We start from the raw sequence: 112852 nt of genomic DNA, 5'->3' as shown, positions 1-112852 counted from the left end.
TGCGGTTAATCGATTCCTCTCGCAAAATTACGTCGGAATAGTACCCTGAAGAATGATTTGCAGCACTTTTCGAAGTCGTCGAAATTTTCGCCAAAAATCCAAAGGGGTAAGCCTTACTTTTTTGGTCATTTTCGGAGCCAAAAATCTTTCGTCTCAGAATCGATTAGTATCGCCATCTCTAGAGTAATTCGACCCCCAGGAACTCAGAAAACACGTGAAAAAGAGCCTCCGACCAACAGCAGAGAAATGGCGATGTAAATTTCCAGTTTTTCGGCTGTAACTTTTGATGCGTTGATCGCAGCGTATTGGGACTGCGGTTAATCGATTCCTCTCGCAAAATTACGTCGGAATAGTACCCTGAAGAATTATTTGCAGCACTTTTCGAAGTCGTCGAAATTTTCGCCAAAAATCCAAAGGGGTAAGCCTTACTTTTTTGGTCATTTTCGGAGCCAAAAATCTTTCGTCTCAGAATCGATTAGTATCGCCATCTCTAGAGTAATTCGACCCCCAGGAACTCAGAAAACACGTGAAAAAGAGCCTCCGACCAACAGCAGAGAAATGGCGATGTAAATTTCCAGTTTTTCGGCTGTAACTTTTGATGCGTTGATCGCAGCGTATTGGGACTGCGGTTAATCGATTCCTCTCGCAAAATTACGTCGGAATAGTACCCTGAAGAATCATTTGCAGCACTTTTCGAAGTCGTCGAAATTTTCGCCAAAAATCCAAAGGGGTAAGCCTTACTTTTTTGGTCATTTTCGGAGCCGAAAATTTTTCGTCTCAGAATCGATTAGTATCGCCATCTCTAGAGTAATTCGACCCCCAGGAACTCAGAAAACACGTGAAAAAGAGCCTCCCACCAACAGCAGAGAAATGGCGATGAAAATTTCCAGTTTTTCGGCTGTAACTTTTGATGCGTTGATCGCAGCGTATTGGGACTGCGGTTAATCGATTCCTCTCGCAAAATTACGTCGGAATAGTACCCTGAAGAATGATTTGCAGCACTTTTCGAAGTCGTCGAAATTTTCGCCAAAAATCCAAAGGGGTAAGCCTTACTTTTTTGGTCATTTTCGGAGCCAAAAATCTTTCGTCTCAGAATCGATTAGTATCGCCATCTCTAGAGTAATTCGACCCCCAGGAACTCAGAAAACACGTGAAAAAGAGCCTCCGACCAACAGCAGAGAAATGGCGATGTAAATTTCCAGTTTTTCGGCTGTAACTTTTGATGCGTTGATCGCAGCGTATTGGGACTGCGGTTAATCGATTCCTCTCGCAAAATTACGTCGGAATAGTACCCTGAAGAATTATTTGCAACACTTTTCGAAGTCGTCGAAATTTTCGCCAAAAATCCAAAGGGGTAAGGCCATTCATTACTTACGTAAAGACGATTTTGGCCGTTTTTGCCCCCCCTCCCCCCCCTCCTGCCACTATGTAAGGACACGTAAGATTTCTCGGACCCCCCCCCTCCCCTTTCTTACGTAAGATTTTACCTGGAATTTCACTACGAAGCGTTAAATAGTTGAATGTTGTTATAAAAGGTTCAGTTACACTAAAACACGTCATTATTCGATGCAAATCAAAGATTTTTATTTGTATTCTGAATAATTATCTAGTATATGGAAGAGTAATAAAATATTACGTAAGAATGGCTTCAACCCCCCCCCCCCCCTCCCTCCCCCCGAGATAAGGTCATGTAGAGATTTTTTAAACCCCTCCTCCCTCTCTGGACCCTTACGTAATTAATGAATGGCCCCTAATATGGGGATATAAACGGAGTAATTTCTTATTACAATTACTTTGATTTACATTATGAAAATTAATTGAAATTCTGAAATTGTATCCGGTTTAAATACTCACATGTATACTTGGTGTTTTTACAATTTTAATCAATATTACGAAAAGTTGGGAATCATGTAATTGGGAAGCCGTTTCACGTTTAACATTCTACACTCTTTATGCTTTTCTATTCACAAATTACATAATACTTGTGTTCCGTTCACGGTCCGAGATGAATTTCTGAGGAACAATTCACAGTTGAAATGTTGGATTTTTTCTTTACTTTGTAGAACTAAAACACGTGCAATAAATAATTGCGTGAAAATAGGGTACGCGCATGAAAACTTAATATTATTCATAACCAGATTCCTCGAAACATCACATATCGGAGGAAATAAATATGGTCGATAAAAAACATCTCTTCTTGTCGTATAAATACTTTTATTACTGTTCAAGTATTTGGAGTATCGGGAATGAATTGGTACTTTAAAAATTTCCCATGCTTGCAATAACGCGAAGTATCGTGACACAGTAGCTGTAAAAAATTATGCCAGTACCCTATTGATATCGTTCGCTTATCGTTAGTCTGCCCAACTGAATTTACTGAATTATAATCACTTGAGAAATGAGTATAACAATACGTTTATAATAAGTGCCGTATACCGTGTGTCCACGAGGAAAGTGCGCACCTTATGCGAATTTTATTGACCGACAGTTATCGACAGTCAGAAAATGTCCCTAAGAAACCACAGCTAACGGTGGCCTTCTAGGGACATTTTTTCTGACCGCCACGATTGGTATTACGTCGGCTGCTCAATCAGGCGGTAACCGTTGGCCAATAAAATTCGAACGACACTCTCATCATGGACAAACGGTATGTAAATCAAATTTGACACGCTTACGTATGAAAACAATTGTGAATTCATCATTGATTAGAAAAAATAAAAACTGTTGTTTTCGCAAACGTGCGATTTTTAACAATTCTATATTGAACCTGTGGGCACATAAAAATCAGATCATTGTTTAACATATAATCTTCTAATGTAATCTTGCAGACGTTTCCAAAAACGTTCATCTCTTTCCCTTCGTCATTTATACTCAAGAATAAACCTAATAGAGTACGTACTATATTATCAAATATTTTCATAATACTATTTCAAGCTCCGCTATTATACACAGACATTACAGAATCGTCATAAACGAAGTATATACAGTTTACAGAAAATATATTGCACCACTACTTGTATTCGGTATAAAATTAAAGTGTAATACTCTGCAGCAACAACAATCCCATTCGTCATTTCGTAATCATAGATTTCGGATCCGATATGGAAACCACTTTCAAAATGCCTAACATCGCCTTCATCAAGTGAGTAAAACAAACAACGGAAGACAAAAAGCAAAATTATTTATATCAACCTGAAAATTTCAGTAGTCTCATCAATCCCTAGGTCACCCTGTATAATTTCTAAAATACCCAACGAGCTACGTGAATCAGTCACTATATAATCATTCAATATTATGAGATACAGACTCACGAATAATATTATACATACCGATCTTATCATATCAATTTCTAGCTTTAATTTATCATTCTTGATATTTTCTATTAATTTAGAAATTATAAATCCACCTGCTACATATATGACTTATATTCTACATTGAAATACTCAATCATCACGCAGTACTTTGTTCTAAAAACAAATTGGGTATAATTCCCCTTCCATATCGCGTGCAGCAATATCACAAAAAAATACTTCATTAGAAGAACAAAACAAATAGTCGTACGGAATAAACTTTCTCTTTACAAAACGATTACACCTTAAATATCTAATACAATTTCACGCCATAGTCGAGCATTTAAAACCTATTTATTTACTTAATATACTGGAGGGTAGACTGCGCATCTTATTAAAGCACCTACTGTATCGTAATTCATATCGTATCGCTTTGCGAACTGTAATAACGACCGAGTAATTCGCCAATCAATATCTTCTCAACGTGATTTTTTTTTTCCTTTAGCATAGAAAAATCAATTGTGCTTGAAACTATGCATAGAGGGGTAAAAAAATGAAAACAAAAAATGAGATCGATTCAAAGTAAATGCAAATACGTGACGTCTAGCACTTGTTACTCTTTTAAACAACGACAACTCCCGAACAATACCTAAAATTTAGCGCGCGCATCGCGATGATATTATGCGTAATTCGTGTGTATGTAATATTCAATAAAAATATAAATATTCACCATGGTTGAAAACTATAACACCAGATAAAAAATAACAGTAGCATCAACAAAAGTGGCATGTCTTAACAATACGAGGCAAGCTTGTATAAGGAACTACAAAGTATAATTATTGACATAAAAATTCACGGGAGTACTCGAAGGGAGATAAAAGAAAAAAAAATAAAAAATCGCCATCCCGTGAAACGCAAATCCAATCAGAATTCAAATACAATTTTCGCTCTTTACAGCGAACAAAAGCAAGATGTATCGGCAATGGAATCCTGCATGCGTCTCGTGTAAACTTTAAGTAACTGGCAGTGTACCCTGAAAAACAGATTGATGGAAGTCACACGGGAATGCTCCTGTTTAATGTTATTAACAGAATTATTATGAGCACCTTACCTGATTTTCAAATTCGAATCCTGAATTACTTCGCCGTCACAATTCCACACGCTGAGGTCAGGCATCGATTGAGGTCTGTTCATCTCGGTATTGTCGGCAGGTATATTTATCACAGACGGAAGAGGTCGGAATGTGAATTCCCTGGCTCTGTATACTTCGACGAAGGGGAGATCGTACTGGATTGCGTAAAAGGGTTGATGTTCAGTTAGGTAGATGCAAAAAGATAATTGACAACGGTACAAAGTGGCAACAGCATTCTTCTTACCAAATTCTTATTTCTACTGCTCAATCTTAAAAGGACTCTGATGTTATTGAAAAACGATGTGTGCCTGATCAATATCACGTCAACACATCCATCTCCGATATGACAGTGCGGACTAAAGCCTAATGGACTTCGATCGCATGCACATGAAACATTGGCGCCATTGACCATGAAAAATTTACCCCTCACTGTCCGCCATTCTGAAAAACAAAATTAAAACATTGGTATTAGTGAGAAGTTTCAAATCGACGCTGAGAAGTGCAGTAAAAAACAACAGAAGGTACTGCCATCACTTACTCAATATTTCTTTATCGTAGTCGTTGTTACGTGTATGTTCAATGCATCTGGTACAATTTTCTGTGCATTTAGTGCTAGCAGCTGGATGACACGGGTCCGACAAGATCTGTATTTCCCCTTCGTATCCTTTGTTGGCGAGTATTTTCTTGAACCCTGAAACATTTGAGAAACTGGTAATTGATGAAGAAACGAGCCTTTTTACTACCAAATAGCACTAGACTATAGTATATTGACTATTGTCCAACGAGAAGGCAAACTTGGTCTTTTCGGGCCGAGCGTATGTTTGCGATATGAGTTGTAGGTGAGCCGAATGCGAATATTGCAAACACGCGAGGCGAAAAGACCGTTGCGTCCTTGTTGCACACGATTCTTTATATAACAACAGCATGTTACGCTTTTTTTCACGAAGCGCGAAATTGAGGTTAGGGTCGCGTAATCTCAGATTTATCCGCAACAGCGCATGCGCGTGATACAGAAAAAATCACTTTTAACTCCTAGGACTTGAAAGTGGTCTTTTCTGTACTCCACGCATGCGCATTCGCAGACTCACGCGACCGTCATAGAAACTGCACGCATGGAAAAACGTGCAAAACATGCTCCCGTTATGTAAAATATGATCACTCCGATTCCTGATGAAGAGAAATCTTTAATCACGCACACCTACTGACCGGAATAATCGTATCTCTGTGGTCCCATCCAGCGAAACTTTTCACTATCTCGCATTACGTCGCCAAGGTAGCCATAGCTAAGGACGCTAGCGTATAGCCTTAGCAAGGAACGGTTATTGTGAACAGATGATAAATCGAGCCCTGTCGTGTCTCCAAAAATGATATGTATAACGGCAGTTTGAACGTCGATCGTCCCGTGGAGACTGTAGGCTACAGTATCGGTACTTCCACTTGGAATAACGCCGACTGGTAATTTTGGGGGTGGTAAGACAGCTTCTGGATCATTTGGGTCGAGCTCCTTGTCCTTGACAGTCCGTAATACCAATCCGTTGAATACTTCGGAAAAGGTGCCGTCTCCACCGATGCAAGCAACAGCCTGTGAAATTGTATGTTAGTATTAGGTGAGTTGACATTCTGCTTTTGTACCAGCGAACGGAATTTAGTTTTTCATTTCTCTCTTTCACCTCAACGTCATCCAAGTTGCAGGTAAGTAATGTGTCTCGGATGTGTCCCGCTCTTTCGGTGACCAACAGCCTTGCTTCAACGCCTGCTATGGCAAGCAGAGGTTGGACATCTCTTTCCCATATTTTCAAGCCTTTTTTCTTACCCCCAATTGGATTAACGAAGACCATTATTTTTCTGGGACGATGAGTCAAACCTGGAGTACAGTGATGTCGGGTCTTACTTTTGAAATGACGGTCATATCAAAGTCTTAGAGTGGGTAAAGTTATTTGCTCAAAACGGTACGGTTCTATATGGCTCGACTGTAAACTGACCTGATAAATAGTTACGAATAGTCTTCACCCAGGAAGCTACTTGTCTAGAATCGGTGTGACTCATTCTAACGCTGTGATGACTCCATTTGTGTTTGGAACCACGAGCCGCGTAATGAAGCACAAAACTTGTTGGCGCTTGGGACTTTTCGTCAACAACACCAGTGTTATCTACGTCCCCATCATTCCCATAATGAGCTGCTAAAACGTCGGTCAAAGGCAAAGTCCACCTTGCTGCAAAAGACAATTCCATTAGTGCTGTGACTAAAGTAAATACATATTCTATTTTGTTCGCGTTTATTAATATCACAAATATATACGGTTGTGTGCAGTAGCAAACAATTGTAGACACTTCAATTCTGCCTTTTTGGAATATCTTTATACTGCGGCTTTTCGTATCGACGGTTATCAACTGCTTTCTATCGGAATTTTCTTGGGGGTAACTTTTTAAAGATTACTCTTATTGCCAGAAATAATAAGAAATCAATCTTATACAGATGATTTGTAATTTTTTTTTTTACTTCTATACCCGTAGGGAGCGTGATGCATGGGATTTATTTAATCAAAAACAAACTTCGTAGAGGTGCGATAAAATACGACGAACACTTTTATGAGAAACTGCTTCAAAATTACATAAATCCTAATCATGATTCTTACACGATAGCTCAATGCGCATAATGCGCTTTTCGTATACTTGTGTGGGAATTTTTTTTATCACAGTAGGCATAAAGTGACATCTACTACAGGTTTTTATTAAGTATGTAGCTAAACATCTATGAGCCATAAAAATATATCGATACTGTGTAAATACACACATTTTCATGTACATGACTGTATGCATAAAAAATTCCAAAAGTATTTGCGTCAAAGAATATTGAAATGTGCGCAGAAACCGCAAATACTACCAGTGCTTGAAGTTTGACAAATGCGGCATTTTCGAAGCCGCTTCCAAAGTCCGAACCGGCTTCTTCGTTTTACGACTATATTTTTTTACAGTCGTCATCGCAGCGATTTAGGTCTATTCGCTTTCGATCTCTCGAGCAAAACCTACGCTGATGTGGCCTATGGATAGACTGATTTGAGCATTTCTCAAAATTAGCCAAAATTTTTCCAAAAAAATTCAACCTGGTCCTTAGCCTTTCTTTTCAGACGATTTTGGAGGCAATAGGTTTTCATCTCAGAATCGATGTGCTTATATTTTCTTACTAACACGTGGAATCATGCTGCGATCATCATTTGTATTGTCCTTTTTTCCATTTGAGGGACCTTAGTGGAATCATAGCTAATTTCCCCAAAATGGATGATCATAACTCGTATCCATTCTAACGAGTTAATATCAACGATGAAGTCATCTCTGTTAATGCATTATTTTTTACAAAGTAAAATCCGCATCTAAAATCCGACGAAACATCGCCTGAAACATTAATTCATATCGCCTCTAAGCGGGCGGCGATATGAAAAACTGGTGCAAAGAAGATGGATCTAGAGTGGACTCAAGCATGACTACTCTTCTCTGGTAAACAGTAGATCAAAACTTGAACGAAACGAAATGGATCTGTGAACTGGGTATATTGGTGAAAATCATATTATTCAAATGAAGATTTACTGGGGATTTCAGACATGTAAAAAAAAAAAAAACACCAGGCATTTCGAAAATTGTACATTTTTTCGTATACCGGAGTATTAAAAAATGTAAGTACAGTAAATATGGAATTAAAGTCATGTCCAAGGGACCATTCACTGGAGAAGTCTTCTGTACGTTGGTACGCGAAGTCTTTGGAAGTCATCGGAAAACCTTGGTAATGTTTGGAAGTCTTCGAAAGTCTTTGGACAAAATCACAAGAGGTGGGACGTATTTATGAGTTTGTCATCAGAACTGCTCAATGGCGCTGAACATCGTATATGGAAATACATTACTGTCTTATCAAAGTGTCGACTTTATCCCATCCTCTATGACAATGAGCTGGTGTTACTCATAATGCATTTGTCGTATGAACCCCCCTCGCGTTCAGTCGATAAAAAGAGAGAGAAAATCGCGTGACTTATCTATCCTTTTCTACCAAGCATAGTGTAGGCATTACATGTGCAGCTCATCAGACGAACCAATGGAAAAGTTCTGCCAGTTGACGTCACAACAAGCGGTTAATTCGAAACTGTTCAGAGATTAATATCAGAGGTATATCAGAATGGTACACATGAAACGTTGACTAAATTCTTCAGTCCGCGCATAGTGCAAATGCCAATACTATTTTAGTCCTGCAGGTCCCGCCACGATTCTTACAGCCCTTAATCGAACAATTAAACATTTTAACGAATTCGTGAAAGATGCGACTCAACGCGATGCATGACTCACCACCTTTGTTTATGCGTTTATCAACGCGTGGTTGAGGTTATATTGTATTTCGTACACGTGTATGCGCCTGCGCTGCAAGTTCATCGTAACTTGCTGTGACGTCAATTGACGAAATGCGCGACCTTGTACGAAAATTGGTCCTCTATCGAGCATACCTTACTCCTTACACTATGCTACCAGGCATGCGCAATGGGTTACTGCGCATCAGTGGGTAGAGCACACCATGAGCACACTGATCTCTAGATCAGTGGTAGAGCAGACTTATGCTTCTGACGCATGCGTAAATGCGTATGCAAACAAGGATAGAACTCTTGCTCGATTTTCTTTCTCTTACTGTTCGTCACACTTTTCCACTTATGCTCACCCCTATACCTTGCCGACTCTATATGTATAATATCTTTATGATTTGCGGTCTCTGCCTCGATCAATAAGAGAGTGTTCGCCCTTACCAGACGCGCTGGCAGCTCTTACTATGTCTATACTAACATAATGTTAACTCAACGTCTAATCCTCTCGCGTTCATCGAAGTTATACGCATCCGTGCTGGAAAAGTTTGATATGACATGACAGATTCTGATCGAATTTCATAGAGGGGGATTCAAAAGATTGATGGAGTTATCATTTCGTATCATGATTCTGAACCCTATTCTATGATATTCTTTAATACCTTATCGCGATCTATTAAATCCTACCGGACTTTTCAGTCAGGGTCACTTCTGAAAGACGTCCTCGATTCTAAAAAGACGATTTTAAATTTCGACTCAATGGTTTTAAATGACATTTATTATCTTCAGAGCCAAAATCCGATGAGTAATTTGTCCTGCTCTTAAGGATCTAGGTTTACGCAAATTTGATGGTAATCGAAAATTCCAACTTGGAGGCTCGAAATTTTACAACGTTATAAAAAAATATATCATACATCTATCCTGAAGTTATTTATGGATCAACCGTCCAGTTATAGAGAAAAAAACAACGATATATTTAGTAACTCTTGTTAACGTTGAAAAAAAATTTTAATTTCTTCTTTGAGATTGACAAGTAATGGCGACATAGACGGTCCACGGTTTGGCAACGCTGCATAGATATATTGCACAAATGTCGACGACTATTGTCCTTGCGCACAGACAGGTGGAAAAAAGCTGTTGCCTCAATTTTTTTGCGATTCTACTACATAAGCATTTCAAACACTTTCAACATTTCAACATCAATTAATCTGAACTAATAAGTTGCGCATTATTTAAAAATTTTAAATCATTCATTTTCGTGATGTCCTTCACCATCAAAAAAACAACAAAGTTCAGTTGCTTTTTTGAGTCAACGTTACGCGTCACCTCCTTGAGCAATTCTTCCTTGACAAACAAGCGACAGAAATTAATTGTGACCAACAATGATTATACATTTTTAATATTACATTGCTCAACATTTGGATGGTGATTACCAATGAAGAATTTAAATGTATGGGTGACAGTGCATGACTACGTCAATTTTTCAACCGTGTTTCGTGGAGCTCAATTTTACAAAGTCATGTTACAATTAATCCGTTACCTACCGTCACCCCTGGTGAAAATGGCCCATAGAATCCATCTGATTCGTTCCAATTTCCGATAGGATCCAAAAGGACCCCCGCAGATCGATAGAAGTGAAACGGATTTGGGTTGATTCTATGGACTAGTAAAGAAATTTTCAATAGGGATCACGGGAACGAACCTACATTCATATTTATAGTCTATTCGGTCGATCAGGTGCGTCGTCCCGAGCGAATAACGTCCGAATTATTGAATACCGTGCATTATAATTTAGATACGACAAATTTATATGTGAAGGATTTGAAAAATGACTAACGCATTTACGAATTTTCCGAGAGAGGAAAAAATTTGTCATTAGTGACAAAGTGTGCCGACAGAAATACCACCTCGTAACTTTATAGTCTATGATACTGATTCGTGGATAAGATTTTGAAAAAAATTCTTCAACTCTCGCCTAACTTTACATTTTCTCTCTTTCCATAATTGATAATTTGTTTTAACTCGTCTCATATGTAACCTAACCTAGCCCAACCTAATCTAACCTAAAGTTTGAACTTTCAACACTAGGAATAATAGTCAACTATACCCGCCTGATCAGGAACTCGATAACGTTTTTTGTTTTTAAACACATGCAAGTGCGCTAAAGACCCCAACGTTAGGAAGATGGGAACTGAAATATTACGCCTGATAAGTGCATGTGTGCCGACCGACAACGGCCGCCTGCTGTTTCCGCAGTGTTGAAGATAAAAATCGCACACTATCATAACAATTAATCAAGCTGGATAAAAACGCACGACATATAGCACTTGACTAACGTCACGAAGTAAAGAGTATCAATAATGCCCGTAAGTGTACGTGTGGCGTGGTATAAATAATACAGAGTTTCTCGCGTGTAGCGCAGACATCAGACGGCAGTGGTTTTTTGTCGTTATACGCACATACGTGACGTATAACGCAGTGATTCGTTTTCAAATACGTAGATAGAATTATGAGAAATATTGTTTCGGGTTTTCTTAATCTCTAAACTTGTCCTTTGCAATTGAAGTTTTCACGATACAGGGATAATTACGTTAATGGAGTGTCGGGTAAAAAGAACGGGTTTTGTAACATTACAGCAGTAACCTTTCATTTCACCTTGATTTCATTATTATCAGCGTAACTAACTGAATGTACGGTAATTCAAATTATCAAATTTTTTTTGATATTCCTAAGAATCGTAGGGTAGGAAAAAGTCAGTTGCTGGGAGAATAACGTTGCCTCTGCGAGAGCTGTGTTTACGGAAAAAATTTGTTGATTCAGCCTAACTTCAAGTCGTTGTAATTCGAAGCGTGCGCGACCTTGACATCGTGCGCAAGACACGTTCGCTTCTTGTTCCGGAATACCTTGGGAAAGTCTCAGGCTCAATGACGCTTACGATATTTGCAAGCATGAGATGAAGATTATCTGCACGTTTATCTCTCCGTGAAATGATCGATTGCTCTTAAATAACGTCACGCGACGAAATATTTTCACGTTTTAATTTTTTCGTAAGGAAAAAATAGAATTGTGAATAGTAAAAATAAAGTCATTTTAATACAGCTTGTACATAAATGATAGCTTTCAGTTATGCTTCATCAGTTTCACAGTTTTTAATTTTCCTCTAATCTGACATTTGCGTAACGCTGACGTTATAATGGATTCTAACTTGATTAGCTAACGCGAAGTATTAAAAATTCATTACACAATAATTCGAATCGTGATTTCGTTTCTTAGAACGCCTCTAGTAACTGCAATGCGATATTAAAAACAGGTATAAGATACCTGCGGATAATATTCGTGAAATATAATAAGATGAAAGGCCACGAATCAGCATAACTCAACGACTATTTTAATATCTGGTGATTTACTGGCGTTTTTTTTCCTTTGTACCTATCTCCGCCGAAGTGAAAAAAGCGTGCACGTCCAATTCCCATGGCCTACAGAATAAAAGACCAAGGCAACCAAACGTGACAAGATTTTAATACTTGTAATAACCGGTAATGTTTTTTCTTTATAATGATCTTCGATTCAATGGCAATAGTAAAAAAAAAAAAACACAAAAATAACTTATTACAGATATAATATGAAAATGTTAGCCTATACAGCAATATAGATGAAATCTTTTCCCCCCAATGAATTTCATGATCATGACAATAGATTTTACCAGAATTAACGAATAATATGATAGAAGTTATAAATAGTTTTACAGAATGATACGTGCATTGTGTATTAATGTTAATATATATAACATACAGTTAGTTACAAGCCGCACATATGGCCTTAGGGTACACACAGCCTACATACAGGTAGGAATAATCCAAATCTGTATGATAACCGCGATTTTTTGTATGCATAATCGAATACCCATCTTCTCCCCTTTCATTATGCACAACGTTCAAGTGAAACGTATACCTATTATAGGTAGAGTTATAATTGTACGTAAATTTATAAATACACGTTTCGTAGATTAATGAGGCCTATTTTTAAGTGTAACGTATGTTTGCCTGTCATCGTATAGAATAAATTAATGCAAGTAATAAGAAAATGAAAATGTAGTAACGAAAGGAACAATAGTCAGAAAAAATACATAACTTTATTGTTCTCTTATCGTTTTGCAAATCATCGGTAAATCATTAGTAAATTTATAAACTAATCGGCAATCTGCAAAACACAATGATCATATGTACCTATACTTATATCTAATATCAGGCGTTCGGTTACACAACAATATGAACCGTAAGGCTCATTTATAATTACAATTATAACGGTTACGATAAGGATAATGTGTATAGTTCTAGTCCACTTCTCTTGTGTTATAATTGTATATAACAGTAACGATAATGCATGTTACATCAAATGCCGCTAATTCTTTTAATTCAGACGAGCTAAAGCGTCCGAGACGTGCATCGTTAATTAATGTCATTCCCCTCTTTGATTCAGAAACAGATTGAATTGCATTTACTGTTAGTATCATGCGTGAATATATGACAAACGGAATAGAAGATTCATGTAATAATATCATGAATCACAAGTTCATTTAATATCTACGTATTCACTGTACACATATAGATATCCATACTATAATCTACACTTCAACTATCATTGGAATAATTGTCACAATACTAATGACAATCGACACACATAAAAAATGGATTTCATTTACCAGGTGTTTCTAGTTTTACGTGAGCAATCTTGGACGGTCATGTTGCCACACGAATTTTCTCAAACTCTGCGATTCGTTTTATCCTATCCAGTATAGTGTACGGATCCGCGTTTATATGAGATGTTGAAAAATGAATAACTTTCACTTTCGATTGCAGTATTGCCGGACCTTTATTGACGTAATAACTCATATAAATAAATGCATATTGCAACAGACTAATTTCTGTTGATTTTCACATTTTTATCGGCTAATCATAATTTCCGTATATTCTATAGTCTCAACGGTAGAGATAAGAAATTTCATCGACCATATGGACCGTATGTTTTAGCACATTTCAACCACCGTGTATATTCTCGCGCCGTTAGAAATTGACCTAATGACTAGTGTTATATACTATGTGTCTCGCAATTAACGTCGTCGTGCAAGTTCAACTGACAAAAAGATTTGACCGTGAATTGGTATAATATATATTTGTCAGCTGCAGATCGCTTACCTGCGTTTTATTATTCGTTTACTTTTTTACTTAGATCACGTACAGCAGTCTATAATTGTACTGAGCCTTGCCTTGGGATCAGAAGTTATGTACATATACAGATGCCCAAAATGCCCTTGATAAACTACCATCGAACAAGGAAAGTAACTGACTGATGAATGTTGAGTCATTTCAAACATACTTTTTTCATTTTTTGTATCATCCTCTAGGATTTAATGAAATCGGATTACACTGCGCATATCTCACAGAATCTTTTCAATCATTTCAGTTAATAAGCATCAAATCTGACGGGAAATGCTGGCCGAATTCACGCTGTATCCAGTGGCTAGTAAAAATCGCAAAAAAGCTTAGGTAGTTTAAATAACTTCCGTTGCTAAGCTCTACAGAAAAGATCATCGATAATCGATAGCAGTTCATATTTGATACACATTACGTGACTTGATCTGCAATTTGTCTGCAAGAATCAAAGCATCTTTATCCCGATAAATATGACAACAAAATCGCTAACATTGATATAGAGTGAAATTATTGACGCGATTATATATTATTATATAGATCAACGTTATGACTACGTAATCGTATCAAGGAGCGATTGACGTGTGAAATTCTTTTCGATTCCTCCGTAATGAAAACACAGTAGGTATACAACGCGATCTGTAATGTGTACATAGATGCAGTATATGCAGCGTGGATGTTGAATAACGTGTAAAGAACCGTAATTACTTACTGTAAGGAGGTCGTTCGGTTTCCCAGATGAGGGTTCCCCGATGAAAATATACCCTGCATCTTTTTTTACGAATCACAAACGTGTTGAGGAGCACTGCATCCGAGGCATGATCGTTAAATTCCTGCATCACTGTGACGTTCCGAGTATGAGTGAAATTTACTATTATTTTCCCAGCTGTGCTTTACCGTTGCAGGTGTATATCGTTGACGCTTCCGTTCTCGTTTATTACTTGTTATCGGAGTCAGCACCTTTTGTCATTACAAAATACCGCTATTCATACGACGGCCGAACATATTCTTTCTTCTCTGCCCAAAATTCTCGCCGTCGGACAAACTCTAACGGCACCGCATAGCTTCAACGGATCGATCTGACACCGACGAAATGTATGTTCAGAAACGCGCTGCGTACGGACGGACAGACGTAAGGATCATTCACTCATCTGAGGTCAACTTCTCGCTGGCTGCGCCTGCCGACTACTGAAGTACTGAAACTGACTTTACTGACTGACTACCAGTGTCCCAGAGTTGGTGGAGGAGTGGCTGGTTATTTTAAAACAATTGAAGATTCGCTACCTGCTCGTCGACTCAAGTGGTTACATAGAAATCAATTTTACCGACGGATCTACATATTACGTAGATATCTTACCGTGACGTAATACTCTTTGGATAAAGTCGGTTAATTCCGATAATTTACCGACATTCCACCTATCAAGTACAACAGACATTCGTAGCGTTGTTCCGTGGAGCACGAATGTCACGATAGGGAGTATCCTATGTAACACCTGTAAGAATTATAAGTCGGATACATGGCTTTTACTTTCTGCAGTATTTTGCTTCAAAAATTACAAAACTTTTGCCTTGAATCGCACGGATGAATAATTCGTGACGGATACTCCGCTATTTCAGACAACTATCGCTAATTTGTCAGACAAAGTTCCGTAGAAAATAATACTGAACTATTTGCGACCTCTTCTGCTTGTCTAGAAACGCAGCGAGCACATTAGCTACGCAAAAACATACAGATTGCTGTACGTATGTGGGTTATACTATACTACTATAGCACACGACGTGTTGTGTCGGGATAAGGTCGAGGTACAGAACATTCTGGAAGCTCTGGTCTCGCATTCTGCTCTGTTTTGCCACAGGCAACCAAGTACTCACTCACACTCACACTCACACTCACACACGCACACACACACGCACGCGCGCACACACACACACACTTAGTCCTGCGGCAACTGAGCAGAATATATATAAACATATACGTGCGAATACGGATACGTTTATATATGCATACAGATGTTGGATGCGAATATGTATATAGGTATAGTATTCATATTGCATACGTAGCTCCAATGTTACTTTGCTCTGGAATATCTGGCGTTCATTCATATAGCTTTGGTAATTTGTCCTAGTATGGAATAATTTCTGTCAAGATTAACCTGGTTATTCGTTAATAGTCTTACAGGTGTGACGTGGATCCACGATGCAATTTGAACTTAACCTAATTACCGGGGAAATTAGTTTTATTGCCGATGGCAATCGTCGATAGGTCTCTAAGTGGATAGATTCCACATTATCATTTTTGCGTACATGTATGCCATGTGTGATTTATTTTCGTATGTAGATTATAGGTATTTGCTCGTCAGCGTCCACTGTAACGAGCTGCAGTCTACATGTATTCGGCTCAACCCTCTTCTAGTGATCAGGAACTCTGATTGAGGAGGTTATAGAGCCAGAGCAAGTTTTGCGCGGGAAACATTCCTTCCTTCGGACAACATTCCGAGTCAATCATTGTTCACACACAGCATGTCATGAAATACGTACAGCATGGAGTGCTTAACTATACATCTGTATCCTTACAGCAGTTATAGTAAGGAAAGCAGAATCAGTTACAAAGGATATGGAAATATAATAGATCTTGATTACATAGTATACATTATATTCGCTCTATTGGATACTATTCTATTGAATAATCTGGATATCAATTTAGCACAATACCGCTGTGCCTATAACTATTATAATTTGTATATTACCCGATGAAATCCACCGATGAAATGGGCTTTCGTACGAGGGATCACATAAATGTATGCAATCTGCAAGCTTGCTGCAGACTTTTGTTCTCGACGAGTATGTAAACAGCGTATACACACCTATAGAATCTGGTATCTGGCTTGAAAATTAATATAGCTATGTGGTCACGATGTAGAGTTTGAGAATCCCTGTTAGGTTAAGGTTACGTTAGGTTAGGTGGATACAGCCAAAGATTGATATACGTATACTACTTCTTCGTGCATATGCGGGATGCGATAGGAAACCGGGACAACGAGGGCATCGGTAACGGGCTATGCGAACACACCGTTCTTTTGATAAGGAGTCGCCTTTATTTTCAGGAGGAGTAAATATACCGAACCGCTTAGCATTTTAGCGGGTTCAAGAGGGCGAACGCACACGAAGAAGTTGAGAAAAGCTCTAGAAACTTGCGATATACATTCAAATCATCTAGATAACGGCGGTTTAACAAGGATACGCAGTATTCGCGTGTATAAATTTATTCAGCCGAACTGCTTCGGAGCTGTACGTTGTATGTACGGCCCTGAAAACTGCGGCACTATAGTGAATTCATACCATGGGTATAGTGATGCCAAAGTACATGCACTACGTATTGTAGGCGTCAACGTGACAAAGGTCTCCATTATGTTCGATGATTGGATATATCAGTTTATATTTGTCCGCTGAAATTCACATAATCAGCAAAGTTGGAATTAGCAAAAGGGTCGCTAATCGTCACATTGCTTTCGAGAATTCGTACGTACAAGGTATTTCGCAGAGGCGTACCGAATTGAGGGTGGTCACATCGCCCTTTTCTTTCCTGATTCGAATTGGTTATCACCGATCTTGCTGCACTCTCTTTGTTGATACTTCGCAAATTATCGTATGATCTAATACCCAATGACTCTACTTAGGCGAAAAGTTTCCAAGTTTGGAAAATTAAGATACTGCAAATCACAAAATAAATTATAAAATTGCATCAATTAATTTTCTCTCACGGTCAATCGGCGCTCTAGCGCGACGGCCCTGAGTTCAAGGTGGAACTCGGTCGTAGTTTGAAAGAGCCAATGGTATCTTCGCTGAAATTCACGCAGTTGCTGGAAGGGGCTGCGCGTCGGGTTTGCGCATAACTCTGTAATTCTCGACCATAGCAGCGCCGCGAGTGTCCATTTTGTTTCATTCGTTGATCCCGGCTAGTCGACGCTGGTGCAAGTATATTCCCCGTTTGCTCGGAGTTCGGCAGTACGTAGTATTCAGGAGCGACGCGTTAGATAGGGGGCAAATAAGTGGCAGTGGCTGTCTTGCTGCGGAGTTTGTGTCGCCCGGTATACTAGACCGAGAATTTATTTTATAGTCATAGATTCACGTTTCTCTTTGACTTTAGCGATCGAGATTGTGTCGCCGGTGAACTATTCGTGTTCTTGGCGAAAATAATAATAAAATAATAATATTATAGAAAAATTTACGAGGCTTAACTAAGCGTCTATATATTCGATTTTTTAACCACCGTATTCTTGGGTGATAATCTGTCGTTTACCAAGATGGCCGAACTACAGGGCACGCCGGTTACTCAGGACGCACTGTCCGTGGCCCAACTTGAACTTGGAGGAAATCCCAATGCCTTGGCGCTGCGTAGGCCATTCGACCCCGTCGCACATGATCTTGACGGTACTTTCCGCCTGACACGTTTTGCTGATTTGAAAGGATGAGGGTGTAAAGTCCCTCAAGAGGTTCTCGGTAAACTTCTTGAGGGACTACAGGCGGACGATAATAACGTCCAAGATCATGAGCATGCCCATTTTATGCATATGGCTATTCCGCGCATTGGTAAGTGGATTTCGTATCATTATCCATTCTTCTCATTATGCATGGTCACTCTTTGTCACCCCGGATCACTGTTGTATCCACTGATTAACCAAGCAGCATTTTTTAATTATTCGAACCGCTATACGTTTGCATGATTACTTACACTCTCATGTACAGAAAATTCACGCTTACCCCGCCAATGGATACAATTTTTGGAAATGGCGACCAGCCGGCCGGCCGGCGCCGGGCGTCCATCCGCCACGTTGTCAATTCCCGCCTATTTTTTTTCTCGTAGCGCGGTCCGCCGCCATTATGTTGTCCGAGCATCTTTTCACGATGCCATTGTTTCCCATACATCTCAAGAAGCCGCATGAATATTCGTACATTCGTCGTTTGCAGTCTCAACACGTTACACGATGAATCTTATAACTTTTTTCACTTCTTATTCATTTTTTTTTGCAGGTATTGGCATGGATTCCTCCGTTACGCCGTTGAGACATGGTGGTTTGAGCCTTGTACAGACAACAGACTTTTTTTATCCTTTAGTAGATGATCCTTACATGATGGGTAAGAGGATTTCAAAAACGATTGAAAATGAATTTGATTTTACATATAGCAGATGAAATTATTTCTTTGTTTTTTTTCTTATAGCCTGTCTCTTGTGTTCCTGCAATTGAGAAGACATAAATAGGCACACATCGTTATTACAATAATATGTGTATATATATTAGTTTCATTTTTCATCGCTTTGAGTATGTATCGTCAACGAGCAGAGAAATGTTATGTTTTTTTCTCAGGCAAAATTGCGTGCGCCAACGTGATCAGTGATCTGTACGCTATGGGTGTCACGGAGTGCGACAATATGCTGATGCTTTTGGGAGTCAGCACCAAGATGACTGAGAAAGAAAGAGACGTCGTTGTTCCACTCATAATGAGAGGCTTCAAGGACTCTGCTCTTGAAGCAGGGACGACTGTTACTGGTGGTCAAACTGTCGTTAATCCATGGTGTACTATTGGAGGTGTTGCCTCTACAGTTTGCCAACCCAACGAATACATCGTGTATGCAAAATAAGTCAAGTCGTTTAAATCGAGCGTCCAATGGCTTTTCCAGGACCATGGCCGATTACTTTTCCTAATTATCTATAAATGTTTCCTAAAGATGAAAAGTTATTTTGATGATATTTCATCAATCTTAAATTGACTCTTGGTCCATTGAACAATTTTCTTTTTCTCAATCCTTTTCTTGGCAACATTTAGGCCGGACAACGCGGTTGTTGGGGATGTCTTGGTGCTAACAAAGCCGCTCGGAACCCAGGTTGCGGTCAACGCTCACCAGTGGCTGGATCAGCCCGATCGTTGGAATAGGATCAAACTAGTAGTCAGCGAAGACGACGTGAGAAAGGCATATCAGCGCGCAATGGACAGCATGGCTAGACTGAACAGAATAGGTACATTTTAGTGTGATATCAGGACACGAATAGATTTTTAAGAGTTCTTTTTTATTTGCCTGACCATATACATCGGACCATTTTGCAATCCTGCATGGTCTGACAACACTACCAGGCATAGAATAATGAGTTAAGGATTCCATGGCGCTCTGATCTTGTTCACCGGCAGTAGTCGTCACAAATTCCTTGTACATGTTTTATTAAAATTCAGTTTCGTTTTGTAGAGGTTTCCAACGTTCATGTGTTTCTTACAGCTGCCCGACTCATGCATAAATACAATGCACATGGGGCAACAGACGTCACAGGCTTTGGCCTCTTGGGTCATGCTCAAAATCTGGCCAAGCATCAGAAGAATGAAGTTTCGTTCGTTATACACAATCTTCCGGTTATCGCTAAAATGGCAGCAGTTGCTAAAGCATGTGGTAACATGTTCCAGTTGCTTCAAGGCCACTCCGCAGAGACCAGTGGCGGATTGCTCATCTGTCTTCCACGAGAACAGGTTTGATATAAAGATAATGAAGAATAATCGTAAGAATGAAAAAACTTCAACCTGCTGAATACAGTAGGGCATTTTAGATCAGTAAAATGTTCTAAAGAACGAGCAGGAATATAAATTTTGAGGATTCCCAAGCTGAGTCAACAATGTGTTGACTCGGTGTCGTCAATTCTTAAACAATCGAAATTTTCTCTTAGTCTACGCTTGATTCCAATGAGGTGTATCCAAGCTTTATTTTCGGCGTTTGTTTTTAGGCTGCTGCATATTGTAAGGACATTGAAAAACAAGAGGGTTATCAAGCATGGATCATCGGGATCGTTGAGAAAGGTAATCGTACAGCAAGGATAATCGACAAACCGCGAGTCATCGAAGTACCCGCGAAGGAAAAAGACGGTGAACTCTGGTAGAGGGGTGATCATATGGAGATTATATTATACGAGTTGGTATCACGGATCCAAGGTGGTCAGATCTTGCAGTGTTGATGGCTGTTGGCTAACAATTATTGTAAGATCGCCACGAATATTGATCGGATTATCGAATAGACGAGCACCACTTTGTGTCACCCAAGTTCTTGGGGAGCTTGATAATATCGAATATACATAAATATATATATATATATATATTTATGTATGTATATTATATACACATATATATACATGCATAAATATATATATATGTGTGTGTGTGTTTTTTTTATCTTATACAACAAATGCTCGTACAACAACACATGTATAAGATGAAAACGAAGGAGCAAAGGAAAACAACACCAGTAAAACAAGTTAATGAAGAGATATCATCAGCTATTATATATATATATATATATTATACATATATAAAAAAAACATAATTACTATAAAAAAATAAAACGACGGTTTGCTTTTATACAAGACGAAACTGTGGTTTTTTTTTCATTTGTGATCAAATTTCAACGTTGAGTGCATCCGGAAATGAGAGCTTTCATCTAACATTAAGATTATAATAATTTTCAATTACATGCAACAAACGGAAAAAGGAAGTGAGGGAAAAAATAAATATTCAATTCAACGGTTACGTGTAATTATGTTTACTTATTACTGATTTTGGCAATTTTTTTCCAAGTTCCTGGGTCTTTGCTTTCTTTTCTCAATATTTCCTAGTTGTTAACCATTAGGGGCGTAGCTATTATGCATATGCTTAGAGAAACAACGGAAAGATTAACTCTATTGTAATGAAACCGAAATTTATCTGTAAAGTTGACGACCAAACAATGAGGTCGAGTTAACTAATTTCCTATAGATAATAATGATAAATGAAAGAGAGAGGAATCAAAGCCAAAACTGATGACTAGCCAGGCAAGCTTGGCTCACCGAAGTGTTTTCTCGTTGAAACAGATCTCAAAAATCGTAATTCGAATGTTTATTACACCCGGATTACCGCAATTACCGAATCCGGGTGAGTTATAAGTTGCATATCGCGATTGACTCAATCGCTCTAGTTTTCGTAAAGTATTTTTCCTTCGTTATTCATATTAAATAATGTAATACCGTGCTTTTCTGCAGACTGAATTATTCGTATCCTATAAAAGGTTTCTCAAATCAGACCGTAATGATTACGCGAGCGAATTTGTAAACAAACGTCAGTTAACTTTGAGAATGACGGGGGTGAAATTTGTCATATTAAATTTTAATAAAGCGCTACTTTGTCAATAACACAGTCGTCTCTTTGTTCTTGCCCTTCGCTATTTGATCGTACGACACCCTTCTAACCTAACTGTGATGTGGGTGTGTTTGCATGTATTAAATTCATACGTGGGTCACAGGGTAAAATAGGTACACGATCGTCAAAATGGCGGTATTGAGACCGTCGACTAGGTATCACGGAGGCTCCAATTTTAACGTTCAAACCGTACTTGGGTTTTGCCCGAAGTGGTCGTACAGCAGCAGAAAACCACCTCTAGTGGACTTGGACGTGATGAAATAAAATTATCGTTGTCATGGAGTTTGGTTTTAGTGCGTCTGTATCATTTGATATATGCAGGTTTTGGCTGGTTGACAAGACAGCGCCACGGTCGGAAGTTCGAAATATATTGCTTGGAAAGCTATTCGTAAATTAATAATCTTTGGATGATGCTTTGAGAATTGAAACGGCAAAGATTTGAACCCAAATAATTTGATACTAGCCTCTGGAATGGAGAAATACGTTGTGGTCGGAAGGATTGGCGAAGGCGCACATGGGCTGGTATTGAAAGCTTATCACATCGAGCAGGGCAATGAGGTGGCGTTGAAAAAAGTATTGCTCAAAAAGATTGACGAGGGCATTCCGACCTCCGTATTACGAGAAGTCAAGACACTGCAAGAGCTGAGACACCGGAACGTAAGGAATAGCAGCACAACTGCGGATCGATTTCAGCAATTTTTAATCATCTTTATGATCGACATCCACAGGTAGTTGAGTTAATCGACGTTTTCCCAGTGGGATTGGATTTTGTCATGGTATTTGATTACATGCCATCCGGCGTGTGGGAGATAATTAGAGACTCGGAGAGGCCGCTCAACGATTCTCAAAAAAAAACTTACGTGAAGATGTTATTCGAGGGCGTATCGTACATGCATGCAAATAATGTTATGCACAGGGTGAGTTTGGAGGGTTTAAACAGTGTATTCGAATCTACACCTGTGAATAACTTACACTGGTTTGAAAAGTCGCTCATCATTTTATGCACATGCACCAAACTTCAATGTCTTCAGACTTTGCACGATTCTCACGGATCGGCATAAAGATGACAGACAGAATGAGCTCTGACACCGATTTACAGAATCGTTAATCGTCTAGATAGATTTCAACAAGCATTCATCACGTTTGGCTGATCAGTTTAATTGAATTAAGAATTACAACACATGAAACTCTGGTTTCGCAGGACTTGAAACCCGCAAACTTGCTTGTAAACCGGGAGGGCGTGTTGAAAATAGCCGATTTTGGTCTTGGCCGATTGGTCTGGGACGACAACAGCCATTCCTATTCGCACCAAGTTGCAACCCGATGGTATCGAGCACCGGAATTGTTGTACGGAGCGCGTTATTATACCACAGCTGTAGACATATGGGCGGTGGGATGCATTTTCGGAGAAATACTCAACAGCGCGCCTTTATTCGCCGTAAGCGTGGATAGAAGAATTGCTATCGTCTTTATCCCTAATTGGTCATGCTTCAGTATAATCGCATAACGGTATCACACAGGGTGAAGTTCACCCCAGATCCAACCGCGATATCCTGCTGCAACAATGAGTTCTAAAAATCTAAAAAAAATATCTAGGTATTGTTTGAGGATCACAGAAAAAGCTCGCTTAATTTTCCTAACCAAAATTGATTGTTTAAATATTGTAAAACATCGGCAAAGTCAAGGTACCAAGGGACTCTACTATGCGAGTTTGAAAAACGTTTGGGATTACTTCATCCCAAGTGACCAATTAGGGTTATGCACGCAATTGCGCACCTCAATCCTTCGCCGTGTTTCAGGGAGAAACGGACATCGAGCAGCTGGCGATTGTTTTGCGATTGCTTGGCTCGCCGACGACGGAATCTTGGCCCGATTTGACTACCCTTCCAGATTACAACAAAATCACATTCCCGTGCCACAAGGGTTTGCCCTGGGATTTGATCGTGCCAGATGCGACACCGGATGCTATAGATCTGATCAAACAGCTTCTCGTTTACAACTCATCGAAACGCTTGACGGCATCATCGGTGTGTGAGATTCTTAGTTTTCGGCGAGTGTAAACCGACAAGGCTATTCCTTTTGGCAATAAAAGCACTCCATCATCTTCAACGACTTCTTATTTCAGGCACTAAAGCATTTGTATTTTCATTCGCGACCGTTCCCCTGCCCTGAATCTGCTTTGCCGAAACCACCGCCGGATCATCGGGTTCAAGTGAAGCCGGAAGAAGTTAAAGGAAACTTGCAACGTACAGTTTTGTTTCAAAATTTGTTGAGCATCGTGTAACGTCGTTAATCTTTATACGGCGTCTGACTGTTATCCAAGGACTTCTATTTGGCTTAATTTTAGAGCGGCAATACCACTAATTCCTTCGTAATCGCCCCAAAGCCTTAAGACAAAATGGCGTTTTTCTTTGATTTTTTTTTGTCCGAGAATAGAGTGCAAAGGCACGGCTCTGTGGAAAAGAATAAAGAATATCAGTAACAAGAGGCGTGAGTGATCGACGGTAGCTGCCGATGGTCCTCACATTGCATAAATTATAAATTTTATAATATATAAATATATATAAATGATCAGCAACTTTTTTCCATGTTCATTACTATATTAGGTAATTTAAAATTTATTATTGTACAGTAGTAGTAGCCTAGTGATTATGTGTAGATCTTAGACAACAACCATATGGGTAATTATTGATTAAAGATTCGTTAAAGAAATAAAAAAACACAATCGTCGCGTGAAACGAATTTTTATATCAAGATCTGATGATAGTAATTACGATATTCTTAGTAAGTGCAATGACATGCACGAGAATGTCAATAATGATAAAAGACGGCGGAAGTAATACCAGTAATAATAACAATAATTATGACAATAATGACACTAGAATATAGTTTCACGTGTAAAATGCTTACAATATTGTCTCACAAAATGTGTCATGAATATGATACCACCAGATGAATAATCGTCCATATGGCTGTTGCTTTGACATTTATATCTGCGTTATTGTAATTTGTCAAAAATATATTGTTCAATTTAGTCTACCCTATTGTTGGTTTTCTTCGCGCTGAAGCGACGATAGTTTTGAAAAGAATTTTTCTTTCAGTACGTTGTTGAACTATTATCTTTTTTCTTCGCTTTCTTTTTTCAATTTATCCGTTGTGTCATTTATTGCAACAGCACCTCTGATCGTGATAATACTTGCAAGCGTTTTGTAATCGTTTGTTTACTCGAATGTACCGGTAGTATAGATTCACTGCAAGATAAAAATATTTTGAAGCTAAAACTGAGTCAAGTGTTTTAGTTTTCTTTCTTCCTTCCGTTTTCTTTTTTTTTCCTTTATGTCTTTCGAGTTTTTGTTTTATAAGAAAATAATGAAAATCTTTGTTGACAACGAAACCAACAACACGGGCAGTAAGTAGCATATAAATATTCAACTGTTTTGCATCAATATTCAATTTTCTTCGTACATAATATAAGCTAACCATTTATTTTGTTACTCTCCTATTACCCTATTCGTAGCTAAATTTGTTGCTTTTACAATAATTTAATTTTGTAATTGTAATATTATTATTATCATAGGTAAAATAGCATAATAATAATATATTGTATTTATTATTTTGTAAGATTCGTAATTATATTATCAGGAATACCTATCCTACACTCTATTCAGTTTAATGTGATCCTAATAACTTTTCTTGTACTGCTTGCTTGTTTGCTTTTTGAATCTCGAATAAAATAGTTCCATTCATATTAATGCTTTTATATTCTAAATCTATACATCAAATAAGCCACAAAATCAGCCCAAACATAAGACAATTACTCAAAAGTATTAAACTCTATACTTGGGTGAATAAGAAAGGGATTAAATTTCGTATCGCTGCTTCGTCTCGTAGCGAAACGCCATTCGCGTAAACATTAGAGAATCGTAGTAAGTTTGGGCGGATTGAGACAGCACATTTTTTAAATATCACTTCAGTGATTAATGTAAGACGATTTTATATGAGACAGCGATTTGTAAAACGTTAGATTCTAGATTAAACTTAAATATTCAATTTTTTTTCGTCTATTTTATGATCACAATAATCTAAGAGAAATAGTGTTCCTCAGCCACACGCACGCCTATTGAATTATTGGAAAAATGTCTAAATACTTAATCGATCATCGAAACTTTATAACACACTCATCCACTTTTCTTATCATTTGTTTTGGTAGAGTAAACACATAATTCGTAAAATCGTAGTAAACGCTGCATTATATGAAACCCAGCGAAGTTCGTATAATTAATGTTCAACGATTTCGAGTCATTGGCTTAAGAACACTACTGCACAAACACAATTGAAAAATATATTATCCTAGGTCTAAATTGATTAATCTAATGGAGTATGTAATTGAAAAAAAGCTATGGCATGTACGGCTATCGATTAACAGGGAAATTTGGTTAATTTCATTGCCATTCGACTGAGCTCCTAAGTTTTACATTAAATACAACAAAAAAAAAAAAATTCTGTTCTTTCTCTCTTTTTTTTTTTTTTTTTTTTTAGCGTTTTTCTTCTTTTGTTCTAGAAAAATCTTATTAGAACGCATTTCACTATTATTATTAGTATTAAATGTTGTTTATGTGAAAATGAATTTCGTTCATTTATTTGACAGGAGATGCGCGATATTATTGAAAGCTATATAGCAGCTGATTGACAGCATATTTTCTCTTCCTTTCTTTCGTTCATCCATTATGCGTATATAAATGTAACGAAAAATATAACGTTACAGACGAGCCGAGCCCATCCATATCATACAAGAGTAATTGCATATTTTATGTATACATTATAATTGTTTGTTCACTTGTAATCTGGGAATTGAACTAACAAAATGAGAATATTTCTTTTTTTGGCCTCACATATTTTCTTTGCTTGTTTCTTTTATGTCCTTCACTATAATAGTTACTAACTTTAAGCGATACATAAGTGAACAATTGTTTGTTTATTATTATATTTTTTATTTTTGTTTTCGTTCTTTCCTTCTTTTGATAGTTTTTCTTTTCTTTCTTTCTTTCTTTTCTTTTTTTTTTTTTTTTTATACTTCATCCAATGACGTAGAAAAAAGAAAATCTAATTGAAAACTTGATCGCGAACTTTTCGTGATTCTATAATGTTAAATATTGAGATAATTAAGTAAGATTTATTCTCGTTCAATACCCTTATCTCGCACATTTCAGCATTGAAAAATATACATATTATATGTACGTGCATATGTACACATGTATGTATGAGTAGATACTATCGTGAGCTTCTATGATAATCGAACCTTTCGACCGTTAATTGTAATTTGTGAATGAATCTATGTACGCTTATTGTGCGGTGCGGGTATTACAACGACGGTTATAAAAGTATAATATTAAATAAAGGTGAAATTGATGACGATAATAACACATGTAGTAATAATAATAATAATATTATTAATGATAATAATAATAATAGTCTTTAATGTTGATTTTATTTTGATATTTTGTGTCTATGAAGAAAAAATTTGATAACCGCCTATCTATCCTAGCCACCTAAACTAGTACTGCTCGTCGTCTTTCTACTTCTCCTTGCTTGCCTCCCTCGTCTACCCGCTTAACACGATACATATTTATTTCATAGTAAATTGAAACAAATCGATATACAAACTGTACATGCATACGTATATGTAACAGTGTATGCGTGTATGTATCTACGTATGTACGTATATACCATTTTTTCGGTATGAGCAAAATTTATAGAGTAAATTATTAAATCGTACACGTGTGGTTTAGTTAGGTATCCGTTGCAGCTTACAAGTACTTGTACGCAGCTCGAAACACTGTAGAAAAATTTTAAAGCACTCTAATACGCGTTCCCTTGATTCCTACAGAAGTCAAAACTTACGCCAGTCAATTTAGATATTTTTACACACCAGCCGTCGAGGGTAAACAATGTCTTTGACAGATGCTCAACTCTTCTGACTTTGCGTCTATACAATATTAAAATTGAATTTTTAGTTTCATAATTAGTACGCAGTTAACATTTCAACACCGTTCTTCTACTCGAAGCATTCGTTACTATTATTTATTTATTTATTTATTTTTTTTCTTCTTCTTCTTCTTCTTCTTCTATCATTTATGTATATATTTATATAATATGTACGTATAGAAGCTTTTTCTTAATATGAAAATGTAAAAGCGGCGATAAAATAACGTTAGGTTAGTGTTATTACTTGCTTGAATGAAATATCTCCAAACATTCATAGGTACATCGTATGTCCGCATTTTTCTTTCAACAGTACAAGTTTTAATTTTCATTTTCTTATCTTTTTGCTTGTTCATTCTATTATACTCGCAATTACGAATTCAACCGTTAGATGTTTGCAAAATTTACAATTATCGAGATCGGATCGGAGAGAAAAAAAAATATCCAATTATTTCATTTGGATTTCTCTTTCTACGCGAAATCGGCGATAAAAAATTATCAAGTCTGTGTGGCGAAAAAAAAAATAAATAAATAAAAAAAATGCTCACTGACAGTCGCTATAAACTTATCCGTCCAGTATCAGTACCCTGATTTTTTTTCCTATCTCTCTCTCTCTCTCAACACTGTGTCACCGAACAAATGTACCTATTATCGCGATAACGCGAGTACAACGTGTAGAAAAGGAAAAGTTACACGTGCGTGAAAAACTCAATACTGCAATTTTTATATTTTGACTGTGTTTTAGAACACATGAAATGCGCAAATAATACAAAATAACAGTTAAATTCTGTTCCTTTTTTTAAATACATTTTGAATGGAAACTTAGTTCAGTGAAATAACACACACACACACACATATATGTCAAGGTACTATTCCTTCATCAACTGTTAGAAACAAGTTAGATATAAAAGCATGATATATATATACATATATATATATATGTATAAGGAGGAAAAAAAAAAACGATTATCGGAATGCAAAATTAATCAATCGTCAAAGGCAATAGAGTTGTACGAATAAAAGAAAACAAGACAAGACAAAGGAAAAAAAAAAAAAAAAAAAAAGGAAATAGCACGGGGAAAAAAAAAAGATATTTAAGAAAATCAACGACAAGTATAATAAAGCGAGATTTTCAATTATTAAGGCGTGTTTACCGTATACTTTCGTCTCTCGATATATCATCATTTTCAACGACTATTCCTATCCTATTTCAACCTTATTTCAGTTTCTGTTTCGTTCGAAACTGCGAGTGGTATAATTGTGGTATAATAATTACCAAATGCTGCTTTTTTCTTTCTCTTTTCAGTAAAAGACAAGTAAGATCCTTCACCGTTTTAAAATAATAAATGCATTAATAAAATTTCAACGAATTATAGCTCAGGCTTGACTGGTGGAGGCGACTGGTGTCTGGCAGTACGGACATTCACGCTGGTTCGGTGCACAACCCGAACACACGACGTAGTGGTTGCACGGCGACAAAGTAACCGTTCGGTTCTGTTCCTCGCAGACCATGCATTTTGTTGCAGTTTCAAGGTAGAGTACCTGCGAACATAATCTATGCCTCAACAGGGAGCGATTTCGTCTTATTCGACGACTAACCAAGGCGGAAGCGATTCCTATACAGAGATAACCGATGATTGTACGGCAAAGAAATCTCGACGAATCGGCAAAAGATAAAAAGTTTTCAACGCGCGCCTCTGCTCGCATATTAATTGACAACCAACAATTTTTCATTAAACAGGTTTGTTTGTGTTCTTTACCTTTTCTACTTCCTCAAGATCGGACCGTAGTTGAGATTGCAGAGATTTCAGCGTCGCTATGGACAGTGATCTGAGCTCGCTGGTCCTTCTCAGGGTATGAAGATAGGGGCCGCCCACTGTCGCTTCGTTTTCAACTCTCAATGCTTTTACCTGCAACAAGGCCTGCAAGCAATCCATACTCTAAAGTACAATGCATCTCTCTTGCGATTGAACAATGATTTTTCACAATGGGGAGTTTTCTACCAAGTTTCCCACAAACTAAGAGAAGTTTACTCAATAATCTTGAAAATTTGTTAATATTAAACAGAAAATTATTTTTTTCACCGTTCAGCGATCAACGAAATACCTTAATATTGCAAAGAATTCAAACCTAGACTATTTTCTGCTACTTGAAAGGCAAAGAGAGCGGGAAAAAAAATATTGTCTATCACTATTTACGGATGCTGGTGGAATGTATCGGTATTTTCACAAGAGGTGATTAATATGACTTATACTGCAATTACTGACATCGTAAACGTGGGCAATTGATAGCATAAGCGTGTCGGAACTTGAGTGGAAAACTCCCCGATAAAATGGAGGATAAACAATCACCTCATCCCTCTGTTGTTCGGCAATAGACGCTTTACGCTTAGCTTCTTCGCTTTCCAGCTGCCAGGCTGTACACGCAGCTCTTGCCTGGTTTATGCGCTCGTCCCACGTCGCGAGTTGTGCACGACTCGAAGTCAGCTCTTCCCGGAGCCTTTGAACCTGATCGAATTCAACGAACGGAGGCTTGAATAAAAATCCTCGTCATCGATCGGAATAAATTAATTTGGTTCGGGTCGTTTCTTCTACACATTTGCCCGTTTTTGCTACCCTTTGTATTATTGTCTGTTCATTTTAAAGGGAAAAAAATTTGACCGGTCGCTTACTCACCTCTGATAGTGTGCCTGTATTGCTGGGACTAATGGAGAATGCGTTGACTAAGGGCGATGCTGGGAGTGGCTGAGCACGAGACGGAGACATGCCCTGATTTGCAAAGTCGAATAAACTGCTGTTGAATCCGCTGAGTTTCGAGGCAGAGCTACTGAGCTGAGAGATGTGATTGCTGAACGGATCCGAAGCTTGGCTCATGAAAGGCATCGTCTGTGGAGAAAAGATTGGACGTGAATTAGAAGGTGAAAATAAGTGGGAGTAATTTTATTTAGCGAGTAAATCGAATCGAGGAAACTCAGTAGATTTAATCAATGTCTATCTCATTACCGATTCCATTGAATCTTGGTGAGAAAATCTTGATCCCGTAAGAAAACCGGCGGACTGTAATTGCTGAAGAGGACTGGAAGTAGACGGTGAAAAATTACTGAGTACAGATCTTTCCGTCATTCCAGGTATATTCACCGGAGCTGAACTTCCCAGTAAACCGGAGCTAGCCAATCCAGCCGATATAGAATTGCTCATTGGTGAATTACTATCTCTATGAATAGAGTCTACTAAGCTCAACGGGTCGTCCAAATGTATGTCATCCAGTGCATTGCCTAAAAATATGGGCAAACATTTGTACAGACGATTAGAAATGAACGCAGTCCGTTTTCTGATACGTTTAAACAAATAGCATTATTTTCCATCAACTGATCCAGATTATTCGTTCAACATACCGATAACAGATTCGACCGTATCGCTAGGGTAGAAAGACGTCGAGCGAGGAGATACAGTCGAGCCCAAAGAATGACTACCGAGTGTGCCATTGAGGTTGAAAGCTATGTAGAGACTTTGTTTCCGCTGAGCTTTTTCAGCTTTATTCAAAAGAGGATCGCTCTCTATTGCCATCATTTGCTTCCTTATTTCACTCTAAAAAATCATAACGGATAGAGTATGAAGAAAAACAATATAGTTATTGAGCCATCTTCCAATATATATATATATATATATACATATATAAGTGGAATGTTATATTTACAGCTTGTAAGAGCGACGAGGAGTTGTAAAGTATGCTTGTGAGTTTTTGCTGAGCGGCCGCTGAAGCAGTTGAAGATGAATTGTGAAGTTGAGCTCCCGGCGCCTTGCTGTGAGAACTATTGCTCCCGACGCTGCTGGTCGTGCTGGCAGATTCTGAGACATCTCCCCCGCTGCCATTCTGAAACCCGGTAAACTGAACGAATCTGTGATTGTTAGTCGTCTGTCGCGGACGATGATGCGATAAAGTTTTGAAAATAAATCCACCGCATCCGTGCCATTGTCAGAGTTTTTTTCAATATATCCAAAGTTGCCTTCGGTCTCGTTTAGCTCGGACAATGAGTACGAAGCGAACGAAGAATAGAAACATTTAAACTTACACTGCTATCGCTCGGCGGTTTATCCTTGTCATGAAGCTTTTTGTCAGGCGTCAGAACGCTGCTTATTAGGTCGGCGATGTTGGTGCCGTCAAGAGGCACGGCCATGTCCCTCGCGAGGCTCATTTCTTCTGTTGGCAAGACTGCTCCATCAGCATACCGTACCAATTTTTCAATATATCAATCTTGAGCGATTCTCACAGCTAATTGTATATTTTAACACAAGACGAACCCAAACGACTCGAGCATAGAAGATAATGGTAATTGCCAATTAACTGACGAACTATCGACTAGATTTCACAGTGGAGAAGACTTTGTAAAATGAAACAGGAACTAACGACTTGACCGGTTTCCCCAAAAATTACGTGACTCGATTTTCATGCAGCCTGAATTATTTCAAATCTGAAACTCGACTATTTACTGTTCAACGTAGACACGATAAAATTTATGGAATTGTAAACTCGCTAAATGGCCGAAATTGAAAGTTATGAGTACATGAAAAATGAACTAAAAAATGAATCACAATAGACACATTTATTAGCATGATCTTCCACAGCTGGACTGAAAATTAATTTGTTTCAATGCATGCTTCGAAGGAAGGAGATTGCATTACGTGAGTAAAAACCAAGAGTAAAAAGTTACACAAAACAAAATAATGTGTTACGTCAAGCCAGTAAAGTACATTTATCGCACATCCTAAGCTAACAATCTTTATGAAAAGACATTGTTACGTACGATTGATGAGGTTACACTCACGGTCAACGTGTGCGAAGGCGCAAAATACGCCGCGAGGACAATAACCAGCCTGCTGTACGTCGTTGCACTTTGTGGACTTGTATATTTCGGGGTGAAATTGCTGCTCCGTGCGCGTGTGGCAATAAGTGCAGGCATCGCCTTGCTCGCAGTTACCAGGCTCACCCCATTCTTCTCCGTGTTTAACATTTGGACACGGTGTGGATCTTTGAAGGGATTTGAAATTGTAAAACAATATCTGCCAGGTCGATATCTAATCGTACGTCAATGCGTAGAGTAATTACAAAAATTCACCTGTACTTGTACTTCCTAGGGCTGCGCCTTTTGTCTTTGCTGTTATGATACTGCGGGCAAGCGTAGCCTTGCCTGCAGAGCCGGGGCGGTCGTTTGCACGGCTCGGTTTTGTAATTTCCTAGTACGTAATTGGTGTCCTGCCATTTGGGGTCTTCGTTCATGAGATTCCTCTCTTTGTCCAATATGTTTGGCCCGTTCGTCGACGAGTTTGGATCTGAATCTGGATTCTCGAGGGCCTGAATCTCCTTGATATCGTATACCGGTGGTCGCAGATCGTGATTTCCATGTGCAAACGCGCAGTGTGGACCATTTTTAACGCAGAAACCCCTTGAATCTGTGTCGTGAACGCACATGCAGGTTTTGTAGTAGCGGAGGTGATAACGTCTCTCCGTATCCCCCGCAGTACGGTGCAGAAATGGACATCTGAACCAGGCAGAAATTTAAAAACCCGTCATTCTACTTTGCCTTTGCATTCTTCATTATTGCAAAAGGTACCGATTGATTCGCGAATAACGTAATTACTAAACAAAGGATGTTAAAAAACTGAATCTTGTTTCAACCGATTGTTGTTGATTCTAATTACCAGAAATTACGAAGCAATTGATTTATCGCATTGAAATTTATCCTCTGAATAACGATTTGAACAAAAACACAGTTTTACAAAATTACATAGTTTCAAATAAAAATTCTGTAATGCAGAACCTGCATCCTTAAATATGATTAAAGTGATGCTATAGATATTTAAGCGAACGTTTTTATAATCCTTCCTACTCCTCAGAAATAACTGATTAATTCTTCAATCGTACGACGTGTAAAACAAACAATTTTATTCATTCCAAGGGAAGTGAATTCATTTTTACTAATATCGCCTATAGTTTGGCCAACTATAAGAAATCTGAGCAAGTTTTTAGGCAGTCTGTTAACCTTGAGGCAGTCGGAAAGCCACAATAGTGACCAGAGCCTAAACAACAACGTTGCACAAGGTGAACCTGATGCATTTTGACAATTTTTCCATCGAGTTATCAGCCCTCGATCGCTGGCGGTCTAATAGTTGAAAAAAATAGAAGTTTACGGTGCATCGTTCGACATAACTCTGACACAACAGAGATGATATGCGATTGGCAACGCCGGTAAGCAGGTCGCTTTGGTTCTGCACATGAACCAGTGAAAAAGAACAAACTAGGCGGTTGATTGAGTGTTACAACGGTTGTTGGTATACAGCAGGGATGGCCAACTTGATCGGATACTAGATCTATCGTTTACCGTCTACACTCTGTGCGATAAACAAATTTCAAATCCTTACTACAGAATTAAATGAAATATTTTTTGACAGAGTCACATATTGTTTTGTCCCTTGTCGCGATCGACTGGCCTCATAGCCAGGATCGTCCGTTCTACCTCGATCGACCGGCCAGCCATCCCTGGTATACAATATGGATTTATAATTGTTGAACCAACAACTGTGTAGAATAAATGATAATAATATAAAATATCACAAGGCATTTGGTTCTTTGTTGTTAGGATAAGTAGGAGAAAATCAATACCGACAGAGTTCCTTTGTTAAAATCAGCTCCTTGCGTGTATGAAAATGATGCGAAAATCGTCTGAAGAGCCGCGTCGGTGTGAAAAATTGGCGGGCAACGCGGTCCGAATGATGTAATAAAGTAATTTTCGAGCTCTCGAGGGTGGTTAAATATGGGCGACGTTAAAAAAAAATCGGGTGGGTGTTGGACGAGTGTGAAAAGGGGCGGGGGGGGGGGGGGGGGGGAGGAGGTCGGGAAGTACTCACTCGTCTCCGTCGGGGCAAATGCCGGTTGTCTCATCGTACTTGGTGCAGTAATTGTCGGCGCTGTAATTGAAGGTCCGATCACGTTTTTTTACGGGTCTTCGTCGCCGCTGGTTCATAAAGTGCCAGTTGAAGCAGGTGAAGGGCCTGTGCTGGGTGCATTTGCGTTGTATAAAGAGGGGGCATTGTTCCACGCGGAATTCCTTCAAATATCTGGAATGCGAATCCACAGAACTACACATTATTCGTTGTACACTGGACCGTGAGCACTGCACCACTGTCTGTCGTCACACTCGGGGGCCCCGCCAGGCACTACTTACGTGTAATGATTCGCCTTTTCTGTCTGAGCTGTCAACAAAGGTTTTGATTCGGACTTCATCTTGCGAAACGATCTATCGAGCATCCCAGGGGCGCAGGGTACGCGTCGCGGTCCGCCAATCCCTGGCCGTCCCGTGCGTCACGTGACCCCCGAATAATCACGAGTTTCAAGGTCATTGGTGTTTTGGTACCGAACGTAAACACGCACTCATGCCGATGCGCTTTACCCCCGCCGCCTAACACCTTTCCCTTCTCTTATTGTCAAACGATACGATGCTCTTATTACCGCTACGCGATCATCGAATTCCGTCGCCTATAAACGCGATGGAAATGTATTCCCCTCGACGTTGCTTCGAATCTTGCGTAATTCTAGAAACTCTCCTGCCTCGCACTGCAGTTCGATGCTGTCGCGTCTGTCGCTCTTGCGCTCGTTCATATGCGTAATTTCTTTGTGTTGCGGCGTCACTGGTTCAACACGCACTGCAATTGTCAGAATTGTTTGTACTGGGTCGACGCTGATATATCACGATATGGACGTCAGCCGGAGATTCTTTTTTCACTTTTAACCTGGTATCGTTTCCTCTACGAACAGATCGGTCGATAATTATTAGTTTCTTGATATTTTTATATCCAATTTTTCGCTTTCACACTAATACGCGCCCGAGTAATGATTTTATAATGTGTGCACACTTTTCGCCACGCATTTACGAGCGAGATAAAACGGTAGATGGCAGCACCTCGCGCTTGTTTGTGTGCTTTTGTCACGGGCTAACTATACAACGTTCGGTCGTGTTTGAAAATTTTCGGTACTGTCCATGAACTATATCCGTTCCTTTTCCTATGGCTGTATTCCAAAATGAGCTGCCTATGGGTAGCGCTGAAAATTCATGGACTCAATTCTCTAGAAGCGAGACAGAGATTACCGAGACAGTAGAGCGGGAAAAACATAGAACCAACGATCAGCGTCGGAACTCCCATTAAATGATCTAATGCTGATGCATAACATACACGCCAATAATGCACTTGAATAATAGCAGAGCTGAAAAAAAAATCTAGTAACAAAATCTGATAGTATACCCTTGATGAAAATTATCAGTTGTCCAGGGGTTGGCAAGCGTGTTTGAAAAGAAATAAATAAGCAAAGCGACCATGAAGTGACAAATAAAAGCTGAAGAAACACAATGCTGAGGCTCTAGGCGGTGAAAATCAAGTGTAACGTCGTCGATCGGTAGACAAGCCTCGATAATAGTGATACCGGCGTTTGTATCACGGCTAAGAATTTCCACGGCCGAAGGCATGCGGACCTCGGTAATCCGGGGCTTTACGGGCTGACGTTTCGGTCTCTCGACCCTCGCGACTCGGAACTGAATCCGCCGTCGAGCGGAGCGTTTTACCATCGACTCGGTTCTCTCAGTGCCTGTAAAACCGGATAATAAACAACTCTCAGTGTGGAGAAGTGCGGCGTGTCTGCGTGAAGCGAAGCTATTTCAACCTCCATCCTCGCATCAGGTGATTCCTCCCCCGCGCCCCAGCCGAACAATAACACTCTGCTGGCCGAAGGCGAAGCCAAAACATGCTTCTGGTTGAGGACACGCTGCTGCCTTGATCAGCGCACGTAATACGTGGTTCCTACATACTGTTTTTGAAAATTAATTCCCCCCTCGTCGCATATCGCGAGTTCTTTCGTTTTGTGCTTTTCTCGTGCGCGCGCGTGTGTGTGTGTGAGTGTGCGTGGATATTCTTATTTTTATTTCTTTTCATCTCTTCTCTCCTGTTTTTTCTTTTTTTACTATCTTTCATTTTTCTTTCGACCTACAAGAGATCCGAACAACTTCTTGAGCCAGTCGTCGGATGTTGAATCGGTCGGATTGTTCTCCTGAATCATGGGTGGATTGAAAAACTAGACTGGCCATGCTGCTCAGTGGTGAAAGAGTATCAGCAGCCGTTTGACGTCGTCGTCGCTCGTCTCCGATAATACGAAAATGAAAACGGAGAAAAAATCGAGCGAAGCAACGTGCGTTACGACCACCGTCGTCAAGGAGGAACCTGATACAGATTCGGTTAAAATAAAAGAGGAGTCCGGGGTAGCGGGAACTGGCAATAATGAGAACACCATCAGGGAGGAATCGACGGAATGCCAAAGGGATTCAAACATCGATCCCAATCACACGGATGGCACTATGTCTCAAGAAAATCAAAATGGTACCAATAATCAATCCATACTTGGCTCTGTGAAACAGGAAAACGAACAGAACCACCCTGGCGATGATCTGCAAAATGGTACGTTTCCGCTATCTTGATTAATTTTTCACCTCGGGCATGGATTTACGATCACGATTTCTTATTTCACCCAGACTGCGCAGCAAGCGTTGGACTCACGTCCGACGGCATTCAGCCCCTAGTGAGCAATGTGCTTGCCAAGCAAATGGGCACTGGCACAGGCGGAGGGGATGCTCAGTACATGCAACAGCAGAGCCAGATATTTGTATTCTCTACAATGCTGGCAAATAAGGGCGCAGATGCGGTTTTGCAGGGACAATTCCCATCGATAATTGCTTATCATTGCGCACAGCCAGGCACCAAGAAGTATCTGGAGGTACGTAGGCAGGATCGTCACAAATCTGGAAAGTCAGGAAAAGTCAGGGTATTTTATTTAAATTTTGAAATATAATATACCTTTAAGTCAGTAATAGCAAAGATTGCTCCTTTTTATTGCGACTTATTAACTTTTCTATTCTTCCAATGATTCGATAATTTTCTGTTAAATTAAACTTGATAACGACAGTCTTGATGCCAATTTTAAAGAATAGTTGAGACCACCGTAGCGTATTCATTTATTTGGTAAACCACCAAGCAAAGATAGCAATCCGTATATTTTTGCAGATTGTTGAAATAGAAGAATATCTTATCACCATTGTCGTTTTCAGAAACACCCCAGCAAGGCGAACCAGTTTAGACCGAACCCTGCCCAATGGTTGAACAATCTAGCGATGATGAAGCAGAAAGGCCAGCAAGGAGGGCCGAACAGTGCTTTCCCCACCGAGCAGCCTCCGGATCTTCCTGCGCTTGAGCCAAATGCTCCTCCGTTTTGGAACGAACAAAGTACAATCAGAAACTTGAATGGCAGTAGCTCAATGGGCAACCCAGACTCCTCCCTCGACGATAACAATATCGATGTGCCTTGCCTTGTGCCGAACTCCCCCAACAATTCAGGTATTACTGCCAATTGAGTTGAATCAAATGAGTTTTGTGACCAAAATCAATGAAGAGAATGAACGTTGAATATTTGGAGAGTGGCAAACCGTATTTTTTGTCGATTGCCTGGAGCTTGGAAGAGCTCTGGAAGATCATTGGCTGTATGTATATGATTGATGACATCAACGACTTTTCATTCTGGACAGGTAATTCTCAGCCACCAACTAGCACTGCGTTGGGTCACAGCCCAAGCCTTCTGGGGGCACCGAACAGCCCTGGTTCCTCAGGTCTGCAGCCTTCTCTGCAGGGCGTTAAGGTACCTGACGAGAATTTGACCCCTCAGCAACGTCTGCACCGTGAAGAACAGCTTGCTACCATAAGAAAAATGCACATGATGCTTTTCCCCGAGCGCAAAGATGAAGGCCCTGCTGCTGGCGGCTTGGAACCTACCCAGGGGGCTCCTCAGACACCTGCACAAGGCGCGGCGAGTGTTTCTAGCGGTCCTTTAGCAGGCCCTCCAGCCGTTGACTGGCACAAATTGCAGCACCACTTTTTTGATGGCAAAAATAAGGTCTATACTAGTTTATTTTATGGTGCTCAGACACTCGGATTCGATGTTTCAGGGATTAAAATGTGAACATCCCGTTATAGGTAGGGGTAGGCAGTCCTAATGCTGCAACTTTGAGAGGGGCAGGCATCGGACCGACGCCACGTGGCCAAGGACCTCCGCCTCCTTATCACCAGACAACGAGGTCGGCAAGTGTGCCGATTGCCATACAGAGTCCAAACCCGTCGTCACCCAACAATCCGACAAGCAACTTATCTCTTCCTTCGCCGCGTGCTAGTTCGGCCCTGAATTCCCCGGCGGATTGCAACAGGCAATTTCAACTTGGAAACAATGTACAAAGACCTGGACATCTCACTGGCCAGAGTCCTACGAGTCAGGATTCTCCCAATCCTGGAGCTGGCCCTCCTACTGGAGCACCAGGGCCTAGACTGAACCACAGTAACCCTGGCACCCCCATCTCACATTCACACCTCACTGCCCTCAGTCCCAATGGAGTCACAGCTCAAAAGGACACCCTTGACTTTCCATCTAGTCAACCATCCACCAGTAAGTAGAAAGAAACGTCATTGCGTTGCTCGGTATTTGGATTTTTTTTCACCTCTTGCTCTTTATCTAGCGTGTCATTTTGGTATATACCTAATACTTTGTCAATTCACGACGCTGATTTTCATCATTCTTTCATAAGGTTCACTATCATTCTTAAACTTTAATGCATAATATTTGTTTTTTAGCAATGGATGGTATGTTTTGCCGAACGTTGCAATCGCTGGCACAGCAGAAACAGCAACACGGTACAGCTGTAAACGCGAGCGGTGTCAAAGAGGCGAATCTGATGCCAGTACCCAGTCCTCAGCAAATCCAATATCTTAACACCTTCGAGGGGCAGGAACTCACGATACAAAAACAGCCAAACACCAGTCTTAAAGACACGAGTTTGCCAACGTAAGTGTGACCTCATATTTTTGTTATTTTGTTTTGCAATGTATAACAATTTTATAACTTCATGTCGAATGTATATCGTTGTGACATCACGAGTGTACGTACCTTTTCAGCACAGTATATTGTTGAACCAACCATTCTATCGTTTATTTTCAGGAGCACGAGCAATAGCAATAATGATGTGCAAAACAGAATGATGTCCGGAAATATGGAGAGCAGTAGCCAATTCCCAACCAGATCGGAAGGTGCGAGTCCCTCGATGGATGGGGTTAACAGGGGGTTCGCGGGGCCTCTGCACAGTCCGCATACGCCGGGTAGTGCGACACCGCACACGCCGGTCGACTCTATAAAAAACGGGAATAAAACTAGTGCAACAACGACTACAAGCGCGCAAAACAGTCCAGCTCCCCACAATACCAACCTCTCGGACAGCATGGGGCCCCCCAGGACGGTACCTGCGTCGCCGAACACGAAAGTAGACACTTCTCCTCCATCTGGCAAAGAGCAGCAACAGCAGCAGCAGCAGCAGCAGCAACAGCAGCAGCAGCAGCAGCAACAACAGCAGCAGCAACAGCAGCAACAACAGCAGCAGCAGCAGCAACAACAGCAGCAGCAGCAGCAGCAGCAGCAACAACAACAGCAACAGCAGCAGCAGCAACAGCAACAACAGCAGCAATGTGGAAATCCAACAAGTTCAGGGAATAGCGGTCCACCGCTGGGGCCAGGATTTCCATGTAGCAGGCCGTCAGTGAACGTGAATCAACCCGCGGATAACGTTCCGTTAAACCCGAACAACATCGGCGGTAGATTAGGCGGTCTTGGAGGAATGAGCACGAATCATTTTGATCCAATAACATCGCTGGCTCAGATGAGCCAGCAGCTGACCAACACCGCGGCTAGTAACGCCTTAGGCGGTGGTCCGGATGGTCCTATGCACTCTGGAAACGCGGGGATGATGCCGTTCAATCCACACGGTATGCAGCACATGATGCAGATGGGAGAGATGAATGGGTGCCACATGCCCGGGCCTGGCGGTGAGCCCGGTGACGTCGGGGGACTCTGTATGGGACTCGGTGGGCCGCCCGCCAGCTACAGTCCCACTCCTCACACCGGAAGTCCGGGTATTAGCAACAAAATGGGAAACCCCATGATGTCACACCCCATGATGCACCCTGGTCCTTATCCCAACGACGGTCACGGCCCTCCGAGACACATGGGACACGGCCCTGGACCTAGTCCTTACAACGGAGCTAATGTTCAGGTCTTGCAATTTTTTCCTTGTCCGTTTATTCGCTTGTGATCGTGTTTTATACTCTTTCAAACTCAACTTCTATGAAGCAATGACCAAATATTTGAAAATCCAATGTCTTGTTTAGGTAAAACCCAGCGCTCCGAATACCATCCAGTACCTTCCGGCGCGGCCAAACGTTGGGCACGCGCCACGAGGACCACCGAGCCTCGATTTCCTTCAGAGGTTTACAAATCCGTTATCGAATCTTGAGTCGAAGATGCCTACGCCGTCTGTGAACCTCCAGTATTTTCCAAATGGATGCGTGCCCAACAATATGGGACCACATTCGGGAATGTCGAACGTTATGGGAGGGCTACCGGGTATGGGAGGACCTCCGCGAATGGACGGACAACCAATGAACAATTCTGTCGGTGTTCATCCCTCGATGAGACCCGTAGGGAATATGAGACCACAGCCGAATATTATGCGCATGCAGCATATGGTCGGCGGCGGCGTTTTTCCCGGTAACATGATGGATCCGGACAAAGTCTTCCCGCCAGAAATGGTTCCTCAGGTACAAAATCAGCCAAACCCTGGCATGTACGTCCCTGGGAGCAAGGGAAGTCCCATGGGCCTCGGCCCTCCCGATGCCTCGCAGCCCTTGCCGCCGAGCATGGGAGGCGCGACGAGCAATTTCAAAAGCAGCCCGTTTGTCGGCGGCGGACCGAGCATGTCAGACCCGAACTATGCTCAGCAGTTTCACAACTTTCAGCAGCAGCTTTATGCGACAGGGACGAGAGGCAGCGGACCTCCGCACCCTAATCTTCACCCGCCGCCAAACTCCCACTCACATCAGCAGTTCTTTATGCCCAAGTAGTAAGTTGAGTTTACTGTACACGTGTATGTTGTCGTTTTTTTTTTTTTTATTATTATTTTTTTTTTTTTTTTGTATTTTTGACGGTCGAACGGGTAGGTATAGATTTGTCCTGGGATAAAAGGCAATTGAACGAGAAAAAAAAATGGGTGGAAGAAATAAATATGGTGTAAGTTTACAGAATCTACCCCACCGAGACTCCGACTCAACTTGTAAGAAGCGGCATAGAATTACTCGGTCTGAACTTCTTTCAATTTTCCAATTCTTTACTGACTGTTGACAAGGATATGACGTGCATAGTTTTTAAAATTGCTCAAAACCCGATTTTGGATTTCGAATGATTGATATCTCACGTTGTAGTTTTACTCACTAATGTAGATACCGAGGAATTTTTTCGCGATCATTTGGGATACCGTTCGAGATCGAAAACAGGGTAAGGCATACAAAAAACGTATGTCACACATAATAGTTGATTACTCTGTATTACATGGCAGACATGTATTGTTTGAAATCACAACTTTAGGTAACGTATTTTACCTATTCACACTCATACACATCTACAGTCATCCATTTTTCATAAACAGTCAAGAGATTATGTATAAACAAAGAACGAGAAGGTGAATTGTACATAGGATGAGTGACGAAAAAGGGTCAGTATTGAATTGGAAATTGTTTATTCTTTCTTGACAGTAACACGAATGATTGATATACCGGTAAATAATTCAGCTCAAATTTATTATTGTACATAAAGATACACACGATATAAATACCTGAAGCAACGTTTCACCCCTCTCCTCACCTGTTTACCCAGTTATCCTTTCCTACGACCAACTTTGTGCATAATCATGGCCCTCCCTCCCCCTCCCCCAGATAGTAGACGCTTAGTGCGTAACAATAGAGGCAAAGAGAGAGTGAGAGAGAGAGAGAGAGAGAGAGAGAGAGAGAAATTGAGAACGAGAGAAAGAAAAAAAAGAGAGAAAACATAAAATAAAAATAAAATAAAAAAGTAATTGACTATGAACAATTATGTTGTTGAAGAATGATTTTTATTATAAATGAAAAATAAAATAAAGATATTTACAAGAAGTTGATACAAGAATTAATCTATCATAATTTCCGTAATTCATCACCTCTTACCGAGGATATACATCATCCGATTCAATTACTTATTGCCTGCAGATGGTAATTTTCCTTTTTTTTTTCACACGTGACGTAAACTGGGACGGTATCATCATTGTAATCAACGACAAATGTCTTTATTGTTTTGTATGTGTTTGTGTGCCAGTTGATAGAACGTTATCTATAATAATACTAAGGATTACTCGTTATTAAAACGAGATTTTGAGTGGATTTTGAATTTTGTTTTACGCAATTTTGTATCGAATTGGCCATAGGTCTGTAACATTTCATCATGTAACCAATCTTATTTTTTTCAACTTCATCGCTGCAGTGGGATATCGCAAGGGGGATTCGTATTCGCCCTTTATTTAATTAGGTACTATTGGCTTGATTCAAGCAATTCGAGTTCGTAATATTAGCATTTATAATGTTCTAAGGCGCAGGACGATGACCCAATAGTTATCGTGAAAAAAAAAAGAAGCCAAATCAAGAGAGTAAAATGGTCATAAATCACTCGGTGGAATAAAATGGTTTGGTTTTAGTAGATCTAAAGGCTTATCTAAGACTGCAAACTTGATTGCGAGGTGGTAACCAGTAAACGTGTCCCGACTATGGTATTAACAAGCGCTGGATGTGCTGATCGTTTTCGTTTTTAATGTGATTCCGAATGGCACAAGATCAGGCTTTGCCATTTTCTAATCACTGTGCCACACCTTACAGCACTAATCTCTTTTCGGTACTCAGCAACTCTTGTCGCGTGTTGTGTCATCTAGAGAAAAAAAAAATAACAAATCAACTTTTGTACTAGTTACGCTTTTTGTTCAGCGTAAAATAATCGTCGGACCGTTTGTTATTTGTAAGTTAATCATAGTCTTGAAAAAATGGTATCAGTAGGAGTACCGAATGTCTTGGTCAATTCTGACGGAAGTTTTGTCTTTTGTAATCAAGTTTATACCCAAAATCCAGACCAAACCTGTCCTGTCCAACCATTTATTGGCTGGATGTGCCAGAGTCCAGTCTTTCTCCACCGTTTCTGTAAAAAGTCGAATGACAACAAAATAAGGGTAAGTAGGTATAGAATTCGCCTTGAAGAGCTGTTTTGCATCGCAGCTTTCGTATATGAAAAGTCCAAGACTAAGACTAGATGGACAAAAAATTATTAGTAACCGAAGTTTCTGTGACAAAAACTGTGATTTAAAATAGCTGCTTTAAGTGACTTGCAGCGTACCGTGTTTACCTTGACCGCTGATCTCGCGAGGTTGTAACTTTGCGATTTAAGCTGAAAATGGTTAAAGTCGTGTTTGTACTTTTTTTTACTCATATGACATTAGAATTAGCGCAATAATTACGTTTTTTCGGCTGGAACAAAATCGTCCCATTCGCTGAGATCATACTTGGATAAGTCGCCGTCGTCGTCATCCTCTTCTTCTTCCTCCTCCTCCTCATCTTCGTTCTGAAAGAAGATGGAAGAGAACCAGATTGTTAATTTGACAACTCAAAGAAAATCGAAACTTACAAAACTGGGGTAAGTGCGATATTTATACAGCTACGATGAAAAAGAAGACAAAATAGGTATATGGATTCTAATTTTGCGTACTAAGCAGGAGTTTTGGGTGGCTGCAAATTAAGACAAATTGAAAAGGATTTGACTTTCCAGACAAACTTTTTCACTTATTACATCAGCCTCTTTGTTTCCCTCAGGTTTCAGCTCCTCAATTTTGATATCTTCTTTCGGTTTGCTCCTGGGTGGGCTGATATATTTGAATGAGTCCTTGGAGTCCTCGTCGGACGTTCTACTTTCGAGTTTTCGCTTTTTCCTTCGCCTCCCAAACTCGTCATATTCGTCATCGTCGTCATCCTTTCGTTCCTTGTACTCGACAACTCCACGATCATTGTAACCGCCTCCGTAGCCTGTTCGTTCCTCAACCTCACCAAACTTCGGAGCATTACACATATTACATTGCTGCCTCCGTGCCCAATTCACGTTACCACACTTGCTACACTGCCAGTCATCCGCACTGCAAATACAAAAATAGAGCCGTTGATTAAAAAATTATTGTTTTTCAGAAGCATTTGTTTGTCCAAAGTTTTTTTTCGCCTTGTTATAGTTACCTAAACAAGCCCCTGCTTTTCTCCGCAGCAGCTTTGCCAATCTCTTGTCCTAACTTCTTTTTCTTGGGACATTCCCCTCTGTCTAAAAATCGGTCAGACTTAGTTAATGCGACGAGAGATGAAAAAGTTTGGTAAGTTTTTTTTGTTCCAGAAATGGAAATTGTCGACTGAATTGACAAAGTATTAAGTTTACATATAATTTAAGTGTGTGTAACCTATATGTACAAAATGACTTGATAAAATTGTAACTTAGCTAAAAGGAAGAAGAGATTGTCATTGGGTAGATAATTTTTTCTTTATCTCATGAGGAAATGTGTGAAAAACGTGGTTTTCTGTCTGTTTGCATACTTACCTTTGCCGCACCGATTGCAAGAATTTCGTCTAGCAAAATTAACATTGCCACACCTGTAATAGTTAAACAAAATAGTTGAGAAAAGTACTTAATTATCGCATGATGGTGTTCTTTTTTTTATTGACGGTATATTTAAGGTCTCTTCGGAGATTCGAATGCGAAGAGGCGTGATAAATGAAAATGAAAACAAAATAAAATAGACTAATATGACAGATAATAATCAGGAACGACCAGATAAAGATGAGTGTATCAACAGTGTAGGGAAGAGAGAAAACAGCAAACGGTAAATGCACGGACCGATCGATTGCTTTACGCGTTTAACAATATTTAAAAATCGTTGAACGTTTGCTAAAATACGCACTGGGAGTCGGGGCAGATCCAGTCACCATCGTTAATACTCCGATGCCCCTCGTCATCGACTTTAGTGTCCATACTTAAATCTAAATAAATCTGCAAGGCGTCGCGACGTCGCCAATCTTCGGCGCTGTTTCGCGTTTCGGTTGACGTCCAACCGAGGACCAATTCGTGTTGTCTGTCCTACGTGTATGTCGACACGTATAGATGTATGCATACGTGGGTAGTTATACTGCCACTGTTCAACTGCCGTGTGCTTCTACCTATGGGCCGCCAATAAATGCACCCAAAGCTTCGAGCCGTGCGCGGCTGGGAAAGTCGGAATATGGTTGTACCTTCGTCAGAAATTCACTGTCCGCTGTCCCTACTCTTGCCAATCTAGTCACGTGATTGAGACAGCATTTTCCATAGACTTGTAGAGATAGACTGCGCAGTGCGCGGTCTGTATACCGAGTTGAAGCCGTAATTAGAAAGATGCATGGGTTAGGTTTTCCGTAGACTTTATAGACACAGACTGCGCGGTCCCAGAGGCCATAGGTAGAATGTAGAAGCCGTAGCGTATGCGCGATTGCAGAAGTCCAGTCCAGCCGTTTGGCTTCTACATTCTGCTTACGGCTTATGGATTTTTAATCTATATAAAAATTCATAAGGCATATTCCATGGCATAACGAACGAGAAGCCTATAAGTTACACGCTGAAACATCTGTGATGGTAAATATTATTGACTGCTGGTAGTCAACAAAAGTCCACTGCCGGTAGTCAACAATATTTGCAATCACAGACGCTTCCACAGGCAACTTATAGGCTTCTCGTTCGTTATGCCATGGAATATGTCTTATGGATTTTTACATAGTTTAAAAATCCGTAAGCCATAGGCAAAATGTAGGAACCAAATGGCTGGACTGGATTTTTCGAGTTACTTCATTAGCCTATTCTGTTGGATCTGACAAATGAAATCACTCAGAGTCGATTTGTGTCAGAAGATTCATGTGAAAGGAAAGCACTGGTTTCTACCCTTTGGACTGTGCAACGGAGAGGTCAGACTCCGGCTGTTGCTTTCTCTATTTAATTGGGGCTTCAGGTCGGTCCACGGACCGCGCAGTAAGTCTACGGGCTCCTCTTTCCTCGCGATAGCTGGATTCTGATTGGTTGAAGCTCGCGGTGACTCACAATCGCAGTGGCCTGATGATGTAAGACGATAAGGTGTGCCTGCGCAGCCATTTCTTGGAACCAATCGCGTGCCCCGACCATGCAAAGGCCATTTTGGATTTTCAACCACTCGCATTCGAAGTCATCTAGCGCACATGGAGCACATTTTTTAAAGCGTGAATACATGACATCGCATATTTTCAAGATGGCCTCCACACGGTCGGCGCAGAACGGGACGAAAAAGCGTTCGCCAGAAGAACACACTTTATCTTCTTACATCACGGTAGTATGTCTTGATGTATCGCGTGTGGATACCGGGCTTGAAGATTGCGCTGAGCCATGAGGCGTGAAAGCGTGGAAGCGCAGCGATCGTTGCATGGTTGCTACCCCTCGACCCGTTAATTATCTCGGAATGCAGCTGCGGTTAAGAACCAGCGCAAGCTTCAAGGGGGTTCGTAGTCGTAAACATTAGGTGTGTCGGCGTCGCTTTGGGCCGATACTGATGCCGCCGTGTAAAATATCTGTGTCGAATATCAGCCTAGCTAAAATAATCCGGCTACGCATCGACCAACATTCAGAAACACCATAATTACTCCGTTTACGATGATGTGTAATTAGAGGAAAGCAATGGAAGTATGATAAAGGAAGAAAATAACCATGATGAGTTCAGTGACATATAAATAAATAAATAAGTAAACATATAAAGAAGCAAATGAAGAAATGGTTTTAAATACATGGTATGAATAAACAAGTGAATGAATTAACATGAGATTTCACGAGAGAGGAAAAAGAAAGTGTCAAACCCTAGAGCTTTACTAGCTTCGTTATTAATATCATCAAGCTCAGAAGTCGGCGATTTTTCGGGATAAATCCACAAAAGGAGGTAATGCTTGTATGGGTTAGCTGGCTGTTGCCTGTGCGGAGGGCATGGAGACGGAGAGCGTGAAGTCCGGGGCTAGCGAGCATAGCCATAGCCATAGCCACCATAGTAGAGGCTCGCAAAAGCATCATAGATCACACAACAACAAATCTCATCACCACAACCGTCAATATTCTCACAGGTCTTCGAGGTATGTGACTATTGTTTATTATTTTTTGTTACACCTCGTCACGTACAAACCTCAGGATGAAAGCTTATCACTGATATCCTCGTCATGCGTTAGATTCAAGTGTTCCAGACTTTGCAAGAGTTCTTCGTTTTTGATATCTTATTTCCATGGTCATTGTTTAAGTAAATAACGGTGATATGATTTTTTAATGCCAATCTCTGGAATTAGGCACTAGATACCTTAAACCGTTGAATATTATGAGTACTTCATCTCTTGAGCATAGAACCGATACTCACTGACTTCCTTTCTTTTACAGAAGTAGCCGCAGCCAAAGAAAGGAGAGACAGAATTTGGACTCCAGCGAAATGGCTCCGTTCCAAACAACTGTTAACGTGCGTGGGGAGAATGTTGACCACTTGGGCCAAGAGGTGATCGAAGTGCAGATATTGCCTCAGGATGAAAACTGGGGAGAAAATACAACCGCGGTTACTGGAAACACCTCGGATAGGTCAGAGTCAACCGAAGATGTCAGTAACTGGCAAAACGAGAGTGACGGATCATTTGGTTTCACGTGTAACCGTTACGTGGGACCAGCGGTTACAACGGTCCTCGGAATTAGTGCATTTCTCAGTCCTATAGCGATGGTTGTGCTCCCGAAACTGGGCTTCTTTCCAGACTCAACTAACGTCCTTACCCTTCAACAAAGGCTTCAACGTCTTTCCTGCAACGCAGAGTGTAAGGGGCAGCTTGTAGGTCTGGCTTTCAAGCTTGTCTTGTTAGGCATCGGGAGTTGGGCAGTCTTTCTCAGACCCGCGAACGCCACCATGCCTAGAATATTCCTATTCAGATTTGGTGTACTGATGCTAACGCTGTTGTGCATTTGCACGTACTGGCTATTTTACGTTGTTCAGGTACACATGTATTGTTTTTATCTTATCAAAGTGTAGTTTGAAAATTTTGTTCACAGAATAATTCATTGTTTTTTTTTTTGGTTTTCAGCTGACAGAAAGTGCGAAGACTGCCGCGAACGGGGAAATTACAGAGTACAAGAGTTTAGTAAGCTACGCTGGAACCTTGACTGACACCCTCTTGTTTATACATTACGTGGCCGTGCTGCTTGTCGAAATTCGTCACCTACAGCCCACGTTTTACCTCAAGGTAAAATATATTGCTCTGCAAATTCAAGTTGAACGTCTAATATCATATTAAAACATATTACCTAATGCGCGATTGTTGATTATTACAGGTGGTACGATCTCCAGACGGAGAATCGAGATCTTACGCTATAGGGCAATTGTCAATCCAGAGGGCGGCTGTATGGGTTCTGAAAAAATACTACACGGAGTTTTCTGTTTACAATCCTTACCTAGAGCGCCTGCCGGTTTCGAAATCCAATAGAAAACAGTCTAGTTTCAAGTTCTACGAGGTTGACGGCGGCTCCGGGACCACCGTCACTCAGCGCGGAGCTGGTGGGGACAGAGCAGTCCTCGCAGCTCAAGCTCGTCGACGTGACTCAAGTCATAACGAGCGTTTTTACGAGGAACATGATTACGAGCGCCGAGTGAGAAAGCGTAAGGCACGTCTAATTACCGCCGCCGAGGAGGCGTTCGCTCACATAAAACGTCTCCATTCGGAAGCCGAATCCGCGCCAAATCCGGGCCCTATGGACCCGATGGAGGCGGCACAGGCTGTTTTTCCATCCATGGCGCGGGCCCTGCAGAAATATTTACGGGTAACGCGTCAGCAGCCTCGACACTCGGTGGAATCGATTTTGGGACGGCTCGCTAGGTGTCTCGCCCAAGATGCGGCCCCTCGTGCCTTCCTGGAACCATTTTTCGCGCCAGGTCCTGTCCTGGCTAACGAAAAGGAACGGCAAAGGAGATCTCAACATTGGGCCCTGGTTTGCGAAGGGGAATTGCCGTCAAGATCTCTGACCTCTGGTTGCGAATTTCAACTACGTCAGGGGGAAATCGCACTGCTTTGTACAGTGCATAGGATACCGCATTTTAATCTCACTGAGCAGCTCGCACATCCCAAGTCTAACAAATTTCTGTTACGACTTAATTCCGAGACTTCTGTTTAGCCTTAACAAAAGAGAATAATAGTAGGACAAAAAGAGATTAGTTATAAAGTATTAGTGATGAAGCAGAATAACGCGGCGGATGAAATCTGGTAAAGATTTTGGGAGAATCGCTTTAATTGATTTTACTTAGCTTGTAAGTTGTGGTTCAAGGGGATGCAAGACCGTTCCGTACGGAAAAACTCGTTTTAATTCGAAATACATCAGACGAGCTATACAGAAGTATGCAATAGATAACGTACCTAATTGTTCTCATGATGCGTATAAAGTGTAGAAGCAATTGGATAGGTCGTGAAATTCTTCACAAAACGTGTTTAAAGTATGACATGAATTTTCCATGTAGGTCAAATACAAAGATATACATCGCCACGGGCAAATTATTTCTGTTTTAACTAATCTACGTGTGGGAATGATTAGTCGTTATCTGTTGAAGATACGTACTAGCATTTTTTTTTTTCTTAATGTCTGTGGTATTGAAAATAAAATCAACTTTATGATAGTGCTATTCGTGAAACTAGGTAAATTGCATACTGAACAAATATGCAACATATGTATCTTATTACTTAAGATGCGCAAAAATTGCAAGCTGTAGAGTCTACGTTCTTTTTTGAATATTTTTCCTATTTTACAATTATAAAGCTCAGTATCGATTCGTGTTCAAAGCTTGAGGTGCGAACTTTGTCGTTTGTGTGGCAGAGAAAATAGAGGGAAAGGAAAATAAAAGTGGAAGGAAAGTTTATCATAGATAAAATTGCAATGTCCGCTATCACAGTGCGCACAATCTTTGCAATGATATTCATAATATCTATGTCTGAGCTTGCCGATTGTAATGCTATGCCAATGTGTCAAGTCAGGGCGCTTACAGACGACATGATTACTTATAAGTCTTAGATAAACTGTCTGAAAACGTTGCTGGCCAAACGGTTTGTAGCTCAATTTTTTTTCGTTACGATTTACAAATTATTTTTAAACACGTACAAACGGAACAAGGATCTGATTGGCTCTTTTGCGGCTACATATCATAACGTTATGTATAGTTGAATACTATCGTCCTGACGTACTGTCTACTGTAATATAATAATTATTTAACATTATTAACCGTAAGTAATAGCAGGAATAATTATTGTAATCGCAATGGTTATCAGGCTATTTCAATTCGTACAATTATCAATTTTTGATACGTACTAGTATATACATACATGCACATAATTGTATAGCTAAGGCCTTTTTTGTACTTATTATATACAATGCCCTTTTTATTGTACCTAGTGTAGCTTTTTTATGCAACTATTTTTTATTTATATGCGTGGCGCGTGAAAAGACAATTAAAATATGAAAATACACATTGCAAAAACGAAATTTATCAGAGTCAAGTAATTACCTTTCAAATAAAACACTCTAATACGTAAAATTTTATTCAAATATAAATTTTATGTTATGCAAATAAAGAGATGAGATAGGTGTCACGGACGATTTCATACCATTAGAGATGGAAAATCTTTACCTGGTGGTCGCGTCATTTTTTAATACTATACGTTGTACGTTTTCACACTGCAGGTTCCAAGTTCACGAAACAAAAAAATATTAATATCAAATTCGAATTTCGAGCTACAAATTCAGATTCGCGATTGACGATGCAAAAGCCCTTAGGTACCATATTACATAAAGTCATTACGATTCTTGTATTTTGAACCACTATAATGGATATCCACCATTATAAATTTTGAAATTATGACCATGGATCTGTTATCGGTGACCCAAAAAACCTCCGCGTACTAATTTCCATGGAAATTCGAATATTTTTAGTTTTTTTTTTTCACTATATTGGATTCGCCATTTTGGATTTTGCAAATCTAACCTCAGATTCGTGATCAGCGACCCAAATCCTCACGTTATCAATTTTCATTCGAATTGATTCATCCATTCTCAAGATATAATTCTTATCTTCTTTTTTCTAAATTTGTTATTTACATAATTCAAAAAATACTGAGCGGATCAAAAACAAAATCTAACTAGTTCTACGTTTGGAAAAGCCGCGTCGATTGAGACCAAAAACATTAAAATCCGGTAACTCGTTCTGGAGATATTATCGTACGAAAAAAATGATTACATGCACATGCACACACGTCTAGATTTTGACTCGTCGAGATCTGGTGAAAAGTCAAATTTTCATTTTCGAGGTGATTACAATAACTTGCTTCATTCTCTGAAAACAATGAAACGGAAAGTTGAAATGTATTCCGCGTACATTTTTATTATTTCGAAGTCATTCGAAAGATCGATTATGATCGATGTTACTCTCCCGTACAATCCATCTTTGTCGTTGGCCCAAGTTGTCTGTAATTCAAAACAATTATATGGTACGGGATTAAAAAAGTACCGATAAAATCGATTAGCAGCTATGTTCGTGAGCAATAAAAATTCCTGATATGGATTATAACAGGCCTGAGTTGCCCTACCTTTTTCTTCGTGTCACAACAATTCCGTGAAGTTGTATTTTAGACAATGTAATCTAAAAATTTCAATGTGAAAGATCAAAGAAGAATACCAAATTCCGTTGAATCGTTCGCAGGAAATAATTGCGAAATTTCACTTTGTTATCGGCGATACATTTTACGTCTCCATCTTTTCCCGATAACCATCTGTTAGCGAATTTTCTGTCCACTCAAATACACAGACTATCTAATGACATCGTTTATCGTAGCTATGTCACAGCACAGTCAAATGACTAATTGGCATGTAGATGAAATCAAAAACCCTGTGTAACTCCTTATTATCGTATCTTTTCAATTGAAGATAGATTTAACCGTGGATTGTGTCGACGGCGATCCGACACAACAAAAAATTACACTTCTTAACCACTCATCGCTGAATGATAATTATCTCTATCAGGTATCGAAAGCTATAAGAGCTATATCAGAACGGTCAAAAAGTAATCCTTGTCGTAAATGGGACTTTTTTTTTTAAAGAGAAATGCTTGAGTCCTTCATACGTAATGAAAAATGACCTTGGAACTTTTCCGAAAATCAACGCAAAACAAGATCCAATACTTTTACGGCTAATTTTAAATCTCGTCTCGTCTGTACCAATATGATCAGGCAGCACGGATCTCGGAATTGCTGAAACCAACTGCGATCGATATTAACAGAATCGTAATCTCACCCTTGAAGTTGTTTGTTTGTCTTCTGTTTTCTTTTGTTCTCTTGACAAAAACAGGCACTTCTTCATTGGTGCTGTTCATTTGGCTATCAACTATTTCTCGATTGTGGTTTACAATTGGGTCGATATTTTTGACGGGTTCGAGAAGAGGGCTCTTTTTTATCCCGCCAATCATTCCGTCCAGGTGTTCCTAACTTTATTGTTAATCGTCCGATAGCTGAACTAGCGGTACGACGAACTGCTCTAGCAGACGCGGCGGAACATATATTTCCAAGGTGTAGAGCTGAGTGTAGGTGTGGGGGTTAATTCGAACTAACGTAGAACAACACCGTAAAATTTTTCCCTCTTTTCTAGACCAAGTACACTTTTATTTCCCTTTGATATACCGAAAGTTGCTTTTCTGCAATTGTTACTCCTAATCACTCACTACGTGCATGAATTTCACTCTAAACATTTTTCAGGCTCTCGTAGAGTTTCTTAGTCGTGAAAATGAGCCTCGTGGCGCCATTCTTCATGTGAATAAAATCCTTTTTTCAACATTTTTGAAACTTTCTTTAACTTTGCCGATGTTTTATAATATTTAAACACTCAATTTTAGTTAGGAAAACTAAGAGAGGTTTTTCTGCGATCCTTAAATAATACCTAGATATATTTTTTCAAATTTTTAGAACTCATTTTTCAAGCTAAAAATCACTTTGGGGCTGAATTTTACTCAGTGTGACCGTGGTGCGATTTTATACTGAGGTGTAACCGACTAGGGTTAAGGTTGATGAATTCGTTTATCAGAAGGTCAAGATCCAATGCACTTGAACTATACCTTGGTGAATGTGGATTATATGTATAGCTACATCGTCCAATTAAGTGATCTTGCAGCATCGTTGATAATCAAGTAATAGAAAGAAAAATTGAACTTTTTGAAACTGCAAATATCTGAGATATGGAATTCTATATCTATAACTAAATTCCGATGTGCGAAGTGCTCCACGCCTACAATAATAGTGGTTTCGCCTCGCCTGTCAGCACTAGCACATCAAAGATGATTAATATAGTGCGTCGACTATTCCTCCGTGTCGAAATCTTCGCATTGCCTTGGTGTATCTTATCCAGCGAACGTCTTCTGCAGATGCGTAATATGTGCCGGATAAGAGATAACTGTTACAAGTGCTCAAGGACGCACCTTGTCGAACTGTTCAAGAGTAGGTATGTGACACGGTGAAACAGCGAGACGTCAATCCCTCGTTCGTCAGTAAACCAAAAAAAAGGTATCACTGTGACTCGAGTTTACTCGCGGTGTTCTCGCAGTGCGGTTTCACGGGCTGTGAGTGAACATTATTGCTGAGAGCGTAAACTGGGAACAACGAAAGGTATCACAACCCTGGTGAACCGTTTATGAAGGAACGGAAACGGACTTCTGAAACCAGTTTAAAAATTTATGAAGGTGTTGACTGTTCGTTTTAAGGCTTTATTAATCTCCATGAGGTGTGGAAAACATGGTCGTTTCAGAGAACAAGCCGCAGGTAACGCTTTTATTTAGTTTACAATTTTTAACAAAGTCGGGTAATTCTATAACCGTTAATTTTTATCGAAATTTGATTTATACAAAAAATGAATTCGATATTTTGCAATTTTTTAAGATTACGATTACTTTGTGAATTTTTACTCTTCCACTTAATACGTTATAAATATATGTGTATTTCGTGACGAATACGTTTCGCAATATTTGATACTTAAATATATCTAATCTGTTTTGCAAGCTTTCTTCATTTTTTGAGTATCCGTAAGATTTCACTTTCTCGCCGTGTGTTAATTTTGTTGGAACAATGATTTCTTACTCTGTTTTTAGGAATTATCAAGCTCGAACTAATACATATTTCAGTATCAGTCTTGTCCCTAGTTATATTTATTAGGATTCGAAAATTCCTCGTGAATTCTTGGGCGTATAAAATAGTGAAAATTTTTCAGGCAATCAGAGCAGAATGGGGAGGGGGCTTAGAGTTCCTGATGTCCTGCATCGCGACTTCCGTAGGATTGGGTAACATCTGGAGATTTCCATACACAGCGTACCAAAATGGCGGCGGAGCCTTCCTCATTCCTTACATAATCGTCCTACTAATAGTCGGCAAACCATTCTATTATTTGGAAGCAATCCTCGGCCAGTTTACGAGCAAGTCGTGCATTAAAGTATGGTCGCTTTCTCCGGCTATGAAAGGTGCGAAGGTGTTCTTCAGTTCTTGACTCCCAATTTGCCAATAAAACTGTACTTGCAAACGTATGTAAAGGACCTTATCGCCAACGGCAACTAGCAATATTGATGCTTGGTTAATTTTCTCCGCACAGGGATCGGATATGGCCAGCTGATAGCTGCTCTATGCGTTGTTTCGTACTACACAGTGTTGATGGCGATAACTCTGTTCTACTTGGTGGTCAGTTTTCAGTCGGAACTCCCTTGGTCAACGTGTCGTGAGGAATGGGGATCGAATTGTTTCGACTCTGGAGGCTCCGTGAACATAACTGCAATCACCGGAAACGGCTCGCTGCAGAGTTCAGCTGAGTTGTACTTCCTGTAGGAACTCTATAAACATGCATCGGCTGTAAATCAAACCGAGACGAAAATATCAACCCTCAATATTTATTTCAGAAAGGTTGTTCTCAACGAGGTTGACTCCATCGAAGACGGTATTGGAACACCATCTTGGCAGCTCAGCCTTTGTTTGCTTGCCAGTTGGATCGCAGTTTACTTGGTTCTCTTCCGGGGAGTCAAAAGTTCAGGAAAGGCTGCCTACTTCCTTGCACTTTTCCCCTACGTTGTCATGATCGCACTCCTGATCAGGGCGGTGACCCTTTCCGGTTCCGGGATCGGAATCATGTTCTTCATTACTCCAGACTGGACGAAGCTTTGGTCGCCAACAGTCTGGTACGCTGCCATAACGCAGTGTTTCTTCTCTCTCAGTGTTTGCTTCGGGGCTATCGTGATGTATTCTTCCTACAACAACTTCAATCACAAGCTTTACAGGTAAGTGATCAAGCTTATCAACAGACTATCGCCCAGACGTGTATAACCTACAATCTGCGGCTGCTTGCAGGGATGTAATGATCGTCACGACGTTGGACACGTTCACCAGCCTCATCGCCGGCTGTACGATATTCGGAATCCTTGGTAATCTGGCCTATGAAATGGGGACGGATGACGTGAGCACCGTAGTTCGGGGCGGAACTGGTCTGGCCTTCATTTCGTACCCGGAAGCCTTGGCCAGGTTCACGTTCGTTCCGCAGCTCTTCTCGGTCCTCTTCTTCGTCATGATGTTGGTCCTTGGAGTGGGCAGTGCCATGGCGCTCTGCGGGGCGGCGTTCAGCGTCGTTTGCGATTGGTTTCCTCACGTCAAACAGTGGAAGATCATGCTCGTCATATCCGTCGTCGGATATTGTATCGGCCTTGTTTACGTCACGCCGGTAAGATCGATAGCCGATGCAGCTATCGACGATCAGCGAAGACCAATTGACGGATTTCACGGTTAATGACAATTGGAATTTCGCTGATAGCATCTCTCTCTCCCTCTATCTTACAGGGCGGACAGTGGATATTGACCCTTGTCGATTACTACGGCGGGACATTCGTCGCCATAATCGTTGGGACCGTAGAAATTCTGACAGTCTTTTGGATCTACGGTCTCCGGAAGTTCCTTGACGATGTGGAATTCATGACCGGCACAAGGCCCGGGATTTATTGGAGGGTTTGTTGGGTGGCCGTCACTCCTCTTCTGATGATCGTGATTCTGGCATACACGGTAGCGATATACGAGCCGCCTACATACAACGACACTTTTTTCCCAACTTCGGCTTACGGTTTGTGACATCTTTAATTGCCTTGCATCTTTACCAGAGTTTCGATCACAATTTTAACCGATTTTACGAATGCTTCTCTAGCCGCTGGTTGGGCCATCCTGGGCTTTGCGGTGTTACAGATAGTTGGATGGATGGTTTATCAGCTTTACACAAAGAGAAGCTCTTCGGTTGCACAGGTCAGTGAAAAGGGCATACGAGAATAATTGTGTGTAAAATATTTCAACGCTTTTCTACATCAAATTCTTTCCCTTTGGCAGACATTCAGGGACGCTTTCCGACCTACCTCTGAGTGGGGTCCGAATGACCCCAAACATCACCTGGAGTGGGAATCCTTCAAAGAGTCGAAAGCGAAATCTTCTTCGAACGGACTTTATGATCTCTTCTTCAAGTAGCTTGCATCAAATTATTCTTAGATCGAATCCATCTGCATGTCAATCATCTAAATCCCCCATAATTGCAGTATCGTTTCGACCACCTTGCAATTCCTTAACTCAAACCTTTTAAGATCGAATACATTCAGCTCACAGTGAGCATCATGGCATACCAAGCAATTATGACAAAAACAGAAAAACACATTGGAATAAGATAACACCTGAAAAAGGTTAAAAAAAAATAATAATAAAAAATAAAAAAATACCCGTCTATTTCTAGTGCAATTATTTTGTATAATGTCAACAATATACTAACTCCAGGGATCCATTTTTAGAATCTGGGATATAGAGAGACAAAGCTTATAACCTAGACAGGTGTAAACTTTATTGACAACATTTAGTCGTTTCGGTTTAATGCGAATGGTTACACGGCAGCTTTGTACAAAGGCCGGTCGATGGCACGTTTGGCATAGCTTTACGCTGTTTGCCTAAGTTACAGATAAACTAAGCGTCACGCAAACTGCAAGCTTTAAACTTGTGCAAGCGGTGTGCCAACTCGTCCCACTTCAGGCCATGTGTTCTTGCAATTTAGTAGGCTTGAGATTTACTCTCAAACTTTGTGAGGATCAGTTATGTTACGTACAGTGTTATTCACAATCAGCTGCGAGACGTTTATGGCGTCTGAAGTGACTTGTGGACGATGGAAAATATCGCAATAACGCTTATCTCTAACGTGCCATGGAATTTTACTGCTTGAATTATTGGTCATTGGATGAAGATAGTGCTCCCCAAAACACGATTCGCCGGCGATAGCCTCAAATGAGTGATTAAAGGATTTGCAATGTCTATAGGATAAATAAATAATTTTTTTTTTTTGCTATGTCACGTCACGCCCATTCCACCGACGACAGTGTTATAAACGTCGCAAATTATTATCTGCACAATAATTTATCGTCGGTTAATATTTAGCCAAAGGCTTTTTAAAAATACGGACAGCATGTAGGAATAAAAATTCTGCAAACCCTTGCAAATTTGCAAAGTTAAAGGTTACGTGCAGAATCAAGATAAAATTGCAAACGCATTTATAATATGCAAAAGTTTAAAATTGGCAGTCAATTTTTTTTAATCCGTCGTTCGAAACTATTGCCCGGATTTAACGAACGTTGGGAATTGACATCGTGCAGCCTCGCAGGAATTCGGTTCAATTCGTACTAAGTAACAATAATAACAAGCACCGCTCAACTCGTGGATAAGTACATCGAAACTTTGAGTAGTCGTTTTCATGTGATCGACCCGTAAGGACGGAGACCTTCGTAGGGTGGATGTTGAACCGTATTAATCGTATCATGGACCGTGACAAGGTGCGTATGCACGACTGCACGTCGTTGGCTTTTAATTCTGTCACATGTTATAATATGTATCAAGTCAATGTCCAAATCCTAGTGGCACCTATTCAATGATCCGAAGAATTATACGTGAGCAAAGTTTGTTTTGACGCAAGCTCACGTGACCCATGGGGATTATTTGACCTCATATAGATTTTGTTGACACTTGAGAAGACGAGACAATGAGGGATGGCCCTGGATTAAAAGTAGCTCAATTTTACAATACGGTTCGATCGCTGCACAGACAAGGTGATCACCGCGTTCAATAGTTATTGATAAGCTGTTTGAGCACTTATATTTAATCGTATGTCAACAATGCTTGTCAAACCTTAACAAAATATTTTTATATTGAGGCACCGGTTCGTTGCGTCGTGTTAACAGACGACCTGCTGATTGTAATTGAACGTATAAAAGTATTAACCTGTTTAGTGAGTTTGCGAAGATAGATCGGAAGCTTGAACAAGCCTTATAATGCAAACTGCAATCTCCATGAGGTTCAATGATCCTTACAAGGTGAACAGTATAGAATGTAATTCGCAGTCATGTCACATGTTTCCAACGTTTGAAGAACCTTTTATTCTTCATCTCGACTTTTATATCGGATACTTGACTTGTGTTATTTGGATATGCTAAATTCATGCTCATTCTTCCGATGAACAAATGCAGGATAAAAACCCTGAGTTCCGAGCTGATAATGAGGCCTTGGAAATTACGGATAATGGGAACTCCAGAGCCAAGTGGGGCAGTGGAATGGAATTCCTAATGTCATGCGTAGCTTTTTCCGTCGGTTTCGGAAACATCTGGCGCTTCCCGTACACCGCGTACGAAAACGGCGGAGGAGCCTTTCTCATCCCGTATCTCGTTGTACTCTTCATCATCGGAAAGCCGTTTTACTACATGGAGATGATCCTTGGCCAATTCAGTAGCAGATCCTGCATTGAAATTTGGTCGGTATCACCAGCGTTCAAAGGTACCTTACAGATACATAAATTGCGACTGTCTCCAAACTTTGAGACACTCAAATTTTTCGTTACAGTGTGTTAAAGAATAATATTGTAACGGACGAGTGCAACTTTTAAGATCTGTGAAAATATCTTTTACATCACGTGAGACTGTTTTATGCATTTTCCCACGCGTGTTTTCCGTACATAAAGTACCCGTTTCGATGACGGTCGAGTGAGTCAGCGAATGTGCATGTGCGGAGTACTGAAAAAACCCCTTTTAAGTTCTAGGAGTTGAAAGTGGTCTTTTCTGTACTCCGCGCATGCGCTGTCGCGAACAAATCTGCCATTACGCGACTCTAACCTCAATTTCTTGCTTCGTGAAAGAATGCGTAACATGGTCGTGTTATATAAAGAATCATGTGTAACAAGGAGACAACGTTTTTTTCGCCTCGTGTATTTGCAATATTCGCCTTCGGCTCAGCTACGACTCCTATTGCAAACTTACGCTCGGCCCGAAAAGACCGAGTTTGCCTATTTATTGTTACACAATATATTATTCTTCAGGTATCGGTTTTGGTGTCACGGTTGCAGTCTTTTCCATAACCACGTATTACTGCGCGCTAATGGCTCTGACGTTATTTTACCTGCTGTCAAGCTTTCAATCGGTTTTGCCGTGGGCTTCGTGCCGCGAAGAATGGGGCGATACTTGTTACAGTTCATCCGGCATCAGCAACGCGACTTCGAACAGTTCGCAATCAAGCTCTGCAGAGCTCTTCTTTCTGTAAGCATTGCGCCAACCTGCACTCTGTCAAACAAGCAAAACCACGGACCAGATGACTTGAATTTTCAGAAACGTTGTGCTGAACGAGACCGACGACATCAGTAACGGAATCGGTATTCCATCCTGGAGACTTGTTCTTTGCTTAGCCGGAAGTTGGCTCGCTGTTATACTTGTTCTTTCGCGTGGTATGAAAAGCGCGGGAAAGGCGTCTTACTTCCTGGCCTTGTTTCCCTACACAATGATGATCGTACTCTTGGTCAGAGCCGTCACTCTGCCAGGGGCGACCAACGGCATCGTCTTCTTGTACAAACCGATCTGGACGAAAATTTTCGAACCTCAAGTCTGGTACGCGGCTGTTACCCAGGCTTTCTTTTCACTCGGCGTATGTTTTGGAGCAGTCACCATGTATGCATCGTACAACGGCTTTCGGCACGACGTTAACAGGTTAGTTTTACGAATCTATGATTCAGGAACTTTTTGTACAAAACTGCGAAATTACTTTAACTTTATTAAGGTAAGTGTACCAGTTATTGACGCTGTCCCAATTATTGACCTCTTTTGGTTGAATATGTTTGATCCTTGGTTCTAAAATTACCAAAGAATAAATTTCCAGTGGCTAATCCTCTAGCAATTGGTTTTAGTCATCGAGAAAATTCACAATTTGTGCCATAAATTTATAATTTTGGAATATAAAAGGGTTGAAATAATTGGGTCTAAACGTGTCAATAACTGGTACACTTACTTTAAGTTCAACTTAATTTTTCATCATTCCAGAGACTGCACCATTGTGACAACCCTGGACCTACTGACAAGTCTTCTCGCCGGCACCACGATATTTGGAATCCTCGGAAATTTGGCCTATGAATTGGGTAGCGATGATATTAGCACTGTAGTACGGAGTGGAACTGGACTGGCCTTCATATCGTATCCGGACGCATTGGCCAAGTTCACCGTCGTTCCGCAAGTTTTTGCAGTCCTCTTCTTCCTGATGCTATTCGTCCTGGGTGTCGGAACAGCCGTAGCTGTTTCCAATGTGTTGATAAGCGTTATCATGGACCAGTTTCCAAGTTCTGTGCATTGGATGGTGGCACTGGGAGTCGCAATCGTCGGATTTCTGTTCGGGACGATCTACTGCACTCCGGTGAGTGATGCATGATTCCTTTTATCGCCACTCGATACAGCATATCTTTATTTTTTCGAAGGGAGGTCAATACATACTGAATTTGGTTGACTACTTTGGCGGAACTTTCATCCTGGTGTGTCTCGCGTGCTTCGAAGTGGTTGGCATTTCTTGGGTCTACGGTAACGTTCATATTTCATAGTAAAAAAAATTTACGAGCCAGCTGTATAAAGCTTATCTACTTTTTACGAAACAACGGGAATTCCAATACACTGGACAACATTTTTTTTATCTACATTCGTTTTTATTTGATTCTTGTTGAATCAAGATCTCGAAGTTATCTTTAATTCGATGAAGATAAGTAATACTGTTAGTTTATCAAAAACAAGAATGAAAAAATCTGTCCATTATCCGATTTTCGACGGAGCATCACTGCTTTAGAACATCGGTCAAAGTAAAGGAGAAAAATGATTATTGTAGCAATTAAATCTGTCCGATTCAGGAGTCGATAATTTCCTCGATGATATTGAATTCATGACTGGAAAACGTCCATCTTTCTACTGGAGATTCTGCTGGGGCCTGTTGACCCCTCTCATGCTCTTTACCATCCTTGTCTATTTTCTCTTCAATATAACCCCATTGGTGTACAATGACGTAGTATATCCTACATCAGCCTATGGTAAGGAATAAATTTTATTGAAATACTAGAGTTATAGGTAAACGGAAATGTCTACGTACAATATAACCTAACAATAATACTTATTGCAGCTGCTGGATGGGCGTTGCTTTTTTTGGGAATCGTGCAATTTCCAGCATGGGCTATGATCACTAGATTACAGAACAGAGAAAAGCCATGGTCTGACGTATGTGTCAAATTTGTCATACTCGATTTTTTGTAATTATATACTTGTGTACCAGAGTTTTGATTTTGACTTCTAGATATTCAAACCAACAGAAGAGTGGGGACCGAAAGATCCAGAAACAAAAAGGAAGTGGAAAGAATTCAAGGAGATAAAACGATTGAACCGAGAACGGAAGCTGGATACAACAGGAGAAAAGTTCTGGGCAGCATTAGTTGGCAGATGATAAACGCACAGTATCTGTCAATCGATATATTTTTCTATTTCAAACAATTTGTATAGTGTGCTGTACGATTATTCAAATGCTTATTTATTTTACTAAACAATTACAATTTCTAACAAAATACGTGCGTTGCATTCAATGAAACAAGGTCATCAAGATGACTAGAGAGAATACACACTTGCATTAAAAATTAATTCAGTGATGCTGTGAATTTGCCAATTCAAATACGATGACTGACTATCGTGTAGTTGATGTACCTACCACTTCATCAAAAATTCTAGAATAGCTCAGTGTTAATAGCATTGAGAGCAGGCTTATAGCCTTACACAATTTCGAAACGTAAGATAAACGCAGTACAGCTTTCTCCTGATTCGAATGTGACCCATGGCTAAGTTTTGGACTTATTGTCTTCAATGTTGAAGAGTACACGAAGCTTTTGGACAAACCACGATTGGGTCCTACTTTCTCTCCGCTTGGCTCTTTCATCCTTGAAAGCCAGCCATTCTTGACGATGATGCGTTAGTCGAGGGCCCCACTTAGCTGCCGGTCGAAATGCAGATTGCACCATCTAGCAAAGATTTGAGAAGACAGAGATACGCAATTCAAACATTCGAAGTGAATTAACCCTTTCAGTCACACATTTTTTAGCCGAAAATTTTGGCCTGAATTTTGTTACACGGAGGTTTTTGGGGTCGCTGATCACGAATCTGAAGTCAGAATTTGATCATTTTTAAATCCTCGATCGTAGGTCTAATATGGCGGATGCAAAATGGAAAAAACTATCAAAATTCGATGATTCTGGCCGAAACTTGTTACTCGGAGGTTTTTGGGGTGATACGAAGTAATAAATATCTTTTATAAATAAACTGTGATAAGGCTAGGATACGGAAATTTTTGAGCCGAGGCGCTGAGCATCCCATGTGACTGAAAGGGTTAGGAACCCCAGTTTTAATATTAAACCGCACAACACTCACCGCTTTGAACGACAAATTTTTATACTTCATGAGCGCTATCACCATCCAAATGGGTATTTGTAAAACTCCAATAGCAGTCAGTGTCCATCCAGCAGCATGGGCACTCGGTGGAAATCCCACATCACCGTATGTTAACGGTGTCATCTCTATGGTGGTGTAAATGAAGACACCGATCAGAGCTAATGGCATTATAAGAAACCAGCAGAGGCGCCAGTATACTCCGACTTTTCTTTCCAGCATGAACTCTATGTCCTCCAAGAAGTTTTCCAAGCCTGCAGCAGTTGGTTATTGACAAGTAATGAGTTGCTCTGAAATAATTGACGGTTCAACTTTGACGTGCTCATGACTCACCGTAAACCCAAATGATACCTATAATCTCGAAGGTGGCTAAGATGAAGACGATAAAGGAAGCTCCATAGTAATCTACAAGTGTCAAGATAAACTGGCCACCCTAAAACAAAATTTTATAGTCAATTCACAACCTCGACTGAGGTGACGTCATTCGATTCTTCGGGTGGTGGTCAAAATTTGGAAGGGTCAATATGTCGAATGGCCGATGTATCGAAATTTCAAACATGCTACAATAATATGACGAAAGATAAATTGTTCGAAATCCTGATTTTCGCAAGTGTCTTTCGTTACTTTAGTGTCACATGTTTGTATTTTTGTAATTCCGATATATCGGCCATTCGACATATTGACTCTTCCAAGTTTTGATCACCACCTGATTCTTCATCTAACAAGACTTACGGGGGTGACGTAAACTGTTCCAAAAGCAAAACCAGCTACAGCAGTGCCGATCATAACTTGCCAGCGTTTAAGGCTTGGGAACTGATCGCATATTCCGGTTATAATACCAGAACTCATTCCCACGCCGCTGCCAATGCCCAAGACGAACATCATCGTGAAGAACAAAACCGAAAACAGCTATGTAAGTGTGACGAAAAGGAAGAAGATCAGTGTCGATAACGCAATGTGTATAACGGAATGGGACAGTTTTGTCGCTTTACCTGAGGTACAGTATTAAACTTTGCAATTGCGTCCGGATAAGAGACGAAGGCCAGACCAGTTCCTCCGCGAACAACGGTGCTGATGTCGTCACTTCCAGTCTCATAGGCTAAGTTGCCCAGTATTCCGAAAATAGTGCAGCCGGCCATCATGCTAGTGAAGGTGTCGAGGGTCGTGACAATCATCGCGTCTCTGTAACCACGTTGAAAATGCACATGAGAAGTCGCACGACTATTAAAGGCGACATCGAAGTGCTGCTCACCGGTAAATGTTGTGTCTGAAGCCGTTATGGGAGGCGTACATAATGATCGAGCCGAAGCAGACTGACAGTGAAAAGAAGCACTGAGTAATGGCCGCGTACCAAACTTGTGGATCGAGAATCTTTCCCCAGTCCGGAGTGACGAAGAAGAGGATCCCGTTCGCAGCGCCGTCCAGAGTCACGGCTCTGATTAGGAGCGCTATCATAATGATATAAGGAAATATCGCGAGGAAGTAGGAAGCTTTTCCGGTGCTTTTCACACCGCGAGAAAGCACCGCACAGATGCAAGCCCAGCTTCCAAGAAGACACAGGGTCAGTCGCCAGTCCGGGAGCCCGATTCCGTTGTCAATGTTATCGTACTCCTTCAGGACTTCCTTCCTGAAAGTGAAATCATCAGATGAATTGCAGACAGCTGAGTTAGGCAGACGAAGGATGGAGGGACTGTCTCACAGGAAGTATAACTCTGCGGAACTCTGCTGGTCCGAAGAACGCAACGTTTTTGAACCAGACGACAATGAGTTGGCTGTAGAGTTCGTCTCACTTTGCCTAATTCTAGTCAGACCTATTCCCGAGTCTACGCAGTTTTCGCCCCATTCTTCTCGGCATCGCGCCCAAGGCAACTCTGAGGCGAACGAGGCAAATAAGTAGAACAAGTTCAGAGCCATCAGCGAACAGTAATAAGACGCGAGGATTGCCAGCGAACACATCTGGGCCCATCCTACACCTGGAAGTGACGATTAGACTTGATCAAAGGTACGTCACCTTACACCAGACTTAAGTATCTTTTGTTGCACAGAATTGGTGTTCATTTTTTAAACTCTTCGTATTCGTTTGTTTTTACAATCACTTGCTCATCCCGAAAGATGTGATAGTACTTCAAGTTAGCAAGATTTGTGGAAAATCGTTGAATGATAATTTTAAATGTTTATTGATAAATTGACGCGCTTAGAAACACAGAATGCTGTAATACTGTTGTGCATACCTTTGAAACCCGGCGAGATTCTCCAGACTTTGATGTGAGAACTGCTACAAAATTGACCGACGATCATCTCCAGGTAATAAAACGGTTTACCAATCAGGAATAAAACGATTATGTATGGAATCAGAAATGCACCACCTCCGTTTTCGTAAGCCGTGAATGGAAACCGCCATACGTTGCCAAATCCGATGGATAACGCGATGCAAGACATGAGGAACTCGATACTGTTTCCCCATGTAGCTCTCTCCGTTTCCACTGGCTGCGGTGATTCGGCCTCTTCTTTTCCATCCACAATTGTCTTTCCGCCATCATCGATCGATCCATTTTCATAACCCTGATTGTCACTTCCGTTCATCTCGTTTTCTAAGTGTGAAAAGATATGATCAGCCGAGCTATCAAACGTTGACTGAAAACTCGCACAGACTCCCCACCTCGTGAATGTCATTGCAGCGTGTAATTTCTATGCAAATTGCCCCGGGCATATAGAAATTCAGAAAGGAAATTATGAGTTTCCCGTAAAATCATTATGCAAATACTATGCCTCAGACCCGCTAAAGGGACCCTTTAAGTTCTTGACGAAATTTTATCCGTTATCAGTAGTATTTTTTTAAGCCAACTTTTCCGACGCATCATTTTTAATTTTTTCTCAAAACATTAAGTAGGAAAAGCAAAAAATTAATCCACGTTACCGTTGCCGAAACATCTGACAAGTTATCCGTTTTTTTTTCTGCTGCCGTTTCGTTCGTCGTATCGACGATATTTTTATCTGATCATATGCAAGGCTCATCTACACTGATCCAGTCTGACTACCTAGCCGAACGGTCATTTTCAGGGTTGACCGCGCAGCATCGAGAAATTCATAATATTAGGGATATACCATAATGTGTGGCTTTCACTCAGGATATTTTTGTGAAATGTGATAAGAAATTTATGATGTTGAATTAAGAGATAAAAAATTTTAACACGAGTAACTTTGCTAGGTATATGCGATGACGTGGATTATCACCTGTCTACGCGACTTAATCTGTGGGTGCTTTACGCTACGCAGCACGTGTTATCACCCCGATCAATCACTTAATTTTCGTTAGAATTCATTTGCCGTTTCATGGTCTGTGCACTGATATACTATACCCCACTCGAGGCATTAATGTAATGCGTTCAGCACTGATGGTACATAAAATAGAACGCAGGAACCTGAATAAGAGAGATTCACTAATACTTGTGCTAAAATGATTTACGGCAAGTTTTATTATCTTTTAGGTACGGCAGTTACTCATATCACTTTGTTCTTTTGTAGATAAGATTAATTTCGACTGTTCGCGATATACGCCACTAAGTTACCCTTGAAACAGATAATGTCTGACATTGACTATTATTTTTCATTTAGTACACAGATGCCGTATTTGTACAGTAATATCACTCAATTCTTACGGCACTTTGTAAACCTTTACCAACAGCGAGCGTAAACTTGTAGGTATAGAAATCATACCTACTCCCAAGCAGGATGGTAATAAACCGAAAAAATTCACTTTTCACAAGATTTATACCAAGCTACTGGGCCACTGGCAAGATTAGTTGGTCTCATGTTCACTTCGAAGCTTGTCGTAATTAACCATAAAAGAAGAGAGGCAGGAAATTGGATACCTGGTATCACTGAAAATAATTGGGGCAGCGAACACTTCCGAAAAGATTTTCATTCCCTACCCTGTAAGCGGCTTCTGGTTGTCTAACCGACGCGTTCTTGATCCCTGAAGACGCGCTATTCCATGTACTCCACCTTCTATTCCGCGGACTCGCACGGTATAAGATTCAATGCGACTGCAGTACAACTCGGCAAGCCATAAACTTCGGTTATACGATTATTTTGCATGAAGGATCGAGGCCCACCTTATCTGACTAATTGTTTTCTATCGTACTGCAGTTACGACAGAGCTACGTTACAATGATAACGAGCGCTTCTTCTGTCACACTCGACCTTGATCCATCTTTCCATTGCTGGGTGCGTAACGTGAAATGCACTACGAGAATGATCAGGTAAGATTTCCGTTTTATAATTACTAGTTTTCAAATAGCCATCAGAATTCGAATCCATCAAAGTGGTTCAGCGAAAAGTCCCTAGTAGCATTCTGAGGTAAGTCTGTCTACAGGCTGCAATTGTAGACACGATGTTTTACGCGAAATCGTGCATAAGTCTGTTGTCGAGTGGTAAAAAATCGCTGTCAGGGAAGATTCTGTATTGAATCTGTTGAAAGACTTCCCACAAAGTCTTTTCAAATTTTTGTAACTTAAGGCAATAAAGCTACTTGGGGTCGAACTTGAAAATCAACGTAACATCAATTGTTACTCAATGTTGACATGGAGTTGATTGTCAATTGTCCCAGTTGCGAGGCATTCCGTGATCGTCTCCAGATAAGAGGTAACCACACTTTCGTCGTGATCGGCATCTTCGCGTTTATTCTGTTCCGTTTTTACTTGCAAACCGAAAGAAGTGAAAATGTCGAGACGATCGTATAAAGAAATGCCGGAGAAGGTTGTCCTTGAGAAGACTGGCACCCACGTCGAAGTAACAGCTGGACCTTACACGAAGCGAGAATTGCGTCAGTTGCTGCTGTCATCGCTCTCGCTGCTTTCTGGAATCGGGGATCGAGAGGTAATTTGATGTCCGCGATGTCCTTGTGCTCAAGTTGTACTTGAGGAACGGTTCAAAAGGTGAATTTCTATCTCACAGACCGAGCTGATGAGGCTGTCGGGTCTGGATCCGGACGATGTCCGGAGGTTCAAAGCTGGCCAGACATTCGGTGCTGATGGGAAGGAACTGTTCGATCACCCAGACAAGACATCCGCAGCTTTACGGCTCGTCGAATTGATCGCCAATGAAGGGAAGCGTGACCTTGAAAATGATCTCGTTGATCTACTTCGAAGCAAAGGCATCAGTGACGATCTATTGAAACGGATTCTCACCTATGGGCTCAACGACGAGACAATCAGGTTAACTAGCTGATCCTAAAGCCAGTATGCACGTTGAAACGTTACTCGTAGTCGTATCTCTGCTCGAAGTCTTCCAATTTCAGTTCAAGTAATTAAAGATATGTAAAAGACCATTACTAAGTCCTGTGACGATTTTATTCAGATTGTTGAAAGCATTGGGTTTCACTGACGAAGAGATAGCTCGACTGCTGGGCATTTGGCAAGTATTGCAAGCTGAGCAACGCAGCACGTCGGAAGAATCTTGCCCATCGATGCGGTCTTATTCGGAAGAGTACATGACCCTCGAGGGTTTTTACTTGATGAGTAATTTCAGGAATCCCTTGACGAAGGCTCTCAGCGACATTGTCAGCAGAAAGCCTTACAATCCTACTGAGTATCTCGGTCACTGGCTTCTCAACTACAAGGTACTTATATATGCAAGTCTACTGATATTATGTAAAATATACCAATCAACACTGAAGTCAGATCACAATGGATACTCGACTTAATACTGTTCGATCCATTTTATGGTTTAAGATTTGTGAAGAGCGTGCACAAAAGCAGAAGGAATTCGATGCTGAGCTTCAGGCTGAGAGAGAGAGACTTCGAATCAAGGTCAGAGTTTGTGTTTTTATCGTTCCGTCAAACAGCTTTGAAGCTTAAGGCCTTTTGTTTCGTTATCGGGGTTCCTCATTAATCCATTGACGGTATTCCTAACCTTGATTCCAACATTTTCGTCAACAGGTCGTCTCTGAACCGGACGACTTGGAACGAGACGAGGATATGGAGGGAGAGTCGGTCGACGACTGGAATTTCATCGAGTACGAAGCGGACTAGAATGCCTGCTTCATACGAATGAAGGTTCCCGTCATCTCAATGTCGATAGAAATGAGTATAAAGTAGGTATACAATATTTATTTAAATAGGTATACATATAATTGATTAATATTTTCTGCCCACTTTTTTGCTATGTCATCATTGCCAAGAGATAAAATTGTACTCTTCTTTTCTGCATACGAAAAACCGTCAACTTATTTACTAAAAGAAATACTGATAATTGTGAAACACAGCCGTGAATCATTGCTCTTTTTGCACTCGGGACTCCTATATATTAAATATCTACGTATACGCACAGCGTAGCTAGAATGAGAAAAAAAAACAAAGCGTTAATATGTTCCCGTTCAGTAAATACCATTTTCCATCATGGAGGTAGCACATCGATTGTGAGTAATAATAAGTTAACAACAAACAATGACTACAATTATTAGGAAATGTTTGTGACTCCAATGATCATATAATACGAGAAGGTTATAAAAAACTTGCAAAGAAATTTATGTTTCCTTAAAAAATAATTGTCATAATAATAACAATAATAACAATAATAATAGTACAACTAATAATAGTAACAATAATAATAATAATAAGAATAAGAATAATAAAATAACAATAATAAAAATAACAAGAGCAACTTCTCAAAGTTTTGATTTAGCAACTTTCTAGCGATCTACTTTTTTAACTTTGTGATATTTATACTACACATTATCGTCTGCAGGCTATTTATTGATTGTCCTGATGTGCTTGCACTTGGCATGTGTGTTACGAACGTAACATAATACAGTCTAGAATTAAAAAAAATGACGTATAAAGTGCTCTATCGTGTTAAAGCTAATTGGCAATCGGCAACGCGTCAATGGTGATTATGAATATTCCATGTTGCTGGGATTTGGATTACAATTTGTCCTCGCGGCCTATCAGTACGTACAGGATCTGCTTAAACTTCGAGGCGGTCCTTTCTGCTCGTCTTTTTCTAGCACATTCCTTGAATTCGCGCCAGGAAGCCAGTCGCGCCGGGTTTTTTGGTCCCCAGTGCTTGGAAGGCTCGAAGGCGGCGTAAATCATCTGCAGGTGCGGACAAAACGGTTATTATGAATACTGTGATAGTTGGCTACGTCAAATTGCGGACGACGCTCGAACTATCGGTACATAAGTAGGGTTATTCTGCTAGATGCAGCGACAAGGTAGACGCCAAACTTACAATACCACACTTCGTAATAACTTTTTAGTAGTGCTTGTTCAACCGGAAGAGAGCAACTCACCTCGGGAAGCCCCAGATTTCGCTTGGAAATTATCGTCACCCCCATCCACAGGGGAATTTGGATAGCTCCAAACGTCATGAGCAGCCATCCAGCAGCTGAAATGAATGCATGGGTGAATATTTTTTAATTTAAGAAACGCACTGTGATGATCTTACTGTGGGCACTGTCTGGATACGAAATGCCGCTGTACTTCAATGGTTCCATTATCGCAATAGTGTAAATGAGGATCGCAGCGAGAAGAACCGGCGTCACGACGCCCCAGCATAACCTCCAGTAAACTGACGGTCGTCTGTTAAGCATGAATTCAACGTCGTCGATGAAGTTCTCCAGTCCGTAGACCCAAAATATACCAGTCACCTCAAAAGTGGCGAGTACAAAGACGATGAAGGATCCTGCGTAGTAATCAACTAACTGAAGCACAAACTGGCCTCCCTGTTTTGGGGTGATGAAAAATGGCGTCAGATGAACGGGTAAATTGCAAGATTTATTGCGTACTCACCGGCGTGCAGTATACCATTCCAACCAGAAACCCGAAGATGGACGTTCCCAGGACAACGTGCCAGTGTTTCCAGGTTGGGAACTGGTCGCAAATCACGCTGTTTATTCCACCGGCCAAGGCAATGGCGCTGCCGATGCCCAAGACGTATAGCATAAGAAAGAAGAGAAAGGAGAAGGCCTGAAATGACCAATTGAGCGATGGATTTATGCAGTTGATTCTCACATGTAATATAAACATGGGGTAGAGGTAAAAAAGCGGAATTACCGATTGATAGAGCGACCAGAATATTGAATTTTCATAGACACGAATACTTTATTCGTAAAATTTGAAAAAATGTGGGAAGTTCAAGTATAGAGAATTGAAAATATTGGAAGTTGAAATACAGAAAGACAAAATATGCAAAGGTCAAAACATAGGATGGAAAAATCGAGAATCTGTATACGATTGTATATTATCGAGAAGAATTCTGAGGATTCTAGAGTTTGGCATTCTATGTTGTGACCTTTCTATTCTTTTACTGTCCCGTGCTTTATTGACTTTCAACATTTAGAAATTTTATGAATTAAGTTTTCGCTTCGTTAAAAATTCGATTTTGTGGCCCTTCGATTGTTCGATCTTCCTATATTTTTACCCCCACCCCGATCGTGAAAGAAGCTAATCGTGAACCGTACCTGAGGCAACACCGAAAACTTGGCGATGGCGTCTGGGTACGATATGAATGCGAGACCAGTGCCTCCCCGAACAACGTTGCGAATATCGTCCGTGCCAAGTTCATGGGCGAGATTACCGAGTATTCCAAATATCGTGAAGCCAGCCATGAGACTGGTGAAAGTGTCGAGGGTCGTGACAACCATCGCGTCTCTAAGGAAGAGCCAGAATTATCGCATGGTTCACTATCCGTGAAAACCTGATCGGGTGAGAGTTTTCGAAAGATACCTGTAAATGTTGTGGTCGAATTCGTTGTACGACGAGTACATAACCACTCCACCAAAGCAAACCGACAGAGAGAAAAAACACTGCGTAACCGCTGCGTACCAGACGTTGGGGTCGAACAGTTTTTCCCAGTTCGGTTTGATGAAGAAAATTATTCCATCGATGGCGCCTTCTAGAGTCACGGCTCGAATGAGCAGAGCTATCATAATTATGTAGGGAAAGATGGCCAGAAAGTAGGCCGCCTTCCCTGATCCCTTCACTCCTCGGGCAAGTACGCCGAATATACAACACCATGCGAAAAGTAGACACATCGTAAGCCTCCAATCAGGCAGCCCAATGCCATCGTCAATGTTCTCCTTTTCCCTCAGAACAGTTTTCCTGGAGTAAGATGAAACAATTGTAAATTTTTCCCTGCACTGACAAAGAAGGTATCCCAGATCGATGTCGCCGATTCGATTTCTTTTGCAATATGTTATAGTAGATTAAAAACTAAGGGACAAGTATTTTTTTCATCTGCCGTTAAACACTTTCAAGAGGGTGAAGCCATCCTCCAAAGTAAGTCGTGTCAAGTGGCGATTTGGCAGTTTCACCAACTGGGAAAATTTTCTCATAACGAGAAATATTTCTCAATTATAAATCGAAAAAAAAAAATTGCAAATGGCCCCTTGACATGCCTTACTTTGGGGAGCAGTTTCACCGCCTTAAATTGTTCGATGGCAGATAAAAAAAAATACGTGTCACTTAGTTTTTAGTCTTCTATGGCACATCAAAAAAGAAATCAAATCGAAGAGATCGTCCTGGGATACTTTCCGTGTGAGTTGGCTTATCTTTCGATAGCAGGAACTCACGAGAAGTATAGCTCCGCGGAACTCCTCATCGTCCCGTTTCCAGTTATTACGGAGTTGTTGGACTTGACAGAGTCCACGCAGCCATCCCACTCCTCAAGGCACGTGGACCACGGGAGTTCGTAGCTGAAACTTTTGATCAGATAGAATAGCGTCAAGGACATCAGAGAGCAGTAGTACGTCCCGACGGAGATCATCGAGAACATCTGCGCCCAACCGACACCCTTGAAGCCGGGAGCCAGCGCCCACATCTTGACCGATGATCTGCTGGTGAACTGGCCCATTATCATCTCGAGATAGTAAAACGGCTTGCCGACGACGAAAAGGACGATTATGTACGGTATCAGGAAGGCGCCGCCGCCGTTTTCGTACGCCGTGAAAGGAAACCGCCACACGTTCCCCAGGCCGATGGACATCGCGATACAAGACATCAAAAACTCGAGTCCACTTCCCCAGGTCGCTCGCTCCTCCTCGCCCTCGGCTATGGTCTGAAATCATGATGACGATCACGTTTTATTACGGGATTTGAAGAGGTTCGAGAGCATCAGCTTACCATTTGTTCCTTAGGCGCGGTGGACGGCGTCTGAAGGTGACTGAAGTTGGAATCATTGTTCCCGTACTCCCTCGCGATTTCCTGAAACGTTGTTCGAAGGATCAGAATTTTCCGATGTACTGGAAGGTCGAACCACACAGAACAAACCGTTGTCTTCATATCGTACTTACCTTACCCAGGTCAATGGCTGCACCGTCGTCACCGAGAAAGGACGGATTCCGCCTCCCATCCTACGAAAGAAACAGTCAGGTTACGCAACGACTGTGGAAAAGGGCACCAGTTGTAATCTGAAATGTATTTCGCCACGATGCTGGTTTCTGTGCGAGCCGCGGTATTCCCTACGTGTTTAAATAATGACATAATTCGTGACCTACTGGGCTTAGATACAGGTATCTACGAACGTATGGGTATTCCGTATAACACCGGCGTGCAAAAATAGTTCGGCTATATATGGTATGAACTCGTTATATCGAATCGAATTGTGGGGCGATAATTTACCAGTTTTTACTGTCGTTGACTATGAAAGTATAGCAAGATGGCATACACGAAATGCCATCTCGCTATCGCCGGCTGTTCGGCGGACGTTCACTCTGCATAAATAGTAACTAGCTGATTTCGACCTTCACTTTTTGCACCGCCTAGTTGATGCGACGTGGCTGTACGAATTTATTATTATAAAACCAATATTTAGAATCTTGTTTTTTCTGTGTCGTCGCATTCTCTAGAAATCGGTCATCTTGTTCTCACTGTGTTCTCGCAACGGTGCCAATTTGAAATCCTCGGAAGATAGCGAACAGTTACGATACTATGAGGACAGATAATGAAACCGCAAATTTTATGAACTAACGGTAAAATTCGATTTTGTTGCATATGAAACACGCTTCGGCATCGTGGAGCGCCAACAGAATGTTGAATGTCTCAAAAGAACTCGCGTGTATCGCAAAGCGTAGATTAAGTTGTGAATCTGTCTTAGGGCACTTTCTATTTTCAATGCTATTCTTTGACGCATACTTGTTTACTGGTTGTAACTTTATCATCAATGCCGAAGTAGCGTCTGTATTTTATACGCATTATTCAGCTGTATAAGGTACACAAGAAGAACCAAAACATTCAAACTCTGCGGTGTTCTCACTTTCAGAATGTATTGCACTGCTGTGATTGCGAGATAAAACGTGTTCTCCATTTTTTTTTCGTCTTTTACCGATTCCACAAATACATCGCACCAATTTACGCCTTGGTATACAAAAGAGGATGTTATAGCTCCACAGCGTGAAAAACAGCATTTACGAAATATGTAAATATGCATAACGATTCTCTACCGATTTTTTTTTCAATCAATGTTCACAGTACCGGCACTTATTCGTGACCTATATTCACCACTTCGATTACTTTCAGACTTTCAAATTTGAAGGTTTATCGGAATATCGCGTACCCACCTTTGGCCCGACCATCCTGCCCACGGATTAGTCCCAGTTGCTACACCAGCCCAAGTCTAGCGATTCAAATGCGGGTAGACATCGGCGTGAGCATAATCCCCGGAATCAAAACCAACCGACTATGGACCACTACAGGGTGATATGCTGCTTTCCGCGGGATTTACGGGAGCAGATGGACAGCAGCGAAGGAGGAGGAGATCTGCAGGTGCTGTTCTGCCGAAGTCGGGCCACTTACTGCCTGTCGGTGATCACCAGTTGGAAAAGTTTAACATCGTTCGTTACGAAGTAGGGATAGTTGTACTTCGCCTCTCTGACCTCAGCTATTCGGCTACCACCGGATATTTTTTGTCGCAATCGGTTTTTTCCCCCTTTGCTTCGTCCAGAATGTGGTTCGCGGGAACGTTTAGGTTTTGGGAAGTTCCCCTTTTGCCGCAGCATCGCTGAATCAGTGTGCGCCATGGTTCGAGGAAAAAAAGTTTAATTGCAGGCTCATTCTTTTCGGGCTCGTTCACTTGCTCGTGGCGTTGCAGACTTCAGTACCATTATTAACGGTAACGTCTGCCAATGAATCGTAATATTTATGTTTTTTTTTTTTTTATAGCAACGATGTTATAACTTGACCGCGGAGATGTGAAATATTTTTTAAATTTTCTCTGAAAAGATGAAAATTGCTGAATTATATCGAAATTGTTATGGTCCAATTCACCGAACTCTGGTATACCTAGCTACATACCTACTGTCTCTCACATAGATGTCGAAGTGGAGCGAGTCTTTCACACTTTCTTATTTACTTTTTGTCATACATTCGAACGAATCGAATCCGGATAAATCGATACGTATTCATGTAACACTATAATCCATCGTTCGTTGATTAAAAATGAGAAAGTTTCGCAGACGCCATACAAATACGTTCATCGAATGAAAATATCGAGTGCATTGAGCTCCACATTCCTGAATTATGTGCCTGCGTCTGTTGGATCTGATTTAGCTTTTTGAATTCAACTAAATGTCAAACTTATGGTGCAAATATATCCGTACAACGTTCGAGTAAAATCCGGTATCGATTCTTAAAAGTTAGATCCAGCTCGAGGTTATCCCCATGTGAGTAAAGGTCTTCGACTATTCCGCGAACTCGACACGCATGACGTCAGTTATAATCCCAGAATACATTCAGACTACCGATTTCCGTCCGACTGCATCAATCGCTGAGAAAGACGGATCAATCTGTTTGTTGTATACCACTTGAGACTGGAGACGAGAATGTATAACTGGCTCTTAAACGACGTTACGTGGATCCGAAATCACGCAACGATTGCAGTACAAGCAGGTGCATTTACATCAGCTGTGCAGAGTGCGGCATCGTGTAGAATGCATCGCGGTGTATAATGTGTACGTCTGAGGTATACATAACTCAGCGATTTGAACCTTGCATGGAAAGGCACGACACGGAACGCCACAAAGCATTATCTTACTCTCACTGTCACTCTCACTTTCGCACGTTATTGAGACACCGCGCGTCGAGGATACGGAGGAATGTTGAAAAATTGCGAGTACAGAGCAAGCGTGAATTCAACGTCATTCAGAGGAATTATAGTCTGAAGGTTGCTTTAACAGAATGCATAGACGGAAATCGTGTGTTAGGAATTCCCCAATCGTGAAAAATGGCTGTCGCACTGGCTGTTTCTTTTTCTCGTAACTATGAGAAAATATTTTGCGAATCAGATATTCCCAACAATACATATTATGATCTCCGATATCAACGTCGCGGTATTGTTAACCATTGTCGATATAAGTGCTACCTACGTCATTTTTCTTTTTAACTGCAATTTATCTCGAACAAACAACTTCTATTCACCGATATATACCCATCTCGGTGGAACGATCGAGTGATAAATATTCACTCTTTGATGTACAATTGAGGCTAGACGTTTTTCATTTGTATCCCACGATGAGAAGACTGATTCAACAATGTTTTGTGATGAATTCGCGCAGTATGAAATAGCGATAAACGAGAATGATAATAAAGTCTGCAGTACTTCCGACTCTCCTGATTTAGTTGAGGAAATTTTTTTTTTTTTTTTAATTTAGGCAAAAACGTATTAATAATTCATACCTCGTTTCTGAGGAACGAATCAAAAAACCTCTGACATTCATGGCTATTTCCCATGACCACGAGAGCCTTTTGTTATTTATCGTGGAGAGATACTCATGTCATTGTATAATATCCGTTGTACTCGTTATAGCTACACTGTCGTTAATATCATGTTTACTGAAAATCTACAATCTGCACAATTCGCGGAACTTGAAAAAATTATATGGAATATAGGTATATAATAGGTATACTAGGGCCGGAGGATCTTAAAAAGGTCATTTTTGAATTCGACCGGCTCACTCCCCAAATCGGATCCAGATAATCGAAAAATAATCCCTTAATTTTTTCAGATTTTCATCTCAACTCTAATCCGTGCCCCAAAGAGGATGGATTCCATTCAACCCTACAGGGGCACATGAAATTTACCAAACGGATTTACATCGCTGATTACGAATCTGAACTCAAAAATTGAAAATTCGAAGTGGTAGATCCACATATGCCAATATCGAGTGACTTTTGAGGTTTTGATCCATCATGTTGGATACGCCACGTTGAATTTTCAAATTTTCAGTTCAGATTCCTAATTAGCGTCTCAAAAAACCCTCTTATACCAAATTTCATCTAAATCCGTTCAGTAGATTTGATGTGCCCCTGAAAGGGTTGAATGAAATCTATTCTCTTTGGGGCATGGATTAGAGTTGCGATAAGAATCTGAAAAAATGAGGGAATTATTTTTTAAATAACTGAATCTGATTTTGGGGGGCGAGCCGGTCGAAATTCAAAAATGACCTTTTTGAGGTTAACCCAAAGGTATACATGAAATTGCGCTCGGTTGTGCAGAAGCGATTTCGACATTTTCTGCAGAGGATCGGGTAGGAAACGGTGGGTCCTTCGACTGGTTAATTCAATTTAACATTTGGCTTGATAAAAAACAGTTTTTATTAATATTCCGAGATGATTACGGATCACGCCGTAACGCCTGAAGGTATCACGTGCACGCTGTGAGGCCGCTGCCTATACAAGCGGCGTACGCCATGAAGTGAGGAATGTTGTTCTGTTCCAGAGTTCCGGAGAAGAGATGCGACCATGGGCCACGAGTGAAGATGGCAACGTCATCTCCGCCATGGGTTTCCGAATTGAGTGGAACCATTGTGGGATATTCGTATCTTGCGTAAGCTGCAAGGTGACAAAACATTACAACGATATCAAGGCGACATGATCACTTTGGTGAAAATTTCTACTACTACGAATTTTTACAGAACTTGGAAAAATTTCGTATTATGTCTTAGAAAGTTGTAAATATGCACAGTTTTTCATAAAGTATTGTTAATTTTCGTTAAAAATTGTATTAGCTTGTAAATTTTTTACACTGAAGAAATAAAAATTTTCATGAAAATGTAAAAACAATTTTTTTTGCCAGTAATTGTACGAAATGTCCCAATTTTTATAAAAATTCGTGGAGAGTCGTAGAAATCATTTTCACCAAGGCAGCGGAAACGCGAACAAAGCGAAGCAGAACAGCTAATACTTACTAAAGTCGTCTTCCGAAAGGTCGTAGCGGGTGCTGTTCGAAGGCGTTTTGTATCCAGGCCCGTTTGCGTAGCTGAGTGTCGTGTAGGGCAGACCATCCTCGCCATTGATGCCAGATAGTCCCAGGATGTCGTTACCGCGCACTGGATATCCTGATAAACTCATGACGTGCGCGTGGTCGGCTGTCACGAGAATCAGGGTGTCACTCTCGTCCGTCATTTCGTCGGCAAGACGAACGGCCGACGCGAGTTCCACCGTCTCAGCCAAAGCCAAGCGAGTGTAGGTGCTGTGATGGGCGTGATCTATGCGACCTCCTGTCCGGATTTGAATCATGCAAAAATGAAGGAACCGTAATGATTATGCATTTTTTCGGAAATTCTGTCAAACGAATTAGGGATGTTTTTCAGAATCGATTCAGCCGAAAAATCGGATACAAAAGATCGATCTTTAAAAGACCCAATAAGAAGGAAGCTTTAGATTCATTCCACGTTGACAATTGGACGATTTTTTTGAAATTTTAAGCCTGATTCGCTGGTAAAATATAAAACGCCAACATAAATTTTCCACACTCTTTTCTAATTGAAGATTTTGAGAATCGGATTTAATTCTTACAGACTTAGAAACAATTCTATGAAAAATCGATTGGGGAAGTATCGATACAAAAGATCAGTTCTCTGAACCTAAAAGATCGATTCTTGAGTGGATCGATCCAGAATTGCGCAACTCTAAAACGAATCGTGCCCATGACTTGCCTTCGACGAAGAGGAAATACCCGTTGCTGTTTTTCTGCAGAATCTTTATCGCCGCTTCTGTCATCTCGGTGAGAGTCGGTTCCGTTACTGGATCCGCCTCCAATTGATACTGGCAGTGACTGCTCTCGAACAGCCCTAGAACGTAGTCAACATCGTCGGGGTTGTCGATGATCTGTCGGAGTCCTTTTCGATTCCAAACGTAACTGTACGAGCTGTCGCGATCAGCTTTGTCCTGCTTCCAGGTCTCGATAAGATCGACGCCGTCTTCTCTGTTCCCGTAACCGCCCTCGTCGTCGACGGTTGTGTCCGGGAGGAATTCACGACGTCCACCACCCAGGATTACCTGCGTTAATTACTGATTCGCACATTCCCTGGTTAAGAGACAACTCAACGTTCTGACTGTGTAGGTACCTGGAAATCTTGGCCAGGGTATGTCGTGATGAGCTGAGTCGCAATGTCCAGACAGACCGAGGCGTTGAAGCCGTCATCATTTACGTCAGCGTCGGACTCCCAATCTCTGTTAGCGGTTCTTGCGTACGCGCCTGACGGCGAAGCGTGCGTTACTCTGGCCGTGGTCACAATCCCGGCTGATTTTCCTCCCTCCAAAGCCCACTGGGCAATGGACGATAAGTGGTTGCTGGTATTGGTCATGGCCTCGCAATCTCCGTAGGGCACTGCAGCGGTCAAGCCGATCACTGCATCGTTCGTCTTCACTCCGGTGAGATAAGCCGTTGCTGAACAGGCGGAATCAGCAACTTGTGAATCCACGCAGTAGGTCTACGAACAAAGTTGTTTCAGTATGTATATAATAAACTTTGCCACACCTTCCAGCGAACCTCGAGTGAATCCACTGATGCTTAAAACGAACTTTAGCTATACCTTGGAAAGTCCACTGTAGGGAAATGATTCCCAGTGCAATTCATCCTCTTCTCCAGTTCCACCCTTCAGCTGCCCAAGGTACGTTCGCGCAGCCGTCAAAGTGGGAATGGACATGCCGTCTCCAAGGAACATGATGATATTTTTAGCGCGATTCGTATTCTGACGTAATGTTGTTTTCGCTTTTAACGTGGACTGCGCCAAGTGATTCCAGTAAGTTGAGGCTGTAAATTATATCTCATATGGCATCGAAGTCACAATTCCTTAGAGATTGGCATACTAAACTTAGAAAGTCGTGAATTTCACTGTGAAATTTCTAAACATCTTGGCCATTTACAACATTTTGCCACAAAATAGCAAGGTGTTCTCAGAGTAAATTCATCGCAAATAAGTCTTACTGGTTTCATCCTCCAGATCAGCTAAACTTCGACTTGTCTGTGATCCAGATCTGTCCAGCGATCGCCCAGTAGTGTATTTGCCAGTCTCATGCCAATAGGCTTCTTCTATGTCCGCTAGCAGAGAAAGATAATTTTGCACAGTCTTAATCATGATAGCTTACCCATCGCATAAAGGATACCTATTGATATCTATAATTGGTGCGATAAACTTTAATTACAATTTCCAACCAAAATAATCGTTAGTACAACACCATCAAGATTTAAGATCTAATAACGTATGAGACGATCATCACTTTCGAAAATTTATATCGCGTCATATTGCAGAAGTCCAATGGATGTTTGATGAATTATATCCATCATGCAACCTTTGGAACGACGTTGAGTGGTTGACGTTTTAATCGATAAATGCGGATGGGTGAAAAACTGAAGCACTGAGATATCGTGAAGAGGGTTATCAGAGATGTTACAGACTGTAAAGCATACGATTGCCAGAAGGTATTCTGATTCAAGAATGTCTCGAACCCGCACAGACCAAATTATTCGATGGAAAAGCCTTTGCTATACCAAATATTAAACGTTTTCTTTGTCATGATCAGTTGCGGTCTGCAGTATTGTTTAAAAAAAAAAAAATCAACGTTTCTTCTTCTATAATCCCTTATCACAATCGCAGTCTCTTTACCCACTTCACATATATTCAAGTCACAAATCTATCTCTTAACTAAAAGAAGACTTGATTTGGATACAACTTAAAGTGCAATTTTTCCTCAGAATCAAATCGATGACACCTTTTTGATCGCATGTTGATATTGGGAGCATATTCACCTCGGGATATTTCCGGTCGACCAGCTACCACCGCTATGATCACGGCAACCGGTAGGATGTGCAGCAGTAACGTCATGGTGACCAAAGAGCAAGGATCGATCGCCAAGAACTGCAGTAGCGACGGAGAACTGATGCTACCACAACCAAGCACTTGACGGCAAAAATCTCACTGCTAAAAGGCTACTACCTCGAAGAACTTATACTTATAAGCCTACACGGCTACCCACTTCGCCCCGAAGCAAAGTTAGATTCATATTGCCAACTGTTATCTGTCATCAGATATACGCAACATGTTAACGTCCGTACATCACAGAATTACCTAATAAGAAATAATCCTCAATGTACGATTGATAAATACGCTGAAATCGTAATTTGACATCAGTATTGTAGAGAGACGGAGATTAGTATATTCAGTGGGATGTGGACTCCGTTGTCGATTGAAAGTTTATATATAGGTGAAGTGCGAATATTCGGCACATATGATAACATATTTTATACCTACTCTTGCTTCTGTTTAACGGGTGACACATCAATAAAAGGTCCAAAAGGATCTAGCATAATTAAAGTAAGTGTACCAGTTGTTGACACGTTTATACCCAATTATTGACCCTTTTATTTTCCGAAATTATACATTGACGACACTAATTGTGAATTTCTCGATGACTAAAACCAATTGCTAAAAGGTTAGAGACTAGAAAATTATTTTTTGGTAATTTTAGAACTAAGGATCAAACATATACAACCAAAAATGGTCAATAATTGGTACACTTACCTTATACAGCTCGTCTCAAATCTGTTTTAATTAATCCTCAACGAATTTTCGCATCCTACGAAGGATTCCATTTTTTATTTATTACTGAATAACTTTTTCCGTTAAAAATGTTACGCAGTCTTTCGCGCAATCGCGTAAACCAAAACCGAATTCACGTGGACCTGGGAGATTCAAAATATCAACAGTTCACTGCTGAGCCAAAACATCAATAAGCATGCATAATATAACAACCTGATAATTTGAAGCGATTAATTTATTTACTCACATAAAAACGTTACAGTTGTGACATTTTTACGGGTCGTAAGTGTCACGTTTTCGGCTAAATTATTTCCAGTGAATTATATGCTCTGCTACTGATTATCTTGAAAAGTTAATCAACCTGAAAGATTTCTGCTACGTGTAATTCAACCGCGATAATACTTTTAAGTGGTAATCATGCGTTAGATCACTGCACCGATTAGTTTTCAAGATAAAATTCGACAATTAATAAGGATTTTGTAACACGCCATTTTCAAGTTTCTTGCACAGGAGTAGATCAAACGTAAGTAACTAATGAGAATATGTATCATGGAAGGTACTTGGGAAAGTAATATGGTTATTATATAATTGTCGAATTATTCTTTATTTCAGAAACCATAATGACTTGATTTTTTCACACTCGTTAAATACGACAACAACACATTTAAGGGTATAAAATGCAAGGACTTTGTGTCATCCGTGTTCAGTCTTCAGATCCTCAGATGCTGGGACAACGGCCGTGTCAACTAGCATCACGTGCAAGCCGTGAGACCTGAACCAATGCAGGCTGCGTACGCCATGAAGTGCGCAATGCTGCTTTGCTCTAGTGTACCGGAAAACAGGTGGGACCACGGACCACGAGCAAATATCGCCACGTCGTCTCCGCCGTGAGTTTCCGAAGACAGTGGAACGGTCGCAGGGTATTCGTACCTCAGAAGAGCTGCAAGGTTTGTGATCAAAAACGATTGAAAACAACTTGTCGACATAGCTAATTTCATCAGCGTACAAAATGACGGAGTCAAAATTGACCAATAGTAGCCGGTGTCCACTACTATAGAACAATTTTTGTGGTCAATTCGGAACTTGAACGTGAGATAGTGTCAGATTGACAAGTAGTATTAGATTGATACCAACAAATATTCGACAAATGTCAAGATCGAATTTTTTGGTTACAACGTACGAGTATGTGACAACATCTCAAAAAGGAAAACGTCTTACTCAAATCGTCGTCAGAGATGTCGTATCGGGTACTATTGGATGGCGTTTTGTATCCAGGACCGTTGGCGTAGCTCAGCGTTGTGTAGGGAAGATTGTCAACTCCACTAGTATCGGCGACCCCGAGAATATCGTTTCCGCGACTTGGGTATCCGGATATACTCATTACGTGTGCGTGATCTGATGTCACGACAATAAGAGTGTCGCTTTCTTCGGTCAGCTCGTCCGCAAGGCGAACTGCGGCCGCCATTTCCACCGTTTCGTCCAAGGCAAGGTGCGCATACGACGAATGATGGGCATGATCAATACGGCCACCTGTTAGGATTGCAAGCAGGAATCAGTACCTAGTCTACTCTCTCACTCCGTCACGACGGAATTCGCACCCTGCCACGTACCCTCCACGAAGAGGAAGTACCCGTTTTCGTTCTTCCGTAGGATCTTTATGGCTGCTTCCGTCATTTCTGCGAGAGTCGGCTCAGTTTCGGGGGTCGATTCCAGGTGGTACTGACAGTGGGAACTCTCGAAGAGTCCCAAGACGTAGTCGACGTCGTCGGGATTGTCTATTACGGTCCGGAGGCCACTTCGGTTCCAGACGTAACTGTACGAGCTGTTGCGATCAGCCTTGTCCTGCTTCCAGGTCTCGATCAAATCGACGCCATCTTCCCTTTGACCGTAACTACCTTCATCGTCGACGGTTGCGGTCGGGAGAAACGTTTGACGTCCACCGCCTAAAATTACCTGAAAAACTTCGCCGTTATTGGGATTGTCACTTTGCAATGCGTCATTTGATGCGGAAAAAGATCAAACTAACGCATGAACTAGGCTGACAGCTGACCTTAGACCGTGTTATTTCACGCGTGGATAGTAGAACAGGTATATTATTAATTATGTTTCATTGATATATGTGACATGGGTCATTTGAAAACCCAAGAATTACCATTTGCCTCCATTAAAATGAAAAACTTAAGTTACGTGGTGCTAAAATGGCGGCGACAACCAAGCTCTGACGTCATGAGGACATCTTCCGATACTAAGTTACGCATTTATAGTCAAACCGCGGCCATTACTTGATCGAATCGATGAGAAATTCAAGGACCTACTTGAAAGTCTTTTCCAGGATACGCAGTCACAAGCTGAGTCGTTATGTCCTTGCAGACTGTAGCGTCGTATCCGTCGTCCGTCACGTCTGCGTCGGTCTCCCAATTTCGATCAGAGGTGTGCGCGTAAGCTCCAGCGGGCGAGGCGTGCGTCACCCTCGTCGTCGTAACAATTCCAGCCGATTTTCCTTCGTTCAGAGCCCATTCGGCAATGGACGACACGTGATTAGCAGTGTCAGTCGAGGCTTCGCAATCTCCGCGAGTCACGATACCGTTGACACCAAGCTGCCCGTTATTTGTCTTAACTCCGCAGAGGTAAGCCGTCGCTGTACTTGCAGAGTCAGCTACTTGCCGGTTAAGATTGTAGGTCTGGAAGCAGTTAAAAGGTACCGAGATTTTGAGCTTGTCCATGTTTCGCAGAATCTACGAGAAGCCCGTTGATTCGTAGAAATTACGCGTATTAGATCGTAGTAATTGTCACCTTGGAAAATCCAGTGAAGGGAAACGTTTCCCAGTGCAAAGAATGTTCCTCTCCACTGTATCCATGGAGCTGTCCAAGGTACGTTCGAGCTGCCATTAAAGTGGGAATTGACATTCCGTCGCCGAGGAACATGATTACATTTTTCGCTTTGTTTGTGTTCAGCTTGGTTTTCACTTTCGACTTGAGCGCGGTTTGCCCGTCGTTGTACCAGTAAGCTGTGGCTGTCGAATCGAGGTGAAGAAAATTGTCACATAAGGTCACAAGTGTGACAGTTTCGGAGGAAATGATGTAATATATTTATAAAACGAATCAATGATTGTTCGCTAAATTATATAAGTCATACACGAAATCAGTTGTGGTTTTATGAGGGTCATTTGAAAACCCAAGAATTACCATTTGCCTTCATTAAAATGAAAAACTTGGGTTATGTGGTGATAAAATGGCGGCGACAACCAAGCTCTGACGTCATGAGGACATCTTCCGATACTAAGTTGCGCACGTTCCTGACAATTTTTTGTGATTATGTTACGTACTTGTTTCATTCGAAAGATCAGTAACACCTAATTTTCCCAGTGAAACTGATCTGCCCAGTGTTCTCAGGGAATTTGGATGCCAACTCGATTCCTCCACGTCCTCTGCGAAAAAAAGTTGGTATTCTTATATATCTCGAGGTCTTTGCGGACTTTATATACACGATTTGTTATCCTCTGAATTTCCTTCACATAGTCAGAGACACTTAATTCTAAACCTCTTCTTTGTTACCGAATAAGTTTCCATCGGTAGTAATAATGTGTTAGCCCAACGATTTGAATTTTCGCTTCCTTTTTCTGCCAATCACTTATTGTCGATGGATTTAGACGATAGTTATTTGTTCAAGCACCAGCAGTAGCTAATACTTTTGTATTTTATCACGCGGTTACGTAATATCTTGATACGAGTTAACGTGCATAAAACGTGACCGTATAGCAATAGATTTGGAGTTAACTGCAGCTCGTGACGTGAAATGGTGAAATGTAAAACTGTAGCATGAATTCGGACTACCGAAAATGTTCACGTGTTGAATCAAAAAATGTTTTGAAAGAATTTAGCATGTGATTTATTACATGATTTATCTTGTAGATTCGATAAAATATATAAGAAATTACATAAGAAATTACAAAAGCACGATTCATCAGATCTACTAGATCATAAATCATATGGTCAACTTTTTGATCTAGTATAGTAAATGATTCGGGCGTTTTAAATTTAACATATGATTTCTGATATGTTCTATCGAATTTATCAGGCAAATCATGTAATAAATTACACGCTGAATTCTTTCAAAACATTTTATGATTTTAACACGTGCAGATTTTCAGTGGCGCTAACGTGATGTATTTTAACATGAGGACCCTCAAGTTCCAAAATTGAATCAAGACTTGTTGCAATATCGTGATCGATATTTACCTGACGTCAAACTCGGACGCCCAGCAACAGCCGCCACGCACACAGCAAGAAGGAAGAAGTGAAGCGAAGGTTTCATAGTTACTGAAAACCTGAATCTTATTGTCAGCTGTGGCCGAAGAGTGAAAGAAATACTGAAGTCACAAGGAAACTCTTCCCGGTGCCGATCTGACTGTTGTAAGGAAGTCGACGGACCAGAACTTTTAATATATGATTTTACGGCGAGCCCTCTTCTCCCCGACACGTGTTGAGACTCATGGTATATACAAAGCATTATCTTGCATTCAGATATTCGTGCGTCTGACGACACACACGAGGTTCGGGAATACCAATAATTTCCTGATTTCTTAATCCGTGAGTCAGGATCTCGCCTTTATGGTCACGTGAACTGCACTGCATACTTGAAGAGCTTTGAGTGATTTGAGATAATGGTCTCGAAGATAGTGTACAAGTGGGTGATAGGTGATTATAAATGGGCGCTTAATTTCCATGATTATTTAATTGATTCGTACTCGCACATCAAATCGTGCAATATAATCGACAACCCTCAGTATAGTCGTTCAAAAATTATCATTCACTACACAGTGTTGAGACTGTAGGGAATATTAAATTTCCCCTTTATTCTAATGTTCTTGCTAATCGTAATTATAATAATTGTAAGCGCCTCAGCTTCGTTGATAAGCTGCGGATTCTTTTATCCGATGAACACCTGCCCTTTATCACATCTATCATTTTATAAACACTCACAAAGCATGGCAGTGCCATGCTCCTAATAAACCCAAGTTGTGGGCTCGCCTCGAGGCTGAAAATGATTCAAGACTATCACGCCCTGAGTTTGATCCAATCAGCGCACAGATTAAGATTATTTCAATTTTAGCTACGCAAGGAGATTATCTAGTAAAACGACGGTTCATGTGATAGTTATTAGTTGGACACTTCACAAGCCGTATGAAACGCTTCAACTTAATTAATGGTATCGTATCAGTTAATCGTAATTTTAATCTCTGAAAACGTGAGAAAATATAAAATTATGTAGGACGTCGATTGTTAAAAATTAAAATAAATTTATTATTCATCAATTAATTTTCGAGTATTCGCATATTCAGTAAGGTTTAGCAGTGCCAGTACTTTGTAGACGTTTGCTAAGTAAAGCAATAGATACCAATAGACAATAATAGGTACATACATACAATTAATGTCATAATGACGTTGAGTACGTTAACCAACTTACTTAAATTATTATTATTTTTTTATCAATTATTTTGCATTTTCGATTTCTCGTAATATATTCATCAATACATATGTCCAATTGTTGTCTTATATACAAACTTGTTTGCATCTATACGTCCCAGAAAATTCAATGGCCAAAATTTATCCAGAAAACGGGAAAATGATGTCTACGATCCCAAAATTCATCATCTCAAATACGACGGTGTAATCCGAGACATTTGTTGGGCTGTAAAATCCTTTTTAGGACGTCAAATTTTGGAACATTGTGCCTTGTGCCTAAGTATTGTCTGAGGTATATACAGTGATATAGGTATATATACAGGGTGTCCCAACTTAAACCGTGCATTAGAATATCTTGGAAATAAGGACCGATAACGAAAAATGGTACAACATTCGTTCTGGGAAAAAAATCGGCTGCCATGCAATAAAACTACGTTAGTATTAGTTTCTCAAAAGCAGTACTACTCACAACCAATCTTGTATCACCACCATGTCCCTTTCGAAACTATAATATTCTCATCTGAACCATTTTTTGGTAGCAGTCCTCATTCCAGAGACATTCTAATGCATAGTTTAAGTTGGGACACACTGCACGACATATAATATATTAATGCGTAAATCCATCAAATTGCCAATGTATGTACAAACTTCTTTCTTAAGTAAGTCATTAATGAGAGCGTGATTTTGCACACGAGGACGCAATAAAATATGCCACTTATGTAACCCTAACTTGTCGGTCAACTAACATTGTATCGACAAGACTAACGGCGTGCATAGATCCATATTAGTTGATTAAAATTAAATCATCAGTCTATAAAATTGAATAGAAAATATTAGTCTCAAAATTACCAGTATCGAAGTAATTGAATAAAATTACTTTCTCACATACCTATGCTTGTTTCGCCTTTCTTTTTTCAGACTATAAGCTTAAAAGAATTGAATCAAGTTCGCTAAATAATATTTCGATTTACATTTGAAGAGGACTTAGGCAATATTAAAAAATGTGCAGAGTCGAGCGAAATTACGAATTGAACAATTCGAATATCAATGCCTCGAATATAAAAACAATCGAACAAGGCCCTAGTAGAATGTAAAATTAAAGAATAGAAATGCGAAAGCACTGTGCGTGAAACAATAGATCTAATTAATTAGTCAAACCTAAACTAAATGTATATTTAATAGTTCATACAGATCACGTTTATGTCACAAAGCCGAATCAGCCACTAAACAGAATGAGTAAATTTGAAAAAGGTGAATAGAAAATGGGTTAACTTGTCCGACCATCGAAGATTGAAAAAAGCAGTCAGATATATACATATAATGTAACGACCGTACGTAAGAGGTCTCTTTTCTTGTGTGTACGAATTACATACAGAACAAAATAAGAGACTCATTACAGGCTCGGTCATTTCATTCACATTTAGTTTCTATACATATAATGTCAATTTTTCCGTAACATGCAAGAATAAGTAGATCGTATTTCATATAGTAATCTAATTGGCATTAATTGATTGATTGAAAGTATAGTAAAACAAAAAAAAAAAAAAACATAGAAAAGCTAACAGATGACTGGTTACTCGGATAAAGATGGACAGGTTATTCGGAATTTCAAATACTGTTCAGACTTTTTTAAGCTCGATACTGCACTTCAAACCGAGCAGGAGTTCATTCTGGATGCTGATTTTCACTGGTGTTGTTGGAGTTGGGGCTGAAAGTCGGAGGTTCTTGCATGAGGGTTCTAGTCTCCTCTTCCTGGTCAGAGAGCGCGGAGGCAGCATTCTGGTGATTGGTGATCTGCTTTGTTTTCGGGTGACTCGGGACCTCGGTGAGTACCGGCCCGTACTGCGAAGGGGAACCCACCAGCAAGTCAGTTGACGGGTTCAAACCGCCCAACATCTTTTATCATAATAACAAAAGTGGTGCGTAAGGTAAAGAAACAAATAAGCGGGATATAAAAAACGGGCAAAAAACATTCGGGAGAAAATTAATCATGAGGCTACTCATTCAGTTCACGCGCTATACAGGGGGTCTTGCTAATATGTACGTACCTGTCCGCCGCCCCCAGACGGCTCATTCCTGGGCGATTCTCTCTTTTTGTAAAACCGGAGCCATACCCAAATCAGACCAAGAAGAAAACCGAATGCCAACAGTGTTGCGCCAATGGCTATTGTTCTTCCGTTCGAATCATCACCGCTATATCGATTCCTATTAACCGATGGCGGGCATTCCTTAGTGCTGTTGGTATCGGCAGCAACTGGAATCTGCTGAACTTCGATAGGTTTGGTAGGCAGATACTGTTGGGGCTGAGGACATAGAGTTATGGATTGTCACATTATTGTTGATCATAATAGTAATAAGGTAACAATAGCTGCTAAGTAACACCAGTGTTTTTCAATTGCTTTAAAGCACCTCGGTTTGAGCATTGATCGAGTCGCCTGATGCCAGGGCGACGATGATGAAGATGAGGCCCGCCGCTGTTAAAGGGACTGCTGTGGAGAGGCTGACCCATTCCAGCCACTTTCTGAGACCAAGCTTATGCCTGGTGACCGAACCGACACCCAAAAAGCCATCGACCCCGGTGTCGTAGGAGTAACCAACGGTGGTTGGTTGGTATACAGCCCCGTTGTCGGGCATTCCTCGTTTGGTCGTTACCTGCGATGATTTTATATTCGAAACTTCAGCAGTTACTACGAAACACGTTAGAAGCTGCCTCCGCTGCGGTTGAGTGCAAAAAGCGAAAAGCAAAACATTGGTGTCGCGATCGATGAAGTTGATCGTCAGACGAGAAAACAAAATACGCACGACGAGAATCAGATACTGCACGGCCTCGCGTACGTAAGATGAAACGATTGAAAACCAGAAGCAACCTGAAGGCAGCTAGGAACCAGTTTTTTACTGCGACCAACTGACAGGAGGTTCCTTAAACAGCGCAGTACGGAATCGGTGATGCACACACCACGGTTCGCAGCCTTTCAGTTGGAATCTTGGCGTGAAGCCACATTACTCGTCAAGAGAGTGCGAGAGGGATGTAGACAAGACTATGGCTGTCTAGTCTTATTCGTCCAGTGCGCATGTGCGGACTCTGCTAAAACGCATTTTCCCGCAAAATATCTGCGCGCGCAACGTATTAATGCCCATTCACTTTCCTGCTTTCTCTTTCTCGCTTCATATAGCTGTCGAATATACAATGGCTTGAATTTATAGTCCGCACTTGGCCAAGTGCGGTCCAATTCCTCGCCTAGAATACTGAAGCGGTGCAATTGAAAAGTTGTCAATTTTAATATGTCATGTTTTTGTGGTTATGTGAACGTTGAAACCGAGTGGTAATTTGCTATTCTTAACCGGTTGACTGGCAGGGTATTTTCAAATTTTGTGCTAAAACGGGTGGAAGCATATTCTTTACTGAAATACCCGGAAATCTGTTTAGGGAGGGGGGTTGTTGTCGATTCAATTTCTGAACTCAGTTTTTGCTTTGCACTGTGTTAAAGGGATAAAAATAAGGGTTGAGGGTGAACTTTCTGATTTCAAAAAAAAAATGACTTCGGGGGTTTTTAGGGACGCTCATTCCGTTCCTGAACTTGATTTTCATTCCGCATCCCTCTGGAGGGATGAAAAATGAAGGTTGAGGGTGAAATTTTTCAGTTTCTCCAATTCTCAATAATATGAAAACAAATCGAATGTCAGATTCATGATGTTCAAATGATAGATCGGAAAAACGTGATCGCCAAAACGTAAATTCCTAAAAATTCATTGTTGTTATTTTTGTTTATTTACGTTTAGTAAATGCCACTACGATTTCACGATTCAGATGGCGTATTCATAGTTAGCAACCCAAAAAACCTGGAAGTAAAAATTTTACAATCATACAATGACTTAAGAAGTATGTACTTCAAAAAGTGTAGAATAATTATATATGATTTGGATAATTTGTAGCTTAAGATTTTGAATTTAATAAATCTGATTGAATGATCGAATAAATCATACCAAACAAACAGTTATATCTGAATTTTATATTAAATTTTATAAATATGATTGAAAACTTGTATAGGTTGAAATATATGCTGTTCTGTTCGTATTGACCAGTAATGGAGGATTAAAAATAATTAAAGATAACAACAGGGGAAAACTTTGATTGGTATCAGAATCATGTCCGAAGATTGATTTTCATTTGCTTGTACTGCCAATCAATTCTGTATTGCCAATCTTTCTGCCGCAAATGGCGGAAAAGAATTGGAGCCAACCCATGTGAATATTTGGTAGGTTTCATTGAATACTAACTAATACTGTTTATTCAGATAGTATATCGGCGACTTGCAAAAGATAGCAATTCCGCATGAAGTCGTTGCGATCGGTGGTATTGGTATTGGGACTGTGCTCAATCGATTTCTCTCGCAAAATGACGTCGGAATAGTGCCCTGAGAAATTGATTGCAGCCTTTTTTGGAATCGACGAAATTTTTGACAAAAATCCAAAGGGGTTAGCCTTAGTTTTTTCTTGATTTTCGGAGCCGAAAATTTTAGGTCTCCGAATCGATTAGTATGACCCTTTCTAGAGTAATTCGACCACCAGGAACTCAGAAAACACACGAAAAAGAGCGTAGAACCAACAGCAGAGAAATGACGCTGAAAATCTGCAGTTTTTCGGCTGTAACTTTTCAGGCGCTGCTCGCAGCGTATTGGGACTGCGCTCAATCGATTCCTCTCAAAAAATTACGTCGGAATAGTGCCCTAAGAAATTGATTGCAGCCTTTTGCGGAATCGACGAAATTTTTGACAAAAATCCAAAGGGGTTAGCCTTAGTTTTTTCTTGATTTTCGGAGCCGAAAATTTTAGGTCTCCGAATCGATTAGTATGACTCTTTCTAGAGTAATTCGACCACCAGGAACTCAGAAAACACATGAAAAAGAGCGTAGGACCAACAGCAGAGAAATGACGATGAAAATCTGCAGTTTTTCGGCTGTAACTTTTCAGGCGCTGCTCGCAGCGTATTGGGACTGCGCTCAATCGATTCCTCTTGCAAAATTACGTCGGAGTAGTGCCCTAAGAAATTGATTGCAGCCTTTTTCGGAATCGACGAAATTTTTGACAAAAATCCAAAGGGGTTAGCCTTAGTTTTTTCTTGATTTTCGGAGCCGAAAATTTTAGCTCTCCGAATCGATTAGTATGACCCTTTCTAGAGTAATTCGACCACCAGGAACTCAGAAAACACATGAAAAAGAGCGTAGGACCAACAGCAGAGAAATGACGATGAAAATCTGCAGTTTTTCGGCTGTAACTTTTCAGGCGCTGCTCGCAGCGTATTGGGACTGCGCTCAATCGATTCCTCTTGCAAAATTACGTCGAAATAGTGCCCTAAGAAATTGATTGCAGCCTTTTTCGGAATCGACGAAATTTTTGACAAAAATCCAAAGGGGTTAGCCTTAGTTTTTTCTTGATTTTCGGAGCCGAAAATTTTAGGTCTCCGAATCGATTAGTATGACCCTTTCTAGAGTAATTCGACCACCAGGAACTCAGAAAACAGGTGAAAAAGAGCGTAGGACCAACAGTAGAGAAATGACGATGAAAATCTGCAGTTTTTCGGCTGTAACTTTTCAGGCGCTGCTCGCAGCGTATTGGGACTGCGCTCAATCGATTCCTCTTGCAAAATTACGTCGGAATAGTGCCCTAAGAAATTGATTGCAGCCTTTTTCGGAATCGACGAAATTTTTGACAAAAATCCAAAGGGGTTAGCCTTAGTTTTTTCTTGATTTTCGGAGCCGAAAATTTTAGGTCTCCGAATCGATTAGTATGACCCTTTCTAGAGTAATTCGACCACCAGGAACTCAGAAAACACATGAAAAAGAGCGTAGGACCAACAGCAGAGAAATGACGATGAAAATCTGCAGTTTTTCGGCTGTAACTTTTCAGGCGCTGCTCGCAGCGTATTGGGACTGCGCTCAATCGATTCCTCTTGCAAAATTACGTCGGAATAGTGCCCTAAGAAATTGATTGCAGCCTTTTTCGGAATCGACGAAATTTTTGACAAAAATCCAAAGGGGTTAGCCTTAGTTTTTTCTTGATTTTCGGAGCCGAAAATTTTAGGTCTCCGAATCGATTAGTATGACCCTTTCTAGAGTAATTCGACCACCAGGAACTCAGAAAACAGGTGAAAAAGAGCGTAGGACCAACAGTAGAGAAATGACGATGAAAATCTGCAGTTTTTCGGCTGTAACTTTTCAGGCGCTGCTCGCAGCGTATTGGGACTGCGCTCAATCGATTCCTCTTGCAAAATTACGTCGGAATAGTGCCCTAAGAAATTGATTGCAGCCTTTTTCGGAATCGACGAAATTTTTGACAAAAATCCAAAGGGGTTAGCCTTAGTTTTTTCTTGATTTTCGGAGCCGAAAATTTTAGGTCTCCAAATCGATTAGTATGACTCTTTCTAGAGTAATTCGACCACCAGGAACTCAGAAAACACATGAAAAAGAGCGTAGGACCAACAGCAGAGAAATGACGATGAAAATCTGCAGTTTTTCGGCTGTAACTTTTCAGGCGCTGCTCGCAGCGTATTGGGACTGCGCTCAATCGATTCCTCTTGCAAAATTACGTCGGAATAGTAGCCTAAGAAATTGATTGCAGCCTTTTTCGGAATCGACGAAATTTTTGACAAAAATCCAAAGGGGTTAGCCTTAGTTTTTTCTTGATTTTCGGAGCCGAAAATTTTAGGTCTCCGAATCGATTAGTATGACCCTTTCTAGAGTAATTCGACCACCAGGAACTCAGAAAACACATGAAAAAGAGCGTAGGACCAACAGCAGAGAAATGACGATGAAAATCTGCAGTTTTTCGGCTGTAACTTTTCAGGCGCTGCTCGCAGCGTATTGGGACTGCGCTCAATCGATTCCTCTTGCAAAATTACGTCGGAATAGTGCCCTAAGAAATTGATTGCAGCCTTTTTCGGAATCGACGAAATTTTTGACAAAAATCCAAAGGGGTTAGCCTTAGTTTTTTCTTGATTTTCGGAGCCGAAAATTTTAGGTCTCCGAATCGATTAGTATGACCCTTTCTAGAGTAATTCGACCACCAGGAACTCAGAAAACACATGAAAAAGAGCGTAGGACCAACAGCAGAGAAATGACGATGAAAATCTGCAGTTTTTCGGCTGTAACTTTTCAGGCGCTGCTCGCAGCGTATTGGGACTGCGCTCAATCGATTCCTCTTGCAAAATTACGTCGGAATAGTGCCCTAAGAAATTGATTGCAGCCTTTTTCGGAATCGACGAAATTTTTGACAAAAATCCAAAGGGGTTAGCCTTAGTTTTTTCTTGATTTTCGGAGCCGAAAATTTTAGGTCTCCGAATCGATTAGTATGACCCTTTCTAGAGTAATTCGACCACCAGGAACTCAGAAAACACATGAAAAAGAGCGTAGGACCAACAGCAGAGAAATGACGATGAAAATCTGCAGTTTTTCGGCTGTAACTTTTCAGGCGCTGCTCGCAGCGTATTGGGACTGCGCTCAATCGATTCCTCTTGCAAAATTACGTCGGAATAGTAGCCTAAGAAATTGATTGCAGCCTTTTTCGGAATCGACGAAATTTTTGACAAAAATCCAAAGGGGTTAGCCTTAGTTTTTTCTTGATTTTCGGAGCCGAAAATTTTAGGTCTCCGAATCGATTAGTATGACCCTTTCTAGAGTAATTCGACCACCAGGAACTCAGAAAACACATGAAAAAGAGCGTAGGACCAACAGCAGAGAAATGACGATGAAAATCTGCAGTTTTTCGGCTGTAACTTTTCAGGCGCTGCTCGCAGCGTATTGGGACTGCGCTCAATCGATTCCTCTTGCAAAATTACGTCGGAATAGTGCCCTAGGGAATTGATTGCAGCCTTTTTCGGAATCGACGAAATTTTTGACAAAAATCCAAAGGGGTTAGCCTTAGTTTTTTCTTGATTTTCGGAGCCGAAAATTTTAGGTCTCCGAATCGATTAGTATGACCCTTTCTAGAGTAATTCGACCACCAGGAACTCAGAAAACACATGAAAAAGAGCGTAGGACCAACAGCAGAGAAATGACGATGAAAATCTGCAGTTTTTCGGCTGTAACTTTTCAGGCGCTGCTCGCAGCGTATTGGGACTGCGCTCAATCGATTCCTCTTGCAAAATTACGTCGGAATAGTGCCCTAAGAAATTGATTGCAGCCTTTTTCGGAATCGACGAAATTTTTGACAAAAATCCAAAGGGGTTAGCCTTAGTTTTTTCTTGATTTTCGGAGCCGAAAATTTTAGGTCTCCGAATCGATTAGTATGACCCTTTCTAGAGTAATTCGACCACCAGGAACTCAGAAAACACATGAAAAAGAGCGTAGGACCAACAGCAGAGAAATGACGATGAAAATCTGCAGTTTTTCGGCTGTAACTTTTCAGGCGCTGCTCGCAGCGTATTGGGACTGCGCTCAATCGATTCCTCTTGCAAAATTACGTCGGAATAGTAGCCTAAGAAATTGATTGCAGCCTTTTTCGGAATCGACGAAATTTTTGACAAAAATCCAAAGGGGTTAGCCTTAGTTTTTTCTTGATTTTCGGAGCCGAAAATTTTAGGTCTCCGAATCGATTAGTATGACTCTTTCTAGAGTAATTCGACCACCAGGAACTCAGAAAACACATGAAAAAGAGCGTAGGACCAACAGCAGAGAAATGACGATGAAAATCTGCAGTTTTCCGGCCGTAACTTTTCAGGCGCTGCTCGCAGCGTATTGGGACTGCGCTCAATCGATTCCTCTTGCAAAATTACGTCGGAATAGTGCCCTAAGAAATTGATTGCAGCCTTTTTCGGAATCGACGAAATTTTTGACAAAAATCCAAAGGGGTTAGCCTTAGTTTTTTCTTGATTTTCGGAGCCGAAAATTTTAGGTCTCCGAATCGATTAGTATGACCCTTTCTAGAGTAATTCGACCACCAGGAACTCAGAAAACACATGAAAAAGAGCGTAGGACCAACAGCAGAGAAATGAAGATGAAAATCTGCAGTTTTTCGGCTGTAACTTTTCAGGCGCTGCTCGCAGCGTATTGGGACTGCGCTCAATCGATTCCTCTTGCAAAATTACGTCGGAATAGTGCCCCAAGAAATTGATTGCAGCCTTTTTCGGAATCGACGAAATTTTTGACAAAAATCCAAAGGGGTTAGCCTTAGTTTTTTCTTGATTTTCGGAGCCGAAAATTTTAGGTCTCCGAATCGATTAGTATGACCCTTTCTAGAGTAATTCGACCACCAGGAACTCAGAAAACACATGAAAAAGAGCGTAGGACCAACAGCAGAGAAATGACGATGAAAATCTGCAGTTTTTCGGCTGTAACTTTTCAGGCGCTGCTCGCAGCGTATTGGGACTGCGCTCAATCGATTCCTCTTGCAAAATTACGTCGGAATAGTGCCCCAAGAAATTGATTGCAGCCTTTTTCGGAATCGACGAAATTTTTGACAAAAATCCAAAGGGGTTAGCCTTAGTTTTTTCTTGATTTTCGGAGCCGAAAATTTTAGGTCTCCGAATCGATTAGTATGACCCTTTCTAGAGTAATTCGACCACCAGGAACTCAGAAAACACATGAAAAAGAGCGTAGGACCAACAGCAGAGAAATGAAGATGAAAATCTGCAGTTTTTCGGCTGTAACTTTTCAGGCGCTGCTCGCAGCGTATTGGGACTGCGCTCAATCGATTCCTCTTGCAAAATTACGTCGGAATAGTGCCCCAAGAAATTGATTGCAGCCTTTTTCGGAATCGACGAAATTTTTGACAAAAATCCAAAGGGGTTAGCCTTAGTTTTTTCTTGATTTTCGGAGCCGAAAATTTTAGGTCTCCGAATCGATTAGTATGACCCTTTCTAGAGTAATTCGACCACCAGGAACTCAGAAAACACATGAAAAAGAGCGTAGGACCAACAGCAGAGAAATGACGATGAAAATCTGCAGTTTTTCGGCTGTAACTTTTCAGGCGCTGCTCGCAGCGTATTGGGACTGCGCTCAATCGATTCCTCTTGCAAAATTACGTCGGAATAGTGCCCCAAGAAATTGATTGCAGCCTTTTTCGGAATCGACGAAATTTTTGACAAAAATCCAAAGGGGTTAGCCTTAGTTTTTTCTTGATTTTCGGAGCCGAAAATTTTAGGTCTCCGAATCGATTAGTATGACCCTTTCTAGAGTAATTCGACCACCAGGAACTCAGAAAACACATGAAAAAGAGCGTAGGACCAACAGCAGAGAAATGAAGATGAAAATCTGCAGTTTTTCGGCTGTAACTTTTCAGGCGCTGCTCGCAGCGTATTGGGACTGCGCTCAATCGATTCCTCTTGCAAAATTACGTCGGAATAGTGCCTCAAGAAATTGATTGCAGCCTTTTTCGGAATCGACGAAATTTTTGACAAAAATCCAAAGGGGTTAGCCTTAGTTTTTTCTTGATTTTCGGAGCCGAAAATTTTAGGTCTCCGAATCGATTAGTATGACCCTTTCTAGAGTAATTCGACCACCAGGAACTCAGAAAACACATGAAAAAGAGCGTAGGACCAACAGTAGAGAAATGACGATGAAAATCTGCAGTTTTTCGGCTGTAACTTTTCAGGCGCTGCTCGCAGCGTATTGGGACTGCGCTCAATCGATTTCTTTCAAAAAATTACGTCGGAATAGTGCCCTAAGAAATTGATTGCAGCCTTTTTCGGAATCGACGAAATTTTTGACAAAAATCCAAAGGGGTTAGCCTTAGTTTTTTCTTGATTTTCGGAGCCGAAAATTTTAGGTCTCCGAATCGATTAGTATGACCCTTTCTAGAGTAATTCGACCACCAGGAACTCAGAAAACACATGAAAAAGAGCGTAGGACCAACAGCAGAGAAATGACGATGAAAATCTGCAGTTTTCCGGCCGTAACTTTTCAGGCGCTGCTCGCAGCGTATTGGGACTGCGCTCAATCGATTCCTCTTGCAAAATTACGTCGGAATAGTGCCCTAAGAAATTGATTGCAGCCTTTTTCGGAATCGACGAAATTTTTGACAAAAATCCAAAGGGGTTAGCCTTAGTTTTTTCTTGATTTTCGGAGCCGAAAATTTTAGGTCTCCGAATCGATTAGTATGACCCTTTCTAGAGTAATTCGACCACCAGGAACTCAGAAAACACATGAAAAAGAGCGTAGGACCAACAGCAGAGAAATGACGATGAAAATCTGCAGTTTTTCGGCTGTAACTTTTCAGGCGCTGCTCGCAGCGTATTGGGACTGCGCTCAATCGATTCCTCTTGCAAAATTACGTCGGAATAGTAGCCTAAGAAATTGATTGCAGCCTTTTTCGGAATCGACGAAATTTTTGACAAAAATCCAAAGGGGTTAGCCTTAGTTTTTTCTTGATTTTCGGAGCCGAAAATTTTAGGTCTCCGAATCGATTAGTATGACCCTTTCTAGAGTAATTCGACCACCAGGAACTCAGAAAACACATGAAAAAGAGCGTAGGACCAACAGCAGAGAAATGACGATGAAAATCTGCAGTTTTTCGGCTGTAACTTTTCAGGCGCTGCTCGCAGCGTATTGGGACTGCGCTCAATCGATTCCTCTTGCAAAATTACGTCGGAATAGTGCCCTAGGGAATTGATTGCAGCCTTTTTCGGAATCGACGAAATTTTTGACAAAAATCCAAAGGGGTTAGCCTTAGTTTTTTCTTGATTTTCGGAGCCGAAAATTTTAGGTCTCCGAATCGATTAGTATGACCCTTTCTAGAGTAATTCGACCACCAGGAACTCAGAAAACACATGAAAAAGAGCGTAGGACCAACAGCAGAGAAATGACGATGAAAATCTGCAGTTTTTCGGCTGTAACTTTTCAGGCGCTGCTCGCAGCGTATTGGGACTGCGCTCAATCGATTCCTCTTGCAAAATTACGTCGGAATAGTGCCCTAAGAAATTGATTGCAGCCTTTTTCGGAATCGACGAAATTTTTGACAAAAATCCAAAGGGGTTAGCCTTAGTTTTTTCTTGATTTTCGGAGCCGAAAATTTTAGGTCTCCGAATCGATTAGTATGACCCTTTCTAGAGTAATTCGACCACCAGGAACTCAGAAAACACATGAAAAAGAGCGTAGGACCAACAGCAGAGAAATGACGATGAAAATCTGCAGTTTTTCGGCTGTAACTTTTCAGGCGCTGCTCGCAGCGTATTGGGACTGCGCTCAATCGATTCCTCTTGCAAAATTACGTCGGAATAGTAGCCTAAGAAATTGATTGCAGCCTTTTTCGGAATCGACGAAATTTTTGACAAAAATCCAAAGGGGTTAGCCTTAGTTTTTTCTTGATTTTCGGAGCCGAAAATTTTAGGTCTCCGAATCGATTAGTATGACTCTTTCTAGAGTAATTCGACCACCAGGAACTCAGAAAACACATGAAAAAGAGCGTAGGACCAACAGCAGAGAAATGACGATGAAAATCTGCAGTTTTCCGGCCGTAACTTTTCAGGCGCTGCTCGCAGCGTATTGGGACTGCGCTCAATCGATTCCTCTTGCAAAATTACGTCGGAATAGTGCCCTAAGAAATTGATTGCAGCCTTTTTCGGAATCGACGAAATTTTTGACAAAAATCCAAAGGGGTTAGCCTTAGTTTTTTCTTGATTTTCGGAGCCGAAAATTTTAGGTCTCCGAATCGATTAGTATGACCCTTTCTAGAGTAATTCGACCACCAGGAACTCAGAAAACACATGAAAAAGAGCGTAGGACCAACAGCAGAGAAATGAAGATGAAAATCTGCAGTTTTTCGGCTGTAACTTTTCAGGCGCTGCTCGCAGCGTATTGGGACTGCGCTCAATCGATTCCTCTTGCAAAATTACGTCGGAATAGTGCCCCAAGAAATTGATTGCAGCCTTTTTCGGAATCGACGAAATTTTTGACAAAAATCCAAAGGGGTTAGCCTTAGTTTTTTCTTGATTTTCGGAGCCGAAAATTTTAGGTCTCCGAATCGATTAGTATGACCCTTTCTAGAGTAATTCGACCACCAGGAACTCAGAAAACACATGAAAAAGAGCGTAGGACCAACAGCAGAGAAATGACGATGAAAATCTGCAGTTTTTCGGCTGTAACTTTTCAGGCGCTGCTCGCAGCGTATTGGGACTGCGCTCAATCGATTCCTCTTGCAAAATTACGTCGGAATAGTGCCCCAAGAAATTGATTGCAGCCTTTTTCGGAATCGACGAAATTTTTGACAAAAATCCAAAGGGGTTAGCCTTAGTTTTTTCTTGATTTTCGGAGCCGAAAATTTTAGGTCTCCGAATCGATTAGTATGACCCTTTCTAGAGTAATTCGACCACCAGGAACTCAGAAAACACATGAAAAAGAGCGTAGGACCAACAGCAGAGAAATGAAGATGAAAATCTGCAGTTTTTCGGCTGTAACTTTTCAGGCGCTGCTCGCAGCGTATTGGGACTGCGCTCAATCGATTCCTCTTGCAAAATTACGTCGGAATAGTGCCCCAAGAAATTGATTGCAGCCTTTTTCGGAATCGACGAAATTTTTGACAAAAATCCAAAGGGGTTAGCCTTAGTTTTTTCTTGATTTTCGGAGCCGAAAATTTTAGGTCTCCGAATCGATTAGTATGACCCTTTCTAGAGTAATTCGACCACCAGGAACTCAGAAAACACATGAAAAAGAGCGTAGGACCAACAGCAGAGAAATGACGATGAAAATCTGCAGTTTTTCGGCTGTAACTTTTCAGGCGCTGCTCGCAGCGTATTGGGACTGCGCTCAATCGATTCCTCTTGCAAAATTACGTCGGAATAGTGCCCCAAGAAATTGATTGCAGCCTTTTTCGGAATCGACGAAATTTTTGACAAAAATCCAAAGGGGTTAGCCTTAGTTTTTTCTTGATTTTCGGAGCCGAAAATTTTAGGTCTCCGAATCGATTAGTATGACCCTTTCTAGAGTAATTCGACCACCAGGAACTCAGAAAACACATGAAAAAGAGCGTAGGACCAACAGCAGAGAAATGAAGATGAAAATCTGCAGTTTTTCGGCTGTAACTTTTCAGGCGCTGCTCGCAGCGTATTGGGACTGCGCTCAATCGATTCCTCTTGCAAAATTACGTCGGAATAGTGCCTCAAGAAATTGATTGCAGCCTTTTTCGGAATCGACGAAATTTTTGACAAAAATCCAAAGGGGTTAGCCTTAGTTTTTTCTTGATTTTCGGAGCCGAAAATTTTAGGTCTCCGAATCGATTAGTATGACCCTTTCTAGAGTAATTCGACCACCAGGAACTCAGAAAACACATGAAAAAGAGCGTAGGACCAACAGTAGAGAAATGACGATGAAAATCTGCAGTTTTTCGGCTGTAACTTTTCAGGCGCTGCTCGCAGCGTATTGGGACTGCGCTCAATCGATTTCTTTCAAAAAATTACGTCGGAATAGTGCCCTAAGAAATTGATTGCAGCCTTTTTCGGAATCGACGAAATTTTTGACAAAAATCCAAAGGGGTTAGCCTTAGTTTTTTCTTGATTTTCGGAGCCGAAAATTTTAGGTCTCCGAATCGATTAGTATGACCCTTTCTAGAGTAATTCGACCACCAGGAACTCAGAAAACACATGAAAAAGAGCGTAGGACCAACAGCAGAGAAATGACGATGAAAATCTGCAGTTTTCCGGCCGTAACTTTTCAGGCGCTGCTCGCAGCGTATTGGGACTGCGCTCAATCGATTCCTCTTGCAAAATTACGTCGGAATAGTGCCCTAAGAAATTGATTGCAGCCTTTTTCGGAATCGACGAAATTTTTGACAAAAATCCAAAGGGGTTAGCCTTAGTTTTTTCTTGATTTTCGGAGCCGAAAATTTTAGGTCTCCGAATCGATTAGTATGACCCTTTCTAGAGTAATTCGACCACCAGGAACTCAGAAAACACATGAAAAAGAGCGTAGGACCAACAGCAGAGAAATGAAGATGAAAATCTGCAGTTTTTCGGCTGTAACTTTTCAGGCGCTGCTCGCAGCGTATTGGGACTGCGCTCAATCGATTCCTCTTGCAAAATTACGTCGGAATAGTGCCCCAAGAAATTGATTGCAGCCTTTTTCGGAATCGACGAAATTTTTGACAAAAATCCAAAGGGGTTAGCCTTAGTTTTTTCTTGATTTTCGGAGCCGAAAATTTTAGGTCTCCGAATCGATTAGTATGACCCTTTCTAGAGTAATTCGACCACCAGGAACTCAGAAAACACATGAAAAAGAGCGTAGGACCAACAGTAGAGAAATGACGATGAAAATCTGCAGTTTTTCGGCTGTAACTTTTCAGGCGCTGCTCGCAGCGTATTGGGACTGCGCTCAATCGATTCCTCTTGCAAAATTACGTCGGAATAGTGCCCTAAGAAATTGATTGCAGCCTTTTTCGGAATCGACGAAATTTTTGACAAAAATCCAAAGGGGTTAGCCTTAGTTTTTTCTTGATTTTCGGAGCCGAAAATTTTAGGTCTCCGAATCGATTAGTATGACCCTTTCTAGAGTAATTCGACCACCAGGAACTCAGAAAACACATGAAAAAGAGCGTAGGACCAACAGCAGAGAAATGACGATGAAAATCTGCAGTTTTCCGGCCGTAACTTTTCAGGCGCTGCTCGCAGCGTATTGGGACTGCGCTCAATCGATTCCTCTTGCAAAATTACGTCGGAATAGTGCCCTAAGAAATTGATTGCAGCCTTTTTCGGAATCGACGAAATTTTTGACAAAAATCCAAAGGGGTTAGCCTTAGTTTTTTCTTGATTTTCGGAGCCGAAAATTTTAGGTCTCCGAATCGATTAGTATGACTCTTTCTCGAGTAATTGGACCATAAGGGGAACAACTCCGTCTGATTTTCTCAGGGTTTCCGAAGTTCCTCTTACTGTGTTCTCGATATCGCTTTCGCATTCCTGGTGGTTCAATTCGTCTAGAGAGGGTCATACAAATCGATTCCGAGGTAAAAAAAATTGGACACCAAAGAAAGTAAGACTAACCCCTTTGGATTTCTGGTGAAAATTTCGCTGAATCTGAAAAATGCCGCCAACAATTCTTTTATGCACTATCCCGACGTGATATTGCGAGAAAAATCGATTGAACGCAGTCCCAATACGCTGCGAGCAACGGATCGAGAGTTACAGCCAAAAAAAGAAAGAATTCCTCCGTATCTTCTTTCTGTTGGTCCTGTGATTTTTTTTTACCTCTTCTTCTTAGTCTTTTTTTCGCCGTATAACAGAGTCGCGAGGAAGCTCCTGGTACACTCTGGTGGATATATCAGTGCTTGCCAAAAAATGCCTTTAGTAAGACAAGGGTTTTACCCAATCGATTCTGAAATTCCTTTCCTTCGAAAAAGTCAAGAAAGGATGACTAACCCTTTCCGATTTTCTCCGAAAAATTTTGTCTGGTGTTTTAAATCTCAAGAATCACTTCTGTCGGAGCCTGTACTTGCGTAATTTCTGAAGAGAAAACGAACGCGCAAGGACTCAAATGAAGTACAGCAAAAAAATACTATAATCCAAACTTCATTCCATTTTATTATGAGATACAAAAATATTTAACGGATTATCAAAATCTAACATATTGCATTACATGTCTTCAAACTTCATGCAGTATAATCACACATATAATCCGTTCTGCTTTCTAATCACGTCTTCACTTTATTTTCGCCAATTTTTTGCACGTTTCCACTTTGGCTTTGGTCGCGGAAAAGCTGGCTCCCGCTTCTCGTCCGGTCTCCGGACGACTTCTCTAATCTCGTCGGGATGGGCTGCAAAAGAGATATCAAATCATAATTCGAAATAGTGATAATTGTGTTAGGATATGTTGAAATAAACGTAGTAACGCTACTGCACATCAGTTTAAGACTGTAACATCAACCCCCAACTTACGTTTGTAGAAATCAATGTGACGACGGGCTATAGCATGCTGTAGCATGAATGACTCGTACGTAGTCTTCAGATCATGCACATAAATGAATCTGTGAGCATCGATCATAGGTTCACCTCTTGCCCACTGCAGGGTTCCCAGCACCAAGTAAACTGCTCCATCTTTCTGACATTTGAAACACAGTTCATTAATAAGAGTAAATTCTCTCATACAAACGTTTCACCATTTATTACCATAAATTTTGATGCGTTACTCACCACTCTTGTGTCTCCCATCCGCAATGGGTCTTGGATAAAGTCTGGGTATGGAAGATCTGGTGCCGCGACTTTCGTACTGCTTTCATTTACATTGGTACCAGCTAATTTCAAGTTAGTTTTTTTTGTTACGTTACGTTTTTTCCCTGAGCTAGTGACGTGCTTGATACTTCTGTGAGTCCAAACGTCACGATTGATCCCTCTAGTCAATGGAATCTGAACACGATTTGTCGTCTGGTTCACAGATTCTAGCATATAGGACTCGTGTTCATATCTTCTGACGATACCAATAGTTCTTATTGTACTGACACAGTCTCGATAGTTATCCTCAGTGAAATACTCTGGTATGTCCTCGACTGTAACTGGTACATGGGGTCTAGCACCATTGAGAATATTGTATCTATTAAAGATTGGCGGAACACCAAGCTCTGACTCGGCGGTAGTCTTCTTGGAAGGAGCACTTGGGCCGCTGTCACCCACTGCATGGCATTTGAAGTAATAGTAATCCTGAGCAGCGCGCGGTTGACTGGAATTATGAACAAACGTTTGAATTTTTTGAGAAAACTTTGACTTCACATACAACTTTTACTATTATTCTTCTAAGGCGAGAGACGACAAAAAAATCTTGCATTGCAACATATGGAACTTCCACAGAATATAGAGAGCTAATTTTTTGGACAAGGACAAGTCATGGAACACAGTAATTGATTCACTAGAAAATTTGTAAACAATTTGATAATTTATTGATATTAAATATAAACAATTAATGTTATTCGATATGAGCTACCCCACAGACTCCTATTGGTGTGAAACAACTGTCCACTTTTCAGGCCGCTCTAGAAGCGCTGGATTTGGGCGACCTATCAGCGATCTCCCTATCAGAACCCCTGTCGATTCTGGTTTAAGAAACTCCTCAGCCACAGCCATCAGCTGATCCTTGGTAACAGCCTTCAGCTGAATTCTGTGTAGCTGAACTTCGTCGTCTGACAGATCATGGATAAATTTTGTCATTCCTTGGTGACCTGGCGGCACAGGCGAGTCAACATGTTGAAAGATGCCGAGTTTAGCCTCGTCGATCTCTTCTTGAGACAGTGTGTACTTCTGCAGGAATTCGTACGTTCTATCAAATGCTTCCAAGGTGTGTGTGGAGTTTGGATCTCGATACGAGTAAAACGAAAATACACCATCTGAAGATAGTTTCGCACCACCGCCATAGGCACCTCCCTTTTCTCTCACTTCAGGGTGAAGATAAATAGAGGTAACAAGCTTCGAAAGAACCCGCAGAGCTGCAAAGCGTGAATCCTGGTAGGGGACAGTTAGTATGGATTTGGAAGCGTAGTTCACTGGGAAGGGAAGAACATGATGAATGCCTCGGTTCTCCTGCATCAGCTCTTTTCCATCGGTAATAAGACGTGACGTTAATGCTGATTCACCCTGTAGTCTCTCATAGAAAGACTGGAGCTCGAGCAAGCTGTTATCCTTGCTGCCTGATGATAAATTGAGTGCTGACCTCAATTGCTTTTTATTTAAGATTTTTTTAGCAATCTGCTGCATTTGGCTCAGCACAGGGGTTAAATCTTTAACTTGAGCAATTCTCTTCATTTTTTCGACAAAGTCAAGCCCAGACAAGCTCTCACGACGTCTAGCTATCGGCGAGACAAGGCTAGCCGAACTGCTTAGTGCATATATATGGCCTGAATCAGCAATCCCATTGGCCACATTAGCTGCTGTCACCTTCACCAAGGTTTCGAACCTCTTCATATCTGTTAGATCAACGTTATTAAAGAGCTCTTCCCACAACTTCCACATATCAGCAGAGTTTCTGTCCAAACAGTACGACTGAAAGAGGATCCCCTCCTCGAATCTACATACGTGATTCTTCAGCTCAGCAATATGGTGGGAGAGTGTCAGGCCACCTGTTTTGAGCTGTGTCATTTGATCGAAAGTTCTGTAATCGTAGTTAGCGGTACCCATCTTTGCGACAATTGTATTAAAAAGTGGGATCAAATCTTTAAGCTCATCGTCGAGATCCGCAACGTTAAGTATTCCTCGAAAGTAGGTGACGTCATTAGTCGGTTGAATGGCGAGTTGTAAGGGAACACCTGCCACATGATGGTCGGTTAGGGGGACACGTTGTATGTCGTCTTCCAGGTCTTCAATCTTCAGGGATGGTAGTACGCTTGTATCTTCCTTCTTCTCTTGTTCTGCAACCAGTGCCTGTCCTTCTTCAAAGATCTTCTCAAATTCCTGAGGGGAAAGGCGATCCAATTTCTGGGCAAGGATTGTACGCTCAGCGGCATTCTTCTGCTCTTCGTACGTCTCCTCGGGTGACATGGTCAGTGTGAGTCTGTGCTTGTTTTCCTTGAGATATTTGTTAACCAGATCACATAGGTGCCTAGGATTACGTTCAAGGGATTTTCTGAGCGTTGCAACCGCTTGATTCACTTTCATTGCCTGCACAATGTCACCCTCGTGGTTCCAGAGCGGAGTCATGCTCAGTAATAGATTGAGTCCGAAATTAGAAGTCTGGTGCTTAATGTTCAGTTCTATACCATGAAAAACAGCCTCAACATGGCTTTGTTCAAATCCATTGGTCACAACATGTGCCACAGTGCTTTGAACAATTTCATCAACTTTGGCAAAATCCTGTGGCGAGACACCTTGTAAACCAACAACGAAAGTGGTATCCCTGGAATGAGAATCGTATCCAGTGACAGGACTGAAACCTCCACCAATGTTTGGCTCTACCAGCGATTTGTAGAATGCAGAATTTGGACCCTTGAGGAGAAGCTGTGAGAGAACGTACATCTCGAAGGTTTCCTGAACATTAGTGATGTCGGAACAGAGCCAGCCAACTGCGATAGAGCTCTGCTTCTCCGGATCTGTAGCCATGGGATCAGGCCTGCATTGTATATGTTCAGATTTAGGTTGATTCCATCGTTTTTCAGGTGGTACCCTGGTCGCTGATTTGTCAACACGATCAAACTTGCAAAGATATTCATCGTTGACAAATCTCAAGTGATCTTCGAGGGGGAAATTGCCATAAGAAAAAAAACGAGCATTGGAGGGATGATAGTATGTGGAGTGGAAATTGACTAGATCTTGGTGGGTGAGCTGAGGTATAACAAGAGGGTCACCTCCAGATATTACTGCGTAGGTATGACTCGGCAAGATAGAATTGAGAAGACGTTCGGCAAAAATGCTCTCGTTCTGACTGAATGCACCTTTCATCTCATTAAATACAACACCTTTAAAGACTATAGGAGATGTCTTATCATTGACGTCAGCATGTTCAAGGCGCCAGCCTTCTTGTCTGAAATCTAGAAGCCTCAAGTTTGGCCTGAAAACGGAATCCAAATAAACAGCCTGTAAGTTCCTGAAGTCCTTCGGGTTCTGGGTTGAAAATGGATAGACTGTGTAGTCCGGACCAGTCATTGCATTCATGAAGGTTGCAAGAGACCTGCGCAGCATTTTGAAGAACGGATCACGACAAGGAAACTTCTCACTCCCGCAGAGGGTGGTATGCTCCAGAATATGCGGAAGGCCCGTCGAGTCGGTCGGTGTGGTTCTGAACCCAACGGCGAAGACATTGTTCCCATCTTCTCGTCGCAGGTGGAGGTACTGCGCAGCAGTCGCAAGATGCTCCAATCTCACAGCAGTCAGATTCAACTCCTCGACGTCGGCAACCTGGTTCACGCGGAATCCGTGGATATTTTGACCTTCCTTATAACCATCGAGGAGTGGTTTGCTGCTAACGGCGACTCGCGCGTCAAGAGAGGCTCGAGCGATGCCGAATTGTTGCCGCCGTCCCAGCAATCCTCTTTTGCAGGCCACCTCGAGGAGGCGCGACATCGTTGATAGAAATTTACTCGAGAATGATAGCTCCTTACTGACTGATGCAATAACTAACACCGCCGAATGAAGTTGTTGGTTGCGTGATATCAAGGAACTAACCTAAAAACCCGGCTTTTGACTCCGCTGCTCGGTAATCGGGACATGCATTCCTATTAGTATTTCCTGACTGTCCCCGACACAATGGAATCATAATTACATTGGTGCTTTTGCTCTTTTGTAGGCCAATGCGATTGGCTTAGAAAGTCTATGTAAGGTAACGCAACCGTAGCGTTGTATGAAAACCAGACTTCATCCTCGGTGTAAACAAAATTTGATAACCAATAGCAGCCCCTGATTTCGTAAAATTTTTCCAATTAATTGTAGATTTGACACTGATCTCCCGAAGTGGAATCAATGCGGAAAAAAAATTTATGGATGAATCTGATAACATGAGGCAAATGAATCCTCGATTTCACTTGGAATGCCCCATATGTATGTTTACGATAGTTGATAAAGCGCTAACTTAACCTAACTGTGACTTTCGTAATCGAACTTACAGTTACCACCACGGACTTAGTTACCAGTTCCGAACCACTCTAGCTTACGCACCTAATCTATGGTTTTCTCATAACATATCAACTCGACGTGCTCAACTGCTCACAGTTTTAGTTTGGTGGAGTAATGTGGAGTAAACAGCCCCGACGGAAGTAAAATGAGGTTAGGCTAGGAGCACACTGACGAGCAGAAATGCGTTCGGGGATCCGGAGGGTGGTTGTCGGCATGTCGGGGGGCGTGGACAGCGCCGTCTCGGCGTTTTTATTGAAGAAACAAGGTTGGCGATGCTAAAAGCTGCAAGATGAACGGCTGTATCACGCGAACCTTTTCTCTAATTTTATAGGCTTCGACGTCGTTGGAGTCTTCATGCAGAATTGGGATGTAAACGAAGAGATCAATACGTGTACGATCGAGCAAGATTACAACGATGCGGAACGCGTATCCAATATACTTGGGATACCTCTGCATCGCATCAACTTTGTCAAAGAATACTGGAACAACGTGTTTAGGTACAGCATCCCTTGTTACTCGACACCGGTTAGAGACTGTTACAGTAAAGAGAATTTCTATTTCAGCAACTTACTGACGGATTATAAGAATGGGTTTACACCCAACCCAGATATTAGTTGCAATAAGTATATCAAGTTTCGCCGCTTCTTTGATTACGCGACCAACAAGCTAGGCGCGGATGCAATAGCTACTGGACATTATGCAAATACAAGTTTTGGTACATACTTGGAAAATTATGTCTCAAATAAAAGTAAGAAACAACAGGAAATACACACCTTTTCTGATGAGTGACGACGGCAAGGGCTTTATCCCTTTCCATATTGGTTGCAGATGTAAAACTCCTGCAAGCAAAAGATGCAATAAAAGATCAAACATTCTTTCTGTGCCAAATACCCCAAGACTCTCTCAGGCAAACTATGTTTCCGTTAGGAAAATATTACAAAAAAGAAGTCGTGGAAATGGCACGAAAAAACGGCCTGACTGATGTCGCTAATAAAAGAGAGAGCACGGGAATATGTTTCATTGGTAAACGCCGTTTCCAAGAATTCATCTCTCAGGTTCGTATCTGTGCAAGGTTGATTGATAAATGAATTTCTTGCAAAAATGAAATCGCCTTTGTTTTTCAGTACATGTTCGAAAGACCTGGTAACTTTATAGACTTAAATACCGGCAAAGTCGTCGGAAAGCACAAGGGTTTTCACCAGTGGACATTGGGACAGGGATGCAGAATCGGAGGTGTTACAAGGCCATACTTTGTATTCCGTAAAGACGGCGAATCCAGTAACATTTTTGTGGTACGTTCGCATGTTCTTAATTGGCAACGATAGTAACGTCCACCCTAATGTCTGTGAAATATTCACAGGTTGAAGGAACCAACCACCCTGCGTTATACACGCAATTGGCACGAACTTCAGAGGTTCACTGGATTGACCCAGACACGGCAGACTTAGTTAAGCAACGGACCATTTTTCATTGTGGTTTTCGTTTTCAACATACCCATCCTCTCACGCCGTGTACAGTAGTCCAAACCCTCGACAATCGGTTAATTATCCATGTCAAAAAACCACTCCGCGCTGTAACGCCAGGGCAGGTATGAAATCGATATTTTTATTTTTCAAAACAGATAGATTACTGTGCTTCACAAGAGATAAATACGATACAAATTCCAAAGATTAATTCCACGTTTTATTTCCAGTTTGCTGTATTGTATTTAGATAACGAGTGTTTAGGAGGTGCTCAAATGCAGAGTATCGGACCGTCGGTTTACTCATTACAAAAACATCGTACAGGTCATGTATAAGCAACAGGAAACAGAATTCTGTGATTCTGTGAATATCGTGATACCTTTGCTATTACGTAGTTAATAAAATTTTATCTTTTGAACATTGAGTTACCGTTATTTCCCCTTACCTCTCCCTGCAGGCTCTTGTGTATCCTGTAACTTGAACGATCCTGACCGTAAGAATACGTCGGGCTATATTTTGAACTTTGAGGTTAAGGTTGTGCAAAGCGCGGGAAAGCTTTGCGAACCCATGGACGACGGCCACGGTGTAAGAATAATAGGTGGTCCGGCTGGGGCTTGGTGGCTGTGATTATTTTAGCATAATTCAGTGCTTGGCCACCAGACGGATACGTGTCGCAAGGGTCAATTGTAAACAATTATGGCACACACAGTGTTCGAAAAAGAGGAGATGAGGGTGTCATGTATATTAAAATTTGAGCAAAAGTTGCAGTTGCCAACATAAAATAACAATAATATCAAATTATAAAATATATAAAACATGTAAAGTAATATAAAATAAATACGAGTAAACTTATGAGGTTGAAATTCATAACGTTGCCGCAACAGAATGATTGATAAAAGTTTGAAATTTTCAAACACGAAATTATACGATAAAATTTTCGAAGTTTAGTCAAACATTATGTGTCTCACTTATTTTGCAATAACAATATTTGAGTCACAAAATTGTGCCTTTTTTCAATATTCTATTGCAGCAACGTTACGAATTTCCTGTTAAAAACTACGTACTCATCAACCTTGATAATTTTCTCTTTTCACGGCTCTGCTTTAAAATATCCCGTGTATGAATTTTTGCCCATTGTCGCATTCTCATCGTTATAGATTAGTGCATGATATATGACACAATTTCATCCTTGTGTTGTTCGCAAGGAAATGAAAAGCTATAATTCTATATCATGTCAGACACAGTCGATTCATATACAGATCGATTTTCAGATTCTATGTGCTTACAAAAGTATTTCTCGATCGCTGATAGAAGAGAAAACAGAAAAATATTGCTATGAATTAAACCACCTCGGGTTTTCATATTAATTAATTCTGCTTCGCTGAGAGTATCATTATCTTTAACAGACTGAAAAGCTTTCTGACATACTCGACACTTATTTTGTTTTCTTAATTTGCGACACAAAAATCCGGTTACATAATATATTATGCAATTGACAACCGAAGCCGACGCATAATCATGGT

General features: G+C 40.9%; 17 protein-coding genes and 1 long non-coding RNA gene across 50 annotated transcripts; 9 read left to right on the top strand and 9 right to left on the bottom strand.

Annotated features, from left to right (window-relative positions):
* Window positions 1-3116: 3116 nt before the first annotated feature.
* On the bottom strand, window positions 3117-15186 carry LOC124411998 (ceramide kinase). Its single transcript, XM_046891630.1, has 8 exons — window positions 14682-15186; window positions 6405-6635; window positions 6093-6286; window positions 5629-6004; window positions 4961-5113; window positions 4667-4863; window positions 4402-4577; window positions 3117-4323 (listed from the first exon to the last, which is right to left on the bottom strand). The coding sequence occupies exons 1-8, from the start codon at window positions 14806-14808 to the stop codon at window positions 4242-4244; spliced, it is 1536 nt and encodes a 511-aa protein (XP_046747586.1). The 5' UTR covers window positions 14809-15186; the 3' UTR covers window positions 3117-4241.
* Window positions 15187-18202: 3016 nt separating this feature from the next.
* LOC124412001 (inactive selenide, water dikinase-like protein) lies at window positions 18203-22040 on the top strand. The gene is made up of 6 exons (XM_046891636.1): window positions 18203-18559; window positions 19001-19105; window positions 19336-19597; window positions 19796-19986; window positions 20241-20485; window positions 20737-22040. Exons 1-6 carry the CDS (start codon window positions 18274-18276, stop codon window positions 20887-20889), a joined length of 1242 nt encoding a protein of 413 aa, XP_046747592.1. The 5' UTR covers window positions 18203-18273; the 3' UTR covers window positions 20890-22040.
* A 415-nt stretch (window positions 22041-22455) lies between these two features.
* On the top strand, window positions 22456-24550 carry LOC124412005 (cyclin-dependent kinase 20-like). The gene is made up of 5 exons (XM_046891641.1): window positions 22456-22834; window positions 22906-23094; window positions 23379-23615; window positions 23977-24204; window positions 24303-24550. Exons 1-5 carry the CDS (start codon window positions 22649-22651, stop codon window positions 24459-24461), a joined length of 999 nt encoding a protein of 332 aa, XP_046747597.1. The 5' UTR covers window positions 22456-22648; the 3' UTR covers window positions 24462-24550.
* Window positions 24551-29379: 4829 nt separating this feature from the next.
* LOC124411986 (putative E3 ubiquitin-protein ligase UNKL) lies at window positions 29380-36080 on the bottom strand. 15 transcript variants are annotated; one of them, XM_046891594.1, is made up of 12 exons: window positions 35382-36080; window positions 35065-35295; window positions 33276-33698; window positions 32964-33187; window positions 32232-32371; window positions 31856-32047; window positions 31554-31746; window positions 31162-31433; window positions 30835-31044; window positions 30511-30690; window positions 29920-30099; window positions 29380-29701 (listed from the first exon to the last, which is right to left on the bottom strand). In XM_046891594.1, the coding sequence occupies exons 1-12, from the start codon at window positions 35462-35464 to the stop codon at window positions 29537-29539; spliced, it is 2493 nt and encodes an 830-aa protein (XP_046747550.1). In that variant the 5' UTR covers window positions 35465-36080; the 3' UTR covers window positions 29380-29536. The 15 variants fall into 15 exon arrangements, with proteins under 15 accessions (XP_046747550.1, XP_046747555.1, XP_046747553.1 ...); XM_046891599.1 differs by having other exon boundaries at window positions 29920-30081; XM_046891597.1 differs by having other exon boundaries at window positions 31856-32032.
* Window positions 36081-36479: 399 nt separating this feature from the next.
* Window positions 36480-59613, top strand: LOC124411983 (protein BCL9 homolog). Of its 4 annotated transcripts, XM_046891586.1 has the most exons (10): window positions 37190-37659; window positions 37734-38023; window positions 38307-38592; window positions 38781-39145; window positions 39226-39688; window positions 39874-40084; window positions 40238-41342; window positions 41458-42204; window positions 54684-54687; window positions 59602-59613. In XM_046891586.1, the coding sequence occupies exons 1-8, from the start codon at window positions 37362-37364 to the stop codon at window positions 42187-42189; spliced, it is 3750 nt and encodes a 1249-aa protein (XP_046747542.1). In that variant the 5' UTR covers window positions 37190-37361; the 3' UTR covers window positions 42190-42204; window positions 54684-54687; window positions 59602-59613. The 4 variants fall into 4 exon arrangements, with proteins under 4 accessions (XP_046747541.1, XP_046747542.1, XP_046747543.1 ...); XM_046891585.1 differs by lacking the exons at window positions 54684-54687; window positions 59602-59613 and adding an exon at window positions 36480-36994 and having other exon boundaries at window positions 37284-37659; window positions 41458-42970; XM_046891587.1 differs by lacking the exons at window positions 54684-54687; window positions 59602-59613 and having other exon boundaries at window positions 37734-38017; window positions 41458-42970.
* Window positions 43820-46504, bottom strand: LOC124412008 (zinc finger Ran-binding domain-containing protein 2). Of its 10 annotated transcripts, none has more exons than XR_006929735.1 (8): window positions 46131-46504; window positions 45770-45822; window positions 45418-45499; window positions 44984-45323; window positions 44655-44758; window positions 44534-44584; window positions 44261-44338; window positions 43820-44074 (listed from the first exon to the last, which is right to left on the bottom strand). XR_006929735.1 is itself a non-coding variant. In XM_046891649.1 (8 exons), exons 1-7 carry the CDS (start codon window positions 46199-46201, stop codon window positions 44296-44298), a joined length of 735 nt encoding a protein of 244 aa, XP_046747605.1. In that variant the 5' UTR covers window positions 46202-46504; the 3' UTR covers window positions 43820-44074; window positions 44261-44295. The 10 variants fall into 10 exon arrangements, 7 of the variants coding, with proteins under 7 accessions (XP_046747605.1, XP_046747606.1, XP_046747604.1 ...); XR_006929737.1 differs by having other exon boundaries at window positions 44274-44338; XR_006929736.1 differs by having other exon boundaries at window positions 44279-44338.
* On the top strand, window positions 47475-51009 carry LOC124411996 (vang-like protein 2). Its single transcript, XM_046891627.1, has 4 exons — window positions 47475-48342; window positions 48638-49232; window positions 49321-49479; window positions 49568-51009. Exons 1-4 carry the CDS (start codon window positions 48200-48202, stop codon window positions 50402-50404), a joined length of 1734 nt encoding a protein of 577 aa, XP_046747583.1. The 5' UTR covers window positions 47475-48199; the 3' UTR covers window positions 50405-51009.
* On the top strand, window positions 54528-58030 carry LOC124411458 (sodium-dependent nutrient amino acid transporter 1-like). Its single transcript, XM_046890562.1, has 10 exons — window positions 54528-54608; window positions 54761-54878; window positions 55040-55077; window positions 55523-55769; window positions 55898-56123; window positions 56199-56573; window positions 56644-57010; window positions 57127-57403; window positions 57485-57579; window positions 57661-58030. Exons 1-10 carry the CDS (start codon window positions 54528-54530, stop codon window positions 57793-57795), a joined length of 1959 nt encoding a protein of 652 aa, XP_046746518.1. The 3' UTR covers window positions 57796-58030.
* Window positions 58885-63167, top strand: LOC124411995 (sodium-dependent nutrient amino acid transporter 1-like). 2 transcript variants are annotated; one of them, XM_046891626.1, is made up of 9 exons: window positions 58885-59135; window positions 59826-60129; window positions 60668-60884; window positions 60954-61328; window positions 61659-62025; window positions 62087-62186; window positions 62507-62683; window positions 62773-62867; window positions 62944-63167. In XM_046891626.1, the coding sequence occupies exons 1-9, from the start codon at window positions 59097-59099 to the stop codon at window positions 63088-63090; spliced, it is 1821 nt and encodes a 606-aa protein (XP_046747582.1). In that variant the 5' UTR covers window positions 58885-59096; the 3' UTR covers window positions 63091-63167. The 2 variants fall into 2 exon arrangements, with proteins under 2 accessions (XP_046747582.1, XP_046747581.1); XM_046891625.1 differs by lacking the exon at window positions 58885-59135 and adding an exon at window positions 59625-59672.
* Window positions 63168-63266: 99 nt separating this feature from the next.
* Window positions 63267-68019, bottom strand: LOC124411991 (sodium-dependent nutrient amino acid transporter 1-like). 3 transcript variants are annotated; one of them, XM_046891618.1, is made up of 9 exons: window positions 68012-68019; window positions 66311-66670; window positions 65779-66052; window positions 65332-65706; window positions 65072-65261; window positions 64812-64988; window positions 64413-64512; window positions 64062-64333; window positions 63267-63655 (listed from the first exon to the last, which is right to left on the bottom strand). In XM_046891618.1, exons 2-9 carry the CDS (start codon window positions 66660-66662, stop codon window positions 63476-63478), a joined length of 1920 nt encoding a protein of 639 aa, XP_046747574.1. In that variant the 5' UTR covers window positions 66663-66670; window positions 68012-68019; the 3' UTR covers window positions 63267-63475. The 3 variants fall into 3 exon arrangements, with proteins under 3 accessions (XP_046747574.1, XP_046747575.1, XP_046747576.1); XM_046891619.1 differs by lacking the exon at window positions 68012-68019 and adding an exon at window positions 67314-67479; XM_046891620.1 differs by lacking the exon at window positions 68012-68019 and adding an exon at window positions 66997-67008.
* A 641-nt stretch (window positions 68020-68660) lies between these two features.
* LOC124411457 lies at window positions 68661-70423 on the top strand. Its single transcript, XM_046890561.1, has 5 exons — window positions 68661-68957; window positions 69036-69295; window positions 69438-69699; window positions 69812-69889; window positions 70019-70423. The coding sequence occupies exons 1-5, from the start codon at window positions 68802-68804 to the stop codon at window positions 70109-70111; spliced, it is 849 nt and encodes a 282-aa protein (XP_046746517.1). The 5' UTR covers window positions 68661-68801; the 3' UTR covers window positions 70112-70423.
* Window positions 70424-70683: 260 nt separating this feature from the next.
* Window positions 70684-75764, bottom strand: LOC124411990 (sodium-dependent nutrient amino acid transporter 1-like). The gene is made up of 10 exons (XM_046891617.1): window positions 75637-75764; window positions 74371-74430; window positions 74201-74281; window positions 73651-74135; window positions 72806-73180; window positions 72541-72730; window positions 71870-72046; window positions 71526-71802; window positions 71371-71465; window positions 70684-71173 (listed from the first exon to the last, which is right to left on the bottom strand). The coding sequence occupies exons 1-10, from the start codon at window positions 75649-75651 to the stop codon at window positions 71003-71005; spliced, it is 1926 nt and encodes a 641-aa protein (XP_046747573.1). The 5' UTR covers window positions 75652-75764; the 3' UTR covers window positions 70684-71002.
* Window positions 73268-75747, top strand: LOC124412013. The gene is made up of 3 exons (XR_006929738.1): window positions 73268-73279; window positions 73337-73339; window positions 75612-75747. It is a non-coding gene; the product is annotated as an uncharacterized LOC124412013 (long non-coding RNA).
* Window positions 75765-78646: 2882 nt separating the features above from the next.
* On the bottom strand, window positions 78647-82404 carry LOC124411997 (membrane-bound alkaline phosphatase-like). The gene is made up of 7 exons (XM_046891629.1): window positions 82107-82404; window positions 81285-81398; window positions 80890-81110; window positions 80422-80787; window positions 80011-80353; window positions 79261-79572; window positions 78647-78904 (listed from the first exon to the last, which is right to left on the bottom strand). The coding sequence occupies exons 1-7, from the start codon at window positions 82180-82182 to the stop codon at window positions 78717-78719; spliced, it is 1620 nt and encodes a 539-aa protein (XP_046747585.1). The 5' UTR covers window positions 82183-82404; the 3' UTR covers window positions 78647-78716.
* A 1122-nt stretch (window positions 82405-83526) lies between these two features.
* Window positions 83527-87221, bottom strand: LOC124412012 (membrane-bound alkaline phosphatase-like). The gene is made up of 7 exons (XM_046891662.1): window positions 87136-87221; window positions 86223-86324; window positions 85690-85910; window positions 85212-85577; window positions 84507-84849; window positions 84115-84426; window positions 83527-83836 (listed from the first exon to the last, which is right to left on the bottom strand). Exons 1-7 carry the CDS (start codon window positions 87209-87211, stop codon window positions 83649-83651), a joined length of 1608 nt encoding a protein of 535 aa, XP_046747618.1. The 5' UTR covers window positions 87212-87221; the 3' UTR covers window positions 83527-83648.
* A 958-nt stretch (window positions 87222-88179) lies between these two features.
* On the bottom strand, window positions 88180-91544 carry LOC124412010. Of its 3 annotated transcripts, none has more exons than XM_046891660.1 (4): window positions 91165-91544; window positions 90772-91014; window positions 90411-90665; window positions 88180-90258 (listed from the first exon to the last, which is right to left on the bottom strand). In XM_046891660.1, the coding sequence occupies exons 2-4, from the start codon at window positions 90994-90996 to the stop codon at window positions 90028-90030; spliced, it is 711 nt and encodes a 236-aa protein (XP_046747616.1). In that variant the 5' UTR covers window positions 90997-91014; window positions 91165-91544; the 3' UTR covers window positions 88180-90027. The 3 variants fall into 3 exon arrangements, with proteins under 3 accessions (XP_046747616.1, XP_046747613.1, XP_046747614.1); XM_046891657.1 differs by having other exon boundaries at window positions 90772-91077; window positions 91230-91544; XM_046891658.1 differs by having other exon boundaries at window positions 91230-91544.
* A 14308-nt stretch (window positions 91545-105852) lies between these two features.
* On the bottom strand, window positions 105853-109588 carry LOC124411984 (presequence protease, mitochondrial). Of its 2 annotated transcripts, XM_046891591.1 has the most exons (3): window positions 109420-109588; window positions 106253-109319; window positions 105853-105991 (listed from the first exon to the last, which is right to left on the bottom strand). In XM_046891591.1, the coding sequence occupies exons 1-2, from the start codon at window positions 109508-109510 to the stop codon at window positions 106264-106266; spliced, it is 3147 nt and encodes a 1048-aa protein (XP_046747547.1). In that variant the 5' UTR covers window positions 109511-109588; the 3' UTR covers window positions 105853-105991; window positions 106253-106263. The 2 variants fall into 2 exon arrangements, with proteins under 2 accessions (XP_046747547.1, XP_046747545.1); XM_046891589.1 differs by lacking the exon at window positions 105853-105991 and having other exon boundaries at window positions 106172-109319.
* A 374-nt stretch (window positions 109589-109962) lies between these two features.
* LOC124411456 (mitochondrial tRNA-specific 2-thiouridylase 1) lies at window positions 109963-111664 on the top strand. The gene is made up of 7 exons (XM_046890560.1): window positions 109963-110131; window positions 110198-110363; window positions 110430-110614; window positions 110695-110921; window positions 110991-111158; window positions 111227-111454; window positions 111560-111664. Exons 1-7 carry the CDS (start codon window positions 110047-110049, stop codon window positions 111662-111664), a joined length of 1164 nt encoding a protein of 387 aa, XP_046746516.1. The 5' UTR covers window positions 109963-110046.
* The last annotated feature ends 1188 nt before the right edge of the window (window positions 111665-112852 follow it).

This window comes from Diprion similis, chromosome 10 (assembly GCF_021155765.1).
Source record: "Diprion similis isolate iyDipSimi1 chromosome 10, iyDipSimi1.1, whole genome shotgun sequence".
In the NCBI taxonomy this organism is placed as follows: domain Eukaryota; kingdom Metazoa; phylum Arthropoda; class Insecta; order Hymenoptera; family Diprionidae; genus Diprion; species Diprion similis.
The sequence above is the reverse complement of the archived record's forward strand: the minus strand, read 5'-3'. Positions and strand labels throughout refer to the sequence as shown.

What these genes read in the sequence shown, in the direction of transcription:
- LOC124411998 (XM_046891630.1), bottom strand. Translation starts at nt 14,808, where the DNA reads ATGCAGGAATTTAACGATCATGCCTCGGATGCAGTGCTCCTCAACACG. An exon ending in TATTCGTAACTATTTATCAG is followed by an intron (nt 6,287 to 6,404) that starts GTCAGTTTACAG and finishes ACTGTACTCCAG; the next exon opens with GTTTGACTCATCGTCCCAGA. An exon ending in ACAGAGATACGATTATTCCG is followed by an intron (nt 5,114 to 5,628) that starts GTCAGTAGGTGT and finishes CAAATGTTTCAG; the next exon opens with GGTTCAAGAAAATACTCGCC.
- LOC124412005 (XM_046891641.1), top strand. Translation starts at nt 22,649, where the DNA reads ATGGAGAAATACGTTGTGGTCGGAAGGATTGGCGAAGGCGCACATGGG. An exon ending in ACAGCGCGCCTTTATTCGCC is followed by an intron (nt 23,616 to 23,976) that starts GTAAGCGTGGAT and finishes GCCGTGTTTCAG; the next exon opens with GGAGAAACGGACATCGAGCA. An exon ending in AACGCTTGACGGCATCATCG is followed by an intron (nt 24,205 to 24,302) that starts GTGTGTGAGATT and finishes TTCTTATTTCAG; the next exon opens with GCACTAAAGCATTTGTATTT.
- LOC124411986 (XM_046891594.1), bottom strand. Translation starts at nt 35,464, where the DNA reads ATGCTCGATAGATCGTTTCGCAAGATGAAGTCCGAATCAAAACCTTTG. An exon ending in GAAAAGGCGAATCATTACAC is followed by an intron (nt 35,296 to 35,381) that starts GTAAGTAGTGCC and finishes AATAATGTGTAG; the next exon opens with TTCTGTGGATTCGCATTCCA. An exon ending in CCGAACAACAGAGGGATGAG is followed by an intron (nt 30,100 to 30,510) that starts GTGATTGTTTAT and finishes ATTGTACTTTAG; the next exon opens with AGTATGGATTGCTTGCAGGC.
- LOC124411983 (XM_046891586.1), top strand. Translation starts at nt 37,362, where the DNA reads ATGAAAACGGAGAAAAAATCGAGCGAAGCAACGTGCGTTACGACCACC. An exon ending in GAACTCCCCCAACAATTCAG is followed by an intron (nt 38,593 to 38,780) that starts GTATTACTGCCA and finishes CATTCTGGACAG; the next exon opens with GTAATTCTCAGCCACCAACT. An exon ending in TTTTTGATGGCAAAAATAAG is followed by an intron (nt 39,146 to 39,225) that starts GTCTATACTAGT and finishes ATCCCGTTATAG; the next exon opens with GTAGGGGTAGGCAGTCCTAA.
- LOC124412008 (XM_046891649.1), bottom strand. Translation starts at nt 46,201, where the DNA reads ATGGACACTAAAGTCGATGACGAGGGGCATCGGAGTATTAACGATGGT. An exon ending in TGGATCTGCCCCGACTCCCA is followed by an intron (nt 45,823 to 46,130) that starts GTGCGTATTTTA and finishes TAACTATTACAG; the next exon opens with GTGTGGCAATGTTAATTTTG. An exon ending in AGGGAAACAAAGAGGCTGAT is followed by an intron (nt 44,759 to 44,983) that starts GTAATAAGTGAA and finishes ATCTTCTTTCAG; the next exon opens with AACGAAGATGAGGAGGAGGA.
- LOC124411996 (XM_046891627.1), top strand. Translation starts at nt 48,200, where the DNA reads ATGGAGACGGAGAGCGTGAAGTCCGGGGCTAGCGAGCATAGCCATAGC. An exon ending in TATTCTCACAGGTCTTCGAG is followed by an intron (nt 48,343 to 48,637) that starts GTATGTGACTAT and finishes TTTCTTTTACAG; the next exon opens with AAGTAGCCGCAGCCAAAGAA. An exon ending in GGCTATTTTACGTTGTTCAG is followed by an intron (nt 49,233 to 49,320) that starts GTACACATGTAT and finishes TTTGGTTTTCAG; the next exon opens with CTGACAGAAAGTGCGAAGAC.
- LOC124411458 (XM_046890562.1), top strand. Translation starts at nt 54,528, where the DNA reads ATGTGCGAAGTGCTCCACGCCTACAATAATAGTGGTTTCGCCTCGCCT. An exon ending in CATCAAAGATGATTAATATA is followed by an intron (nt 54,609 to 54,760) that starts GTGCGTCGACTA and finishes GTTCAAGAGTAG; the next exon opens with GTATGTGACACGGTGAAACA. An exon ending in GCAGTGCGGTTTCACGGGCT is followed by an intron (nt 54,879 to 55,039) that starts GTGAGTGAACAT and finishes AATCTCCATGAG; the next exon opens with GTGTGGAAAACATGGTCGTT.
- LOC124411995 (XM_046891625.1), top strand. Translation starts at nt 59,631, where the DNA reads ATGCAAACTGCAATCTCCATGAGGTTCAATGATCCTTACAAG. An exon ending in TTTCGGCACGACGTTAACAG is followed by an intron (nt 61,329 to 61,658) that starts GTTAGTTTTACG and finishes TCATCATTCCAG; the next exon opens with AGACTGCACCATTGTGACAA. An exon ending in ATATCCTACATCAGCCTATG is followed by an intron (nt 62,684 to 62,772) that starts GTAAGGAATAAA and finishes TACTTATTGCAG; the next exon opens with CTGCTGGATGGGCGTTGCTT.
- LOC124411991 (XM_046891618.1), bottom strand. Translation starts at nt 66,662, where the DNA reads ATGAACGGAAGTGACAATCAGGGTTATGAAAATGGATCGATCGATGAT. An exon ending in TTCAGACACAACATTTACCG is followed by an intron (nt 65,262 to 65,331) that starts GTGAGCAGCACT and finishes ACGTGGTTACAG; the next exon opens with AGACGCGATGATTGTCACGA. An exon ending in GAACAGTTTACGTCACCCCC is followed by an intron (nt 64,513 to 64,811) that starts GTAAGTCTTGTT and finishes ATTTTGTTTTAG; the next exon opens with GGTGGCCAGTTTATCTTGAC.
- LOC124411457 (XM_046890561.1), top strand. Translation starts at nt 68,802, where the DNA reads ATGTCGAGACGATCGTATAAAGAAATGCCGGAGAAGGTTGTCCTTGAG. An exon ending in CTGGAATCGGGGATCGAGAG is followed by an intron (nt 68,958 to 69,035) that starts GTAATTTGATGT and finishes TCTATCTCACAG; the next exon opens with ACCGAGCTGATGAGGCTGTC. An exon ending in ACTGGCTTCTCAACTACAAG is followed by an intron (nt 69,700 to 69,811) that starts GTACTTATATAT and finishes TTATGGTTTAAG; the next exon opens with ATTTGTGAAGAGCGTGCACA.
- LOC124411990 (XM_046891617.1), bottom strand. An exon ending in TTCGACCACAACATTTACAG is followed by an intron (nt 72,731 to 72,805) that starts GTATCTTTCGAA and finishes GCTCTTCCTTAG; the next exon opens with AGACGCGATGGTTGTCACGA. An exon ending in GAAATCTGGGGCTTCCCGAG is followed by an intron (nt 71,174 to 71,370) that starts GTGAGTTGCTCT and finishes CCGCACCTGCAG; the next exon opens with ATGATTTACGCCGCCTTCGA.
- LOC124411997 (XM_046891629.1), bottom strand. Translation starts at nt 82,182, where the DNA reads ATGACGTTACTGCTGCACATCCTACCGGTTGCCGTGATCATAGCGGTG. An exon ending in GTATTTCCTCTTCGTCGAAG is followed by an intron (nt 79,573 to 80,010) that starts GCAAGTCATGGG and finishes AAATCCGGACAG; the next exon opens with GAGGTCGCATAGATCACGCC. An exon ending in CCTTTCGGAAGACGACTTTA is followed by an intron (nt 78,905 to 79,260) that starts GTAAGTATTAGC and finishes GTCACCTTGCAG; the next exon opens with CTTACGCAAGATACGAATAT.
- LOC124412012 (XM_046891662.1), bottom strand. Translation starts at nt 87,211, where the DNA reads ATGAAACCTTCGCTTCACTTCTTCCTTCTTGCTGTGTGCGTGGCGGCT. An exon ending in CCTTCACTGGATTTTCCAAG is followed by an intron (nt 85,578 to 85,689) that starts GTGACAATTACT and finishes AACTGCTTCCAG; the next exon opens with ACCTACAATCTTAACCGGCA. An exon ending in ATCCTGGAAAAGACTTTCAA is followed by an intron (nt 84,850 to 85,211) that starts GTAGGTCCTTGA and finishes GAAGTTTTTCAG; the next exon opens with GTAATTTTAGGCGGTGGACG.
- LOC124412010 (XM_046891660.1), bottom strand. Translation starts at nt 90,996, where the DNA reads ATGCCCGACAACGGGGCTGTATACCAACCAACCACCGTTGGTTACTCC. An exon ending in CGATCAATGCTCAAACCGAG is followed by an intron (nt 90,666 to 90,771) that starts GTGCTTTAAAGC and finishes CTATGTCCTCAG; the next exon opens with CCCCAACAGTATCTGCCTAC. An exon ending in CGTCTGGGGGCGGCGGACAG is followed by an intron (nt 90,259 to 90,410) that starts GTACGTACATAT and finishes TTATGATAAAAG; the next exon opens with ATGTTGGGCGGTTTGAACCC.
- LOC124411984 (XM_046891591.1), bottom strand. Translation starts at nt 109,510, where the DNA reads ATGATTCCATTGTGTCGGGGACAGTCAGGAAATACTAATAGGAATGCA. An exon ending in GTCAAAAGCCGGGTTTTTAG is followed by an intron (nt 109,320 to 109,419) that starts GTTAGTTCCTTG and finishes AATTTCTATCAA; the next exon opens with CGATGTCGCGCCTCCTCGAG.
- LOC124411456 (XM_046890560.1), top strand. Translation starts at nt 110,047, where the DNA reads ATGCGTTCGGGGATCCGGAGGGTGGTTGTCGGCATGTCGGGGGGCGTG. An exon ending in TACTGGAACAACGTGTTTAG is followed by an intron (nt 110,364 to 110,429) that starts GTACAGCATCCC and finishes TTTCTATTTCAG; the next exon opens with CAACTTACTGACGGATTATA. An exon ending in AATCCAGTAACATTTTTGTG is followed by an intron (nt 111,159 to 111,226) that starts GTACGTTCGCAT and finishes AAATATTCACAG; the next exon opens with GTTGAAGGAACCAACCACCC.